General features: G+C 39.3%; 11 protein-coding genes, 3 long non-coding RNA genes, 5 other non-coding genes and 2 pseudogenes across 23 annotated transcripts; 12 read left to right on the forward strand and 9 right to left on the reverse strand.

The window, feature by feature from the left end:
- Nucleotides 1-720: 720 nt before the first annotated feature.
- Nucleotides 721-3,279, forward strand: LOC114827640 (probable protein ABIL5). Its single transcript, XM_029109758.2, has 8 exons — nt 721-1,070; nt 1,821-1,903; nt 2,017-2,164; nt 2,268-2,367; nt 2,454-2,490; nt 2,607-2,743; nt 2,839-2,900; nt 3,006-3,279. The coding sequence occupies exons 1-8, from the start codon at nt 969-971 to the stop codon at nt 3,093-3,095; spliced, it is 759 nt and encodes a 252-aa protein (XP_028965591.1). The 5' UTR covers nt 721-968; the 3' UTR covers nt 3,096-3,279.
- A 485-nt stretch (nt 3,280-3,764) lies between these two features.
- LOC114827641 (rho guanine nucleotide exchange factor 8-like) lies at nt 3,765-6,584 on the reverse strand. 4 transcript variants are annotated; one of them, XM_070805957.1, is made up of 8 exons: nt 6,407-6,584; nt 5,999-6,250; nt 5,764-5,880; nt 5,497-5,642; nt 5,294-5,368; nt 4,930-5,205; nt 4,522-4,842; nt 3,765-4,413 (listed from the first exon to the last, which is right to left on the reverse strand). In XM_070805957.1, exons 2-8 carry the CDS (start codon nt 6,225-6,227, stop codon nt 4,030-4,032), a joined length of 1,548 nt encoding a protein of 515 aa, XP_070662058.1. In that variant the 5' UTR covers nt 6,228-6,250; nt 6,407-6,584; the 3' UTR covers nt 3,765-4,029. The 4 variants fall into 4 exon arrangements, with proteins under 4 accessions (XP_070662058.1, XP_028965598.1, XP_028965593.1 ...); XM_029109765.2 differs by having other exon boundaries at nt 5,999-6,300; nt 6,407-6,546; XM_029109760.2 differs by having other exon boundaries at nt 5,999-6,326; nt 6,407-6,546.
- A 9,778-nt stretch (nt 6,585-16,362) lies between these two features.
- Nucleotides 16,363-40,731, reverse strand: LOC103452522 (disease resistance protein RPV1-like). The gene is made up of 7 exons (XM_070805928.1): nt 40,022-40,731; nt 22,667-23,762; nt 22,202-22,486; nt 21,239-22,081; nt 20,007-20,297; nt 19,041-19,886; nt 16,363-17,082 (listed from the first exon to the last, which is right to left on the reverse strand). Exons 2-7 carry the CDS (start codon nt 23,603-23,605, stop codon nt 16,525-16,527), a joined length of 3,762 nt encoding a protein of 1,253 aa, XP_070662029.1. The 5' UTR covers nt 23,606-23,762; nt 40,022-40,731; the 3' UTR covers nt 16,363-16,524.
- Nucleotides 25,700-27,587, forward strand: LOC108174438 (uncharacterized). Of its 2 annotated transcripts, XR_011571915.1 has the most exons (4): nt 25,700-26,085; nt 26,487-26,588; nt 26,920-27,007; nt 27,211-27,587. It is a non-coding gene; the product is annotated as an uncharacterized lncRNA (long non-coding RNA). The 2 variants fall into 2 exon arrangements; XR_011571914.1 differs by lacking the exons at nt 25,700-26,085; nt 26,487-26,588 and having other exon boundaries at nt 26,866-27,007; nt 27,211-27,381.
- LOC139188471 (uncharacterized) lies at nt 27,978-28,387 on the forward strand. The gene is made up of 2 exons (XR_011571922.1): nt 27,978-28,111; nt 28,237-28,387. It is a non-coding gene; the product is annotated as an uncharacterized lncRNA (long non-coding RNA).
- Nucleotides 34,488-34,560, forward strand: TRNAE-CUC (transfer RNA glutamic acid (anticodon CUC)). The gene has a single exon. It is a non-coding gene; the product is annotated as a tRNA-Glu (tRNA).
- LOC139189760 (disease resistance protein RPV1-like) lies at nt 40,018-40,554 on the reverse strand. The gene has a single exon (XM_070808951.1). The coding sequence runs from the start codon at nt 40,552-40,554 to the stop codon at nt 40,018-40,020; it is 537 nt and encodes a 178-aa protein (XP_070665052.1).
- Nucleotides 40,732-56,199: 15,468 nt separating the features above from the next.
- On the reverse strand, nt 56,200-60,293 carry LOC103448891 (disease resistance protein RPV1-like). Its single transcript, XM_029097331.2, has 5 exons — nt 59,584-60,293; nt 58,197-59,295; nt 57,858-58,124; nt 56,968-57,738; nt 56,200-56,859 (listed from the first exon to the last, which is right to left on the reverse strand). The coding sequence occupies exons 1-5, from the start codon at nt 60,276-60,278 to the stop codon at nt 56,395-56,397; spliced, it is 3,297 nt and encodes a 1,098-aa protein (XP_028953164.1). The 5' UTR covers nt 60,279-60,293; the 3' UTR covers nt 56,200-56,394.
- Nucleotides 60,294-62,594: 2,301 nt separating this feature from the next.
- On the forward strand, nt 62,595-65,804 carry LOC103448883 (protein LIKE COV 1-like). Its single transcript, XM_008388139.4, has 7 exons — nt 62,595-62,976; nt 63,579-63,631; nt 64,160-64,269; nt 64,567-64,734; nt 64,824-64,921; nt 65,066-65,192; nt 65,384-65,804. The coding sequence occupies exons 1-7, from the start codon at nt 62,818-62,820 to the stop codon at nt 65,473-65,475; spliced, it is 807 nt and encodes a 268-aa protein (XP_008386361.2). The 5' UTR covers nt 62,595-62,817; the 3' UTR covers nt 65,476-65,804.
- A 1,092-nt stretch (nt 65,805-66,896) lies between these two features.
- LOC114823816 (small nucleolar RNA Z43) lies at nt 66,897-66,994 on the forward strand. The gene has a single exon (XR_003771763.1). It is a non-coding gene; the product is annotated as a small nucleolar RNA Z43 (small nucleolar RNA).
- Nucleotides 66,995-67,358: 364 nt separating this feature from the next.
- On the forward strand, nt 67,359-67,440 carry LOC114823820 (small nucleolar RNA U83). Its single transcript, XR_003771767.1, has one exon. It is a non-coding gene; the product is annotated as a small nucleolar RNA U83 (small nucleolar RNA).
- Nucleotides 67,441-67,519: 79 nt separating this feature from the next.
- On the forward strand, nt 67,520-67,608 carry LOC114823815 (small nucleolar RNA snR60/Z15/Z230/Z193/J17). Its single transcript, XR_003771762.1, has one exon. It is a non-coding gene; the product is annotated as a small nucleolar RNA snR60/Z15/Z230/Z193/J17 (small nucleolar RNA).
- A 282-nt stretch (nt 67,609-67,890) lies between these two features.
- LOC114823817 (small nucleolar RNA Z43) lies at nt 67,891-67,980 on the forward strand. Its single transcript, XR_003771764.1, has one exon. It is a non-coding gene; the product is annotated as a small nucleolar RNA Z43 (small nucleolar RNA).
- A 1,491-nt stretch (nt 67,981-69,471) lies between these two features.
- LOC103418021 (uncharacterized) lies at nt 69,472-72,290 on the forward strand. Its single transcript, XM_008356178.4, has 3 exons — nt 69,472-70,889; nt 71,431-71,616; nt 71,702-72,290. The coding sequence occupies exons 1-3, from the start codon at nt 70,437-70,439 to the stop codon at nt 71,978-71,980; spliced, it is 918 nt and encodes a 305-aa protein (XP_008354400.2). The 5' UTR covers nt 69,472-70,436; the 3' UTR covers nt 71,981-72,290.
- LOC103418020 (chloroplast processing peptidase-like) lies at nt 72,260-74,748 on the reverse strand. Its single transcript, XM_008356177.4, has 5 exons — nt 74,174-74,748; nt 73,377-73,514; nt 72,976-73,062; nt 72,764-72,831; nt 72,260-72,638 (listed from the first exon to the last, which is right to left on the reverse strand). Exons 1-5 carry the CDS (start codon nt 74,660-74,662, stop codon nt 72,446-72,448), a joined length of 975 nt encoding a protein of 324 aa, XP_008354399.1. The 5' UTR covers nt 74,663-74,748; the 3' UTR covers nt 72,260-72,445.
- An 862-nt stretch (nt 74,749-75,610) lies between these two features.
- On the reverse strand, nt 75,611-77,575 carry LOC108169345 (pentatricopeptide repeat-containing protein At5g21222-like; annotated as a pseudogene).
- A 647-nt stretch (nt 77,576-78,222) lies between these two features.
- On the reverse strand, nt 78,223-82,281 carry LOC103418156 (disease resistance protein RPV1-like; annotated as a pseudogene).
- Nucleotides 82,282-84,323: 2,042 nt separating this feature from the next.
- LOC103448899 (uncharacterized) lies at nt 84,324-86,679 on the forward strand. The gene is made up of 3 exons (XM_017323006.3): nt 84,324-84,611; nt 85,869-85,960; nt 86,038-86,679. Exons 1-3 carry the CDS (start codon nt 84,459-84,461, stop codon nt 86,447-86,449), a joined length of 657 nt encoding a protein of 218 aa, XP_017178495.2. The 5' UTR covers nt 84,324-84,458; the 3' UTR covers nt 86,450-86,679.
- A 786-nt stretch (nt 86,680-87,465) lies between these two features.
- LOC103448905 (uncharacterized) lies at nt 87,466-87,827 on the reverse strand. Its single transcript, XR_003776773.2, has 2 exons — nt 87,710-87,827; nt 87,466-87,516 (listed from the first exon to the last, which is right to left on the reverse strand). It is a non-coding gene; the product is annotated as an uncharacterized lncRNA (long non-coding RNA).
- A 1,389-nt stretch (nt 87,828-89,216) lies between these two features.
- LOC103406901 (subtilisin-like protease SBT6.1) lies at nt 89,217-93,989 on the forward strand. Its single transcript, XM_029109819.2, has 8 exons — nt 89,217-89,925; nt 90,360-90,488; nt 90,642-90,794; nt 91,209-91,325; nt 91,490-91,674; nt 91,851-92,114; nt 92,220-93,291; nt 93,396-93,989. Exons 1-8 carry the CDS (start codon nt 89,353-89,355, stop codon nt 93,858-93,860), a joined length of 2,958 nt encoding a protein of 985 aa, XP_028965652.1. The 5' UTR covers nt 89,217-89,352; the 3' UTR covers nt 93,861-93,989.
- Nucleotides 93,990-103,709: 9,720 nt separating this feature from the next.
- Nucleotides 103,710-108,245, reverse strand: LOC103418023 (proline-rich receptor-like protein kinase PERK1). The gene is made up of 8 exons (XM_008356180.4): nt 107,201-108,245; nt 105,938-106,501; nt 105,618-105,704; nt 105,430-105,500; nt 105,112-105,188; nt 104,702-104,849; nt 104,448-104,609; nt 103,710-104,295 (listed from the first exon to the last, which is right to left on the reverse strand). The coding sequence occupies exons 1-8, from the start codon at nt 107,748-107,750 to the stop codon at nt 103,972-103,974; spliced, it is 1,983 nt and encodes a 660-aa protein (XP_008354402.3). The 5' UTR covers nt 107,751-108,245; the 3' UTR covers nt 103,710-103,971.
- Between the last annotated feature and the right edge of the window lie 698 nt (nt 108,246-108,943).

Genomic DNA, 108,943 nt, shown 5'->3' on the forward strand with positions numbered 1-108,943 from the left:
CATTCAAATCAAATATACTTTAATGGATGGGCAGTACCACCTGGCACCTTTGATTCGCTTGTCAGTCACTGACCAACACTAATTCCTTTTTAACTTTTCTTTTAAAGAGAAGCTAAGCAGAAGAAAAAGGCAAAGAACACAAAATCACGGGCTGAAAACTCTGTTTTTGTCATCTTTCTCTTTCTTGATACACATGCTGCTGTGATCATGGAGAGATTTTTCACTATGTCAAGAACATGGTCCCGGTCCACCAAGAGGTATATGCAAATTGAGACCAAGTTAGTCCTATGATCATTCGGAATTCGATAAATATATATGTGAAGGTCTAACCATCCGAATGTTTTGTACCTGTCCCTTTTGTACCTACCAAGTTACCTGCTAGGCATATTTTAACGTATTGCATTGACAACACTTAACAAATTCTCTTGATATCACTCGTTAGATAGCTTCGGCATATGTCGGTATCTGTTGACATATGCGCATCATAGTATGACTCACGACAACAAGTCCTTCCAGTATTCGACGAAATGCCTCAATGAATAAACAGAAAAAGATTTCATGCTTTGCAATCCGTTTCTATCTAACAGATTGAACATTGGGACACCCCAAGATCCGAATCCTAAATCCGCCACTGGGTACATCAAATGTCATAATATAAGTAATTGGATACTTAAAAAAAATTCAATCACTTATTTTATAACATTCGATGTAAAGAAACGTGTTCTCGACATAACAAAAAATTTCTTGTGATCATGCCATGGAGAAGAATCTCTCTCCTCTATTAATGTGTTTTGTTTTGTATAGTTTTCTCTGTGCTTCCATGCTCATCATCTCTAATTCTCTATATATCACGTGTCTATCTGTATAGTCACAATCTCTGTGTCTCCTCTCGCTCAAAACAAAAACAAGCCACCCACCCCACTGTAATTGTACCATTATCCCTTTCTCAAAGTTTTCAAGTTTCAAACATGGAGGAGGAGATGCAGAGCAACTCCAAATCCCCCTCAGGGAGAGGGCAAGAATCAGAGGCAGAGTCTAAGGACATTGTGAGCTTTGATAAGTCTCTTCAGGTACGTTTTCTCAACTCAACATTCAAACTTCGTCGTCGGTCTGATAACCATTTCATTTTTTTGTTTTAGTTTTTAGGGGTGGAGGAAGAGTGATGTGAGATATGTAGAAGACTTGTATATGAAATAGTACACAAGATGAAAACTACAAACCCGAAACAGTTTTAAGTTGTATTCGCTCTCAAGTTTTTCTGTAATGCATTCTCTTTTGTTTTCTCCGTCGTCCCACCCTCCACCCCTCTCCATCTCCCATCTCTCTTTCGGTGTTTCCTCCCATATACTTTCCCTTAATTTCTAGCAAAAAAATAAAAGCACAAAACGAAAAACAAAATGGTTACTAAAAATAGCGTATATTATTGTCCATATTTTTGTTTTTTGCTTTTTATCTAGTTTTATTTCTTATGAAAGTGCCAAATTCATTCGGGTTGTTCACGGGTAAGCTTTTGATAACATAAACAAGTCAAACCCAATACTTTAGAAAGTAAAAAACCAACTTTGTAACGATTGGAAATGGTTTTAGAAAAAATGGCTGAAAGTGCTTTCACAAAATGTGCTTTTTAAGTTCTAAAAGCACTTTCAGCAAAAAGTAGTTCAAGTGGTTTTGCAAATTTACTTGCATTTTTACTAAAAATTGATTTCATAAATATTTTCACCCAAAACATTTTCAGCTATTTTAAAAAGCACTTTTAAACGAGAAGGGGTGTTTTTTTCTAGTTTACTGAAATCCATTTTGTTTGTGGGTTAAACTTGAAGGAACTAAGAGACCTGCGCTCACAACTTCACTATGCTGCTGACTACTGTGAATCAACCTTCCTAAAGTCCAAAGAAAAGAAAGTGTGAGTCCCTCTAAACAAACCTAATTAAATTCCAAAACCTCCAAATAATGACATCCTTCGCCCTCACACCATGAGCTAGTGTTCAACATTTTTTCTTACTTCAAATTTTGCAGTGTGATGGAAAACACCAAAGAGTACATATGCAGAGCTGTGGTGACTGTTGTCGATCATCTTGGATGCGTTTCTGCCAACCTCAACGGCCTCATTTCTGAAACTAACACATTTTCGGAGGCTGAGATTCGAATTGACTGCCTCAAACAAGTTGCTACTGCCACCTTATGTCAATCTAGCTCGCTTATGTTAGTTGATACATAGGTTTATGTAATTGCAGCAATCACTAATCAGTATGCTTTGTGTTTGTCAGAGGATGTTCCTATGTGAACAATACACCCACAAATTTTCCCTGCCTAGAGTCCGATGGAAGGACATTATCCCGCAGCATAAAGCAAGGTTTTTATCTGCAGGTAAAATCCGAAACTGCTGTGCTACTTGCAAAGATGTTCATAGTCTTCATTTTTTTACATCTTCTAATTCATTGTTTTGTGATCAGCTACCAAAGAAGCTGAGAAACCCAATGACGATTTGAGGTAAAGTTTTCGTCTCCATAATTTCATAGCAAAAATTGTTTTAATTTTATTTGGCTGCAGGATATTGTACATTGATAAACAATCTTTAAATTTGATGAATTTGATCATCTATGCAGGGCTATTCCAGGAAATCCAGCCTCTCGTAAAACCATTGACAAGCAAGAACTTGGCAAAGATGTAGCAATGCCACTTTCCTTGTACACCTCGTCTCACAAACCGTCATCGTCCAAGGGCGAAAACAATTCAGTTTTAGGTAACATGATCTTTAGTTTTATGAATTGTTTTCAACATACTCTAGCACATATGATTCGGGACTCTCAATCTTTAACGTCGATTATTTTACTCTAGTGCCAGTCCGTGATGGCCTCTCAATCCTGTCTAGAGGTCCAAACCCTACATTTCATTTCCAGGTTAGTTGAGACACACATAATATATGTATTACACGATGTTTTCTACAATTAATTTGTCTCCTATTCCTTCCATTATAGCATGTCTCTTCTTGTGTTGTCTTGCAGGAATCTCGGAAGATTACTGGCCGCCTCAAGAAATCTGGGCACAGTAATGACATCTTGGCACTCGTTAGACGAGCAAAAAGAATGGTATGAAAAAAGAGAAGAAGGCGTATTTGTATCACATTGTAGATCTCATCTCTTCCTAGTAGATTATTCCAAGCTTATCTTTCTTTCTTTCTTTCTCAATGGCTAAGGATGATTGTTATGGTTGTGTAAATGAAATTAATCAAAGTTGATCCCAATTTTATCCATAACAATGTTTCCGGTTTTAAAGCAACTGCGATACACAAATCAGCAATATCCAATATTCCAATGTTTTACTACCAGCATTTTACATAGTGAGTCGCATCCGCAAAGTTTATGTCCTTTCGTTGCATAAAATTTAAATTTAGTGCACATCAAGCACAATATCCCGAAGGATGTTTTCACTCCGATTAACTCCAACATTGCCAATTTCATATAGAAGAGTGCATTGGTTAGTAACTTGGTAAGAATTCGGAATTTCAATCTCACGAGGTTTTTCTCTACTGGGAGAGACTGTCTGACTCTTGCCACCAACTGGAAAAGGGTTGGCAGCGAAACAGGGTAGGTTCTTGTGGTGATGGTTTTACTTTTATGGTCAAGTTGAGGCAATTTTAGATTTTATTCGAGTGATAGTCTAATCTATACTACGGGAATTGGGATTGAAACTTTGGGTGCAGAGGGGAAGACATATTGTCTTAGCCAACTAAACTACAGTTTAGTTGAGACCTGAGAACAAAATTTGTCGAGCGAAAAAAAGGAACGAAGACCATATAGCCTTTGAGAAAAACTAGAATACATGTATTGCTGTTTCTAACAACCAGCAAAGATCAGAATAAGCACATCCCAAATCTCAAATGCACCAAAACCCCACTAATTACAAACACCCAAGAGACTTCCCAATCCTTCAATAGGATGGAAGAACAAGCACACTACTTAGAAGTATATCTGTATCTCTCTCTATGTCTATCTGCCCCTCTCTCTCCCTTGTTCTTCAATTTTTCCATCAATGCCGAGCCGTTGGACTTCTTAGACCACTCAACTTCTCAAGCTTCTCCAAGTATGAAAATCTCTTGGTGTTTATGCTAGCGGGAGGTTTACTCATGATCTTGTCACTGTCTTCATTAAAGCAGCTCTCCTTGTTGCCCGCCGAACTATCATTGTCTATGTCATTCTCTTCCATTTCTGCATTCCAATCCATGAACTCAAACAGTGTCTTTGTTGGTGTCGCGTCCCCGTCGTCCCTAGAATCCATTGAAAGCCTCATGTTTGATGATGATTTTCGAGCTTGAGAATCAGCGTAAAGCACATCTTCGATCATGGACATGACTTTGAAGGCCAAGCTTTCGATCACCCTCGAATAGCTCTCTAGGATAGCGTACCCTACATCCTGCGTAGAAACAAAAGAAACGCGGTTATTAGATTTGAAAAACAAGTTAACAAGCGCAAGATGTAAAGGAGCAAAATATGTTTATATGTTCGGCAGTTTAGTTCTTACCATATTGAATTGAATTTTACTTATGTCAAGTGCAGATTGTGGGATTCCTGGGAACTTCTGTTTCAATAGAAGCAAGATAGTCTCTACTCTCTCTTCGAAGAGCTCTCTCTTCTCCAAGCTCACGACCGAACTCCACGAAGACTTTCCATTCTTTTGGTTCATCTTTTGCTTCCAAATTACAATAGAAGCCTCAATTCGGTCTTTGAGGTCAAGCACTTTGTGCTCTGTGGACATGTCCATGGAGCCAAAGAACTCCAGAGGATCAAAGTGGTCCACCGTTATGCTCTTATAGATTGAATCACCGAGGCTAGCCCTACCATTCTGTCAAAAGAAACCAAAGTCAACCGTTCTTTCCATTACGAAAACAATATCTTGGAGACTAATTAGTCAGAGTGTTACGTGTTATACCTTGGGAAGGGATTCAATGTAGTTTTCGGGTATGCCCATTTCAGCTAGCACTTGCGCGTTGATGGCCATTGCTGCTTTTAGTACTTGGTTCACAGATTCCTTCTGAAATTGCATCCACCTTCGGCATTCATCTGAAAGCCCTTCGGGGGGAACTTTAACCATGGGTTTCCACCATTTCTCGTCATTTCTCTGGGAATTATCATCATTTTCAGAATCTTGGGCGCCTTTTTTCACATACCAGAACTCACTTGGGGTTCCAAAGCTATCCAAGTGACCCTGTTTCGTATAACCAATTAGCAATAGGTGTATAATTCTGATATTTTCTAGCTAAACCAGGAATTAGGTGAGGAATGAAGGTACTTACAACAAGCATTGCATCGAGCTTGCGCAATGCAGGAATGTTCATGTGCAGATCATTTCTTTGCCGGGTCACCATTATCTATCATGTCAAAAAGAAAACAAAAAGAATTTAGAACCCTACAAGTTTGGAATTTTGAGCTATGTGAAAATATATGGCATTGGACAATCTGACAAGGGGAGAGAGAGAGAGAGAGAGAGAGATAAAACCTCCATGTTTGTTCCATTCTGTTGCGAAGGGACGAATTCAACAATGTGATCTGTCACGGACAAAAGCCAACCTATTTCTTTCACCCACCGTGCTTTCGCTTCTGAAGACATAGGCTCCAGTTTCCTTTGCTCTCCGAAAACGGATGCTGTGTTGTCATAGGAACAAAGGAGAAAGCAAAGAAACCCCATCAGAATTACCCTCGTTTGGATTTGGTATTTTAACTTGCAAATATATTAATGCAGTTGCTGTAAGGCATAAATTTGTACCTGCTAGGTTGGTTATGGCATTTGATAAAGCCAACGCCGAAGAGACGCCCTTTCCACCACCCGACATATCTTCCCCCAAAAGCAGCTTAGAGAACCTTTCCTTCATCATTTCCATATCTAAACACAAAATATTCAAACAATTTATCAAAATTGATCTTTCATCTAGCTACCATTGTGACAACTGATAAGAAATATGTATAGCGTGTAAAAATTATATTTGCAACAAAATATTTACCTGAAGGCCTCTTGGATTTAGGACTTTTCATCTTTTCACCTTCATCTGTGCCTTCATCTGCACCATTATTGCGATTAGCTCCCCACGTTCCTTGTGTCTCCACCGGGCCGCCCTCTGGTGTAGTCTTGGGATTCAGTAATTGAGCGGTATCGCTATCTCCCTCCCCGTCCTGCCCATTCTCAAAGATCAAATTCTGAAGGTGTCTCGGGATCTCAAACATTCGTTTCATCTGGAAGGATTTTGTCTTCTGCACTGTTTGTTGTTGGGATGTAAGAGCTCGGACCATTGTGGAACTCGAAGACCTTATTTTCGTTCGAGATTGCACAATCTAAAGTTATAACAACAATCTTAAAAATCCTATGAGAATACTGGAAAGAAAAAAGAAAAAAGTAGGAAATATTTCTTCACCTTCGTCTTTCTTGGGAAACAAACAACAACAATGGATGTTGTTGCGTGGGAGAAAGAAGGAGAGATTTTGAGGGGAGATAGTTTTCTTTTCTTCGTTCTCTCCCAACAGAGAGGGATTGAGAGATGTTAGAAGAAAATATGAAAAGGGTATTTTGGAATTTTCGACTTCGAAAAGTTTGAAGAAATTGGGAAAAAGAAGCAGAGGTGATTAGTGCAGTTTTCTGTTTCTGCAGCTAAACAACGTGGAGTGCATATGTGTTGAGAAACAAAAACAGAATGTGGGGTTGACGTAATTAAGATTAATTCAGAAAAAGATTAATTAGTGAATTTTTTTTTTTCTGGGGCTGATTGTGTTTCTTGGATGAATGGTGGTTAATAAGTTTTCTGTTCTTTAAGTTTGTTTTTATAGAGGGATTGGTGATAATTTTGATTTACACTTTCTGTACTTTTAATCTACGCGTTTTGGACGGTAAAAATGGGCAACCGGTGGTTGTATATTACTATTTTTGCATGAAATGGTCGTCGCCAATTCTAAGCTAATTTGACTGGTTTTCGCTAATAATGTTTCGTTTACTCCTAAGGATCAAGTCTTAGGGCAAATCTCTTATATGCTCTTTGGTATTTTCCAATCAACCCGTGGCGGAATGAAATGGTGTACCGTTAATGTTCTGTGGTGTTACTATTATTAATTTTCGGATTATTAATGTGTTGGCTACAAGTTTATATTTTAGAACACAGTATAGCCAAATAAATTAAACACGTGTTATAATATGAGTGATCACTGATAATACAATGCAAAAATGTGAAGGGTGCACATTGAAAAGAATCTCGTTTGTGTCATCCCATGTGGTTTTAGAATCAAATTTCTAAGTTCACCAGAACTTACATATGACTATTTGGTCTAGCGATATTCGATCTTTACTTTGTTGAAGTAAGTTTTAAGTTTAAATATCACGAAAAACAAAAAGCTAAACATCACTTCGTTAAAGCATGTGACCAAGTTAATCTAGTGGCATCAATTTGCATTTTATTGAAAGAATTACAAGTTTAAATCTCACGAACGATTAATATTTATAAAAAAGAACCTTGGAGTCATACTATCTTGGTTCATGTGTACACACATGATTATTGCGTCATTTGCTTCTTGTAATCATTTGGGTCTGCAGTGCTTTGCACACAAAGATTACATGTGTGAAATTATGAAATTGTTCTGACTGTTGCTTTTTTTGGATTTAGAAATTGAAAGACGTGATGGTCACAACACAAACAACTAATTTAATTTCCAAGTCTATAACTCTAAAGCGGCTTCACCGGGAGGACAACTGGTTGACAGGCTTCTAATGGAGTAAAAGTCTATATCTTAAACAAGTCAACCATGAGGAGTCGAGATCCTTTTCCGGTCTCCGTGTCTAAGGATTCAGAGATTTGGGTCGTTGAAGAGAAAGAAAGAGAGAACCAAATCTTTGATTTGTTTGGGGTGAGTCAACGAAATGGACTAACCAAAACTACATGATTTAAAATAAGTGGTCTGAATACCCACACAGAGATTAGAAGAGGATCTCAATTCAACCATTAGGACTCTTCTAGGTTGCCAAAGTCAACACGAAGGAATTAAATTTTGTTTTAATAATGGTGAAACTATGTTCGAGTTGGTCTCCACCAAATGATCAAGCATTCTATGTTTCATACCACCAGTGACTCCACCGTAGCAACAATAGCTGCTTTGCACAAGGCGGGTAAAGGGCCGAGTCTGATTGCCAAGCTCATGGGAATCGTAGAGTACCACTCGAGATCTTTGCAGGCCGCTGTGAAGAAACAGTTCGAGGAAGGTGAGAATACTGTTTCAAGTCAGCAGAGACGATGGGCCAAGAGTTAAAAACCCCTCAAACTTTGGCTCAAACGCTGATCATGAAAAGAGGACCTTGAGGGAAGTTCTTGAAACGATGCGATTTAAAGGACTTTTGAAAGGCCGTTCTGTCGAAGAGCATAGGCCTGATTTTCATCATTCCAATCACTCCGGTTCCACGGAAAGATTCACTAGTGATAGCCCTCCCATTGTGCTTATAAGGCTCTTCCTGTTCCATCTATGGAATTGGAGGAGCCTCGTGCACCATATTAGTCCGAGGAGAGGAGGCTTTCTACACCAAAATGATGCTAAGAAGTTTGGGAGCACAAGAAGGAGGTTTGTAGTCTGCAAAAATGCACCGAAAAATGGTAAGCAGAAGAAACTCCAAGCAAAAGGCTTGACCATGAAGAACAAGCTAAAACCGGAAAGTGGCTGCAAAGAAACCTGAAGAAAGAGAGGCCAAGACGAAATAAAAGGCTTCAAGAAAGTTGAAAGCTTCTCACCCTGCAGATCTCTAACTACATAGAAAGGTGGCAATTGACAAGAAGGATGATAAAATCCACAAGGTGACTTCGGTTGTAGGAACTCACCAGAGAAACATCACAAAGAATTTAATGTCTCGGCAACCAAGTACTGCGACAATGGCAATCTCGAAACCCTCATCTCAGAATGTAGCATGTAACTCAACTGAGCGGAAAAGAAATCACTTAAAGCAAGAAATTCCAGCCTAAGAGCCTATGAAACTAAATCAATTGTATGTCTTCCTTGTCTCAAAATCCTTTTTAGAAAATTTCTGCTTTCTTTTTTCGCCATACAAAATGTAACTATTAGAAGCTAATGTTTGTTTTATGCAGAACAGAAATGTTGTGAGTGAAGAAATTGAGAAGAGTGATGCTTCCCCAATCAAAGCTGGTCTTGCAGACCAAAACCCTAAGGAAGAAGAAACAGATGCCTATGTATCTCAGAGTGGAGGTATGACCTTCTTGAATTACCAAGTAACTTGATAATGTAATGGCCACTGTTGACTATAAGTATGGTTACACTGGTAAAATGAGAACGTGCATTGACAAGGAAGCGTTGCGTGTTACCACATCTGTTTTCTTGCTCATTAGCGCTTTTAATAAGGACGTGCATTGACAAGAAAACTAGAGGGTAACATCTCTTATTCATAAGCACAACTAGCTAAAGAAATGTTTAAATTACAAAATCATGAAGTGACGTTTTTCTGACAATTCCAAATGTCTAGATGAACACATTAGCTAGGTAATCCTGAAACCTCAATGCGGTCAGGAAGAAGACAGTTTAGTCATCAGTTCCGGAATATAATCCAGTTTATAAATTGTTGCCCTAGTATCTGTTAAAAGTTAATGCTTTACTTAAACTGATTGTGCTTTACTGAAACTGATTCTGTGTAAAAGGGCTGACTGTTGCCTTTATCAGTCGACCCATTCTCTTTATCAGTCGACCCATTACTTTAGTCGGCTTATGTATTGAGCCATATATATATCAGAAATATCTGAATGAAAATATCATATCTCTGTTTTTAGAAAAAGCATCAGCCCTCTGTTTTCCAAAGCTCTCTGCACTCTGTTTCTTTGATTTTCAATCTTTATCATTTTATTCAAGCCTTATTAATGATGAAAGATTGTCTAAATACCAACATGGTATCAGAGCCAATCTGATCAAAGAGTGGGGCGTTTTTTTTATTCTCAAAAAGGGGAAAATTCTAAGTGAAACCCTAGAATCAAAATTTTTCAAATTCATGGCTGGTTCAAGTAGCAGTGGTGAGATTCGAACTCCTATCTTCAGTGGAGTAAACTACGACTTCTGGAGGACAAAGTTGAGAACAATTTTTGTATCTCATGATTTGTGGAGCTTGATTGAAGATGGCTATGTTCTACCTCCAAGCACTGTGGTTTTGACAGAGACTCAAACAAGGGAGTTGAAGGTAAACATCAAGAGAGATGCAAAAGCTCTTGGGGTCATCCAAAATGCTATCTCAGATGAAATTTTTCCGAGAATCTCAAATGAGACAAGTGCCAAATCAGCTTGGGATGTGCTGGAGAAAGTCTACAGAGGTTCTACTAAGGTAAGGGCTGTCAAACTCCAATCTTTGAGAAGAGATTTTGAGTATATAAGAATGAAAGATGATGAATTGCTAGATGATTACCTGAGTAGATTGTCTGAGATTATTAATCAAATGAAAAGCTATGGTGAAATCTTGTCTGATGAGAGAATAGTTCAGAAGTATCTAATTAGCTTGCCAAGAAAGTATGACAACATAGTTTCAATCATAGAGGAGACTAAGGATTTGTCAACTTTGAGTGTTGAAGAATTGATTGGTTCTCTCAAAGGTTTTGCTCAGAGATTATCTAGGCATGACAACAATGATGTAGAAAATGCTTTCCAAACACTTACAGTGAATCCAAAAACTCAAGCTAGTTCAAGTCAAAGCAAAGCCAACTCCAACAAGAATTGGAAAGGCAAAAACAAAGCGTGGGAAGGAAAGGGTAATTTTGAAGAGAAGAAAAAGGTTGAGAAGAGTTTGTATGTTTCGAAGTGCAAAATTTGTGACAAAGCTCATTCCGGTGAATGTTGGTTCAAAGGAAAAGTGAAATGCCACAAGTGTAGCAAATTCGGGCATATGCAAAAGGATTGTAGCTACAAAGATAATCAGCTAGCTCACTACACCAAAGCAGAAGATGAAGAGACCAATATGTTTTATGTTGGTCATGATACAACCGTCCAAGAAGAAGCTAAAGTTTGGTTTGTGGACAGCGGCTGTAGCAATCATATGACGGCGAATAAGAACATTCTCCATAATGTTGACACTACAAACCTAACCCGAGTGAAGATGGGAAATGGGTAGCTAGTCGATACATTGGGAAGAGGTACTATTGCCGTGCATACGAAGAATGGAAAGATGTTCATCAAGGATGTCATGTTAGTTCCTGATTTGAAGCAAAATTTGCTAAGTCTTGGACAACTCATTGAGCATGGCTACTACTTATATTTTGGAGACAATACTTGCAAGATATATGATAAGAGGAATCGTCAACAACTCGTGGCTAAGATTGAGATGAGGAAGAGTAGAAGTTTTCCACTCACAATTGAGTATGCAACTCAATCTGCATTCAAGATGGAAGTGCAAGAAGATTCAAAGCTATGGCATAAAAGGCTTGGCCACTTGAATTTTCAAAGTCTCAAGAAGCTACAAGAAAAAGAAATGGTGCATGGGTTGCCGAGTATCCAAGAAAATGAAGAAATCTGTGAAGGGTGTGCACTTGGGAAGCATCATAGAGATTCATTTCCACATGGTAAAGCTTGAAGAGCAAAAGTTCCATTGGAATTGATTCATACAGATGTTTGCGGACCCATGAAGACCTCTACTCAAGTGGGAAACAAGTATTTCCTAATCTTCGTGGATGATTATTCCAGAATGACTTGGGTATACTTTCTAAGACAGAAATCAGAAGTGTTCTCAATCTTCAAGAAGTTTCAAGCTATGGTTGAGCGACAATCTGGGTATCTAATCAAAGTTCTTAGAAGTGACAGAGGAGGAGAGTATACATCCACAGAATTTGATAAGTTTTGTCAAGATATTGGCTTGGAAAGACAACTTACTGTCAGCTACACTCCACAACAAAATGGAGTAGCTGAGAGAAAAAACAGAACCATAGTCGAAATGGCTAAGGCAATGTTACATGACAAGGGAATACCTCAATATTTGTGGGGTGAGGCAGTTAATACAGCGGTCTACTTGATGAATAGGCATCCAACAGTGGCAGTTGAAGATAAGACACCATTTGAGGCATGGAGTGGCAGAAAGCCTTCCGTGAATCATTTGAGAGTGTTTGGGTCAATCTGCTTTGCTTATGTTCCGAAAGAACTAAGACAAAAACTTGATGAGTCAAGTGAAAGATGCATTTTCGTACGCTATGCTTCATACACAAAAGGGTACAGACTCTACAATTTAAAAAGGAAGAAAGTTGTGGTTTGTAGAGATGTTCTTTTTAGTGAGAAATCTTCGTGGGATTGGAATCAAGTAACCATCCGAGAGGAATCTGCACTAATCAGAATTGAAGAAGAAAATCAACCAAATGAAAAGGAAATTGAGCCAGAAATTCCACAATTATCACCTGAAAACAGTCCTTAAGCTCACTCTCCTACATTTTCAAGTCCAAGTTCAACGCCGATTCGGTTAAGGAGCTTAAATGAAGTCTATGAAAGCTGCAATTTTTGTGTTGAAGAACCAGAAAACTTTGATGATGCAGTGAAAGAAGAGACTTGGAAGGCTGCAATGCAAGAGGAGATCAATGTCATTGTGAAAAACAAGACATGGGAACTAGTGGACAGACCTTGAGACAACTCCGTCATTGGAGTGAAGTGAATTTATAAGACTAAGCTCAATCAAGATGGTTCCGTTCAAAGGAACAAAGCTAGATTGGTAGCAAAGGGTTATTCTCAGAAACCCGGAATTGATTTCCAAGAAACATTTGCACCGGTAGCTAGGCATGAAACAATCAGAGGCCTTATTTCCGTAGCTGCTCAGAAGGGGTGGTTTCTACACCAACTTGATGTCAAGTCGGCTTTCCTAAATGGAGTCCTAAAAGAAGAGGTGTTCGTTGACCAACCTCAAGGATTTGTTCTTAAAGGACAAGAGCACAAGGTGTATAAGCTTAAGAAGGCACTTTATGGCCTGAAACAAGCTCCAAGAGCATGGTATGGAGAGATCGACTCATATTTCAATGAAAGAGGTTTTCAAAGAAGTGAGAATGAACATGCCCTCTATGTCAAAACAGAAGGTATTTCAGATATCCTTATTGTTTCCTTATATGTTGATGATTTGGTTTATACTGGAAGTAGTCATAATATGATCTTGAATTTCAAGAATGACATGATGAGGAAATATGAGATGAGTGATCTAGGCATGTTGCATTATTTTTTGGGAATTAGTATCATTCAATCAAATGATGGTATCTTTATTACTCAAAAGAAATATGCAAAAACACTTCTAGAAAAGTTCAAAATGGTTGGTTGCAAGCCTGTTGCAACACCTCTAGTTGTGAATGAAAAGTTTCAAAGAGAAGATGGTAGTGGTGATGCTGATGAATCTGTGTATAGAAGTCTGGTTGGGAGTTTGTTGTATTTGACAGCGACTAGACCCGATATTATGTATGTTGCAAGCTTGTTGTCCAGATTTATGCACAAGCCTACTTGCATTCACTATGGAGCTGCAAAGAGGATCCTAAGATACATACAAGGTACACTTGACTTTGGTATTATGTATGAAAGGAATGTTAAGCCCAAATTGTATGGGTTCTGTGATAGTGACTGGGGAGGTAGTGTGGATGACTTGAAGAGCACATATGGCTATACCTTTACATTAGGGACTGGTGTATTCTCTTGGGCATCTAAGAAACAGAAATCAGTTGCACTATCAACGGCAGAGGCTGAGTATGTGTCGGCTTCAATTGCAACTTCTCAAGCAGTGTGGCTGAGAAGAATTATGCAAGATTTTGGTGAGAAACAAGAATCAGCAACTCATATCCTTTGTGACAATAAGTCAGCTATTGCCATGAGCAAGAATCCTGTCTGTCATGGTAAATCAAAACATATTGCTCTGAAGCATCACTACATCAGAGGTGCTGTGGAAGACAAGGAAGTGGATGTGGTCTACTGCAAGACAGAAGATCAAGTTGCTGATATCTTCACCAAGGCATTACCAAAGGACAGATTCATCTACTTAAGAGAACTTTTGGGAGTGAAGCAGCAAAGCATTAAGAGGGAGTGTTAAAAGTTAATGCTTTACTTAAACTGATTCTGCTTTACTGAAACTGATTCTGTGTAAAAGGGCTGACTGTTGCCTTTATCAGTCGACCCATTCTCTTTATCAGTCAACCCATTACTTTAGTCGGCTTATGTATTGAGCCATATATATTAAAAATATCTGAATGAAAATATCAGATCTCTGTTTTTAGAAAAAGCATCAGCCCTCTTTTCCAAAGCTCTCTGCACTCTGTTTCTTTGATTTTCAATCTTTATCATTTTATTCAAGCCTTATTAATGATGAAAGATTGTCTAAATACCAACAGTATCCGCATGTGATTTCGACCGTTTGGGGACCCTGCATTATCCAGTTTAGTTTTATGTTGATAAATGTTGATTTTAGGTTAGCTCTATGTTCATAAATGTTGATATTAGTTAACCTGTTTCCTTTTTTAACCACAGGACATTGCAGTAATTTCAGAAGTTCTGTATGTGATGCCACACCACTGTGCCCTAAACAAGAAATAGAAACCAAAATTGCAGAAGAAGCTTCAGAACACCACTCGGAGAGCAGAGGATGGCAAAATGTCTGAAAGTGGAGAAAATTTCAGAGATTTGCTATTGCGAAATTCATCATTTCTTAGTCTTGCGCAGGAGATTTTTTATCCTAACATGAACAGCCCTACAATCTTAAAGACTTCTTCCATCTACAATTTTGGATAATCCGACAGAAGACTATTTATAGATTGCGCAAATGAGCTCATTGAGTATTTCTGTACATAAAAGTAGTGCTCAGATTAACGAAAAGGGTGTAGAGAATATTGACTGGCATCTTGAGGCTATCATTATTTTCCTAACCTAATAAGTAAATTCTTGGACTATGTGGTGGAAGCAGCGCAAGTATTTCTGCCAATTCGAGTGGTGGCATTTGTCGAATCATCTAATGCTTGTCTTATTTCAGTTTCTGTAATGTTAAAATGTTTCTGAATGCAATATATCTTCAAAATTCAAAGCAATTACTAGAAAAATCATAAGAGTTTGAAAGTACTATGAAATATTGACTCGTTGACAATGAAGCTGGCGGTGATCTATAGTCCAGGAACTCAGATATGTGATGATGAGTATGAGCCTGATGATAAAGATGTATACCCACCTTGATCGTGCCTCACCATAGAACCGATCTAGATGCGACTTAATCTAGACAGATGATGCTTTCGGTTCAAATTTTTTGCCTTTTTCCATTTTTGACAATTATTATGTGGAACGCCATTATGCGCTAGATACAACTACTTTTTCATGAAACTCAATATAAATTTCACAAGAAGTTTTATGCGTCTCTCGCGTGCCCCTTTCTTAAGTGATTTGGGCAAAACTGGTGCATAGATAAAGGTCACTTTTTGAGTTAACTAAACATCTTTTGTTTGTCCTACTTTTTGTTTGGCAGCTCCATTTGGAAGGTAAAGCTACCATACGTAATGGAGCAGTATGTGAGTCCTAAAGTCTTGACTGTATTAGGAGGTGGTGTTCAATCACTCATGGGCAAGATGCAATCATTGGAGGTGACTGTTAGGAGGTGATTGCACAGCATGCATAACTCACGGGCGAGATGCAATCATTGGCAGATTACTATGATGTTAGCTCCAAGACTAATGGGCCTTTTGCCAGAAATACTGAGGTTGGACCAGTTGGAAGGCAGCAAAACCTTCAATTGATAACAAATGACGAGGATAAATCTTATCAAAAAAGTGAGACAGACAACACTCGTAAGGCAGATTCCGCTGATGAAAGAACTCAAGACAAACCTAGTAGCTCTGCAACGAACACGAGGCCAAAAGAAGGTGGATTTTCATTCCTGTCCAGCTTGCAGCTTATTATTAAATTTTACCATTATCCTACTGCATCCGGGTTTTCTGTAATATCAAGTTTAATTTTATGTCAAGTAGTTGTGGGGAAGGGGTCGAGAGGAGACCAATGTTTTTACACTTGGATTTGTTCACTGATTATTTCTAGTGGTGCATATATGTCGTAGATGGGGCAGGTGTAAGGTTGCAGAATTAAACTTGAATCAAATGAGTTCATCGACTGCAAAGGTAGTAAAGAAAAGGTAATAAATCTTCTACGAAAATGTAGAGTCAATCTTCTGGTAACATGTCAGGGCAAGTCAAGCTTAATGAAAATGTAGTAGAAACTATATATTGACTGGCATGTTGAGGTTATCATTGATTTTCTAACCTTGAAAGTAAATTCCTGGAATATGTGGTGGAAGCAGGGCATGTATTTGTGCGAATTCGAGTAGCATTTGTCAAATATTTGGATGAATGTCTTATATGGCTTGTTGTAATGTTGAAATGTTTCTATATGCAATATATCTTCAAAATTCTAAACAACTAATTGAAAAAATCATATGAATCTGAAATAAGTATGAAATATGTACTTGCCTTCATTATCGAACCGAGAAAGCGAAAAACAAAAGAGGCATTTGATGAACTGACTCTGATCTGGCTTAGATATGTGATGATGAGCGTCGTGATGACGAGCGTGATGATGACGATGCATCACCACCTTGATTGTGCCTCACCACAGAACCGAGCTGGATTTGGGTAAAAGCATAACAAGCTTTGTCCAAATCATGCATGTTTTCCTTCATAGGTTTGTCCCATACTAGTTTAACCCCTATTCTATTCACTGTTGAAGAAGAAAAATCTATACCAACTTCAACGCTATCCCCGCCTTGCAAATTGAGCTTATCGTTCGATAATTGTCCCTGCCAAATATGATGGGATTTAGGTTTGTAGAATATTCTATTCCGATCTTCTTTGACTGTGTAGGCTTGCAACTTAATACACTTGGTATTCTTTATAACAGTAATGGCAAGAGGCAGAGGACGATCAGTTCTTTTGCATGAGCTATATAAGCAGAACAGAGTCAACCCTTCAAAATTACGACCATCACTTGGGGGAATATCAAAACTGATTTTAGTGCCCTTTCTGACAAACTCAAACCAATCAGGAACATAATTCCCATGGAAGAAAATGCCACCAAATCCACAAGAAGTCCATCCCTACATATACAATCCAATTATAAAAGTGTCATATATATACACATGTACATGTGCGTTTGTGTGCACGCACGAAGCCAGAAATTTAACTAAGAGGGGACACCTTAAAAAATTTGAGCTCCTTTTTTGGACAAATAAAACTAGTTTTTTTACAAATGCTGAAAAAATTAATTACAAAATGCCTAATTTTATTATGGGAGACTTTGGATGCGGTCCCTAGTTATGAACAATCTTTGACTGAAACTTTGTTGGTTTTCAATTTTTGATCCAAGTCCCTAAAATTAATTGATAATTTATTTCTATGTACGTTACTATATTTTTTAAATTAAAAATTAAAATTTATAGTTGTTTATAGTAATGAGATTTTAAATAAAAAACATAATTTGTGGGATTAAAAATATTAAAATATAAATATACTATTGTGTGTGTGTGTGTGTGTGTGTAAACATGGGTACATTCATAAAAAATAACCAAAAAATGATTGTATCAAAACATGGGTACATTCTTCAAAAATGGGTACATTTAGCAAAAATAAAAATGGGTACAAATAAATAAAAAAATATGAGTACAATACAAATAAAATTGTAAAAAATATGGGCACAAAAAGAAATTAATATATGGGTACAAATTAAAATTGAAAGGAAAATTGGTACAAATTAAAAAAGGGTTGCAAATTAAAAATGGGTACAAACTAAAAATAAAAATATATGATAAAAAATTTAGCCATAAATATAAATATACTAATTGTAACATTTTTAATATTAAATGAATATATTTAGAAATAAAAAATATTTTATTATTGAAATAATTAATGATATTATTAATACAAAGGACCTTGATCAAAAATTGAAAAGTAATAAGGTTTTAATCAATAGAGTAGTAAAAATAAGGATGAAAACCTAATTACTCATGGGAGACTTTGGATGCGGTCCCTAGTTATGAACAATCTTTGACTGAAACTTTGTTGGTTTTCAATTTTTGATCCAAGTCCCTAAAATTAATTGATAATTTATTTCTATGTACGTTACTATATTTTTTAAATTAAAAATTAAAATTTATAGTTGTTTATAGTAATGAGATTTTAAATAAAAAACATAATTTGTGGGATTAAAAATATTAAAATATAAATATACTATTGTGTGTGTGTGTGTGTAAACATGGGTACATTCATAAAAAATAACCAAAAAATGATTGTATCAAAACATGGGTACATTCTTCAAAAATAGGTACATTTAGCAAAAATAAAAATGGGTACAAATAAATAAAAAAATATGGGTACAATACAAATAAAATTGTAAAAAATATGGGCACAAAAAGAAATTAATATATGGGTACAAATTAAAATTGAAAGGAAAATTGGTACAAATTAAAAAAGGGTTGCAAATTAAAAATGGGTACAAACTAAAAATAAAAATATATGATAAAAAATTTAGCCATAAATATAAATATACTAATTGTAACATTTTTAATATTAAATGAATATATTTAGAAATAAAAAATATTTTATTATTGAAATAATTAATGATATTATTAATACAAAGGACCTTGATCAAAAATTGAAAAGTAATAAGGTTTTAATCAATAGAGTAGTAAAAATAAGGATGAAAACCTAATTACTCATTTTATTATTATATTGTCTAATTTTGTCTTTAATTGTTGACAATCTAATGCTCATTTGTACTAATTAACCAAATACATGCAATTCAACAAGGTTTAGATATTAGTGCATGAGAAAAATATCCAAGATGAAGGGGCATTTAAAAACTAAAAGAGGATTTTTATTATTTTAGTATGATTAATTGAATAATCTGCAAAGCAAAAAAAATGGGAATGATTAATTGAATAATTTGTAATGAAAAAAAAAGGATGAGAGGGGGCATGTGCCCCCACTGGGCCTTACCTCCCTCCGTCCATGTTTGTGTGTGCATGTGCACAATAGGAAGGCAATGAGAGAGAGATACCTGTAGGATGTTCGTCGTAAAATCAACTGTGAGATTGGTGCACCTTCCCATATCAATCCGTATCATGGAGTTTAATGACTTATCCAAGCCTGTAACCTCAGTGAGTTTGAGTGAATCACTTACATCCAGTTCTCTCATATTTGACATTTCCGAAAAGTCCGGCATTTTTTCCAATGCTTGGCACCCACGCACATGCAAAAATTTCAAATTTGTTGGTAAATTAGGGATTGTATGAAGGTTAAAGCAACAATTTAAGCTCAATGTTTCAAGCTTTGAAAGACCACTAAGGCTGCGTAGGGTACCAAAACCATTCGATGAAACATCCAAACCTTGTAAAGAAATTAGAGTCCCAAGATCCTTAGGGATTGCATCATCAGCTAAATCGCACCATGAGATATTTAATTCCCTTAAAGAGTTTAAACCATGTAACGAATGGGGCAAACGAATACGTTTCACACCCTGTAGGGATAAACGAGTGAGATTCTTCAATCCTACTATGGAAAGAGGTACTTTTCTTATGGCTGTATAATCTGTTTCAAGTATTCTCAATGATATCATCTCCCCTAAATCCTCATGCACTTTTCTGAATTGTGAACATCCATTAAGAAGAAGAGTCTCAACAGATTTTGACTTATAGAAATCCCTTGGAAGAGAACTAAGCATTTTGCATCCTGTAAGGTTCACCAAAGCAAGTCTTTTAAGATGACCAATGGAGGGGTGAATCTCGGACAATTTGTCACAGCCTTCCAATATCAACTTTTCAAGATTTGGGACTTGTGAAAAGTCCAGTGATTTTTGTAAGAACGTGGAATGACCAAGATTAATGATTTTCAACTTTTGAAGCGACTGTTGCACAAAATCAATGGAAAATTGAAATTAATATCCAAAAGACAGATCACATAAAAAAAGAGAAGAAAATCCAAAAACAAATTGAAACAGAATATCGTCATGTGTAAGTGAATGTACCTTGTAACCCTCCCAAACTTGTACCAATCTGCTCCGCTGCATGTCTAAAATAACTAGGTTCTCTTGATTTAAAAAGTCATCCGGTATGGACTTTAATTGGCATCCACGCCAACTCAACCGCATTAACTTTTTGGGAATATGTTTGTATACTCCATTGAGCTGCACATTGCTGAGCTGAAGCAATCTCAGTTTCTCCATATTTACAAATGCTTCTGTACTGAACCTGAACGCATAGCCTACGAAATCTTGTATTGACAAATGTAGACCAAGTCCTTCAACTTCTTCAATTCCCTGTTAACAAAACGTTATATTGGGTAAGAAAAGGATTATCTGCATATATTTTACGTGATTAAAGAGTTTATTGCCATTGTTGACAAACTTAAACCAATCAGGAACATAATTCCCATGGAGGAAAATGCCATCAAATCTGCAAGAAGTCCATCCCTATATACACAATGCAAGTGTCATATGTACATTGGCGGATCCATATAGGGACCCTTCGGAAGCAAGAAGAAACACTTGTGATCGACTTTCGGGACCCTCCAACAATTTGGGCAGGTGCAGTGGAGAGGCTTGTTGGCTTCATGGATGTGCAGGCAGCAGTGCTTATAACAAAGAAGAGGTTTTTATTTTTTGTTTTAAAAGACGTACCTAGTCAAAATGACAGCATTTTTGAGCTAGGTCATTATAAAAAATTTGAAAATTAAAATATCTCTGTTTTTTCTACAGAGCCCGATAACCCCGGTCTTTTCCATTATTCCCAAACTATATTTAAGAACTCCCATCCCCAATCATAGCAACCTTCCAACTTTAAACCCAAGTAACCTTATTCCCCACCACCATTTGCCGTTCCATCGTCTTTAGCTACCTAATTTTATTTCTTCCAAATTCATATAAGTTTTTTAATCCTAGATTGTAGTCGCAACTCCCCATTAATAATATATATGTTACATTTACAAATTTTATCTTTGTAGAGTCACTAATTGCGTTATATTGCTAAGGATAATTTGTTGGTTTTATTACCTTTGAGATTAATCTTGATTTATTCAATGAATGAAATTCAATAGAAAATAGTGATATGGAACCAAATTAATATTTTTTTGAACTTTTATGTTGGGACCTCCTGATCTTGAAATCCTGGATCCGCCACTGCATATGTATATACATGTACATGTGCGTTTGTGTGTGCATGTGCACAATAGGAAGGCAATGAGAAAGAGAGAGATATATACCTGTAGGATGTTCTTCGTAAAACCAGCCGTGAGTTTGGTGCACTTTTTCATATCAATCAGTGTCATGGAGTTTAATGACTTATCCAAGCCTCGAACCTCACGGAGTTTGAGTGAATCATTTACATCCAGTTCTCTCATATTCGACATTTTCGAAAAGTCCGGCATTTTTACCAATAAAGGGCACCCACGCGCATGCAAAAATTTCAAATTTGTTGGTAAATCAGGGATTGTACGAAGGTCAAAGCAACAATTTAAGCTCAATGTTTCAAGCTTTGAAAGACCACTGAGGCTGGGTAGGATATGCAAATGATTCTCTTCAAGATGCAAATCTTGTAAAGAAATTAGACTCCCAATATCCTTAGGGATTTCATCATCAGCTAATTTGCACTGTGAGAGATTTAATTCCCTTAAAGAGTTTAATCCCCGTAACGAATAGGGCAGAATACTTTTCACACCTTGTAGGGATAAACGAGTGAGATTCTTCAATCCTACTATGGAAGGTGGTACTTTTCTTATGGCTGTATAATCTGCTTCAAGTATTCTCAATGATATCATCTCCCCTAAATCCTCATGCACTTCTCTGAATTTTTTACATCCATTAAGAAGAAGAGTCTCAACAGATTTTGACTTATAGAAATCCTCTGGAAGAGAACTAAGCATTTTGCATCCTGTAAGGTTCACCAAAGAAAGTCTTTTAAGATGACCAATGGAGGGGTGAATCTCGGACAATTTGTGACAGCCTTCCAATATCAACTCTCCAAGGTTTGGGAGTTGTGAAAAGTCGGGTGACTTAATTAGGAAAAAGGAAAAACTGAGATCAATGATTTTCAACTTCTGAAGATACTGTTGCAGAAAACCAAAAGAAAATTGAAATTAATTTCCAAAAGAAAGAACTCATAGAAAAAGAGAAGGAAATTGAAAAACAAATAGAAACAGAACATCATTATGTGTAAAAGATTGTACCTTGGAACCCTCCCAAACTTGTACCAATTGGCTACGCTGCATGTCTAGAAAAACTAGTTTCTCTAGATTAAAAAAGTCACCTGGCATGGACTGCAAAGGGAATCCACGCCAACACAACCATATTAACTTTAAGGGAACATGTTTGTATTCTCCAATGAGCTGCACGTTGATGAGTCGAAGCAATCTCAATTTCTTCATATTTTCAAATGCTTCTGTACTGAACGCATACCTTTCGAAATCTTGTATTGACAAATGTCGAGCAAGTCCTTCAACTTCTTTAGTTCCCTGTTAACAACACGTCATAGAGGGTAAGAAAAGGATTGTCTGCATGTACTTTCGTCTTTTTACAACCACATATGTTTACGCAGGAATGTTGTTTAATATATAATAAACATACGTGGTATAATGTATAATGCTTTTCTTGTAGGGTGCATTAATACAAAATTTTATTGGAAGTGTACTTACAGATTTATCTGTCAATACTTCGGTTACCACTTGAGGGTTCCACAGTCTACTCCATTTTTCAGGGTGGTTAGCGGATTTTTCAGAAATGATTACTCTGGCCATTTCTCGAAGCAAATCATGCATATTCAACTTGTTGCGTTCAAAAGTTACAAGACATCGTTCACGAAGGACACTGATTCCTATTGTTACAGAAAATTCACATCCATCTAATACTTTTGCAACATAGTCCTTATCCCATCCAATAAAGAAACAAGATATGTCAAGAAATATAGCCTTCTGTGTATCATCTAGCCCTTCAAAGCTTATTCTTAGTGGATTTATTATTTTTCCTTCAGGAGTTCTTTCCAATTTTTCTAATTGACTTTCCCACTCTGCTACGATTCTTTTAATAAAAAAAAAGCCTAAAACTTCAAGTGCTAGTGGCAAACCTCCACAGTAAGAAACGATCTTTCTTGAGAGTTCAAGATATCCTTCATTAGGCCGACCATTTCTAAAGGCATGCCAACTAAAGAGCTCCAGAGCTGCTTCTTCATTCATTTCATGAAGCCGATATATCTTGTCCACTCCAACATGGTGTAGTAAATGTTCATCTCGTGTCGTTATGATAATTCTACTTTCTGGACCAAACCAATCATGATTTCCAGCTATTGCATTCAGTTGTTCCACTTCATCTATGTTGTCCATGATGACAAGTACCCTTCTATGTTGAAATTTTTGCTTTATCAAACAGATACCTCTAGCAACATTGCTTATTTGAGACTTCTCTTTCAAGATGTCAGAAACTAGTGTTTTTTGCAAATAAACTAGACCATGTTTACTTGTAGTGTTGCTAACATCGGCAAGGAAGCTTTTCAATTTGAACTTATGATGAATTTGGTTGTAAATGGCTTTGGCAGTTGTTGTTTTACCCATTCCACCCATACCCCAAATTCCAACCATGAGAACATTTGATCCACCACTTGAAAGATGACTGATAATACCTTGAACGCAAGAATCGATTCCAACCGGGTACTTGGCCACATCTAGTTCGTTTGTGCTCGGAAGCCATTCCGTAATAATCTTGTCAACAATTTCTCTAACAAACTATGCTTCGCACCTGAAAATTGAATTCGTCAACATTAGTGGGACTCAATGAGATATCACTACATAATCAATTTTCTTTCCTTCATATATATATATATATATATATATATAGACACACTAACTAGCTACTAGCTAGTATGTTATTTTGACTAACTTGAACTAAAGAAAGAACGCCATTCATAGGTATATAAAAAGTGGGTGTATTAATTAAACTCCAATTACAGCTTACGTTTTGAGGAATGCTAACCGCATTCTCCATTTTCCTTTTCCCACATGCCTTTTTCACTATTTTTATGTCATGTGGAATTAACTTACACATATATTTATGTATTTAATATGTAGAGAATTTTATTTTTCTCTTTCTTTATATGCCTTTTTCACCATTTTTCTCTTTCTTTAAAAGGAATTAACCAAACAATTATTGCTTCTTTTTTTATTAAAACATTGCCTTTTAAACATTCCTAATTTGTTATGGATTTTTTTGTTTAAATAAATTATGTTCTGAAGCTTTCGGTGGAGTTGTCTTCAAATTTAATTTTCTTTTAAATTTTCCTTGCGGTGTTTTTTCAAATGCACTATTCTGTTCTTAGAAAAAAATTTCCAATAAAAACAATATAGGAGACCAAAGTTAACCGAGAATGGGTACAACAACAACAACAACAAAGCCTTTTCCCACTAAGTGGGGTCGGCTATATGAATCCTAGAACGTCATTGCGCTCGGTTAGATCCAAAATCAAGTCTTTTCTTAGGGTCTCTTCCAAAGTTTTCCTAGGTCTTCCTCTACCCCTTCGGCCCTGAACCTCTGTCCCGTAGTCACATTTTCGAACCGGAGCGTCAGTAGGCCTTCTTTGCACATGTCCAAACCTCGGATATCCTCATTCCCAATCTTATCCTTTCTCGTGTGCCCATACATCCCACGAAGCATCCTCATCTCCGCTACACCCATTTTGTGTACTTGTTGATGCTTCACCGCCCAACATTCTGTGCCATACAACATCGCTGGCCTTATTGCCGTCCTATAAAATTTTCCCTTGAGCTTCAGTGGCCTACGACGGTCACACAACACGCCGGATGCACTCTTACACTTCATCCATCCAGCTTGTATTCTATGGTTGAGATCTCCATCTAATTCTCCATTCTCTTGCAAGATAGATCCTAGGTAGCGAAAACGGTCACTTTTTGTGATCTTCGCTAGATTGCTCCGGTCATTAGTGTGGATAAGTATATAAATGGATAGAGATAGGAAAGCAAACACAAGATGTACGTGGTTCACCCAGATTGGCTACGTCCACGGAATAGAGGAGTTCTCATTAATTGTGAAGGGTTTACACAAGTACATAGGTTCAAGCTCTCCTTTAGTGAGTACAAGTGAATGATTTAGTACAAATGACATTAGGAAATATTGTGGGAGAATGATCTCGTAACCACGAAACTTCTAAGTACTGGAGTGTGGTATCGTCTTGACTTTCCTTATCTGTCTCATAGGTAGATGTGGCATCTTCTCTGGAAGTACTCTTCCTCCATCCAGGGGTGGTATCTGTAACTGGTGGAGATGCACAAGGTAATGTATCAATGTCACTTGAAGTAGGGGTGGGTTCAAAAAACCGAAAACCGAAAAAAACCGAAAACCAAACCGAACCGAGGCCGAAAAAAACCGAACCGAAAAAACACCGAACCGAATCTGACCGGTTCGGTTTCGGTTTTTGAGGTTCGGAAACTGAACCAAACCGAACCGAACTGATATATATATATTTAATTATTTTTTTAACTATTATAAATAGGTTAGTCATACAATCATAACAAAACATACCTTGTTGCTAAGTTGGTTGCGGTGAACCTTTTCAAGCCCCAAGGCACGGGTTCGAACCTCCAGGATGTCTGAGATGTTTTTTAAATTTTTTGGAGAACTTAACAAAACCCTTTAACCCTTTAACCCTAGCAGCCATACCCATACCTTTTATTTTTTTTCATTCCCTTCCTCTCTCTCTCGTTCCCTGCCTCCTCTCCTCCAGTGTAACCCTAACCCAGCGCAGCCGAGCCTCTTCTCTCTCTCGCTGGGTCTTCAACTTCAATCGCTCTGTCTCTCTCAATCTCTCAGGCGACCCACAACGGCCCGACCCTTTTCCCTTATCCCTCTCCTCTGTACTCTGGACCCTCTCTCCTTCCTTCCCAACTCCGCCGCTCTTCCGCTTCGTCTTCTTCCTTCACAGCGACCTGCAAGTGTCGCCATCTCACTCGTCGTCACTGATTTGCTCTCAGTTTCTCACCGCCATGACCTGTGACCCACGACCTCTTGCTGTTTCGAGTCTCGACCCACTACTTCGTTCCTTTGCAAGGTTAGTCTTATAATAATTTCTCTCATGTTTGTTCTACATATTTTGTTTTCAATTTGATGCGTTTTGCAGAATTTATTTTCAATTTCATGGGTTCTGTAGCTTTTCAATTTCATGGGTTTTGGTTTTGCAATTTGTTTTGGGTAACTTCAGTTATGAAAACTATTAGTTGAGGTTTCATTAATTTTATATTTTCTTTTGGTTTTGCAAGGTTATTTTCTTTCTGTAGCTGTCATTCCTTGTCGTATCTAGCAAACTTGTGGAATTGTTTGTTAATGTTGTCATCCTTGGAGTTATGTTGCATTTGATGTCGCGGTGGTACTGTTGCTAAATTGCTAATTGATTTGCATACATGCAGTGCTCTGGTGTTTTCTCAGGATGTCTCTTTTGCTATTTGAATGCAGGGAACTCAAATTATTAATGAATCTGAGGATCAGGACACGACCGATTTGCATAAGTGTATAGCATACATATGTGACTCGGCACCAAACCTAGATAAGTCTAATGTATGTTGTGTATTATTATCGTTCCAACATTCGTTTTGTTTTTCTACTGGAATTGAGTCTGATTTTGTAGGTGCTTTCGTATAACTTTCGGTAACTAAAACTGTGTCCTTACTCCTTGCAACTTATTGTGAGTTGGGTAGTTAAATTTGTTGATTACAGATTTTGACACTTTGCTAAATAGACTGCTAGTTTGTTTTTCACCTCTATACATGAACTGAGTTATGTCGATTGGAAACATCAATGTGTTATGTCGATTCTCAAACATTCAAATAATTCTCATATCTGATGATTGCTTCATCCATCTTCACACCGCCATGAGATCCATATTCAGTCTTCTGTTGAAGGCCCTCATTGTGGACTCATACCCATTGGGATGCCATCTGGAAGTACTACAACCACTGGACTTCAATGGGATCTCGGTGAGTATCTCTTAAGAGCGTAAGGCTAGTTAATGCATACTTTTATTGTATTAGGGGTTCACTTAGCATATACTTTTCTGGTCACCTCTTCCTGTTCTGACCTGCTTAAATGTGACCAAAAAGGGAAAAGGCGTGTCTAATATTGATTTCATTGTTCATGTTTCGAGTTATCTAACAGCCCGTGCTTTACTTTTCTTTTCCAGCTGAAACGGAGATGAGGTTTGGTGGTCTGATAAGTACATCGAATATCGTCAAGGGAGAGAAAATAACAGTGCAGTCAGATTCAGATCTTCTATGGACTATAAGCATTAAAAAGATGTAGTGCATTTGGAGATGAGATGGGCAAAACGATTTGAGTTTTTTAGAGAGAGAGAGAGAGAGAGCGGCTTTTGATGATTTCAGCGAGTAAATGCTGTAAGGAAGAAATATAGAATGATAAAGTGTTGATGCTAGCACAGGAGAAAAAAAATGGCACTCTGTGATATCTGTGGTTCATTTCTTGTGGCCAATGATGCTGTAGAGAGAACTCAGTCTCATGTTACAGGGAAACAGAATGATAAAGTGTTGTGGTTGTTTTGCATTTTTTGGATGAAAAAAAAAAAAAACCGAAAAAAAACCGAAACCGAACCGAAAAAACCGAACCGAAAAAAAAACCGAACCGAAAAAAACCGAAAAAAATTTGAGCCGAACCGAACCGAACCGAAATTTCGGTTTGGTTTCGGTTTTGGCAAAAAACCGAACCGATCAGAACCGAACCCAGCCCTAACTTGAAGCTTACTTGTAGTTTCAGGCTTGGTCAAGCGCGATACAAACCATGTAGTAGGAGTCCCCCAAGTCGCCGAGCTAGGGGATCTGCTAAAAGAGGTGACAGGCAAGGTAAGCAATCAGAGCTCCGGCTGATTGTTCACATTCTCCCTATCTTGCAGGCAGCATGAAGGATAAAGAGAAGAAAAATGAGAAGAAATAATATGGGATACTTTTGCTTTTGAAGAAGTAACTTTCCACAGGCTTATTCTTGAACTGGGCTGGAGGGTTTTCTGGTTTCCTCCAGAGATAAGGCCGACTGAAGAATTTGAGGGTCAAAACAAGTCCATCAAATCTAGAGTACGTTCGACCCTGCTGATATGGGATACTTTTGCTTTTGACAGAGTAATGGATGTATCGGTGCTGTTACGCTTGTCTCCACATGCTTCCTTGTATCCTTCTCACTTGCCCTATCTGTTCCTCAGGCAGATGCGGGATCTTCCCTGGAAGCATAAGGTGTTGAAGATGAGTACTCGAGAGCAATGCCAGGTAAGTAATCAGGTAAGGGGTTCCAGGCAGTCAGTTCCTGGCTGGAAGCTTGATTCCAAGTGCTGACAGATTGCTCTCTTTCTCTTTGTCTTGCAGGTAAGAACAAGGCCAAAGGAAAAGACAGGGAAAAAGCATGATATGGGATACTCTTGCTTTTAACCCTGATGATATGAGATATTTTTGCTCTAGTATAGCTTGTTTACAGAGGTATTATCGGGGGGAAAGAAAGCTGAATTTTTCGAAAGGCTTCGTTGGGAGTGCCCACTCAGATAAGAGGAAGGGTTGAGCATTTTTGCAGGTCTGCCTGTCCGTTGGGGATGGAGGTCGACATATATAGGAGTCTCCCTAGCATCAAGTAATAATGCTATTCCTTTACCCTGCTTGGTCATAGCACGGTAGTGGGAGCTGCCAGCTTCACAAGTTTTAACTCTGTCAGAGCACTTTGAAAAAGTGGTCTGTGGTATCTGGAAAGCTGATGTTGCGTGTGAAGATTACAGACAAGCTTTATCCAAGGAGATCCAGCTCTTGAAGTTGGGAAAGTGGTGCCTCTTCGGTTTTCGAACAAGCAATCCGGTCGGGGATCTGGCTCTCGAGATTCGGAGAACGATGCCTCTTCGATTTTTGAGAAAGCAATCCTACTGGGGGTCTGGCTCTCGAGATTCGGAGAGCGGTGTCTTCGATTTTTGAGAAAGTAATCATGTTGGGAGTCTGGCTCTCAAGATTCGGAGGGCGGTGATGCCTCTTCGATTTTTGAGAAAGCAATCCTACTGGGGGTCTGGCTCTCGAGATTCGGAGAACGATGCCTTTTCGATTTTTGAGAAAGCAATCCCACTTGGGGTCTGCCTCTCGAGATTCGGAGAGCGGTGTCTTCGATTTTTGAGAAAGTAATCATGTTGGGAGTCTGGCTCTCGAGATTCGGAGGGTGGTGCCTCTTCGATTTTGGAGCAAACAATCTTGTTGGGAGTGTTTTCTCGAATGTGAGTAAAGGTTGGGCATGTTTGCTAGTCTACCTTGCCACGAAGCACAGAGGTTGACACACAGGGACTTTCCAATTATCCAGCAGTGGTACTGTTCCTTTACCCTCTCTTCGATTTTTGAGAAAGTAATCATGTTAGGAGTCTGGCTCTCGAGATTCGGAGGGCGGTGCCTCTTCGATTTTGGAGCAAGCAATCTTGTTGGGAGTGTTTTCTCGAATGTAAGTAAAGGTTGGGCATGTTTGCTAGTCTACCTTGCCACGAAGCACAGAGGTTGACACACAGGGACTTTCCAATTATCCAGCCGTGGTACTGTTCCTTTACCCTCTCTTCGATTTTTGAGAAAGTAATCATGTTGGGAGTCTGACTCTCGAGATTCGGAGGGCGGTGCCTCTTCGATTTTGGAGCAAGCAATCTTGTTGGGAGTGTTTTCTCGAATGTGAGTAAAGGTTGGGCATGTTTGCTAGTCTACCTTGCCACGAAGCACAGAGGTTGACACACCGGGACTTTCCAATTATCCAGCAGTGGTACTGTTCCTTTACCCTTGTGGGTAATAATATGGTAGCTAGACCTTCAAAATTTATGTGTCTAAACTTTCTTAGTGTTGTTTCTTTGCTAATCTTTTACCCTTCTTGGTCAGAGCGATGTAGTGGGAGCTGCAAGCTTCACGTGTCTCAACTTTGTCAGAGAACTTTGGCAAAGTTATATGTGGTACCCATGAGCTACTGTTGCGTGTGGGAAGTGGGTGATTGAACAGTACGATTCATGTGCTTTCTACTTCGCCAGAGATCTTCGACAGAATGCCCACAATTTCCGCAAAGCTGAGTGTGTGTGTGACAGGTGCTGACAGGGCGGGAAAAGTAGGTGCCTCTTCGATTTTTGAGATCGGCCCTCGTGGTCTCTGAGCAGCCCAGCTTTTGAGAAAGCAAGCCTCTTCGATTTCTGAGATCGGCCTTCGTGGTCTTTGAGCAGCCCAGCTTTTGAGAAAGCAAACGCCTCTTCGATTTCTGAGATCGACCCTCGTGGTCTCTGAGCAGCCCAGCTTTTGAGAAAGCAAACGCCTCTTCGATTTCTGAGCAGGCACCTCTTCGATTTCTGAAGCTTCATCGAGTGCAGATTTTTATAGGGGCAGACATTAAGTTCCCAAGCACACTTGAATATCCACCAGTAGAAGCTCCATTCTTGCACTTCTAAGATCTTGATTTGTCCGACCTCTTCTCTCTTCAACACTTTTGAAAATGTCTGGCCCCTCCGACCGTCGTTTTGACTTGAACCTTGTTGAATAGGCAGCCCCGCCTTCTCCAGACAACATATGGCGCCCATCCTTCGTCTCCCCTACTGGTCCTCTTACCGTTGGGGATTCCGTGATGAAGAATGATATGTCCGCTGCGGTAGTGGCCAGGAACCTTCTCACTCCCAAAGATAACAGACTACTTTCCAAACGGTCTGATGAGTTGGCTGTTAAGGATTCTCTGGCTCTTAGTGTTCAGTGTGCAGGTTCTGTGTCTAATATGGCCCAACGCCTATTTGCTCGAACCCGCCAAGTTGAATCATTGGCGGCTGAAGTGATGAGTCTCAAACAGGAGATTAGAGGGCTCAAGCATGAGAATAAACAGTTGCACCGGCTCGCACATGACTATGCTACAAACATGAAGAGGAAGCTTGACCAGATGAAGGAATCTGATGGTCAGGTTTTACTTGATCATCAGAGATTTATGGGTTTGTTCCAAAGGCATTTATTGCCTTCGTCTTCTGGGGCTGTACCGCGTAATGAAGCTCCAAATGATCAACCTCTGATGCCTCCTCCTTCTAGGGTTCTGTCCAGTACTGAGGCTCCGAATGATCCCCCTCCGGTGCCTTCTCTTTCTGGGTCTCTACCAACTGCTGAGACTTCTCCTAAGCAACCTTTGTGAAGGCTCCCTCTTGTTTGTTTATTTTGACTTAAGTATATGTACATATTTGTAACTTATCGGGGATATCAATAAATAAGCTTTCCTTCATTTCAACGTATTGTGTTAAATACACCAAAGCCTTCTTCGCTAAGTTCTTTGAATTTTCTTTTGTTGAAGCTTGTATGTTGAAGCTTTGTGAGTGGAGCATGTAGGTTGAGGTAGTGTTCCCTTAATTTCCCGAGTGAGGAAAACTTCTCGGTTGGAGACTTGGAAAATCCAAGTCACTGAGTGGGATCGGCTATATGAATCTTAGAATGCCATTGTGTTCTGTCATGTGTCATGTCTTCCGTTAGATCCAAGTACTCTAAGTCTTTTCTTAGGGTCTCTTCCAAAGTTTTCCTAGGTCTTCCTCTACCCCTTCGGCCCTGAACCTCTGTCCCATAGTCGCATCTTCTAATCGGAGCGTCAGTAGGCCTTCTTTGCACATGTCTAAACCACCGTAACCGATTTTCTCTCATCTTTCCTTCAATTTCGGCTACTCCTACTTTACCCCGGATATCCTCATTCCTAATCTTATCCTTTCTCGTGTGCCCACACATCCAACGAAGCATCCTCATCTCCGCTACACCCATTTTGTGTACGTGTTGATGCTTCACCACCCAACATTCTGTGCCATACAGCATCGCCGGCCTTATTGCCGTCCTATAAAATTTTCCCTTGAGCTTCAGTGGCATACGGCGGTCACAGAACACGCCGGATGCACTCTTCCACTTCATCCATCCAGCTTGTATTCTATGGTTGAGATCTCCATCTAATTCTCCGTTTTTTTGCAAGATAGATCCTAGGTAACGAAAACGGTCGCTCTTTGGTATTTCTTGATCTTCGATCCTCACCCCTAACTCGTTTTGGCCTCCATTTGCACTGAACTTGCACTTCATATATTCTGTCTTTGATCGGCTTAGGCGAAGACCTTTAGATTCCAACACTTCTCTCCAAAGGTTAAGCTTTGCATTTACCCCTTCCTGAGTTTCATCTATCAACACTATATCGTCTGCGAAAAGCATACACCAAGGAATATCATCTTGAATATGTCCTGTTAACTCATCCATTACCAACGCAAAAAGGTAAGGACTTAAGGATGAGCCTTGATGTAATCCTACAGTTATGGGGAAGCTTTCGGTTTGTCCTTCATGAGTTCTTACGGCAGTCTTTGCTCCTTCATACATATCCTGTATAGCTTGGATATATGTTACTCGTACTCCTTTCTTCTCTAAAATCCTCCAAAGAATGTCTATTGGGACCCTATCATACGCTTTTTCCAAATCTATAAAGACCATGTGTAAATCCTTTTTCCCATCTCTATATCTTTCCATCAATCTTCGTAAGAGATAGATTGCCTCCATGGTTGAGCGCCCTGGCATGAACCCGAATTGGTTGTCCGAAACCCGTGTCTCTTGCCTCAATCTATGCTCAATGACTCTCTCCCAGAGCTTCATTGTATGACTCATTAGCTTAATACCCCTATAGTTCATGCAATTTTGTACATCGCCCTTATTCTTGTAGATAGGCACCAAAGTGCTCGTTCGCCACTCATTTGGCATCTTCTTCGTTTTCAAAATCCTATTGAAAAGGTCAGTGAGCCATGTTATACCTGTCTCTCCCAAAACTTTCCACACTTCGATTGGTATATCGTCTGGGCCTACTGCTTTTCTATGCTTCATCTTCTTCAAAGCTACAACCACTTCTTCCTTCCGGATTCTACGATAAAAAGAGTAGTTTCTACACTCTTCTGAGTTACTCAACTCCCCTAAAGAAGCACTCCTTTCATGTCCTTCATTGAAAAGATTATGAAAATAACCTTTCTATCTGTCTTTAACCGCGGTTAAAAGCATTGGAGCCTTGAAGGCTCTGGGCTTGATGGTATTCATGCTTCGTTGTATCATAACTGCTGGGAGATAATTGGCCCCTCAGTGGTTAATTTGGTTAAAGAGTTTTTCTTAAATGGATCAAGCCTTCATCTGATAAATCATACCAATATTGCGCTTATCCCAAAGGTGGAAAACCCTGAAGTGGTCTCTAATTTTAGACCAATTAGCCTGTGTAATGTTACCTATAAGATAATTACCAAAATTTTGGTGAGTAGAATTAAGTCGTTGTTAGACAGTTGCATTTCCAAGAACCAAGGGGCTTTTGCCCCTGGAAGATCCATACAGGATAACATACTCATAGCTCATGAAATCTTTGCCTCTTTTAAGAGTAAAAAAGGTAGAAAGGGTGCTATGGCCATTAAGCTTGATCTGGAAAAGGCTTATGATTTTCTCAGGTGGGATTATATTAAAGAAGTGTTGGCTAAGTTTGGCTTTAATGATCACTGGATCAAGTTGATCATGGAGTGCATTACTTCGGCTTCCTTTTCAATTCTTATCAATGGTAAGTCTCATGGTTATTTTTGTTCGTCCAGAGGTATTAGACAAGGTGATCCTCTGTCCCCTATATTTTTATCCTTTGTATGAAGCCCTTAATTAGACACTTAGACAAGTAAGGAAACTCACCTAAAAGTAATGTTGGTATTTTGACTACGACTAAAGGCTACAAAATTTCTAATTTGATGTTTGCGGATGATTGTTTGATTTTTGCTCATGCTAATGGCATTGAGGCTAGGAATATAGCCTGAGTTCTTGAAAAGTTTGCCCAAGCCTTTGGTCAAAAGATAAACTATCATAAGTCGTCTCCTTATTTTCCAAACAATACTTCTAACAATATTAAGAACGACATTGTTGATATTCTTGCTATCCAACATAAAACCACGATTGGCAGGTATTTGGGCATCCACAATATTATCTTCTGGAGGGATCAAGTTAATTCCAAAGGGCTTATTATCAAAATAAAGAATAAGTTAGCTGGCTGGAAGGCAAGTACCCTCTCTAAAGCTGGAAGACTAACTCTTATCAAGACTAACCCTATATGTTTTGTTTACTAATTGTAATCAGATTGAGAAAAATTGAATTTATGAGGAAATGAGTAGGGAAGACAAATTTTCAGTTTTAAAAAAAAAAATTAACTAAAGTTCATTGAAAAGATACGTAGCAGATAATTAAGTATATGGTAAATATACATCATAATCTGTGACGGTGAGCAGAAATGTTCTCAAGACAATTAAAGAAGGTAGCTAGAATTCCTATTAGGTTTTATATGAGAGATTAAGGTGTATCAATTAAGCAAGTTAATAAGAGTAATACAACTTAAAAGACGTCTAAATTTCAAATCTATTACTTGATTTTATAAATTTGTATTTTTTTCTCTCTTTGTGTGTGATACTTATCCGTTGTAGTCTAGTTGGTCAGGATATTCGGCTCTCACCCGAAAGACCCGGGTTCAATTCCCGGCAACGGAAACATTAATAGGCCAAAACGAGTTAGGGGTGAGGATCGGAGATCAAGAAATACCACAGAGCGACCGTTTTCGTTACCTATGATCTATCTTGCAAAAGAACGGAGAATTAGATGGAGATCTCAACCATAGAATACAAGCTGGATGGATGAAGTGGAAGAGTGCATCCGGCGTGTTCTGTGACCGTCGTATGCCACTGAAGCTCAAGGGAAAATTTTATAGGACGGCAATAAGGCCGGCGATGCTGTATGGCACAGAATGTTGGGCGGGAAACATCAACACGTACACAAAATGGGTGTAGCGGAGATTAGGATGCTTCGTTGGATGTGTGGGCACACGAGAACGGATAAGATTAGGAATGAGGATATCCGGGGTAAAGTAGGAGTAGCCGAAATTGAAGGAAAGATGAGAGAAAATCGGTTAAGGTGGTTTGGACATGTGCAAAGAAGGCCTACTGACGCTCCGATTAAAAGATGCGACTATGGGACAGAGGTTCAGGGCCGAATGGGTAGAGGAAGACCTAGGAAAACTTTGAGAGAGACCCTAAGAAAAGACTTAGAGTACTTGGCTCTAACGGAGGACATGACACAGGACAGAACACAATGGCGTTCTAAGATTCATATAGCCGATCCCACTCAGTGACTTGGATTTTCCAAGTCTCCAACCGAGAAGTTGTCCTCGCTCGGGAAATTAAGGGAACACTACCTCAACCTATATGCTCCACTCACAAAGCTTCAACATACAAGCTTCAACAAAAGAAAATTCAAAGAACTTAGCGAAGAAGGCTTTGGTGATTTAACACAATACGTTGAAATGAAGGAAAGTTTATTTATTGATATCCCCGATAAGTTACAAATATGTACATATACTTGAGTCAAAATAAACAAACAAGAGGGAGCCTTCACAAAGGTTGCTTAGGAGAAGTCTCAGCAGTCGGTAGAGCCCCAGAAAGAGAAGGCACCGGAGGGGGATCATTCGGAGCCTCAGTACTGGACAGAACCCTAGAAGGAGGAGGCATCAGAGGTTGATCATTTAGAGCTTCATTACGCGGTACAACCCCAGAAGACGAAGGCAATAAATGCCTTTAGAACAAACCCACAAATCTCTGATGATCACGTAAAACCTGACCATCAGATTCCTTCATCTGGTCAAGCTTCCTCTTCATGTTTGTAGCATAGTTATGTGCGAGCCGGTGCAACTGTTTATTCTCATGCTTGAGCCCTCTAATCTCCTGTTTGAGACTCATCACTTCAGCCGCCAATGATTCAACTTGGCGGGTTCGAGCAAATAGGCGTTGGGCCATATTAGACACAGAACCTGCACACTGAACACTAAGAGCCAGAGAATCATTAACAGCCAACTCATCAGACCGTTTGGAAAGCAGTCTGTTATCTTTGGGAGGGAGAAGGTTCCTGGCCACTACCGCAGCGGTCATATCATTCTTCATCACGGAAGCCCCAACGGTAAGAGGACCAGTAGGGGAGACGAATGATGGGCGCCATATGTTGTCTGGAGAAGGCGGGGCTGCCTCTTCAACAAGGTTCAAGTCAAAACGACGGTCGGAGGGGCCAGACATTTTCAAAGGTGTTGAAGAGAGAAGAGGTCGGACAAATCAAGATCTTAGAAGTGCAAGAATGGAGCTTCTACTGGTGGATATTCAAGTGTGCTTTGGAACTTAATGTCAGCCCCTATAAAAATCTGCACTCGACGAAGCTTCAGAAATCGAAGAGGCGCCTGCTCAGAAATCGAAGAGGCGTTTGCTTTCTCAAAAGCTGGGCTGCTCAGAGACCACGAGGGTCGATCTCAGAAATCGAAGAGGCGTTTGCTTTCTCAAAAGATGGGCTGCTCAAAGACCACGAAGGCCGATCTCAGAAATCGAAGAGGTTTGCTTTCTCAAAAGCTGGGCTGCTCAGAGACCATGAGGGCCGATCTCAGAAATCGAAGAGGTTTGCTTTCTCAAAAGCTGGGCTGCTCAGAGACCACGAGGGCCGATCTCAGAAATCGAAGAGGCACCTACTTTTCCAGCCTTGTCAGCACCTGTCACACGCACACTCAGCTTTGCGGAAATTATGGGCATTCTGTCGAAGATTTCTGGCGAAGTAGAAAGCACATGAATCGTACTGTTCAATCACCCACTTCCCACACGCAACAGTAGCTCATGGGTACCACATATAACTTTGCCAATGTTCTCTGACTAAGTTGAGACTACTTTTCCAGCCTTGTCAGCACCTGTCACACGTACACTCAGCTTTGCGGAAATTATGGGCATTCTGTCGAAGATTTCTGGCGAAGTAGAAAGCACATGAATCGTACTGTTCAATCACCCACTTCCTACACGCAACAGTAGCTCATGGGTACCACATATAACTTTGTCAAAGTTCTCTGACAAAGTTGAGACACGTGAAGCTTGCAGCTCTCACTACATCGCTCTGACCAAGAAGGGTAAAAGAATAGCAAAGAAACAACACTAACAAAGTTTAGACACATAAATTTTGAAGGTCTAGCTACCATATTATTACCCACAAGGGTAAAGGAACAGTACCACTGCTGCATAATTGGAAAGTCCTGGTGTGTCAACCTCTGTGCTTCGTGGCAAGGTAGACTAGCAAACATGCCCAACCTTTACTCACATTCGAGAAAACACTCCCAACAAGATTGCTTGCACCAAAATCGAAGAGGCATCGCCCTCCGAATCTCGAGAACCAGACTCCCAACATGATTACTTTCTCAAAAATCGAAGAGAGGGTAAATGAACAGTACCACTGCTGGATAATTGGAAAGTCCCTGTGTGTCAACCTCTGTGCTTCGTGGCAAGGTAGACTAGCAAACATGCCCAACCTTTACTCACATTCGAGAAAACACCCCCAACAAGATTGCTTGCTCCAAAATCGAAGAGGCACCGCCCTCCGAATCTCGAGAGCCAGACTCCTAACATGATTACTTTCTCAAAAATCGAAGAGAGGGTAAAGGAACAGTACCACTGCTGGATAATTGGAAAGTCCCTGTGTGTCAACCTCTGTGCTTCGTGGCAAGGTAGACTACCAAACATGCCCAACCTTTACTCACATTCGAGAAAACACTCCCAACAAGATTGCTTGCTCCAAAATCGAAGAGGCACCGCCCTCCGAATCTCGAGAGCCAGACTCCCAACATGATTACTTTCTCAAAAATCGAAGACACCGCTATCCGAATCTCGAGAGTCAAACCCCCAGCAGGATTGCTTTCTCAAAAATCGAAGAGGCATTGTTTTCCGAATCTCGAGAGCCAGATCCCCGACAGGATTGCTTGTTCGAAAACCGAAGAGGCACCACTTTCCCAACTTCAAGAGCCGGATCTCCTTGGATAAAGCTTATATGTAATCTTCACACGCAACATCAGCTTTCCAGATACCACAGACCACTTTTTCAAAGTGCTCTGACAGAGTTAAAACTTGTGAAGCTGGCAGCTCCCACTACCGTGCTATGACCAAGCAGGGTAAAGGAATAGCATTATTACTTGATGTTAGGGAGACTCCTATATATGTCGACCTCCATCCCCAACGGACAGGCAGACCTGCAAAAATGCTCAACCCTTCCTCTTATCTGAGAGGGCACTCCCAACGAAGCCTTTCGAAATATTCAGCTTTCTTTCCCCCCGATAATACCTCTGTAAACAAGTTATACTAGAGCAAGAATATCTCATATCATCAGGGTTAAAAGCAAGAGTATCCCATATCATGCTTTTTCCCTGTCTTTTCCTTTGGCCTTGTTCTTACCTGCAAGACAAGGAGAAAGAGAGCAATCAGTCAGCATTTGGAATAAAGCTTCCAGCCAGGAACTGACTGCCTGGAACCCCTTACCTGATTACTTACCTGGCATTGCTCTCGAGTACTCATCTTCAACATCTTATGCTTCCAGGGAAGATACCGCATCTGCCTGAGGAACAGATAGGGCAAGTGAGAAGGATACAAGGAAGCATGTGGAGACAAGCGTAACAGCACACGTGCCGATACATCCACTACTCTGTCAAAAGCAAAAGTATCCCATATCAGCAGGGTCGAACGTACTCTAGATTTGATGGACTTGTTTTGACCCTCAAATTCTTCAGTCGGCCTTATACTCTGGAGGAAACCAGAAAACCCTCCAGCCCAGTTCAAGAATAAGCATGTGGAAAGTTACTTCTTCAAAAGCAAAAGTATCACATATCATCTATTCTCATTTTTCTTCTCTTTATCCTTCATGCTGCCTACAAGATAGGGAGAATGTGAACAATCAGTTGGAGCTCTGATTGCTTACCTTGTCTGTTACCTCTTTCAGCAGATCCCCTTGCTCGGCGACTTGGGGGACTCCTACTACATGGTTTGTATCGCGCTTGACCAAGCCTGAAACTACAAGTAAGCTTCAAGTGACATTGATACATTACCTTGTGCATCTCCACCAGTTACAGATACCACCCCTGGATGGAGGAAGAGTACTTCCAGAGAAGATGCCACATCTACCTATGAGACAGATAAGGAAAGTCAAGACGATACCACACTCCGGTACTTAGAAGTTTCGTGGTTACGAGATCATTCTCCCACAATATTTCCTAATGTTATTTGTACTAAATCATTCACTTGTACTCCCTAAAGGAGAGCTTGAACCTATGTACTTGTGTAAACCCTTCACAATTAATGAGAACTCCTCTATTCCGTGGACGTAGCCAATCTGGGTGAACCACGTACATCTTGTGTTTGCTTTCCTATCTCTATCCATTTATATACTTATCCACACTAATGACCGGAGCAATCTAGCGAAGATCACAAAAAGTGACCGTTTTCGCTACCTAGGATCTATCTTGCAAGAGAACGGAGAATTAGATGGAGATCTCAACCATAGAATGCTGGATGGATGAAGTGTAAGAGTGTATCCGGCGTGTTGGGTGACCGTCGTAGGCCACTGAAGCTCAAGGGAAAATTTTATAGAACGGCAATAAGGCCAGCGATGTTGTATGGCACAGAATGTTGGGCGGTGAAGCATCAACACGTACACAAAATGGGTGTAGCGGAGATGAGGATGCTTCGTGGGATGTATGGGCACACGAGAAAGGATAAGATTGGGAATGAGGATATCCGAGGTAAAGGAGGAGTAGCCAAAATTGAAGGAAATATGAGAGAAAATCGGTTCCGGTGGTTTGGACACGTGCAAAGAAGGCCTACTGACGCTCCGGTTCGAAAATGTGACTACGGGACAGAGGTTCAGGGCCGAAGGGGTAGAGGAAGACCTAGGAAAACTTTGGAAGAGACCCTAAGAAAAGACTTGAGTACTTGGATCTAACGGAGGACATGACACAAAACCGAGCGCAATGGCGTTCTAGGATTCATATAGCCGACCCCACTTAGTGGGAAAAGGCTTTGTTGTTGTTGTTGTTGTTTGTGTGTGATACTTAGTCGTCTAACAATTGTCCACTAAAATGTTCGAAATCTTGAAAAGCAGGTAAATGATTACCTATTGTCAGTGATTTGAAGATGGTGGCCAGCCAAATTTGCAGCCTCTGTAAGAGCTTCTCTCCACTGATTTACCTTTGCTTGTTTAGCTTCACGTTTCTTGTCATCTTTTTCTTCACAGATGTTCTCTTCGTAATTCTGAAATGCTTTAGCTAAGTCTCCGTTCTGCTTCCTGACATGTGAAGGATCAACATGATAGAATATTGGCAAAACATGTCGCCCCAATTTGGATCTGCACTCCATGATCTTCACCAGCTCGTCAAGGCACCAACTCGAATCTGCGTACTTCTTTGAGAAGACAATGATAGAGATCTTCGACTCTTCGATTCCTCGGTAGAGTTCCTCTTTTATTTCTTCCCCTATCTTTAGATCGTCCTGATCCATATAAGCCATGTATCCCCTGTCTTCGATTGCGTCGTGGAGGTAGCCCGTGAAGCCCTTGCGCGTGTCTTCGTCGCTAAAGCTCAAGAACACGTCGTAATTCCAAAGTTTTGACTTGAATGAGCATGAAGAGAAGGCTTCATGGGCTGTCATGGCGGTATCCACCGTTATTGCAGTTCGGTGGTTCAGATCACAGACTGAAAAAATGGCAGTAGTTCTGTTTGTGCTCCCGAACAGATCACATTGAAATACCTAAACTCAAGTCAAGATCCTTCCGTCAACAAAAACAAGTCAATAATAATAATAATAATAATGTTTGGGTATGGACTTGACAAACGAAGGTGCAGGGAATGGGAGAGGAAAAGAGGAAAGGAAGGGAACACAAAAAGAAAAAAGACTCTTGAAAAGGAGTTGAAATTTTCTGCACTTATTTTTGCTTGTGGTCCCTATATGCCTTGTTTAATTGAATGACACCTGTCTTTCTACCATCTACAAGTAACATTGTTAAATTGACAATATCTAAAATAATAAAAAATAGCGAAGTGTTATTAATACTTCAAAAATCTCATTCTACACTCCTTACAATTGTATTTTTCTTTCTAAATATAGAAAGCTTGGAGTGTAGATTGAAAATTTTAAATGCCAATAACAATTCCCTAAAAAATAAACCAAATAGTCAAGAAAAACTTAAACAAAACCTAGAGCCACTTTAATCCCCAACCCAGACGACAGCCACCACTCAACCACATCAGTCAGCCACCATACCCGCCGCCGTATTTCTTCTCATCCACATCGCCGCCGAACAGGCGGTTTCCCACTCTCTCAAAATTGCCGCACCATATTTAGGATTCAGATCGATATCGATATCGAATCATCGGTCGAACCCCTCACCATCATACAGGCCCAGGCCAAGCCCAGTGCGGGCAGGACGATCGTCCGGGCCCTATTAGGGCGGTATATTTATATATATTTTTATAAGAGTATAAATTTATAAAATTTTGTTTAGTGACAAAGAAATTTAACTAGAACTAGTGGTTTTATCGTTTAAAATTAATGAGGTTTTAGGTTCAAAACACCATATTTACATTCCATTTTTTACAAATTTCTTTTCATAATAGTATAAATTTATAAAATTTGGCTAAATGATCAAGAAGTTTAATTAGAAGCAATGATTTTTGTTGTTTAAAATTAACGAGAAGTCCTAAGTTCAAAATGCTATGTCCAAGTTTTTTTTTTCATTTTTCACAAATTTTTGTTTGGTTGTTATTTTATTTACTAGCTAGTAGCTATGTGGGTTGCTATTTTTAAATATATGTTCCAATTCAAGTCTAATCTTCAACAAAGGGTAACATGTAGACTAAATTTGCAAATAATATTACGTGTTATTAAAATGTTTAATTTAGTGTTCATTCATTATTTATACATATCTTTAAAAACTCGAAAATATTATTATTTTTTTAGTCTTATATTGACGAGGTTAATAAATAAGAAAAAATATATCACGATTTAGACAAAAACACTTTAAAAGTTCAAATAAAAAAATAAAACTCATAATCTATCTACTTGTAAACCCAAAGTTTTTTTGTTTCCTTCTCTCAATGCAAAATAAATTGATTATCCCGTTTTTCTAAATTATTAAGTTTGAAATATTTTTCTAAATATAATTTTATATAAATAAGAGCGCATTTTTTAACATCATCCCAGACCTCAAAAATCCCTAAACCGGCCCTGCCGCCATATCAAACAAAATTGTTGATGTTTACTCATTTTCCTTCCTTCAGTTCCAAAACCGTACATTTCGTAGTACGAGTCGGCCGCCGAGGTTGATCTCGCAGCAGTCCGAAGCTATGGCCTGCGATTTTGAAATCCAATGCGTACAGATTACAGAGCGAGCTGCTGGGTAGGGCTTTAATTTTGCGGTGTCTTTCAGATTAAAGGGTTCTCTTGTTATGAACTGAAATAGGGTTGAGATTTGGGTTCCAACATCTCTGTTCATAAACTCACCGATAAAAACTTCATTGTGGAAGCTACGGATAATCTCGCCGGAGTGACCAGAGAAAAGGATCGACTTAAAACCAACCTAACGGTCATGAATCGCAGGATAAAAACCCGCAGTGATTTAAAAATTGAAAACACAAACGCAGCAAGCAATTGCAGAACATGGAAGTAGAAATGAGAAATGGGTAAGGACCAGAGAAAATCGGCCATGGCGTCGAAAATAATTTATGAACAGAGGCTGCTAGGGTAATTTTATTAATTTTTCTTTAATATTTGGTTTATTTTTTATTATTTTAAATATTGTCAAGTCAGTGTTAGTTGCAGTTAGTAAAAGGACAAGTGTCATTCAATAAGCAAAGGCACAGAGGGACTACAGCCAAAAATGGATGAAGAAATTTCAACTCGTCAAAAAGATTATTGGCCGTGATTAAGCTTATTCAACTTTAGATTTTCTTAGTGAAATGATTGCATTCTTGTTCAAAACAACTTTTGCAGACTCCATAATAAAGTCGTTTCACATATGTATGTCTGTCGAAGGTTTTAGATTGAACCACCCCTCTAAATGAGAAGTTATTTAATCCATCTCCAACCGATCCGATTAAATGATCATAAGATTAAAAATAATTTGAAATAACACGAAAATCGCCTTCAATCGAAAGCTAGGCTAAAAGGTTTATGGGCCCCACCGGGTTAAAACAGAACTTAGATCAAAACAAAACAAGTTGATTCTTTTTCGCCTACCGGTCATATTTGTGAAAAAAGAGAAAGGACAAGTTTATAATATTACCCCCTCTTAGGAACAGCTTCTATGACGATAGGCGTAAAGATATAATTAGTTCCACAAATCTCAGTGCACTGACCATAGTAAACTCCCTCTCGCTGTGCCGAAATAGAGATCTGATTTAAACCCAAATCAGGTAAGTGGGCTGCCCATTTCCAGCCAACCAGCCCTCCAGTGCCAAAATGTCAAGCTTGACATTTTGCCAATTATCCAGCTCAGCCCATTTGAATGCCAACAACTACCTAGCGTCAGCATGACGCCAATCAGTAATGGCTAGCTGACGTCAGCATATGCCGTCAGGTTACCGTTGTAATTTGATTTTTTTTTTGGACGATTTTTTTTTAAATTCTAATTTTTTTCCTATAAATACCTAAGTCATTCATACACTATTTCTCACGTACTTTTCATTTTAGCGTTACTCACTTTAGCGACACGTGTCACTCGAAATCCTATCCAAAAAATTGTTGAGATTACATAAAGATAAGAAATCTGGATAGTTACTCATGTTAGCAACACGTGTCACTCGAAATCGTATCAAAAAAATTATTGAGATTATATAAAGATAAGAAATCTGAAGACTTATTCATTTGCCACTCCTCAATGTAATTGCTTTGGCGGTTTCGAATCCCCCTTTTGGATTTGCAACGGTTGAACTATGGAGTCTTCCTTGGTCTCGAAACTGTCCTACAAACTCCGCAATCTGCCCAATTTGCTTTTCCGAGTGATCCACCCTTTTATCTTGACTTTGCAATGCTTTGGTTTGATTCTCTTGCCCCTGAGACAAAGTGTTTAGTAATTTAAGAATTGTATCATTATCCAAGGACGTACCTGAATTTGTTGGGGCAGATTGTATTTGAGTTTGATTGGTTGCGAATGGCTTTTGATAGAAACCCGGGGGTTGTTGCCGAAATGTGCTTTGTTGTTGGCCTTGTTGGGGTTCCCGCCATTTGAAATTTGGATGATCACGCCAACCGGGATTGTAGGTGTTAGAAAAGGGATCATTCCTTTGTTGGTATTGCTGTCCAAAGCCCACGGCATTGAGGGTCTCCCACCCTCCGTTCTCAATCAATTGTGGGCACTTGTCCGTAGGATGTCCTTGCATGGAACATACGCCACACGCACTTACATTTTGAACTTTTGGCCCTTCCACAACCTGAGAAAGCAACGTAGTAAGGTTAGCCATTTGATTTTGAAGTTCGGTTATGGCACTTACCTCATTCACTTGGTGTTGCCGTGGAGTGCCTCTTTGTCCAACACCTTCGTATTGTTGAGCGTTCAACGCTCGATTAGCAATCAAAGTCTTTGCTGCCGTAGGAGTCTTGTCCACCAAAGCTCCTTCCGCCGAAGCATCTAGCATTTGTCGTTCGATTGGTAGAAGTCCCTCGTAGAAGTATTGTAGAAGAAGCTCCTCCTTCATTTGATGCTGTGGACAAGAAGCGACAAGAGATTTAAAACGTTCATAACATGTAGGAAAAGACTCACCTTCTTCTTGTTGAATTCCACTTATCCTTTTTCGTAGGAGGATGACTCGAGAAGTTGGGAAAAACTTCTCCAAGAAGGCCCGTTTCATGCTCTCCCAAGATGTGACTGTTCCGGGAGCCAATTCATATAACCAATCTTTCGCCTTTTCTAAGAGAGAAAAGGGAAAGGCCTTCATCTTTAATATGCTCCCATCAACGTTGATTGGAGTCATGCTTGAACAAACCACTTCGAACTCTTTCAAGTGCTTGTTAGGATCCTCCATGGACAACCCATGGTACTTCGGAATGTGGTGTAGCAAACTTGACTTCAACTCGAATTCCTCGGTCTTTCCTTGGGCAGCTGCGGGATATTGAATACATAGAGGTGCGGCATTATCCAATCCTGAAGCCGAAAGCTCCTTTATTGTACGATTGTCTTGTGCCATGACTGTCTCAACTTCACCCACTTGTGCCGTGGGTTCCTCTTCCTCAAACTCAACTTCGGCTTCTGAGTTTGAACTTGATTCACTGGGTTCTGGATTCTTCCTTTTTCGTCTCAACTCTCGCTCAAAATCGTCGTCAAAGTCCAAGATGTGTTCACGAATCGGATGAGTACTCCGAGTCATAAACTAGTGCCTAAAACAAGAAACAAAAACAAAATCAGAATCTGGAATTAATTAAACAAACTAAAATAAAACAATCCAAGGGATTAGCAACTTTGCTAATCCCCGGCAACGGCGCCAAAATTTGATGTGAAAATTATGTTGACACACAAATTAAACCCTATTGATGACAATTGTAGTAATGATGCAAGTAGGGATCGTTCTAAACCGGGGATTAACTAGGGATGCTAATCAACACAAATAAGACTCAAAAACACTAAACTAGACTCTATAGACTCAAAACTAACTTAAAACACTAAAAACAGCAAGAAACAATCAAAAAGACTCAATTCTAGACCTAGCAAGTGATTTGGACGAAAATAGAACTTCAAAGACTCAAAAGACTTAAAAAAAACACGTTTTGACTCTAAAAACAAGATTTAAAAGCAAGGGGGTTGATTTGGACGAATTTAACTTTTAAAACAAAAACTTTGAAAACAAACTTGACAAAAACGATTTTGATGTAGATTAAGATGGTGAAAGGCTAGTTAGAAGGTTCCTTCTCCACACATGAAACATATGCATACGACTCGATTTCCAATTACTCTTTCAACAAACCATGAATGACAATGCCCCAAATTAACTAGATTGCACCAATTAATTCTCAGATTTCCCTAGATTCATTGAATTGAATGGAATACGCATTACAACCAAATTATTCTTATCAAGGACCCTAACTATGGAATACGCATGATAGAGACACATATCAAAGATCATGAAGTTCAATGGAAATCATAAGCATTGACGAGGCATTCATAACTATGGGATACGCATGTTACTCTTGCCAAGGATTTACTTAACACAATCGTGACTAGCGACTTTTACTACTTATGAATATAAGTTAATAACGATTAGGTGAAATTCCCTTATACTCTAGCATCAAATTCATGCATGCGAACTAAGTATGCATCCTTAATTAACACACAAGAACAAGTTATCAATCAAATAGATAAGTAAACCACATTCACGATTCATGAAATCATAACTGGAGGAAATCAAGTCATATAAAACATATGATCATGGCTTTGAATTCCCCTCTAACTATAAAGAAATTAGTTCCTCATGTTCGCAAATAAACAAAGATGAATAAATTTAAACATTAACATAAAGATAGAAAACACCTAGAATCGCTCCAACAATCCAAGCTCCTTGAATGGCATGCACGGCTCCAGATTCCTTCCTTCTTCTCCTTGCAAACTCACGGCACAATGAGGGGTTTTGGGTGAATGATGTAGTGAAAATATGGTAGAGGATGGTGAGTGAAAAGGTGCGGCAAGGGCTTGTATTTATAGGCTGAAAATCCCCACTCCTAGATAGCAAAGGACAAGGTTTTAAAGGCCTAATCTGCATAGGATAATAACATACAATCATATAAGGAAAACAAGTCAAAAACCCAAAAGGAATGGGAAATAATGTGCGGCACAAAGATAGGAGATGATAAGGCTTCTAGAAATCTGAAATTCCAAGGGAAATAAGGCATATGGTGCGGCACATAGCTAGGGTTCTAGAAAGACAATGCAAGGCATATTTTTAGGCTTCTAGAAAGGTTCCTAGGCGCCATCTTTGTAGGATAAGATTAGGTCTTCTAGAAATCCCATTTTAAACATCCTAATCTAGTTAGAAACCCTCCTAAGTGGCTGAAATGTGGATAGTTTAGGATTAGGATAAGATAGGATAGGATAAGGTTTGTTTGGATAAGATAAGCTAAGATAAGGTTATGGATGAGGTTTTGGATAAGATCCTTCTCTTGAGCTGATTCTTTGACTTTAACTCTTCTTCTTCATGTAGGAATACTTGCTTGAGTAGGAAACTTCATTCGTCTAGGAATCCATCTTCAATTAGGACTCCTACATTGATTAGGAATCCTTCTTCATTTAGGAATCCTTCACTTTAAGCCCTTTCCTACTTCAACTAGGAAACTTTGTATCTTCAATTCTTCAACTTTGAAACACATTCCTAGCTTCTTCAATCCTTCAAATTCGTCCATTCTTTGTGCTCCACATGCATGAGCTCCATTCTAGCTCAATTTTACTCCAAAATGCTCCAAATTGCATCATTTTGCTCACTTTGTCCTTAAAACCTGAAAACACATGAAAATAGCTTTAAAAGACTAACTTAACTAAGAAAACACAACATAAATGCATAAGAACTAACTAACTAAGGCGCATAAATATGCTCCTATCAACGTGTCACTCGAAATCGTATCAAAAAAATTATTGAGATTATATAAAGATAAGAAATCTGAAGACTTATTCATTTGGCTACAAGTGGCACTCAAAATATGTCTGAGAATCTTATTTTAATATGGTAGTTTAATTGAATTAACCATAATAATTCAATTTAAATAATAAATTATGTTTGGCCTATGACTTTTTAGCCCCCTCTGTTGGAGATGATTTTTGTCAAAGGGCTATGTTTGGCTTATGACCCTTTAGCCCCCTCGATTGAAGATGATATAAAATATGGTCTGACACTATTCATTAAAATATAATCTATTGCAGGGCTAAGGAGCCCTTTGGCCCTTATTCGGTTGGAGATGACCTTAAATTATCCAAAAAAGATTTTATTTTTCTTGAAATTTACAAACACTGCCATTTTCAAAAAAAAAAAATCAAACATTCGGATTTATTTATTTTTTTAGCAGAATTTAGTATTTCAAATTCCATTAAAAATCATCTTTATCCTACAAATCTAGAAATATTAGCTTTATGGCTTTTGAATTCAAATTGTTAATAGTTGCTTACTCGATAAATGATAACAATTATGCCTATATTTTCATATTATAGTGAACCCACTAGCCACACTAGAAATATATAATATTGTTAAAGTACTATTTCAAAAAACTAAAAATAAAAACATCTCCAAAGATATGTCAAAATTTTGACTATAAAAAAAACAAATGATATGTTAAAACTGTCACGTAGACATACAACAGTAGAAAATAGTAATAAACTTTCTTCAATCAAGCCTTCAATTTCTTACGTGACGCTAAGTCAAGTGAAGGCAAAGCCTTTGGCTATCAAATTTGACATCAAATGTCAAATTTACTAAATGATTTTTATAATAGATTAATATAATTGTGGGAGCCAAAAATGACTCATCCACTAAATAAGCCACTAGCACACCAAACGTGAGGAGTGGAGCTCCACTTTAACTTTAATTTTGTCCATACGGTTTGCCACTTTAACTTTCATAGGGTTCCGATTAACAAAAACCAACTTACTTAAGTTCATTTATTTTTGCTTCCCTTTGTTCATGTACTAATGCAATCTCCAATAAGATGATATGTAAAAGTTATTTATGTACGTACGCTGAGCTCCACTTTAACTTTAATTGTAGAAATAGGTGGGCATTGTGTTTTAAAAAGTAATAAAATAAAACGACGTCAAAATTGACAACACAAAGTGAAGCCGCTATTTCACATCATTAAAACATTTAAGTTAAAGCCAAATTCAATTGGAAACAAAATCCTTTTCGGATCTCACAATCCGGAGCTGGCGGATTGCGTAATTTGAATCAATCATTTCAAATCTTACAGCCCACATTAGTCAATCTTACTAGCTCACCTCACAAAAATCAAGGGTTAGAATATATCTCTCTCTCTCTCTCTCTCTCTCTCTCTCTCTCTCTCTCTCTCTCTCTCTCTCTCTCTCTCTCTCTCTCTCTCTCTCTCTCTCTCTCTCTCTCTCTCTCTCAGTCTAGATTATGCAATTCATCAGCCCATGACTACTAACTCTGTAGAGGATATGAATTCATTCAATTGTATTCTATTAGCGTTAATGATGTCACTTATAGATTTGACATCTCCTTTAAGAACGCTCTTATCATTTTTTTAGTTTAAGCCCAGCTTTACTCATCCCAATCTAGCTTTTAGAATCCAATACTTGAGTTGAATAATTTAAATGATCATCCAAATTACACTCCTAATTAAGAAGTGGGTATGTATAAGAGAGATTATATTTACACACTCTAAATTACATTTCTCACATCTTTTTATTTTTTTAATATTTTCTACACACCACTAATACTTGATAAAAAAATATTAAAAAGTTAAAAAAATGTGGGAAAGTAATTTGAGGTGCGTGAATATAATCTCTGTATTTATAAATAGTAGAGATTCAACAAATCTCTTATCTAAATATTGCATTGCCACATAAGAACACCAAATTGCAGGCCAAAATTGCTGGTATCCTATAATTGGAAGAGACATCTCATCAAACATCAAAACACAGTATAAATTCAGAAACAAAGAGAGATTAAACATTAATTTATCCTCCCATTTTTTTAATTAGCGGTAAACAAAACACAATATTTTCTTGAAGTCTTCACATACGCGTAATATAATAATCTTCACATATTATAATTATATTCCTAAATAATAGAAAAAATGACATTTTCTTCAATTACTTTAAAACTTCAATTTAAATGAGTCACATGTAGCGCATAAGAGACTGAATCAAAGAGCAAATATGAAAGTACCAAATGTAATAATTGTAGCACTACGATATCCACCGTTATTGCACTGCGGTGGTTCAAATCAGAGACTGAAAAAAATGGCGGTGGTTCTGTTTGTGCTGCCGAACAGAGTAATACCGAAGCCAAGTCAACCTTTCTTCAATCCACAAAGTCGTCCACAATAATTAATATAATAGTCTTTACGTCTGAACTTGATAAACGAATGAGTCCCGACGGGCCGGTATGGGGAAAGAGGAAAGAAACTAGCACGAAACCGCAGACGCTATCGATCCATAATAAATTATAATATATACAATAAATAATAATCCTCACGTATAAAATATGATCTGATTACAGATGATCCCAAATTTTATTGGAGCTAATTAATTAATGTAATATTAATAATCTTACTAGACAGCTGGGTTCCTAGCAATTGGTTATCTATTTTTAATGTAATAAAATAATCTTATTAGACAGCTGGATTCCTAGCAATTGGTTGTCTATTTTTATTTTTAGTTTAGAAGTCAAGTAGCAGTTGTTAGAAAGATCATACAGCAAATCTTATTTAGAAACCGATCTCAATTAGTGAAATAAAGCTTGTTATTGTTATTATTAGAGACATGCAAGTAGTAACTAATTAGTTGTGATTAATATCTTAAGATGTTTTTCATCAGTTTACTAATTTTAGGCTCTAATCGCTACCTTGATCATAGACTATTGAATTTTGATGTATATTTGATTGATGAAACAATTACAAGATGAAACATATATATAGGGAAGAAAAAGATCATAAGCCTAATTTTGCCTAACTTACCTATCTTGCTTGACTAACCTAACTTGCCTAACTTTGAACAAGAAAGTTGACTAGCCTAATTTCACCATTATTCCAACATGTTTATTTCATGCATTTTAACACTCCCCCTCAAGTTGGAGTGTGAATGTCGATGACACCCAACTTGCTAATTAAGACCTCAAATTGTGCCGAGCTTAGTGGTTTGGTGAACAAGTCTGCAGGTTGATTCGAGGTCCGTATGTAAGCTGTTTGCACCATTCCCATTTGAATCTTCTCACGTACTAGGTGACAGTCTATCTCTATATGCTTCGTTCGTTCATGAAACACTGGGTTCGAAGCAATGTGCATGGCAGCTTGATTATCACAAAACATTGTGACTGGTTGTGCATGTTTTACTTGCAAGTCCTTCAAAATGTTTCTTAGCCATATAACTTCACAACAAGTAGTAGCCATAGAACGGTATTCTGCCTCTGCACTAGAACGAGATATTGTGCTTTGTTTCTTCGTTTTCCAAGATATCGGTGCTTGTCCAAGGAAGATACAATAACCGGTTATTGACCTTCTAGTGTCTTTAAACCGAGCCCAATCAGCATCACAAAAGGCTTGTAATTGTAGTGAACCTGTAGAAGGCAAAAGAATTCCCTGTCCAGGAGATTGTTTGATGTACCTGAGAACCTTATGCACCGCTTCAAGGTGTGGTTGTCGTGGCTTGTCCATGAATTGGCTCAACATATTAACCACATAAGTCAGGTCAGGCCGCGTGATGGTTAAGTAAATCAGCCTCCCTACGAGTCGCCTGTATGAAGAAGGATCATGTAGGAGCGTCCCATCAGTTTGTGTAAGGGACAGGTTTGGTTCCATTGGTAATATTGAGGGCTTCGCACCAAGGAACCCAGCATCTTCTAGTATCTCCAACGCATATTTGCGTTGGCACAAGGCAATCCCTTGTTTAGATCTTGCAACTTCTATCCCCAAAAAGTATTTGAGTTTTCCCAAATCCTTTAGTTTAAAATGTTGGGAAAGGAAGAGTTTAGTCTCTTCAATTTCTCTCAAATTGTTACCTGCAAGTATCACGTCATCAACATACACAAGTAATGCCATAAAACTGCCTTGACGGTTTCGGACGAACAATGAGTAATCTGACCATGATTGATGAAAACCAGCAGTCTTGAGAGCACTAGACAGCTTGATAAACCATTGTCTCGAGGCCTGTTTTAAACCATAAATGGATTTGTGTAATTTGCATACTCGTGTCTCCCCCTTTCGTCCGAACCCAGGAGGCAAGGACATATAAACCTCCTCGTATAAGTCACCATGCAAAAATGCGTTGTTCACATCAAGTTGATGAAGATGCCAGCCTCGTATGGAAGGAGGACGCGGACGGTGGTGAGCTTGGCAACTGGAGCAAAAGTTTCCCGATAATCAAGCCCCTCAATTTGACTGTAGCCTTTAGCAACGAGACGAGCTTTGTAGCGTTCAACACTGCCGTCAGGTTTAAGCTTCACCTTATAGATCCATTTGCAACCGATGGGATGTTTGTGAGGTGGTAAGGGCACAAGAGTCCAAGTGCGATTGTCATGAAGGGCAACAATCTCTTTTTGCATGGCGTCACGCCATTTTGGATCCTGAACAGCTTGCGAAAAACTAGTGGGTTCTTTGATAATGGTGAGGGTGGTGAGAAATGTTTTGTGAGTGGGGGATACATGGTCATAAGATAAATAACGAGATATGGGGTGAGATGTACCTGATGACTGGACCATGCTTGTGGAAGATGTGGGAGCAACACGGGAAGGGAGGGCCACCTCAACATGAAAGTCCTGCAAAAATGTGGAAGTTTTGGTCGGTCGAGTGCTACGACGGAGTGGAGGTGGTTGGTCTGGTGATGGAGTTGTTGGAGGTGGTGAAGAGTGTAGGGTATGTGAAGGTGTTGATAAGGTATCTGGTGGTGGAGTTGTAGTAGGTAAAGGAGATGAGAGTGGTGTGATGTCGGCAAGTGTGGGAGAGGTGATGGTTATTTCTTCGGGTGCAAGGCTTGAGTGCGACTCAATGGGAGAGGTCAAGTCAAACGTGATGGGTGAGGGTGTAATGTTTGATGGAGACGGGGCAGCGAAAGTGGTATGATTTTGGAATGGAAAATGATCTTCAAAAAAAACAACATCCCTAGAAACAAAAGTCTTATTGTGTTTTATATCAAACAATTTATAACCCTTTTGACCATAAGGATACCCAAGAAAAATGCATTGGATTGCACGGGGGTCGAATTTAGAGGGCCTTTGGGCGTGTGTAGAAGCAAAACATAAACTACCGAAAACCTTTAAATGGGAATAGTTAGGTGCTTTGTGAAACAGTTTTTCGTAAGGTGTTTTACCTTGGAGAAGTGGAGTGGGTGTTCTGTTGATGAGGTAGGCTGAGGTTAAGATTGCATCCCCCCAAAAACGTTTTGGCAAACAAGCTTGAAAGAGCAAAGCCCGAGCAACGTTGAGCAAATGCTGGTGTTTACGTTCGGCAACACCATTTTGTTGTGGTGTGTTGACACAACTAGATTGATGTATGATGCCTTTGAGAGCATAAAATTGCTCAAGCTTAAACTCAGGGCCATTGTCACTTCGTATGATTTGAACTCTGGTATTGAATTGAGTCTCAATCATTTGAATGAATCCGACTAAAATGTCTTTTGTGTCAGATTTATGTTTCATCAAATAAACCCAAGTGCTTCTAGTGTAGTCATCTACGATGGTAAGGAAATACTTGGCACCTGAAATAGAAGCAACTTGATAACCACCCCAAATATCAATATGCAATAATTCAAAACATGATTTGGTAGAAATAGAGCTCAAAGGAAAGGGTGATCTTGTTTGTTTGGCCAATGGGCAAATTAAACATTTTTCCAAATCACAAGCCTTATTGTTAAATAAAGGTAATAACGAAGTGACTTTATGAGATGAGTGTCCTAGGCGTTGGTGCCAAAGCTTTGGTGAGACGGTTTGAATATTGTTGCATGTTCCTTTCTTTGATGGGTCGAGGTAGTAAAGTCCATCCCTTTCAGTTCCCGTCCCAATCATCTTCCCCGAGCGAAGGTCCTGAATGACACAAAATTGGGTGAAGAAAATGGTGACATATAAGGAATCATAGGCCAGTTTACTGATAGATATTAAATTTAACCTAAAGAACGGCACACATAGGACATTTTCAAGGATAAGATTATGAGAGAAAACAACTTGTCCAATGTGAGTGACTTTGGCAATGGAACCATTTGGCAGTTCAACTGTATGATTTTCAACAGCTCGTGAGTGTGTAAGGAGACTAGGACTGCAAACTATGTGATCCGTGGCACCACTATCCAGGATCCAAATACTTTTGGTTCCTTTACATGAAAAAGAGAAGGCTTTACCTGAAAGTTCTTCATGACTAGGAAGATTACTGACTTGATTGGCAAATGATGATTTGTTCTTGTTCAACATCTGAAGGATTTGCTTGCAGTCCTCCTGAGAGAACGGGAAATTAGGCACTGTCTCTTGCTTGTTACTTTGTGAAACTTGATTCCCCTTTGAAGAAAAGAGACGATTGGATTCGGTCTCTGTGGCTGCTTTCCGTTTTCGACAGAAATCGAAGGTGTGGCCTTTCCATCCGCAAAAAGTGCACTTGAGATGTGCACGACAATTTTTGGTGATGTGGTTGGTTTTATTGCACTTTCCACATCGCATCTCCTTGTCTTCAGGTGTAGGTTCTCGCGACAGATTCTTCACTGCAAAGACAGCAGTTTCTAGTTGTGTGCTTTTCCCATTGGAAACCTCTGCCTGGCGTTCATGTCGAAGGACCAACGCATATGCCTTGTTCACCGTAGGCAGTGGTTCGAGAAGAAGAGTATTGCTTCGAACCGTAGCATACGATTCGTTCAATCCCATAAGGAATTTCATGGTTTTCTGAGTTTCAACATATGAGTTCATCTCATTCTTTGTTCCACAACTGCATGCTGGAATGGAACACAAAGTATCACGTTCATCCCATAAACTTTTAAGTTTAGTGAAGTAAGAACTTACACTCATATTGCTTTGGACGCAATCATGGATCTCGTTCTCAACATGGAACAACTGAACTATATTCACATGTGAGAACCTCTCCTGCAGATCGGCCCACATTTGTCGAGCATCCTTGTAGTTGATGACACTCCCTGAAATCTCCTTTGACATGGAGCCTAGTAGCCATGTCTTGACCAAGTTGTTGCCGCGATTCCATTGCTGCAGCTCATCAAAATTATCCTCACTTGGTTTGTTGATCGTTCCATCAACAAAACCAAGTTTGTTCTTGACCGTTAAGGCCATACTCATGGATTGAACCCATGTGTTGTAGTTGTCTTCCACCAATGGTTGTGGTACGAGGATTGCACCAGGTTGATCCGAGTGGTGGAGATAGAGCGGGTGGGATTTTCCCATTTTGAATGAGAGGCCATGCCTAGAATGGTTGACCTCGTGGATGCTTTAGAGCTGTGTTTTGTGGTTTTTCCCAGATCACAGCTCTAATACCATATTGAATTTTGATGTATATTTGATTGATGAAACAATTACAAGATGAAACATATATATAGGGAAGAAAAAGATCATAAGCCTAATTTTGCCTAACTTACCTATCTTGCTTGACTAACCTAACTTGCCTAACCTTGAACAAGAAAGTTGACTAGCCTAATTTCACCATTATTCCAACATGTTTATTTCATGCATTTTAACATAGACTCTTCGGGTACTTAACGGATTTCACGAAGAGCGACAGTACCAGGAGAATAGCGACGAGGAGAGTAGCGACGGCGAGAGAAGGCGACGGGAAGAACGACGACGGCTATAGGAGACGATCGGGAGAACGACGACGACGAGAGGGATGACGGCGAAAACGACGACGGCGAGAGGCGTTGTCGTGGAGAACGAAGTGCTAGAGAGAGGAAAGGTTTATACCCGACTAATAATCCACTCCCTTTGGAAGGGTTTATTAAGAAGGTGTATACCCGACTATTCTATCGGACTGCTTAAGTCAATCCGGCGACTATTTAATACGAGAAGACACCAAACGGCCGGGTTCGTACTATTAGTCCTATCCGATCCCTTATACGACATGCTACAAGTCTTAAACCATCCATGGCTTTTTATCCAAATGAAAACTACAAGTTCCTGCCCTGTAACAGAAGTTTCACATCAAAAACAAAAACAATGACAAAGTCAAACTAAAGAAACAAATGAAGATGTCAGTGTTTTTTGATCCAGACTCTCTAGATTTCAAATAATGTCGTGTGTAATTAAGTGTAAAGGGATTTGGTTCGGTATTCGAACTCCAAAACCGAAACTGAACCAATAAAATTCGGTTCGGTTCTTCCCTTCTTGGTTCCATTTTTTTGGGTTTTTGATTTTTCAGTTCAGGGTTCAGTCCGATTTTTTTCGGTTTTTGGTTTTTTTAAGCCACCCCTAGTTAATTCTATAAGCCGCTCCATTCTAGAATTATCGCCCAAAATCAATTTGTCATATGGTTTAAACATGGTAGTGTCTGATCGCCTTCTGATGTTGCCAATTATTAGTTCTCCTCAGAGGGGAGGTATGGCCTTATTGAATTGCAAATAACTTTGATTATGTAATGTCCAGTGTTGACTATTAAGTAGTATTACGCTAGTAAAATGAGAATGTCCATTATAAGAAAACGTTGGGTGTTACAATATCTGTTTTCTTGCTTGTTAGCGCTTTTAAAAAGGACGTGCATTGACAAGAAGCCATAGGGTAACATCTCTTGTTCATAAGCTCAACAGACAAAGAAGGACGTAAATGTGCAAGGCCGAGAGGATCATGATCATAGAACCGAGCTGGATTAACCCATAGGTTTGTCCCATACTGGATTAACCCCTGTTCTCTTCACTGTCTGAGGAAAATCAGATTCCGCAAAAATTATATCAACTTCAACTATATCCTTGCCTTGCAAATTGAGCTTATGGTTCGATAATTGTCCCTGCCAAATATAATGGGCTGGTTTGTTATCTATTAGCCCCTCCCAATCTTCTCTGACTATGCAATCCCCCAACTCTGTACATTTGGTATTATTTATTACAGTGATACTGGCAAGAGGAAGAGGACGATTGAATCTATTGCCTGAGCAATAAAAGCAAAACAGAGTCAACCTTTCAAAATTGCAGAATAGAGTCAGCCCTTCAAGATTACGCTCATCACTTGGGGGAATAACAAAACTGACTTTATTGCCCTCGTTGACAAACTCAAACCAATCAGGAACATAATTTCCACGGAGGAAAATGCCACCAAATCCACAAGAAGTCCATCCCTACATATACAATGCAAGTGTCATATATATGTACATGTACATGTGCGTTTGTGTGTGCATGCGCAGGATAGGAAGGCAATAGAGAGAGAGAGAGAGAGAGAGAGATACCTGTAGGATGTTCTTCCTAAACTCAGCTGTGAGATTGGTGCACCTTTTCATATCAATCCATGTCATGGTGTTTAATGACTTACCGGAACCTACAACTTTAGTGAGTTTGGTTGAATCACTTACATTCAGCTGTCTCCCATTTGCCCTTTCTGATAACTTTGGCACAATTCTCAATGCAGGGCAATCAAATGCATACAGAAATTTCAAATTTGTTGGTAAATCAGGGATCGTTTGAAGCTTTCTGCATCCACTTAGCCGTAGAGTTTCGAGCTTTGAAAGACCAGTGAGGCTGGGTAGGCTACGAAAATCATTCCTTCGAAGATTCAAATCTTGTAAGGAAATTAGACTCCCAAGATCCTCAGGAATAGGCAACCCCAACAATTGCACACATTCTAGGGATAAACGAGTGAAATTTTTCAGTCTCACCATGGAAGGTGGTACGTGCCTTATGGCTGTACTCTCTGCTTCAAGTACTCTCAACGATACCATCTCCCCTAAATCCTCATGTAGTTCTATGAAACATCCATTAAGAAGAAGAGTCTCAACAGATTTCGACTTATAGAAATCCCTTGGAAGAGAACGAAGCTTGTAACATCTCGTAAGGTTCACCAAAGACAGTCTTTCAAGATGACTAATGGAGGGGTGAATCTCGGACAAACTAAAACAGCATTCCAATATCAGCTCTTCAAGATTTGGGAGTTGTGAAAACTCCGGTGATTTAATTAGCAAACGGGAATAACTGAGATTAATGATTTTCAACTTCAGCAACGACTGTTGCACAAAAGCAAAGGAAAATTGAAATTAATATTCAAAAGGAATATCTCATAAAAAAGAGGAGGGAATCCAAAAACAAATAGAAACAGAATATCATCATGTGTAATTGATTGTACCTTGGAACCCTCCCAAACTTGTAGCAGTTGGCTAAACTGCATGTCTAAAACAACTAGTCTTGGTTGATTAATAAAGTCATCTGGTATGGACTTTAAAGGGAATCCATGCCAGCACAACCATATTAACTCGTTGGGAAGATGTTTGTATTCTCCATTGAGCTCTACGAAGTTGAGCTGAAGCAATCTCAGTTTCTTCATATTGGTAAATGCTATTGTAGTGAAACAACTGGTCCTTGGTAGAGCAAGTCCTTCGACTCCTTCAGTTCCCTGTTGACAAAAGGTTATACTGGTAAGAAACATATGATGCATTAATCTAAAATTTATTGGGAATGTACTTACAGTTTTATTTGTTAATACATTGGTGACGACTTGAGGGTTCCACAACCTACTCCATTTTCCAGGGTGATCAGGGGATTTTTCAGAAATGATTACTCTGGCCATTTCTCGAAGCAAATCATGCATATTCAACTCGTTGCGTTCAACAGTTACAAGGCATCGTTCACGAAGAACACTGATTCCTATTGTTGCAGAAAATTCACATCCATCTAATACTTTTATGACATAGTCCTTATTCCATCCAATAAAGAAACAAGATATGTCAAGGAATATAGCCTTTTGTGTATCATCTAGCCCTTCGAAACTTATTCTTAGTGGTTTTATTATTTTTCCATCAGGAATTTTTTCCAATTTCTCCAATTGACTTCCCCACTCTGATATGGTTCTTTTAATCAAAAAAGAGCCTAAAACTTCAAGTGCTAGTGGCAAGCCTCCGCAGTAAGAAACAACCTTTTTTGCGAGTTCAAGATATCCTTCGTTAGGCCAACTATTTCTAAATGCATGCCAACTAAAGAGCTCCAGAGCTTCTTCTTCATTCATTTTCTGAAGCGGATATATCTTGTCCACTTCCACTTGCTTTAGTAAATGTTCATCTCTTGTTGTTATGATAATTCTACTTCCTGGACCATACCAATCACGATTTCCAGCTATTGCATTGAGTTGTTCCACTTCATCTATATTGTCCACGATGACAAGTACCCTTCTACGTTGAAAGTGTTGTTCTATCAGACTGATACCTTCATCAACACTGCTTATTTTATACTTCTTTTTCAAGATGTTAGAAACTAGTGTTTCTTGCAAATAAACTAGACCATGTTTACTTGTAGTGTCGCTAACGTCGGCAAGGAAACTTTTGAATTCAAACTTACAATGAATTTGGTTATAAATGGCTTTGGCAACTGTTGTTTTACCCAATTCACCCATCCCCCAAATTCCAACCATGATAACATTATTTGGTCCACCACTTGAAAGAAAAGCGATAATATTTTGAATGCGAGAATTGATTCCAACTTGGTGCTTGGCCACATATAATTTGTTTGTGCTTGGAAGCCATTTAGTAATAATCTTGTCAACAATTCCTCTAATAAGCTTTGCTTCGCGCCTGAAAATTGAATTCGTAAACATTAGTGGGACTCAATGAAGGCTCAGTAGGAGCTATCACTACATTAACAATTTTCTTTCCTTCTTTCCGTCATATATACCTGCTAGCTAGTATGTGATTTTTTGACCAACTTGAATAAAAGAAAGAAAGTCATTCATTTATATAGTTAGGTGTATTAATTAAACTCGATTCACGGTTTAGGTTTTATATGAGGGATTAAGGTGTATTAATTAAGCATGTTAATTAGAGTAATACAACTTAAATCTTGAAAAGTAGGTGAATGATTACCTATTGTCAGTGATTTGAAGATGGTGGCCAGACAAATTTGCAGCTTCTGTAAGAGCCTCTCTCCACTGTTTTACTCTTTCTTGTTTAGCTTCACGTTTCTTGTCATCCTTTTCTTCACTGATGCCCTCTTCGTGCTTCAGAAATGCTTCGGCTAAATCTCCGTCCTGCTTCCTGACATGTGAAGGATCAACATGATAGAATATTGGCAAAACATGTCGCTCCAGTTTGGATCTGCACTCCATGATCTTCACCAGCTCCTCAAGACACCAACTCGAATCCGCATACCTCTTTGAGAAGACAACGATACAGATCCTCGACTCTTCGATCGCCCGGAACAGTTGGTCTTTGATTTCTTCCCCTCTTTCTATATCGTCCTCATCGAAATAAGCCTGATATCCCCTGTCTTTTAAAGCCGCGTGGAGGTGGCCCGTGAAGCCATTGCGTGTGTCTGCACCGCTGAAGCTCAAAAACACTTCGTAATTCCAAAGTTTTGGCTTGGAGGAGGATGAAGAGGAGGCTTCGTGGGTTGTCATGGCGGTATCCACCGTTACAACCCTGCAGTAATTCAGATCGCAACTGGAAAAAGGCAGCGTTTGTGGTTGTGTTTGTGTTTGTGTTGCCCAACGGATAAGTGAAATATCTAAAGTCTCTAAACCCCAGTCAACCTCCTTCAGTCCACAAAAATGATAAGTCATCCACGTCCGCTTAAAATGAGATTAAATGGACCAGAATGCCCTCCTGTCCCTCTCTCCGGACCTGACCGGATCATGTAATCTAAAACGTCAATCCCAGATCGTGTAGCAGCAAATTGTTGTTTTTCTTACTTGTTTCGCGCGAAACGAACGGGAAGGATCTTCATCCTCCATTTTATTTCACGCGGTGATTCGTCTATTGACTTGATATTGTTTTGATTGGTGACATACATTTATCTTCTATGGATTTCAGTACTGGTGACTATTCAACTCCATCTCATCATATCACCATCTTCAAACATGTAAAAGGATTTTAGAAAATAGACATAGCGATAGCGATTTTTCGTTAATAAACCATGACGATTATAAGGGTTTCAATCCGTTCTGAGGAATTCAAAATTGAGGTTGAAAAATTTGTAGTGTTCTTTAGAGTCAGGTCTTGCAATTTTTTTAACAAACGATATTATCTACACAAAAGGAAAAATGATGAGTTAAGTCTAACAATGTGTTAACTATAATATGGTTCAAATTTGCATTTGGCGAGAATCGAACTTAAAACATCTCATCTACAAGTAAACAGAAATATCACTAGACCGTAATACTGAATGATATGTTTTGCTGCAATTTTTATTTCCTTGAGAAAAACTCATCTTTAAACATCCAACTAAAATTCAAATCCATTAACAATACAAAGAAATAAACAAACTAATTGCAATCTATGCCACCACACATTGGTAGGATTCTCTCATCTCTTTTTTTTTTTCCGTTCCCTCCTCTCCCCTCCTATTTGAATGGTCACGGTTAAGCCACGTCAACATCTTATATTAATTTTTTATAGAAAAAGAAAAACAAAATAAAGAATGTAAGAGGAGGAGATGGAAGGGGATGAAAAGAGGAGGGAAGAGAATCTTTGTCCAATTATGCCAATAAACTTTATAAATACTTACAATAATGATGAAATTCAAACAATAATGATGAAATCATAAGTTTGATCTAGTTTCTTATGTTTATTTTTTTCAAGCATTTAAAATTAAAATCAACTTGAGGTGGATTATCCTTTGTGTATCTACAATGAACTCCACTTTAAATTTGATTGTAAGAATATGTGGGCATGGTGTTTAAAAAAGCGATAAAATACAAAAAGAACTTGGAAACTGCCAGTAACTAGTGGAGCTGCCATTTGACCTGACTAAAACATTTAAGTTAACACGAAACTCAGTTGTGTTTTATAAACATTAATAATTTCAATATAAATTTGACATCTCTTTTAAAGACGCTATTATCATTTTTTCAATTTAAGCTTAGCTCTAGTCATCCCAATTCACCCTTGGAAATCCAAATATTTTTTGTTTTGTTTGAACAAACGATATTATCTACACTAAAACGGTTGAGGGATGGCAAAGCCTCATAAATGACTAGTAATAATATGGTTTAAATTCTCCTTTGACGAAAATTAAATATAAGACCTCTCACTTACCAGTGAAGAAGAATATCATAGGACCGCAGTACTAAGTGGCAAAAATCTAAAATTGAGGTTGAATCATTTAAAAGACAATCGAAATTAAATTACACTCCTAATTAAGAAGTGTGTATGTATAAATAGTAGAGATTCAACAGCTCTCTTATCTCAGTATTGCGTTGCCAAAAAATAACACCAAATTGCAGGCCAAAATTGCTGGCATCCTATAGTGGAAGAGACATCTCATCAAACATCAATATACAGTATAAACTGAGAAACAAAAAGAGATTAAGCATTAATTAAATCCTCCCCTTGTTTAATTAGCGGTAAACAAGACACAACATTTCCTTAAAGTCAGCACATGCGCGTAATATAATAATCTCCACAATATTATTATATTTCTAGATAATTGAAAAATAGATTAACTATTTTACTTCTTGAAGAAAATTGTAATAATTGTCTTTTAGCTTTAATTTAATTGGATTAATTGTCATCAACTAAAAATTATTGTTCCCTTAACTCATTAGAATGTGCATTTATGTTCATTTTCGTCAATTTCGTTTGAACTTTTGTCAAAATGAATCATATATCACGCACGTGAGGCTGAATCAAAGAGAAAATATAGAAAATTAAATGAAAAATTGTAGAAATTGTCCCACAACTTTAACATTCTTCAATTTTAATTTAATTGGAGCAATAATCCCTACATTTTAAAGCAATTGTAGTATTAGTTCTTCCAACGTGATTTATTTTAATAAAAATTTTGACGAAGTTTGATAAACATGACGTTAATTACATGTTTTGATAAGTTAAAAGACCAATAATGACGAATTTTTTATTTTTTATTGAGAGCGTGTCCGAATTTTCTCTAGTCCTTGGTTATCGTCACCCAATTACAATAATAATTAATTAAATAAAAACCAAATATCTGAAATGCCAAAAATACAAAGGAAGCAAAACGAGGTTCGGGAGAGCTTCTCTCTAATCACAGTCCTTCGCTCTTCTGGAATTTCACTGGCACAAAAAGCCCCCGCGTTGCGGCGTTGAGACGGCGTCGTATATCAATTTGGGGGTCTACTGGTGATGGGCGATGAGAAGTCGTCGTCTTCGATCGTAATGGCGAGCAGAGACAGGGAACCGCGGGATCGTGAGCTTCTCATTCCGGTGGAGGACTCCGGCGACGAAGATGCATCGTCCAAACCCTCCTCGTCTTCCTCGTCATCCCAGCACACCGGCCGCGAGGTGAGTCTCGATTTCTGTTTCAAATTTCATTGCTTTGTGTGTTGCGTTGTGTTTGGTTGCTGAGAAAATGGAGGAAAATTCGAGGGAAAGGCTGTAATTTTTTGCATAGGTTGCGAATGAAGTTAGTGTGTTTGTGTTAATTACGATTTATGCGTTGATTTTGCGATTAAGTTTCTAATTTTGTGTTTGACTTAGTCTGATTTACTGTTTCCTGAGCTAATGGAGGAGCAAACTCAGATTTGGCTCTTGTTTTATTTGTCAAATTTTCATCAGTTCATTTGGACTTGTAATGTGCTAATATGGATTTTCGGTATTAATTTCTGCTTATTGGTTCGAAATTTGGATGTGAGTGTGGCTCTATTTCTCTGCTCGAGCTTCCAAGTAATGTGATAAGAAGATCAAACAATTTATTCGTGTATATACCACTGAATGCACGTAAAATTTTGTTTCGTAAGTCAGCAGTAATTTATCAAGAACCAGTTACAGTGTGTCAAAGTTTGTTACTTTTTGGTGGCCTAAGTTGGCGCATAAGTTTTCCCATACTTTGAGTGTTTGTGCTCCCTTCATAACAATCATTCTGATCTCTTTTTGTCTATGTGCAGACATTTTCCAAAGTTGTTAGAAGTTGGGCATCAAAAAAGTTCATGACAGGATGGTGGGCATTTCTTTCTTCTGGCTCCCATTTCGTTCAAATCATGTTCATATGCAATACTATTTTCTGTTTATACTCTGTGTAAACAATCACTTCTATGTTGTGGGGAGGGTCAAATATTTTTAAAGTTGTTGGATTTCTGATTATTCTTAAGATTCAGAGTTGAAAGATGGAATGCTTTAGTAGTGATAGGAACTTAAACTTAGATTGTTGGCATGTATTTATAATTTATTTTGCTCTCTTTCTGAAAGTAGAAGTATATTAGAAGTTAGTTAAGATAGAGAACTGGCCTCTTGCCAGATGAATTCAAGAAATGTACAACATAGCTTATTACAAGTTTTAGACTGAGCCCATTTCATGTAATTTTACGCTAATCATGTCATACGTGTGTGGATTTTTCTTGATGCATCCATTTGAAGTAGTAGCTATTGAGATCAAAGCTTCGTTCTCCTTCTTTGAGACTGCTTTTTGCTTATATATATATATATATATATGAATCATATTAGCCGCTCACTCTTTGCTCTTTTGCAGTGTGATCTTATTTCCAATAGCGATCACTTTCTATATCACATGGTGGTTTATTCACTTTGTGGATGGTTTCTTCTCTCCGATCTATGCTCAACTTGGAATCGACATTTTTGGTATGTAGTGTTCAGAAATGCATCCTTGAACCCATTATTTGATTGGTACATTCTAACTTGCATTAGTTATGGTCTTGGGGTTTGAGGTTGCTGAGCCTGAGCTAAGTATCTAGTCCATTTTCTCTCTTCATCTAATCCTAGAGACAGTAATTTTGATGCGATAATTCAACTTCAGTAAAAATGCCGCCCATTATTATATAATGCCTAGTTTACAGTCAAAACATACGTTTTCAGTGATTCTTTTTTGTTTTGGTCTTACAATCTATAACTGACCTTTCAACTTCATATACATGTTAGGTCTTGGATTTGTAACTTCTATTACGTTCATATTTATCGTTGGGGTGTTCATGTCATCATGGTTGGGTGCATCTGTCCTGGGCCTTGGAGAGTGGTTTATCAAAAGAATGCCATTTGTTCGTCATATCTACAATGCCTCCAAGCAGATTAGTTCTGCTATATCCCCAGGTGAGCTCTATAGAAATTTCAGTTCCCTTGGTTGGAATGAATGAATTAGATGGGTCAATCTTTAATCCTTAGCTCTTTATAATTTTTAGATCAAAATACACAAGCTTTCAAGGAAGTGGCCATAATAAGGCATCCACGTATTGGTGAATATGCATTCGGGTTCATCACTTCATCCGTTGTCCTTCAGGTATGCTAATAACTTTTCATTGTGAAAAACGAGGATACAACAGATGAAATGATGCTGTGCAGCTTGTGCTTTTAAACGTAATTGGTTTTTCAGACTGTTTGTAATGGCGACTTTATTTCTCCTTGTCCCCAAAATTACTTGCAGAGCTATTCTGGGGATGAAGAGTTGTGCTGTGTTTATGTTCCCACGAACCATCTTTACATTGGTGATGTATTCCTGGTCAACACCAAAGATGTTATCAGACCAAATTTATCTGTACGGGAGGGAATTGGTGAGTAAGCTTATGTATTCTACTTCAACTAGAAATAGAACGGCAGGGATGAATAGACTTGAGCCCTTAGCTTGAATTTACCTACCACGTCCCAAACCTGAAAATGAAAGATTAAACTAGAGTACTTTTATCTCCATGAAGTTGTACCTATCACCAATGCAGTATCTTATCAGTTTATCCTTGGAATGCAGAAATTGTTGTGTCTGGAGGCATGTCAATGCCCCAGATCCTGTCAACGCTTGATCCACGGATCATGCCAGTGGAAGCTGAGGGAAGGCGTTAGATGTAGCTAAGTTGCTCTTTAATATGATTACCTTATTTGGTTCTGCAATGTCATCAGACTGGCCATGCAATCAACGTGCTGCTTATGCAGGATTTAGGATCAGATTATCGAGTGTCAGATTCTGGTGACGTTTGTAACATCGGTTTTTTGCGGTCAAATTCGTAACATCGTTGTGATGTTAGAATGTAGAATTTTTAGTGTTTGCTTGAAATATAGGTTGATGGATGAAGTGATAATACAGGCGTATTATAGCCTTGTTTTGATGTTTTTTCATATTTTGTTGTAGAAACGCTTTCTGTATTATAGCTTGTTTTGATGTTGAGTTTTCATATTTTGTCGTAGAAACGCTTTCTGGAAAAGGAAGGACTAAAGTGCTTATCTAGAAAGCATATTTTGTTCCTTTTCCACAAACACACTTCTAACAAAAGCAGCTAAAGTGCTTCCTACATAAGCGGTCACAATCTCGGTCTATAAGACCAACTCCAACCCTTGGAGTAAGTCTCAAATTTTCCCTTCTATTCCCCCATTTCATTCCAACCCTTATTCTAAGTGTTAGAACTAAAAAAAAAAGCCAAATTTCGACCAAGATTTAGGCCAAGTTAGTGGGATGGCCCACTTGTGTGAGTGGGAAACCAGCAATTGGACATCACTTACCCAACTGACGCGTCATACTCTTACAACTCTCTAGTGCCTGCAAGGTGGCAACCCCATCCATGTGGGTTGTGTTGGCTACTTGTCGGCAATAAAGTTGAGCCCAACGGCTCCTTTTGTGATCAATGACTCACATTCAAATGACCGTTGGTTATCCAACGAACCACATTTAATTTAGTTAATGCTTTTGTTTTATATTCATTCTTTAATAATCTGGGGTTAAAAATTTAGGTTTTAAGGGTTGAAGCAAAAAAATTATTTCTGGGATAAAACCTAAATTTTTCGGGCTAAAAATTTTAAGTTTTAACCCAAAAATTAGAGATGGTCTAAGGTAAGCATATCATCTCCTCCAATAAAATAGACACGAGGTTTGTTTTCCAAAATTATTCTTTTAAAACACTCGAGCCAAAATGGGCTCATTTAAAAGGAATATCCTTCACTATAATGGGCCGGCCTTATGTGGATCAGTTGATGTTGTAGCTCAACTTCAACGCCATTGGAAGAGGCGCACGCTATAACTATACACTCAACTGTACTGTATAATTAACCCCAATCCGAAAGCCCTAAAACCCGAAACACAAAACCCTAGCCCCGAAAGCCTCCGTCACACCTCTTTATAAATCCGCGAACTCTTCCGCTCCAAAACACCAAGAATCTCCAACCGGCCGCTTAGGGTTTCGAGCTCCTCAGGAATTAGGGTTTTTAAACTTCTTGCATCGCCATTTTTCTCTCTCTGTTTTCGCTTTTTCAAGTTTCGATTTCAAATTTTGGGGCTATGATGATTCATTGATATAAGGTCTCGTTCGTCGTAACGGCCGTTAAGGCCTTGCCGACCATCCTGTTATATCACCACCCATATTCTGAGTCTCTTTTAATCTAATTTCCCAAAATTCAAAAGCTTTTGTTCTTGATTTGTTTCAAATTAGGGTTTTATCTTACTTAATCGCTTTTTGCTAAGCAAAAGTTCTGTATTTTTTGGGTTTTTTATTTGTCAGCCGATGATTAAATTAAATATTTAGACAAGCATATGTCTGAATTACACTATGTGGAACAAACTAATCTTCTCTATGAGGCTGATAATAATTTTTTCTAAATTTTAGGAACCTGAAAATTTTAATCTTTTTATTTGTTTGAATTTTTCTGGGTATTTTTGTTGTGGGTTTTGGATTTCTGAAAATACCAAACAAATTATTTCACCAAAAAATTAACGTACTTTAGGATTTGAGATCAGCTGCCAATGATGATAGTACGGTTTTCGTGTAATTTATGACGTTCTGTGATTACCTATATACCTACTGCCTTCCTTCTGAGGCTGATCTCTTTTTCTTAAAATAATAACATACTTTTTATGAATTTAGCGTAGATTATCTTATCGTTTATTGATTATAAGTAATAGGGTCGTGTGATGATTTGACGCATAGTTCAACTGAATCTCTGTGATTAAGCAATTTTCATGTCTTTCGCTCCTATCTGACGACCCTTCTGTTTGTTTCTCTAATTTTGTGTTGTAAACTTGGTATTTTGTGTCTAAATTGTGTTTTTTTACTGCCAATCAAAATTTTCACTTTTGTTTTTGCATTGTTTGCCGAATGTGATAGATAATGCAGATGTTCTGTGATGAATTGCGTTCGGAAATTCCCTTATCGTGGGATGAAAGCAGCGGGATTGCTGGGCGGTGCATGATCTTGTTGAATTATTGATTTTGCACCGCCCAACAATATCATTGTACCTGCGGCAACACGGATTCGTCATATGAATCTGACTGGACTGTGAGGATTTGTATTTTGGTCTCTCGTCGTAATGGCCTCATTGGCCTTGCCGACCACTCTGATATTGCATCAGTTGTCTGAGTCCATAAATTCTCTAAGCATATGCCGCTTCAACAGCAATGTTCTCTGTATGTAGTGTTCGTTTATAATTTTATGCAAGTGTTATTTGTGGTCTTGGCTTCTGGGATTATTTTTCTCGCAGGTAATGGTATGGATAATCGGCGAACCGTTGTTGAATTAGTCTCATGATGATCGAGGCTCTCCGGCCATGTGAAATCACTTGTTGGGCTCCCCCATATGAATCACTCGTCAGTTTTTAGATAGTTATGCAATTGTTCTAAGGCTTGTAGCGTAGATGGTGTTGGTTCAAAGTGCTCAAGAAAGTATGCTTATTGTGTATTACCCAATAAACATTATAATTCAGATTGCAGGCATGTTAATTGGTGTCCTTCATTGCTCATTGTAATTTATTGTTAATAAAGTTGGTTTTTTCTTTAAAGTGGCATGTCTTGCATATGTGGATTTAATGCAAGAACGGAGTGTCAACTGTCGATGCTGTCCTCTCCCCATCTGGGTTTGGGAACCTCCTTACGCATGAATGGTTAAACGATTTTTGATCAAACCAAAAAAAAAATATCGCAGGAGTATGGATCACCTTTTTAAGAAAGGAAAATGGCTTGAAAACTTAACGATAAGGGCAAAATAAAGAGCAAAGTGAATAGTATCAGAAAAATAAAGAGCAAAGTGAATAGTATCAGAATTGATTTTTTAGTGTAAAAATGTAGTTTTTTGTGAAAGGCAACAATACATGAAGTTTTTCATTAAAGTTCTCTTTAAGAAATTATACTATAGATGCACTGCTTGTCACACCCTGATCCGGGGTCCACCACATCCCGGGCTTGATCTTCGTCGTAACACGATATTGTCTGTTTTGGGTCCAGATCATGCCCTCATGGTTTTGTTTCTGTGAACTCATATAAAAACTTCTCAGTGGGTCACCCATCCTGAGATTCGGAGTTCCGATGGAACCCGAAGCTAGTAAGTTCCCAAAAGAGATGTGAATATATATATAAGACTTAGAAGGAATGTTACACTGCTTATGTGACAACTTATCATCTCAAGAATACGGAGATAAACTATATATTATTATTGATGGAATCTAATATCGTATTACATTCGAAGTTAAAAGTCAAATGTAACGAGCTTCAAACTAAACTCATCTATGGTATATTTTGGAGTGGTGAATACGTTTACAAGTGTTAATCTAATCCAAAAATCTTAACCAAAATCAGGCGTCAATCAGGGGGAGAGATCTGGTCCCACCAAAGTTCTAGGATCAAGTGATTCGGATCGTTGAAATTTAATCAAATCATTACAAACAAGAGATATCTCTAAAAGTTATAATAATTCTAATCGTTAAATCAAATTGTAACGATCCGGATTATTTGATCCGGACTTTGATGGGAGAAATCCGAACCGATCTCTTCCCGTCAATCAGTACCCGTCACCCTGACAGCGTCGCTATCGTGGGCGCCAAACGTAACGCTGCCGCACTACTAACCCGTCAAAATTCACATGGGTAACGCGGGTAACAGGACGACTGAAAAACTGCCGACACCCAACCTAAATCCAAACCCTTACTATAGTCTATATCTAAGCTAACATTCCTCTGACTCCTTCCACTCCAGCTCCGTCTGTGTCTCTCACTCTCTCTGACTGGCCAACAAAAAAAAAATGATGATTCTGCAGTATTGTATCAGTGCTCTGCTTTTCCCTGTGTGCCCACTCCAATTCACGAAAACGGCACTCTAGAGAGAGAGAGAGAGAGAGGATAACACACCGACTGTCCTCAGTTTCCGAACCGCCAAAGGCACATACTTTTCTGTTCAATTTATGCTCTTTTGTCTTCCTTCTAGTTCTGCCATTTTCTTTGTTTTGCCACCAACGCAGTTGATTTCCGAGCAATCTCGCCAAAACCCAGATCAAATTTCCTAAAAAAGTTCGAAATTTCCATCTGGGTCTAATCGAATTCAGTTTCTGAGCTGAAAGATCCAATTTTTGTTTTTAATTTGATCAGTTTGATATTTGTCTTCTTTCCAATTCTGGTAATTTCTCTCTGTTTTATTCAAAACCCAAATCCAATTTCCGAAAGACCTTCAAACTGTCCATCTGGGTCTAATCAAATTCAGCAATTTTTTTATACCAAAATCTCTGTTTCCGAGCTCACAGACCGAAATTTTCTGTTCCATTTGCGCAGCTGCTTTTCATCTTCTTTCCAATTTTGGCATTTTTTTTTCTCTGTTCTCATTTAATCAATTCACAAAACCCAATTCAAATTTCCAAAAAAGCTTCAAAATCCCCATCTGGGTCTGATCAAATTCATCATCTTTCACCAATACTGGGATTTTCCTCTGTTTAATCAAAATCGGAGCAATCCCCACAAAACCCAAATCAAATTACCAAAAAAGCTTCAAAATTTCCAACTGCGTTCTAAGCAAAATTAGTATCTTCGCACATTAAATACTGCCCCCTACAGTAATTATGATGCACGCGAAATCCGACTCAGACATGACAAGCCTATCCCCATCATCACCCAGATCACCCAAGCGCCCGCTGTACTACGTTCAAAGCCCCTCCAGGGACTCCAACGATGGTGATAAATCCTCCACAATGCAAGCCAACAGCCCCATGGAATCCCCCTCGCACCCCTCCTACAGCCGCCACTCCCGGGCCTCCTCCGCCAGCCGGGTCTCGGGCACTTTCCGGTCCTCCAATTCCGGCCAGAAGGGGGGCCGGAAGCGCAACGAGAAGGGGTGGCCGGAGTGCAATGTGATCGAGGAGGAAGGCGACTACGGAGGGCTTTATGGGCACAAAGGAGTTTCCAGAAGATGCCAGATTTGTGTTGCTCTGTTCGGATTTGTTTTTATTTTCTCTGTTTTTTGCTTGATTCTTTGGGGGGCTAGCAGGCCGTACAGAGCAAGGGTTGATGTTAAGGTACGTTGGTTAATTAAAGTTAAGCAAATTTGAATTTTGGCTTTTCTAATTCTTTATTGTTTGGGGGGTTTGGTGATGTATTTTGGATTATTTTATTGATTTTTGAGTAAAGTAATCTATTGCGAATGTGTGATTAGTTTTCTAACTCTAGTTTAGTAAACTCTCTTTGTTGGGTAATTTTTCCCGTGATATATTCTCTCGTATTTATCTCTCTCATACGCAACGAGAGATTAGAGGGAGATATGAAAGATGAGAAATATACAGATTCAATGGAAAATACGATTGATTTAGAGAGCCAAAGATTTTAGTGGAAATGATTTCCGAACAACCTTTTTTGTACTTGTGTACACCGCTGTTTATTTATGTTTCTTGATTTATTTAATTCAATGACCAAAATCAAAAACGGATGGGCATGAGAAGAAAAATGACGTGTGAAAATCACTTTCTTTTTTATTCATTTGCTGATTTTACTTTCTATTGGTAACTATTTATGTTTCAAATGACCTTTAACTGAAGTGTTTTCAAAACCCTTTTCCTGCAGAGCTTGGCTGTGCATAACTTTTATTTCGGGGAAGGATCGGACATGACTGGCGTGCCTACAAAGATGCTGACAATGAACTGTTCAGTGAGGATGACTGTGTACAACCCCGCTACCTTCTTCGGTATCCATGTCAGCGCCACGCCGGTTAAACTAATGTATTCAGAGATTGCAGTTGCAACTGGTCAGGTAAGAATTCATACATTCAGGGTGTGATTTGAGAAGCTGCTCTAGTTTCTTCACCTTGTGCTTACTGGTTGCAAATTCGATGCAGTTGAAGAAATACTATCAACCGAGAAAGAGCCACCGGACTGTGACTGTGAACCTCCAAGGGATCAAGGTTCCTTTATACGGGGCTGGGGCAAGCTTAGCTGTAGCTGATAACAACGGAGGAGTTCCCATGATGCTGGTGTTTGAAGTCCGGTCACGAGGGAATGTGGTGGGGAAGCTGGTGAGATCTAGGCACCGAAGGCATATTTCTTGCAACTTGGAAGTCGGCTCTCATAATACCAAACCCATCAAGTTAAAAACGAGTTCATGTACTTATAAATGAGCACCGAAGGCGAATCTCTCCATCTTGCTCGCGGAGTTTTTTCATGGAACGAGCACATTTTTATTTCAGTTATCGTGGTTATCGGTGTGTGATGGTGTGAAGTGTTACTGTATGCCTTCTTCCTTGTTAATAAGCTTCATCTTGTCATGCAACATTTCGCAAATTTCTGCAGAGAGTGATTATACTAGTTGGATCGACGATATCCATCTTATATGACAGTAGTTTTTGTGTCCAAGTTATTCGTTTATGTATGTCGAAAGTAAAGCTAGAGTGAGCAGATGTTGAAATGAGAATAAGTTACTTGAATCGAGCGTCGATTTGCAATGTACAATAACTATGATGAACTAGGGCCTTCCAAAAATTTGCCCGTATGCGTGTTTCCTTAGAACCGAGATGTTACATAAGATCGAAAGCTAAAAATGAAACAATTTCAAGTAGCGAGCCAGAAGAAACGTGGTACGGTTGCTAATTCAATGATACACCTTCCTTTAGCTGAGACGTTGGAATGCTCTCCTGACCTTCCTTTTGCTGAGACGCTGGAATACTCTCCGGCTTATCAGCAGCACAGCCAGTCTCAAGAACTGTGGGACCGATCCTCTTTGGTGGCCAATACCGAAACAGGGATCTTCCTAAAATATTCTTGGTTGGCAATGGACCCCTAAACATTTTCACAACTTGAACGATCAATCAACAGGAGGAGGAACTAAAAGATAAAAGGTAAATCGAAGTTCTTGAAACTAAACATATCTCGCAATTCTGCACTTGGGTTTTTATAAACATTACCATACGTGTGAGTCGTAGCTGTTGTTTCGATTGTCACCCATCACGAAAACTGAGTTCTCGGGCACACGCTGTGCAACATAAATACGAAGAAAAAGATGCAAAGTTAACTCTCTAGGTAACATTCTTCTAGAAAAGATCTAACACATGGAAACCACCACATCCCCTCAAATAATAAAAAAAAAGAACGTAAAATGTCATAACATAATTCTTACAATAGGAGTCATATCATATGCAGGTGGTTCAAGGATGAATTTTTCATCTCTCTCCACTCCATTAACTATGAGCTTCCCGTTGTGTACCTGCAATCAGTCATCGTTTTTTGTAGTTAGGTTCCTAAAATTCAGATATTGATAGATACAAGACAACTTTCTTGACAGACATAAACCATCTCTGTATTAGTATAAATCTATGAACTTTCAAAGCAAACCAGAATTAAATTTTAATATCTAGATTGTCATATTACTCGTTCTGAACAAAGCTTATTGAGATTTCACGTCTCACAGTAAACATGACAAGGTATATTGGTCCGATAAACCTCTTGGTTGACATCGGGATATAATTAACTGTAGCAAGACGTCACGAAATTTATGACGTGCAAAAGTGCTAGTCTCACCTCTACAGTATCACCTTCCTTGGCAACAATTCGTTTAATGAAGACATCATAGTCAGTATATCCTACTTGTTGAAGAACTGGTGGACTTTTAAAGATAACTACATCATTGGCACATGGCTTTCTGAAATAATATGAAACCTGACAATGTTAAAAGGAAGAGTCTATCAGGTTAATATTCGACAACTTATCATTAATCGTCAAACAAAATAACATCACAAACTACAGACAAAGCAACTCTCATAAGACTTTACCCAGATCAGTGGTCATAAAAGCGCACACAAATCTGATCAATCGAGTTTGAAATTATGAGAAATCTCTCACTATGTATAAAATGCCTTTCCACTATCTCCTCGATTGTCTACCACTCATTCTAATTATGTGCTACCACTCATTCTAAATTTGTGCCCCGAAAGATTTTTTTTCTTGCTAAAGCCTCGTCCCCCGAAAGTTCAATCTTCATCTGTCATCCCCTTCACCATCCTTCTATGTAACCTCACCCTCTCAACCATTGCATTTCAAGAAAATGGTAACTCCATTTCCCCCGGGTAATACGAGATCGGTGCGTAAACTGGTCATCCGAATTCAATGGCTCCATCCAAATTCTAATTTCCGAAATCCGAATTGTAATCACTAATTAACTTCAAACATAAGCTTCGTCTAAAAATATAGCTAAGCAGCAATGTTGCCATTACAATTTCGACTTCTAAAGCGAAACCAATACGTTTCAAACCTCAGCAAACAGAAACCATGCAGCATAAGCAATATAATTACCAAAAAAAAACAAATAAAAATCCGACCTTTTCTGCTACAATTCGATCTCCCACATCCAAAGTCGGATACATTGACAACGAAGGAATGAACCTTGGCTCAGCTACGAAACTCCGAAACGCAAGCGACACTGCAATCGCCGCAAACACCGTCTTCGCATCGTCGGTGGTGATACTGAACCATTCTGGAAAAGGCCCGCTCTTCTTCTCCACCTGCTCATCATCCCCTCCGTCATCACCACCGCCCCCTCCGCCACCATCGCCACCCCCACTGCCCAAAACCGGCTTCGTTTTATCGCCGGTGTCCTTCAGAGCATTGCAAGCAAGTTTTCTGAGGTGGGTTTTACAATTAGGGAGCTTAAATCGTAGAAAGTTATGGGCTTTGAAGTGGGTTTTCGGAACTGAGTGGAGACTGAGGACAGTGAAATTAGGGATTTGGAATGAGGTGGAGAAGTGGGTAGGGTTGAAGTTAGGGTTTTGGAGGGAACGCGATGGAGGGAGGACATGTAGAGAGAGCATCTCTCTTTGGTTCAGTCTCCGCAAATTTTGTAGCTTTTGGGTAATCTCCCTCTTTTGTTTGGAATTTTATCTGTTTTGGGTGGAAAATTTTGATCCTGCTACCTGCGCATGATTGGCTCTTGTCTTGTTTGTGGGTCCTACTGGGGTGTAAAACAGTAAAACAAGTGTTGATCCTAATTACTTTAAGGTGTGATATCCAGACATCCATTTTTACTTCTAATACCTTTTTAATTTTTGACCGTTGGATCGGATGAATTGAAGAAGATCAATTGACAGAAATTAGCAAATGATGTGTGAATAGCACATCCCTTAGTTTAAGTTGTCATTTTTTACTTTCTCCACACTTTTATATACAATCACAAATTGAATGAATAAATCAAAGACAAATCAAGAACCTAACTTAAGAGCAAATGAAAAAACATACTGCTTAGCGCCAACTTGACTAAGTTTGGACATGTTGTCTTTTCTTTTGTTACATGGGTCGATTGGTTTTGTAGGTATCTTTTGTGCAGTAAGTCATTACATTGCATTTGGACATCCAGATATAGATTTTTCAGCCTTGAATTATGAACACATATAGTATATGTTACACATTTCATGTAGCACACAATTTCAGAACACTTTAAATTGCAGAATTGATCAGCAACACCAAAAGGATCCAAAGAATCATCACCAATCTTGAATTCAAGAGTCAGAACCAAGGAGTCCTTCTGCTCGCCGATCACCGTGACCATCCTTGTTTCCTCGTTTACATATTTACACCACCGGACGTGTATTTACAAAATGCCTGGACATCCCAACTCGACACTGAAACTGCCTCCTACATATAAACAGTGGCTGCTGCACTCTAAACGCAGACGATGTAGTATGCGTAAGACACACGGTTTTAGCAGCATTGTGCTGCATACTATCAGCTGAAAACCCAAATCCTCTTGAAATCATATGACCTCGTATACTGGCAGCAGATCTGCCGGTATCAGAAACTACTACTCCAGGTAACTGTAAAACATTAGGATAAGAGTACTTAAGTTTTGCTTCCTACTAATCATCTCCAAACTCTGCTCAGGTACCTTGTCCCTCCTACTTTCTTCTCCGAATCATTTGAGACTCTCATGGCTTCGGTCACTAAACCTATTGAGCGCCACGCTTAAGCCACAAGCTGGATAGTTCTCTTCTGAGGAAGAACACCCTTCTCTTCTATTATATGGAGTAAGTCTTCGGCTTTCCACGGTTGCTTAGCTTCTCCATATCCCCACATAAGAGTCTCAAAAGTTTTCAAATTCGGGGGATTCCCATTTCGCACATTTTCTCATAGACACTCCGGGTATGCTCCATTTTTTCCAGCGTTGCACCACCCGTTTATGGTGGTTGTGACGATTACAACATCCGGGTGCATGCCATACGTTCCCATGGATGTCATAAGTGATTCGACCTTCCCAGGCTCACCGGCACGCACATAAGCTTTTGCAAGAATGCTGAATGCATGGATGTTGGGTTCTCTTGTCAGATTTTATCATGTCATTGAAGACCTCCTGGCATTTTTCCATGAGTCCTGCTGAGCTCCATCCATCCATTATGGTGCTAAATGTTATTACATCCGGTTTCATCCCAAATTCTTCCATCAACGTTAGTACCTGTGAAGTTAAGCTCTTTGTGTAAGTAAATTTTTTGTGAGAAATTTGAGGAACTAAGTGCTAAAGCATCGAAGGTAAAAACTCACCTCGTCAACTCCATCAGTGTCAGTAATCTCCAGAAATCCTTTGATAAGAGAGTTAAAAACAACAAGATTCGGCTGCATCCCAAGATCCTTCATTCTGTATACAAACCTCAAGGCATCTGTCATGCTACCTTCTTTACATTAGCCATTTACGATGATGCCACAAGTTTGCTTGTTGGGGTGCACTTTGTTGTTCTGCATCTCGAACATCAGCCTTTCAGCCATATATGTCTCTCCATTCTTGGCGTAAGCCCTTGTCAACGTGTTGTAAGTGACTACATCGGCTTGAATACCAGATGCAACCATCTTATACATCACATTCCAGGCTTGATTCATTTTCCCCTCGCTACACCAGGATCTAACAATAATATTATACGTCCTGTCATTTGGTTTTGTTATCTCATCCTGCAACATAAGCTATATCAGTTTTAAAGATTCTTCAGGTTTACCAGCAATTCCATATCCTTTGATAAGAGTATTAAAAATGCTGGTTGTGGGCTTACATCCACTCTTCTCCATTTTCTGAAAGATTTTTATGGCATCGTTGATATTTCCAGATTCAGAGGAAGCATTGATCATGGCATTAAAAAGTGATGAATCGGGCTTCATACCATTCTCTCCACCAGAGAGGAGCAAGGGAATAGACTTGAAACGCCTCTGGCCTGTCAAAGCAGCTACTAGAGTTGTGTAGGTTATAAGAGTTGGCCTGTGTCCTTCTTCCGCTAAACCCTTGAAAACGGAATGGGCCTCATGAGGCTTCCTTTTCGCAATAAAACATTCATCAGTTTCGTTCTTGAACGAAGTACTTGACAACTGCTCTTGCCCAAACACCCTAGGCAGCGGGATTGGATTCCTGAATCTACCAGAGTTGATCCCTTCTTGCGCAGATGTGGCTCCTAAGTAGTCACAACGATCAGAATTAGGCCACTTACCATGCTTAACCACACACACGTATAAACAACGCCTATGTACAAAGGTTAACGAAAGAACAACGCATTGTCAGCCTAATTGTACAAGTAATGCAGATTAAGGAAGATACAGAATGCACATTGATCATTGAACCATAAAATTATGTACGCTGCATACCGCGAGTACAGATGATTTGTTGCCTAAATGGAATCGTTACCTATTGGCATCTACCCATGATCTGAGCCCCTAACAGCACCAAACTCTCCCAATTCTTTTCTCCACTCCATCCTCAATTTCACAAGTAATTTTGTTGATTAAATTCAGATTTTTGACTTCCAGTGCATACCTGCAATGGACAAATTTGAGGCATGTACATTCAGTATATCAGAAATTTATCAAGTCTTAAATTCGAAATCTCAATTTATCCGTAACAGATTTAGCTCGGTTGGTTAACAGCATTCGCCTCTGAACAACCCAAGGTCCCCTCTTCAATTCCCTGCTTTCCAAATATCGCTCATATCAAAAGAAAAGATAAAAATGGGGGAAAAGAATCTAGCCCAAATTAGAAAACATCCCAACCCACATCTTTCAAGAATCAAATCTTCATGCAATCAAATGGGTTTGTGGAAACCATCACAGTTATCATAACCAATGCTTACAAACACACTTAAAGAGTACAACTTGGGCTCTTTACACAGCAGTTAAGTTCAGTACACTTCAAAGATACAAACCTTAGACCAAAATTACATGTTTTAAAAATCCAATTAACTTAATGAATTAAGCTGCCTGGGTGGTAAGGATATTTACCTATTGAGCGGACAGTGGCAGAGGTTGGAGAGAGAGGTGGAGCCGACGGTGGCAGATGTTGAAATGTTTCTAGGTGCAATATAACTTCAAAATTCAAAACAAAAGAGGCTGATGATGAAGCTTACAGTGATCTGTAGTTCAGGAACTCAGATATGTGATGATGAAGATGAGCCTGATGATGACGATGCATACCACCTTGTTCGTGCCTCACCATAGAGCCGATCCGGGTGTGGATCAATCTCTAGACAGATGACAGATGCTCTTTTGTCTTCAAAATTTTTGCCTTTTTCTGTTTCTGTCATCTGTAGTAATTCTCATCCGATTACTGGGATGATTATCAGATGGTCCTTCATAGAACTGAGCTGGATGTGGGTCAAAAACATAACCAGCACGATCCAAATCATGCATATTTTCCTTCAGAGGTTTGTCCCATACTAGATTAACCCCTGTTATCTTTATTGTACCAGAAAAATCGGAATCCGCCACAAAAATAATGTCAACTTTATCTCCACCTTGCAAATTGAGCTTAAAGTTTGATAATTGTCCCTGCCAAAGGTAATGGGCTTCAGGTTCGCCACATGTTATCCGAGAATCCTCCCAATCTCCCCTACCTATGCAGGCTCGCAACTCAGTATGCATGGTAGTATTTATAACAGTAATGGCAAGAGGAAGATGACAATCAAAACTACTGCCTGAGCGATAAAAGCAGAACAGAGTCAGCCCTTCAAACTTACGACCATCACTCGGGGGAATATCGAAACCAACTTTATTGCCCTCGTTGACAAACTCAAACCAATCGGGAACAGGATTTCCATGAAGGAAAATGCCACCAAGTCCGCAAGAAGCCCATCCCTATATATACAATGCAAGTGTCATACACAGATACATGTACATGTGCTTTTGAGTGTGTGAGCGTGCGACAGAAAGATGATTTAGAAAGAGAGAGAGACCTGTAGGATCTTCTTTCTAAAGTCAGCTGTGAGATTGGTGCACCATTGCATATCAATCATTGTCATGGAGTTTAAGGACTTATCCAAACCTGAAACCTCAATGAGTTTGAGTGAATCACTTACTTTCAGTTCTCTCATATTTGACATTTCCGAAAAATCTGGCATTGTTTCCAATGCTTTTCTGGCATTGTTTCCAATGCTGGACAACCAAACGCATACAGAAATTTCAAATTTGTTGGTAAATCAGTTACTGTATGAAGATTTGTGCAATCATTTAACCTCAATGTTTCAAGCTTTGAAAGACCGCTGATGCTCGGTAGGGTACAAAAATCATTCTCTTGAAGATCCAAATATTGTAAAGAAATTAGACTCCCAAAATCCTTAGGGAGTGCATCATCAGTTAAATTGCAGCATGACAGTTCTAATTCTCTTAAAGAGTTTAAGCCATATAACGAATGGGGCACATGAACATCCCGTAGAGATAAAGAAGTGAGGTTCTTCAATCTTACTATGGAAGGTGGTACTTGTCTTATGGCTGTATCCTCTGCTTCAAGTATTCTCAATGATACCATCTCCCCTAAGCCGTCAGCCAGCTCTCTGAATCTCCAACAGCCAGTAAGCCGAAGAGTCTCAACAGATTTTGACTTATAGAATTACCCTGGAAGAGAACTAAGCATTTCACATTCATTCAGGTTTACCAAAGAAAGTCTTTCAAGATGACCAATGGAGGGGTGAATCTCATACAAACTCACACAACCTTCCAATATCAATTCTTCAAGATTTGGGAGTTGTGAAAAGTCTGGTGATTTTTTTAGGTGATCAGAAAAACTGAGATCAATGCTTTTCAACTTCTGAAGCGACTGTTGCATAAAAACAAAGACAAATTGAAATTAATATCCAAAAGAAAGATCTCATAAAAAAAATAAAAATTGATTGTACCTTGGAACCCTCCCAAACTAGTACCAGTTGGCTAAACTGCATGTCTAATACAACTAGTCTTGGTTGATTAAGAAAGTCATCTGGTATGGACTTTAAAGGGAATCCATGCCAACACAACCATATTAACTCTTTGGGAAGATGTTTGTACTTTCCATTGAGCTGCACGTTGTTGAGCTGAAGCAATCTCAGTTTCTTCATATTGGCGAATGCTTCTGTACTGAAACTGGACTTGTTAGAGCTTTGTACCGAAAGATGAGGGAAATCTAGAGCAAGTCCTTCAACATCTTCAGTTCCCTGTCAACAACACGTTATACTGGGTAAGAAAAGGATTATTTGCATATATTTTACGTAATTTTGCTAATTGAGCTTCTTAATGCAGATACATATATTTACACATAAATGTTGTTTAATGTATATAGACATTCGTGGTATAATGTATAATGCTTTTCTTGTACGGTGCATAAATCCAAAGTTTTATTGGAAGTGTACTTACAGATTTATGTGTCAATACTTCAGTTACCACTTGAGGATTCCACAATCTACTACATTTTTCGGGGTGACCAGGGAATTCTTCATAAATGATTACCCTGCCCATTTCTTGAAGCAAATCGTGCATCATCAAATTGTTTTCTTCAAGAGTTACAAGTGACCGTTCACGGAGGATGCTTATACCTATTGTTGCAGAAAAACCACATCCATCTAATATTTTTGCGACATAGTCCTTGTCCATTCCAACAAAGTAACAAGATATATCAAGAAATATAGCCTTTTGTTGAACATCTAGCCCACGAAAGCTTATTCTGAGTTTTTCTAGAATTTCTTCCTCAGGTATCGTCTTCAATTTCTCCAATTGGTTTTTCCACTCAGCTTGGCCTCTGTCAATTAGTAAAGAGCCTAAGACTTGTAGTGCTAGTGGCAAACCTCCACAATAAGAAATTACCTTCTTTGACAGTTCATAATATCCTTCATCTGGACCACTATTCCCAAAAGCATGCCAACTAAAGAGCTCAAGAGCTTCTTTTTCATTCATTTTTTGAGCTGGATATATCTTATCCACTTTCAGTAGCTTTACTAAGTGTTCATCCCTTGTTGTGATGATGACTCTACTTCCCGGACCAAACCAATCACGACTCCCAGCAATTGCATTTAGTTGGCCAAAATTATCTACATTATCAATAATGACAAGTACCTTTCTACGTTGGAGATGATGTTTTATAACAGTGATCCCTGCATCAACGCTACTAATAATCTGAGGCTTGGCAAGTTGTAAGATGTCAGAAACAAATTTTCCTTGCAAATAGACCAGACCATGCTGGCTTGTAATGTCACGAACGTCGGCAAGGAAACATTTGAATTGGAACTTATGATGAATTTGGTTATAAATGGCTTTGGCAGCTGTTGTTTTGCCCAATCCACCCATCCCCCAAATTCCAACCATGATAACTTCATTTGATCCACCACTTGAAAGATGACTGGTAATTTCTTGAACACGAGAATCGATTCCAACAGGGTGCCTGGCCACATGTAATTCGTTTGTGCTGGGGAGCCATTCCCAGATATTCTCATCAATAATTCTCCTAATAAGCTTTGCTTCATGCCTGGAAACACAATTCGTAAGGAGATACAAATGGCAGTGCAGCCTTGCAGTGACTTACTATTTGCAAGACTTAACCAACCAGAAGAAAATATATATTGTTGATAAAAAAAAATTGTAGATGAAATGCATGGTTACCCGTTGTCAGTGTTTTTAAGATCCAGACCAGACAAGTTTGCAGCTTGAGTAAGAGCCTCTCTCCATTGCTTTACCCTTTCTTTCTTGGCTTCCCGTTTTCTGTCATTTTTTTCTTCACGGATGTCATCTTCGTGCTTCCGAAATATTGGGGCTAAACTACCTTCCTGCTTCCTGATGTCTGAAGGATCAACATGATAAAATATTGGCAAAACATGTCGCCCCAGTTTGGATTTGCACTCCATGATCTTCACCAGTTCGTTGAGACACCAACTTGAATCCGCATACCTCTTTGAGAACACAATGATACAGATCCGTGACTCTTCGATTGCCCGGAACAGTTGCTCTTTTATTTCTTCCCCTCTGTGTAGATCGTCCTCATCGATATAAGCCTGGTATCCCCTTTCTTTCAAGCCAGCGTGGAGGTGGCCCGTGAAGCCATTGCGCGTGTCTACGCCGCTGAAGCTCAAGAACACGTCGTAATTCCAAAGTTTGGACTTGGAGGATGATGAAGAGGAGGCTCCGTGGGCTCTCATTGCGGTGTCCACCGTTATGGCACTGCAAGTGGTTCAGATCACGACTGAAAAATTGGCAGCATTTGTGTTTGTAACGACTGAATTCCGGCCGGTATGGGGGAAGAAGAAAGAAACTGAGTGAGTGTTCTTTTTGGTCAAAGGAATGAAACTGAGTCAGGAAAGTACTGCCGACTTAGATCCATTACATTATAATATAAAATAACAGGGACGCACATCCAAGGCCCTCATTAACGGAAGGATCCTTTTCGTAGGGATCTTAAAGATCTCGCAATAATGTTCGTTCATCATACATCGTCAGATCAGAAATCATTAAAATTTAAAATTTAAAATTCGAATATAAATAATATCTAATAAAAACTGACCGTACGATATACGATCACGATTGCAAAATTCTTAGGATCCATAGGAAAAGAACAAGGATTGTCTGCCCTCCTAGTTGTGGTGCCCTTCCATGCCCTCCTATTTTGTGCGGTCACGGTTAAGCCACGTTAATATTTTATATTTTTATTATTTTTTATCTTATTATCTCATTAAAAAATTAATATAAAATGTTGACGTAACTTAACCGTGACCGCATAAAATAGGAGGGCATAGAAGGGCACCACAACTAGGAGGGCAGACAATCCTTGTCTATAGGAAAAGTATCCGGCGACGGTCCTTTTCCCTCATTAACAGCCTCCAATCGAATCGTTACCACTTGGCGTCTACCCATTAGCTGAGCCCCCTGACAGCAACAAATTCTCCCAATTCTTCTCCACTGCTTCCTCAATTTCGTAAGTACCACAATATTATAGTTTATTTTATTTGAATCTAATCGATATTATCTAAAATTACATTAATAAAATTTTCTTTATCAATCAAAAGAAAGTAAAAAAACATTTTTATCTTTTACTATAAAATAAAATCATGAGCAGTAAAGTAAATTTATACAAACTAAATTTTACACCCAAGGCTGATCCTAAGTCCTAACATCCTCTAATTTTGAAAAATAAAATATAAAAAAAAAAAACTTCTCTCTCTAATCCACATTCATTTGTTCTCCCTTTCTCCTTCCCATTTTAAAATAAAAATAAAAAATATTTTCACACATGAAAGTGTGGGGCATATGCTAGTCTATACTAAAAAACCAAGTAGGTTTAACCTCACACTAAACTAGCAATAACATAACTCAAACTCGCCTTTGATCAAAACTTATGTTTGTTTTAAAATGGGAATGAGAGAGGGGGAGAGGGAGGGAGAGAACGTGAGAGTGAGAGTAGGAAGAGAAGTTTTTGTTTTTTATTTTTTAATATAAAAAAATCACCTGTAGTTCATACATAATAAAATACAACAAAATTTAATTTTATGAAATTATATTATCGCCTATCAAATTTTAATGTGATAAATTACTAAATAGTATTCTTACCTTATTTTGATTGGCAAAAAAATTCTATTAATAACTAGTTTAAATTATAGTTTATTTTATTTAGTGGTCGAAAATTACAAGGACCACAACATTATCCTCCTTTTGTGTTTTTTCCTTTTTCTTTTTGGACCAATTTTTTTCTTTATTTTGTACCACTTTGAATCCAACCTATGTGGTCATTTCTCCTTGTCTATTATCCAAGATTTCCTTATGCAATATTTTTCCACAATAAAATCAACAAAAAAGAAAAAAAGGGCTTAACAAAATATCAAATCAAAATCAACACTATAACCAAAGAGAAAGGGCGGAAAATATCAAACTTTACGGTTCTGTTTGGTACTGGGACGGGACAGAACAGAGTGGAACGAGACGTTCTGTGCCACATTTGGTGCACCTAAAAAGGGTGAAACGCACTGTTCTATAGGACAAAATTTGGATGAATTTTCATTCCGTCTTACTCCCCTGGAACGACTCATTCAACATCCGTGTAACACAAAATTATAACATCTCCGTCTCCTTCTTCCTACTTCCTCCTTGTTCCATCTGAATGCATCTTTGCTCCCTCTCCGTTCCTTCCCGTGTTATCCCGTCTCATTCTGTTCCGTTCCGTCCCATCCCATCAGCATGCCAAACGATACGTACATGTCCGAGCTCGATTCTACTCTTTCCAGTGTCCCTTTTCACAAATAAAGGGACTTCCGTTGTCAAGGCTTCTACCTTCAAAGAAAAGCCTCCAACCTCCTCCGCCGTTTGCCGTCTCTCCTCCCACAGACGCCGAGCACCGAGTTGCAGTAGCCACCACAAATGATGATGAAGCTCTGGAAATGGTACCAGAACTGCCTCTCTTTCCACCCACTCAAAACCCAGGTCATCAGCTCCGGCGTCCTCTGGGGCGTCGGCGACATTGCCGCCCAGTACGTTACTCACTCCAACGCAAGAAGGCGCCTTCATCTTTCTGTGAGTTGGGTTTTTCTAATTTCGTATCCGGAACCTGTCATTTCATTTCTTCGATTCAGTTTCTTGTTTTCGGGAACTGGGTAGCTGCAAATTTCTCCTTTTGAGTTGGGTTTTTCGAAAAAGTTGGGTAATTTACATTGCTTTGTGTAATTGTTATTTACTTGTTTTAGAGTGAAGTTTCCTGTTTTTTGAGAAGTAGATACCTTGTTTGTTTGAACTCATGAATCTGTTCTTCAGAATTGGAGAAAATTGATTGTGGGTCTGTTTCGATGTCTTGGAGAACACGATACTTTCGACAGTTTTCGGTGTATCATTTATCATCCAGAATAAGGATACTATGGACTATAGAGTGCAGATAATGGAATGATTTAATGGCTATGAACCGGCGATGGCTTCATTTTCTGTAATGGCCAAATTGTTTATCAATTAAATCGATGAATTCCGTTACAGAAATTGGATGCCATCGCAACCGGAGATGATAATTTCATGACATGATACTAGATGATTATCTACTAGCGTTTGCAGATGAGCTTATTAGTTTTAGCTATGCAACCCATGCTATTTGCTCATACCTGCAGTCGGTCATTCTTTGATTTATAACTACATAGAGGAACCTTGTTTCGTTCAATTCTCTTCTTTTATATTTTACTTATCAGCAAAACATTTTTTTATTCTGAAATAAGACATCGGGTTAGTATTTGATATAATTGTCTTGCTCAGATGGTGCATGATATCAGGACTACCTTGTTGACACTTTGCTTCAAATATGTTTTTCCTGTCATTATTATTTTTATTTAAGTACTAGGATAGGCTTGTCAAGGAACTACTTTTATTATGTGCAGGAAAAGATACTTTTCAGTTCGGTTATGTCTTTCAAATTGAAAAATGAACTATGGAGTTCAGGTACCACTGAAATATACCATTGTGTGCGTGAGTTTGTGCAACAGTGCAAGTATGGGTTCCAGTGTAGCTCTTTCTATCTTGTTCTTTAATTTAGAGTGTATCTAAACTAAGCCTTGATCCCTTTTTCTCTCCACTTATTTGTTTCCTCAAACTTTGTGAACTGTTGGATTTAACATCAAATGATGCAGCTGACTTTGTGGAGCGGAACCTGATTGATTTTTAGTTCTAGTCGTTGTTGGTTTTTGTTTGTTCACTTCACTTCAAGTCATTGTGTGTAGTGAAGCAGCTTAGTATTTTGTCCATCGACTACTTTCTCTGCACATATGGTGAAAATTTATATATTTCATGCAACAGGATACAGACGCAAACTTCAAGGTTAACTGGAAACGCGTAGCTATCACAAGCACATTTGGGTTTGCCTTTGTTGGACCAGTTGGCCATTTCTGGTTTGTTTTACCAATCGTTCTTTTCCCTCCGGCTATAAGAAAATAAAAAGAAAAGGTATAACATTGCTTGTTTGTAGGTACGAAGGCTTGGACAAGTTTATAAAGCTGAAGCTTCACCTACAACCCAAGTCAGCGCAGTTTGTTGCTGCTAAAGTGGCAATGGATGGCCTTATCTTTGGCCCCTTGGATTTGTTGGTGTTTTTCACTTACATGGGATTTTCCACGGGCAAGAATTCTGTTCAGGTGAAGGAGGATTTGAAGAGAGATTTCCTACCAGCCCTTGCGTTGGAGGGTGGTGTGTGGCCAATTGTTCAGACTGCGAATTTCCGATATGTTCCTGTGAGGTACCAACTCCTCTATGTAAACATCTTTTGCCTGTTGGACAGTGCCTTTTTGTCATGGGTCGAGCAGCAAAAGGATGCTGCTTGGAAGCAGTGGTTCACATCTTTTACTTCAGTTAAGGAACGAGGAGGTCAGGGCAGATTATGATTATCTTCTGCTTCCCCCAATTTTCCGTTCTTTCCTTCGTTTGTTCGGTTTAGAGTGGTGCAAAATGGGGAAAAAGTATGTTCTTTAGGCAGAAAGCATCATGAGCCCTCCTGAGACTACCAACCACCGGTTTTCGATGTTGGGGTATGGGAGTGTGATGTAATTGTTTTCAAGTTGTATGTGTTCAAATACTTTTACAATGAAATGAAAAACACAGTTTAATTTTTTCAGTTTTCCGCCTTTTTCATCGTGTTCTTCGTAAGTAGATTCGCGCATCATATATTGACTCAAGATGAAGAAATACATTTTTAGCGTACAAATTGTTTCCCCAATGGAAATTTGGGGTTTGAAGCTTGCTGGGGTAAAATACATGTTGCAACATAATCCAAGTGCGGTACAAAATTGGGGCTTGAAGCAAGCTGGGGTCATATATCGACTCCAATGTCCCGCTGAACTGTAAAGTACAGCGACTAGATGAACGAAGTATGACCTCCGCCAAATGGTACTTTTGGCTTGAATGTTGCAGATGTCGCTAAGTGTGGGCAGTGTTCGAAGGCAATGCTCTGTAAAGAAAAATAAATATTGTTACTTGTTAGGAAACAGGTTACACAGCTACAAAATACCATATAAATGTATTTGCCCAGGTTGAAGTGGTTCACTCCGTGATGTACTAGCAGATTTGACTCCATGCTGTGACTTGTAGTCAGCTGCGACTTTACTAGACTTGAAATTGTTAATTTCTTCCTTCTGCAATAAAAGGGTACTTGTAAAGGTGACTCGCTAATCATACCGAGTTTCCTGGCTCCAGTTAGAATTGATTCAGGAGCTCCTTCCAAGAAATGCACATCTGATGCATTTGGAACCAAAGAATCTGCAGACGATTTGCTATCTGCTATAATTTGCTCTATCTCATCTAGAGTACTGTGTTCCTACTCTGCCTGAAAGTGTAAGCGGGATAATCCCATCTTTAAAGGTAGAGGACTATCGACAGAAACACAAACTAGAGCTTTCATTCCTTTAGAACCAGGAGCCGGTGTAATGTAGCAGCCAGCTGCAGTCAGGGAGGTCTGCAGAATAGGTAAAACAGAACGACATTTCAATGAAACTAATAGCAGATACCGCTGTTGAGACATATCATGGAAGCTAACTCTCATTTAAGTGCTAAATAATACACACTCGTTTGTGAACTGAACGAACCAGTTTTACATCCGTGAATTGAGATGCACATCAAGTTGGTAAGTATCATTGAGAAAGAAGTACCTTGCACGGTAAAGAACGCATGTATCCAAAAGTAATTTTGAAGTGCTACCTCTAATTGGCCTGTTCCTCTGCGAGATGAACTGAAAAACGGCATGAACATAAATTTGTCAAAATGATATATGTTTCTAAGAACAATAACTATAACACCGAACAACTTGTATGGTAAAATCCGATGTACCTTCAAAACCAAGGCAGTAAACTTTGACATGCATATATCCTCGATTTCTGATTGACTAAGAATCTCTGTATCAATAACAGCATATCCGAGCTGCGGGCAGCAATATCAAAGAAATTTCTTAAACATATTCAGAAATCTTTAGACTATAGTCAAACGAAAAGTTGGCTGCAGTAGTTATCAGTTATCAGAAGGTACAACAATTAAGTTTATGAACACGCTTACATCCGTAAAAGTCACTGTTTTACTTCTCAAATTACTTCAAGCTTTGATTGGATTTTGCTCTTTTCACAGATAGCGTTGGAGATGGAGGCAGCGGTTGTACTGTACAGAGCCGTCGTTATCGAAACGCAGCGTTTAAACAAACAATTAAAAACAAAAATAAGGCCAAATTTACTTTCGTCCTTGTCATTTTCCCGTTTTCCAATTTAGTCTACGTGGTTTACAATTCTAGTGATTTTATCCTAGTTTGGTACCCTTACAATTCTAGACCACATCAAAATTTTCATCCAATTGAGACGCTATGTCTTTTTGAGATATTTACATTAGGCTCGATAGGGACTACAATTTGTATGTTATAAATAGATAAAAGTTAGAGCGATAATCTTTGTTAGGGGCAGAAACGAAGCGGGTACAAAATATCACACTGTTTAGTTTCGTAACTACAACACAAAATGATTACAGGTAAAAAGAGGAAGTGAGGGATACTGATATTATTGCTTTTAGTTCTTTTCTTTTGCAGTGTCTATTGTGATCACACACGGGAGTGCTCTTTATATATAGCAACATCCGTGACAAACCAAACAAATGAAATGATTGCCACTTTTGAAAACATTACACAACAACAAATACATCACTATTTTCAAATCTTCCTCACTGTGGGCATTCATTCTCACAATTTTACAACATTGTATATATTTTTTTATCAAATTTCATTTAATGTTTATTCAAACTGAATTTTAGATAAATCACAGTCCTTCAATCAAGCCTAATGTGAAAATGAGAGGAGAAATAGATAAATAAATCTCGAAGATTCTCTAATACCCTTGAACGTGTTTAGACAAGAATTTGGATGTGTCCTTGAATTACATGTGAGATACCATAATACAAAGAATAAAATCGTTATAACTGAAATCACATGATGAACTAACGGAGCTACGGGGCAAAAATAAGAGCCAAAAGTTAAGGGCCATTCTATCAAAAATAAAAATTTGATGGGCCGTTCTACCAAAAGAAAGAATTGATGACCAGATATGAATAAAAAATGATTGCTGCAAAAATCTGTATTATTTTATTATTTACGTACGCGGTGAAAAGACAAAGAAAACAAGAGACAAGTTAAAACTGAAGATTCACAGAGATTCTCTGGAGCGACCCGAATTTTCTTTCTCCGATGCGAGACCTTTCCCGCCAAATCAATGAGTCCTGAGTCCTCAGCTCCGCCAATCTCTATAGCGCCGCCGTCATCATGACCGCTCCTCCTCCTCGCGCCGCCACGTCATCACTCTCTATCCTCTTCGTCGTGATCTCCATTTCAGTTTCCATCTCCATCTCTCTCCTCCATTTCAGACCCCATAATTCCCCAACCCTAAGCCGAAACCTTCCCCCAAATTCGTGGCGTCCCCAGGCCAACCGCCAAAGGTACGTCGTTCGATTTGTGGAGTACAGGAGGGCGGAGGAGCTCCGAGAGTATTTGAAATCGGGTGTGCGATCCGATGGGTGGGATTGGATCGAGAGGAACAACCCGGCGAAGAAGTATCCGACGGATTTCGGGTTGGTTTGGATTGAAGACTCGGCGAAAGAAAGGGTATTTTCGGAAATTAGGAGCTTGGGAATGGTGAAGGATGTGAATGCGGATGTGAGGTATGGAAGGGGTTTGCTTGCTGAGGGGAAAAGGGACAGAGTTGGGGCTTTTGTCGATGGGAAGAAGCGGCCGGGGAAGATTTTGACGGGGATGTCGTTCAGTGAAGCCGGCGGCGATGCGTTTTACTCCGCCACAAGCAATTCTTCGATTCGCTGGAGAAGGCAGCTCATGTCTCAGGTGGGTTTTTGGTGCTTTTGTGTGAAGTTTTGGGAAAAGTAAGAAACTTGAAGTTGGTACTTTTATGTTTTTAATGGTCGTTTATCATATTAGGTTGAGCAAGTTACAAGTTTTTCGTAATTCAGTTTTCAGGGGTGTTAATGATTCCGAAAACAAAATGGCGTTGTGCTCTGTTTTTGTTTTGTATGGTGTTGCAGTGGAAGCTTATAATGCAGAGCGCCAATTTCTTAAACTACCAAAATCACATTACGATTTCTAACGCGATAATCGAAGGAATATTGAATACAGCATTTTGTTTTTCTCACTGATACTTATGTATATTGACCTGGAGAAGCCATTTTTTATGTGTCTCAAAAATCGGCTGTTTTGATTCCTGAATATTTCCCTTGTGTTTATTCTTAATTCACCCTCTTTGGTCACTTTTATTCATGCAGAGATCTCAAGTTACTTCATTGTTTGGGGCTGAGTCCCTTTGGGAAAAAGGTTATACTGGTGCAAATGTCAAAATGGCCATCTTTGACACTGGAATTCGAGCTAATCACCCGCATTTTCGTAATATCAAGGTAATTTATTGTGGGAAAAAAGGTTGGAGTCTTTTTCCATTGTGTGTTTTTGCAGTTGGTTAATCGGCATTATTTACCTTAATACATGTTTGTTTGATTCCAAAAAAAAATTCTCTGTGCTATACTGGTTTTAAATTTTGAGCAATTATGCAGGAGCGCACAAACTGGACAAATGAAGATACTTTAAATGACAATCTTGGGCATGGGACATTTGTTGCTGGTGTTATTGCTGGAGTAGATGCAGAGTGTCTTGGTTATGCTCCTGACACAGAGATTTATGCTTTTCGTGTGTTTACAGATGCACAGGTAATGACATCAGACATTTGAAGAATTATTGACATGACATTGTGACTAGAATAGAATCGCATACCAAGGGAAAAACACAAATTTACATTCATATTTCACGTTCTATCCCATTGGTGGGTGAAGTGTGTTTTTTGCGTTGCACATATATGCATTGTTGATTCATAAATATTACTATATTTGTTCTCATTTTTGGAAGAAAGGATTGGAGGCTAGATTTCGGAAACTTTGTATTGGCCTATCACCTATGATATATAAGTTAACCTGCTATTTGAAGTACTCCGCCTATGTCTTACATGGCCGGTCCCAAGCCCGGATAAAGGAGGAGGGGGAGGGCGTCAGGTAGTCGACAGCCGGCACTCCATGATCACGTCGAATCCTTATGAAAATGAGAAGCTTGTATTCAGCTTATTGCAGGTATCATACACATCATGGTTCCTTGACGCTTTCAACTATGCAATTGCAACCAATATGGATGTGCTAAATCTGAGTATAGGTGGACCTGATTACTTGGACCTCCCATTTGTAGAGAAGGTAAGGCTTCTTTGTTAGTTTTCCATGTTGTGTATAGAACCTTAGTGTGGTGGCTTTGGATCTCCATCAGCGATTGCACTCAGATGATTGTGGGCATATATTATACTTATGCTTTTGAATCATGAAACATATTTTGCTTAGCTTTGTTCTGCTCATTTCACCAGGTCTGGGAAATAACTGCAAACAACATAATTATGGTTTCGGCAATTGGAAATGACGGACCACTTTATGGAACTCTAAACAATCCAGCAGACCAAAGTGATATCATTGGTGTTGGTGGCATTGACTACAGTGACCACATTGCTTCTTTCTCGTCACGTGGCATGAGTACATGGGAGATGCCTCATGGGTAATCTAATATCTTTTTTTTCGTACTGCTTATTGCAATTGCTTTATTTTTTCCTTTCCTGAGGTTTTTAACTGTTCTTGAGACTTATCCAATCATTTGTTATTCTTTTAGCAGTATAATCTTTGTTATAACATTGAATGTGCAAATCATGAACTATTTCAGTATTCTCCGTACAGTTATGGTCGGGTGAAGCCAGATGTTGTTGCATATGGACGGGACATCATGGGATCCAAGATCAGTACAGGCTGTAAAAGCTTATCAGGCACAAGTGTGGCAAGTCCTGTGGTTGCTGGTATGGTATGTCTTCTTGTCAGTGTTATCCCTGTGAGCAATAGGAAGGATATTTTAAATCCAGCAAGCATGAAACAAGCACTAGTTCAGGGTGCTGCGAAGCTTTCTGGTCCGAATATGTTTGAGCAGGGTGCAGGCAGGGTTGATCTGTAAGTCCTCCTGATTTATAGGCCTCTTGCTTTTTGCCTTAATGTCCAGCTGCTCCAGCATTGGCATTTATGGTTTTTAGTTTTAATTTTAGACTTTTTGGTCAGGTTAGAATCATATGAAATCCTCAAGAGTTACCAACCTCGTGCCAGCATCTTCCCTAGCACTCTTGATTATACGGATTGTCCTTACTCTTGGCCCTTCTGTCGTCAGCCCCTTTATGCAGGTGCCATGCCTGTTATCTTTAATGCCACCATTCTAAATGGGATGGGTGTAATAGGCTACGTTGAAAGTCCACCGACATGGCATCCTTCAGATGATGTAGGGAATCTTCTAAGCATTCACTTTACTTATTCTGAAGTTATTTGGCCTTGGACTGGTTATTTAGCACTTCACATGCAAATTAAGGAAGAAGGGGCACAATTTTCTGGAGAGATAGGAGGCAATGTTACTCTTAGGGTATACAGTCCTCCAGCTCTAGGAGAGACGGATCGTCAGATGAGTACTTGTGTGCTTCAGTTGAAATTGAAAATTGTCCCAACTCCACCAAGATCGAAACGAGTTTTGTGGGATCAGTTTCACAATATTAAATACCCTCCAGGTTATATCCCTAGAGATTCTTTGGATGTCCGTAATGACATTCTTGATTGGCATGGGGATCACCTGCATACGAATTTTCACATTATGTTCAACATGTTACGAGACGCTGGGTATTATGTCGAAACACTCGGTTCGCCATTTACTTGCTTTGATGCTCTCCGGTATGGGACCCTTCTTCTTGTAGATCTTGAAGAAGAGTACTTTCAGGATGAGATTGAAAAGCTTCGAGACGATGTTCTTAATTCTGGACTGGGATTAGTGGTGTTTTCTGAATGGTATAATGTGGACACAATGGTGAAGATGAGATTCTTTGATGATAACACACGGAGCTGGTGGACTCCAGTCACTGGTGGCGCAAATGTTCCTGCGTTGAATGACCTTTTAGCTCCATTTGGGATTGCATTTGGAGATAAGATTCTGAATGGTGATTTTTCTATTAATGGTGAGCATAGTCGATATGCATCTGGAACGGATATTGTGAGGTTTCCACGAGGTGGTTATGTGCACAAGTTCCCTTTCGTTGATAGCTCTGAGAGTGGGGCTACTCAAAATGTACTTCGGACTCCTGAGATGACCACGGTGAGCTCAAAGGCTACTTATTCACTTTTTCTCCCTTTTTTTTCATAATCGAACTCAATCATGATTCATGCGATATTGATTAGGATGGCTGTTGATAAATGTAGGCAGATTCTCCCATTCTTGGTCTTGTGGAGGCGGGTGAAGGTCGTGTTGTAGTCTATGGAGATTCTAACTGTTTGGACAGCAGTCACATGGTGACGAATTGTTATTGGCTCTTGAGGAAAATATTAGATTTCACCGGTGGAAACATCAAAGATCCCGTGCTTTTCTCAAACTCGGTTAAACAAAGTTCACCTTTACATATAGAAGACAACCAATTACCATCTCGTAGGACTGACGTGAATTTTTCTACATATTCTGCTGTTATGGGAAGGGAATTGATGTGTGGAAGTGACTCCGTATTTGAAATCTGGGGGACTAAAGGTTACAGTTCACAGGTCAGGGGAACAAACAGAAGATTACCGGGCTATTCTGTGGTTGACTTGGATAGAGGTTTAAATTCTACAGCCACAACAACAACAACAACAAAGCCTTTTCCCACTAAGTGGGGTCGGCTATATGAATCCTAGAACGCCATTGCGCTCATTTGTGTCATGTCCTCCGTTAGATCCAAGTACTCAAGTCTTTTCTTGGGGTCTCTTCCAAAGTTTTCCTAGGTCTTCCTCTACTCCTTCGGCCCCGAACCTCTGTCCCGTAGTCACATTTTCGAACCAGAGCGTCAGTAGGCCTTCTTTGCACATGTCCAAACCACCGGAACCGATTTTCTCTCATATTTCCTTCAATTTTGGCTACTCCTACTTTACCTCGGATATCATAATTCCCAATCTTATCCTTTCTCGTGTGCCCATACATCCCACGAAGCATCCTCATCTCCGCTACACCCATTTTGTGTACGTTGATGCTTCACCGCTCAACATTCTGTGCCATACAACATCGCTGGCCTTATTGCTGTCCTATAAAATTTTCCCTTGAGCTTCAGTGGCCTACGACGGTCACACAACACGCCGGATGCACTCTTACACTTCATCCATCCAGCTTGTATTCTATGGTTGAGATCTCCATCTAATTCTCTGTTCTCTTGCAAGATAGATCCTAGGTAGCGAAAACGGTCACTTTTTGTGATCTTCGTTAGATTGCTCCGGTCATTAGTGTGGATAAGTATATAAATGGATAGATATAGGAAAGCAAACACAAGATGTACGTGGTTCACCCAGATTGGCTACGTCCACGGAATAGAGGAGTTCTCATTAATTGTGAAGGGTTTACACAAGTACATAGGTTCAAGCTCTCATTTGAGTACAAGTGAATGATTTAGTACAAATGACATTAGGAAATATTGTGGGAGAATGATCTCGTAGCCACGAAACTTCTAAGTACCGGAGTGTGGTATCGTCTTGACTTGCCTTATCTGTCTCATAGGTAGATGTGGCATCTTCTCTGGAAGTACTCTTCCTCCATCCAGGGGTGGTATCTGTAACTGGTGGAGATGCACAAGGTAATGTATCAATTTCACTTGAAGCTTACTTGTAGTTTCATGCTTGGTCAAGCGAGATACAAACCATGTAGTAGGAGTCCCCCAAGTCGCCGAGCTGGGGGATCTGCTAAAAGAGGTGACAGACAAGGTAAGCAATCAGAGCTCCGGCTGATTGTTCACATTCTCCCTATCTTGCAGGCAGCATGAAGGATAAAGAGAAGAAAAATGAGGAGAGATGATATGGGATACTTTTGCTTTTGAAGAAGTAACTTTCCACAGGCTTATTCTTGAACTGGGCTGGAGGGTTTTCTGGTTTCCTCCAGAGTATAAGGCTGACTGAAGAATTTGAGGGTCAAAACAAGTCCATCAAATCTAGAGTACGTTCGACCCTGCTGATATGGGATACTTTTGCTTTTGATAGAGTAGTGGATGTATCGGCACGTGTGCTGTTACGCTTGTCTCCACATGCTTCCTTGTATCCTTCTCACTTGCCCTATCTGTTCCTCAGGCAGATGCGGTATCTTCCCTGGAAGCATAAGATGTTGAAGATGAGGACTCGAGAGCAATGCCAGGTAAGTAATCAGGTAAGGGGTTCCAGGCAGTCAGTTCCTGGCTGGAAGCTTGATTCTAAGTGCTGACTGATTGCTCTCTTTCTCCTTGTCTTGCAGGTAAGAACAAGGCCAAAGGAAAAGACAGGGAAAAAGCATGATATGGGATACTCTTGCTTTTAACCCTGATGATATGAGATATTCTTGCTCTAGTATAGCTTGTTTACAGATGTATTATCGGGGGGAAAGAAAGCTGAATATTTCGAAAGGCTTTGTTGGGAGTGCCCTCTCAGATAAGAGAAATGGTTAAGCATTTTTGCAGGTCTGCCTGTCCGTTAGGGATGGAAGTCGACATATATAGGAGTCTCCCTAACATCAAGTAATAATGTTATTCCTTTACCCTGCTTGGTTATAGCACGGTAGTGGGAGCTGTCAGCTTCACATGTTTTAATTCTGTCAGAGCACTTTGAAAAAGTGGTTTGTGGTATCTGGAAAGCTGATGTTGCGTGTGAAGATTACAGACCTGTCGGGGGTCTGGCTCTCGAGATTCGGAGAACGATGCCTCTTCGATTTTTGAGAAAGCAATCCTGCTGGGGGTCTGGCTCTCGAGATTCGGAGAGCGGTGTCTCTTCGATTTTTGAGAAAGTAATCATGTTGGGAGTCTGGCTCTCGAGATTCGGAGGGTCATGCCTCTTCGATTTTGGAGCAAGCAATCTTGTTGGGAGTGTTTTCTCGAATGTGAGTAAAGGTCGGGCATGTTTGCTAGTCTACCTTGCCATGAAGCACAGAGGTTGACACACAGGGACTTTCCAATTATCCAGCAGTGGTACTGTTCCTTTACCCTCTCTTCGATTTTGAGAAAGTAATCATGTTGGGAGTCTGGCTCTCGAGATTCGGAGGGCGGTGCCTCTTCGATTTTGGAGCAAGCAATCTTGTTGGGAGTGTTTTCTCGAATGTGAGTAAAGGTTGGGCATGTTTGCTAGTCTACCTTGCCACGAAGCACAAAGGTTGACACACAGGGACTTTCCAATTATCCAGCAGTGGTACTGTTCCTTTACCTTCTCTTCGATTTTTGAGAAAGTAATCATGTTGGGAGTCTGGCTCTCGAGATTCGGAGGGCGGTGCCTCTTCGATTTTGGAGCAAGCAATCTTGTTAGGAGTGTTTTCTCGAATGTGAGTAAAGGTTGGGCATGTTTGCTAGTCTACCTTGCCACGAAGCACAGAGGTTGACACACCGAGACTTTCCAATTATCCAGCAGTGGTACTGTTCCTTTACCCTTGTGGGTAATAATATGGTAGCTAGACCTTCAAAATTTATGTGTCTAAACTTTGTTAGTGTTGTTTCTTTGCAATTCTTTTACCCTTCTTGGTCAGAGCGATGTAGTGGGAGCTGCAAGCTTCACGTGTCTCAACTTTGTCAGAGAACTTTGGCAAAGTTATCTGTGGTACCCATGAGCTACTGTTGCGTGTGGGAAGTGGGTGATTGAACAGTACGATTCATGTGCTTTCTACTTCGCCAGAAATCTTCGACAGAATGCCCATAATTTCCGCAAAGCTGAGTGTGCGTGTGACAGGTGCTGACAAGGCTGGAAAAGTAGGTGCCTCTTCGATTTCTGAAATCGGCCATCGTGGTCTCTGAGCAGCCCAGCTTTTGAGAAAGCAAGCCTCTTCGATTTCTGAGATCGGCCTTTGTGGTCTTTGAGCAGCCCAGCTTTTGAGAAAGCAAACACCTCTTCGATTTCTGAGATCGACCCTCGTGGTCTCTGAGCAGCCCAGCTTTTGAGAAAGCAAACGCCTCTTCGATTTCTGAAGCTTCGTCGAGTGCAGATTTTTATAGGGGCTGACATTACGTTCCAAAGCACACTTGAATATCCACCAGTAGAAGCTCCATTCTTGCACTTCTAAGATCTTGATTTGTCCGACCTCTTCTCTCTTCAACACCTTTGAAAATGTATGGCCCCTCCGACCGTCGTTTTGACTTGAACCTTGTTGAAGAGGCAGCCCCGCCTTCTCCAGACAACATATGGCGCCCATCCTTCGTCTCCCCTACTGGTCCTCTTACCGTTGGGGATTCCGTGATGAAGAATGATATGACCGCTGCGGTAGTGGCCAGGAACCTTCTCACTCCCAAAGATAACAGAATACTTTCCAAACGGTCTGATGAGTTGTCTGTTAAGGATTCTCTGGCGCTCAGTGTTCAATGTGCAGGTTCTGTGTCTAATATGGCCCAACGCCTATTTGCTCGAACCCGCCAAGTTGAATCATTGGCGGCTGAAGTGATGAGTCTCAAACAGGAGATTAGAGGGCTCAAGCATGAGAATAAACAGTTGCACCGGCTCGCACATGACTATGCTAGAAACATGAAGAGGAAGCTTGACCAGATGAAGGAATCTGATGGTCAGGTTTTACTTGATCATCAGAGATTTGTGGGTTTGTTCCAAAGGCATTTATTGCCTTCGTCTTCTGGGGCTGTACCGCGTAATGAAGCTCCAAATGATCAATCTCTGATGCCTCCCCCTTCTAGGGTTTTGTCCAATACTGAGGCTCCGAATGATCCCCCTCCGGTGCCTTCTCTTTTTGGGGCTCTACCGACTGCTGAGACTTCTCCTAAGCAACCTTTGTGAAGGCTCCCTCTTGTTTGTTTATTTTGACTCAAGTATATGTACATATTTGTAACTTATCGGGGATATCAATAAATAAGCTTTCATTCATTTCAACGTATTGTGTTAAATACACCAAAGTCTTCTTCGCTAAGTTCTTTGAATTTTCTTTTGTTGAAGCTTGTATGTTGAAGCTTTGTGAGTGGAGCATATAGGTTGAGGTAGTGTTCCCTTAATTTCCCGAGTGAGGAAAACTTCTCGGTTGGAGACTTGGAAAATCCAAGTCACTGAGTGGGATCGGCTATATGAATCTTAGAACGCCATTGTGTTCTGTCCTGTGTCATGTCCTCCGTTAGATCCAAGTACTCTAAGTCTTTTCTTAGGGTCTCTTCCAAAGTTTTCCTAGGTCTTCATCTGCCCCTTCGGCCCTGAACCTCTGTCCCATAGTCGCATCTTCTAATCGGAGCGTCAGTAGGCCTTCTTTGCACATGTCCAAACCACCGTAACCGATTTTCTCTCATCTTTCCTTCAATTTCGGCTACTCCTACTTTACCCCGGATATCCTCATTCCTAATCTTATCCTTTCTCGTGTGCCCACACATCCAACGAAGCATCCTCATCTCCGCTACACCCATTTTGTGTACGTGTTGATGCTTCACCGCCCAACATTCTGTGCCATACAGCATCGCCGGCCTTATTGCCGTCCTATAAAATTTTCCCTTGAGCTTCAGTGGCATACGGCGGTCACACAACACGCCGGATGCACTCTTCCACTTCATCCATCCAGCTTGTATTCTATGGTTGAGATCTCCATCTAATTCTCCGTTCTTTTGCAAGATAGATCATAGGTAACAAAAACGGTCGCTCTTTGGTATTTCTTGATCTCCGATCCTCACCCCTAACTCGTTTTGGCCTCCATTTGCACTAAACTTGCACTCCATATATTCTGTCTTTGATCGGCTTAGGCGAAGACCTTTAGATTCCAACACTTCTCTCCAAAGGTTAAGCTTTGCATTTACCCCTTCCTGAGTTTCATCTATCAACACTATATCGTCTGCGAAAAGTATACACCAAGGAATATCACCTTGAATATGTCCTGTTAACTCATCCATTACCAACGCAAAAAGGTAAGGACTTAAGGATGAGCCTTGATGTAATCCTACAGTTATGGGAAAGCTTTCGGTTTGTCCTTCATGAGTTCTTACGGCAGTCTTTGCTCCTTCATACATATCCTGTATAGCTTGGATATATGCTACTCGTACTCCTTTCTTCTCTAAAATCCTCCAAAGAATGTTTCTTGGGACCCTATCATACGCTTTTTCCAAATCTATAAAGACCATGTGTAAATCCTTTTTCCCATCTCTATATCTTTCCATCAATCTTCGTAAGAGATAGATTACCTCCATGGTTGAGCGCCCTGGCATGAACCCGAATTGGTTGTCCGAAACCCGTGTCTCTTGCCTCAATCTATGCTCAATGACTCTCTCCCAGAGCTTCATTGTATGACTCATTAGCTTAATTCCCCTATAGTTCATGCAATTTTGTACATCGCCTTTATTCTTGTAGATAGGCACCAAAGTGCTCATTCGCCACTCATTCGGCATCTTCTTCGTTTTCAAAATCCTATTGAAAAGGTCAGTGAGCCATGTTATACCTGTCTCTCCCAAAACTTTCCACACTTCGATTGGTATATCGTCTGGGCCTACTGCTTTTCTATGCTTCATCTTCTTCAAAGCTACACCCACTTCTTCCTTCCGGATTCTACGATAAAAAGAGTAGTTTCTACACTCTTCTGAGTTGCTCAACTCCCCTAAAGAAGCACTCCTTTCATGTCCTTCATTGAAAAGATTATGAAAATAATCTTTCCATCTGTCTTTAACCGCGTTCTCTGTAGCAAGAACCTTTCCATCCTCATCCTTGATGCACCTCACTTGGTTTAGGTCTTTTGTCTTCTTTTCCCTTGCTCTAGCTAGTTTATAGATATCCAACTCTCCTTCTTTGGTATCTAGTCGCTTATACATATCGTCATAAGCCGCTAACTTAGCTTCTCTCACAGCTTTCTTCGCCTCTTGCTTCGCTTTTCTATACCTTTCACCATTTTCAAATTCGAAGCACACCCAGTTGGCCGTGGAAAATAGAAGTGATCCTTTGGGATACTTGGGCCTGTTCTATGGGGACGAGGTAAGCCAGAATGGTTAGAAAACGATATTTTCCGCTATTCCTTTTACTGTCACTATCATACTATAACATGGTTACATGACGCTGAGAGATTCCTGTAATCCTTCCTGCAGCTTGACATGCCTGTGTTAGTTCCTACTCATTGGTATGTTCCTGTAACCGTTCTTGCAATTGGTAAGTGATCATTTAGTTCTACTCATTGGTTTGTTCCTGCAACCATACTGGTTTTTCGGATCGTCATTTACTCGTGAATTGCTTGGCTACTATTTGTAGGTCTTTTGGCATTTTTGAGCTTTTGGCGAATCCGACAGAAACGCCGGTGGCGAAGGAAATGATCTGGTTCCGGTCGGTATTCTAATTTGTAGTTCCAGATGATTTTTTTTTTTTTTTTTTTTTTTTTGTAACGTGAATTCACAAATACAAGAGTCTTGGAGGTAACAGAAGAGTTGGCGCAAAACTAAGCGCAATAGCATTCTAGGATTTATACAGCTTATCCCACTTGGTGGGGGATAAAGTTTGGTTGTTGTAAGGAATTTGATACAAACAAATTTTGATTTTCTTTAATCTATTTGTATTTATGCTAATCATGAGTATTAGGCAAGAATTTTGATAACCTTTCTTGTTGATATTATGAACCGTAAACGAACTACAAGCAACTATTTTCCGATATTTTAACGTTTGAGGGGAATGCACCTTCCCAATGCCAAACCGTACTCGGTTTCGTGTATATTATGTTGTTCGAGAAAATCTTCAACAAGATTGTTTGACCACGTCCTATGAAGGTTATTTCGCGCAAACAAGGGGGATATCTTGCATTTGAGTCACACCAACCCCAAACTTGTGAAGGCTCCTCTTCAAATAGAGAACATAACGTGTGACCTTCGGACCACCTGTCTGTGCAGCCACATATATGACTCCCTTCCTAGTTTGGTATGACCAGGACTCGTATAAAAAAGGCGGCATACGGCTGTGCATACACCGGAACCTCTTCTATACGAGATAAACTCATAACCGAAGACATCATGTGACACAAATATTTATTGAACAAGTGGTACACTTAATAAAAATGTGGCGAATATTTATTATACAAATAATATTACTAAAAACTACGTGTTAGTTGCGAGATAATCTCCTCTTACAAATAACATGACAAGGTGAAGTTGTCCTACTGGAGAGTTAATCCGGTTTGTGGTTCAAAATTAGGAAAATTAATAAAAATGACTTGAAAGCTTTGATTTTTAATCAAAATGACAAAAAGATGTTGTTAGTGAATAGTATCAGGAATGACATTTTAGAGTAAAAATGTCGTTAATGTTAAAAATGAACAGTAACACGAGTGTTTTGCTAAGACCAAGGTCTTAAATGCCGATAATATCGGTTTTTTGCGTTACCGATATTTTAATGGTTATCCAATGAGTTTTCGTCAAAATATCGCGATATTATTGATAATATCGATAATATCGCGATATTTTGGATATGTGCAAATCGGAAAAGAACGTCGGAGCTTCTACAGCTCCGGCCGATTACAAATGCAAACCTTAGACTCCGATCTAATTACCAACGTGAAGAGGAAAGAGAGAGGAGTAAGTTTATACCCTTGGTTCGCCGTGAAATGGCCGAAGGTGTTCGGAAAGCTCCTCAACAGTTAAGGGTTCGTCGGAGTTGGGTGAGCTTTCCCTCGACCTAATCTCGTTCCAAAACCTTGGAAAATTACGAGTATAACACTTAATAACACACACCCAAGCTTCAACTAGAAGGAATAGAGTTAAACCCGAAGCTTACCTAACCGGAGAAAATGAAGAAAACTTGCCGGAGGTTTCTGGGTTTCGTCGATCTTGCAAAGACAAGAGGAAAAGAGAGAAAGACGAGGTTTTGATGGTGATGCCATCTACGGAACGATGGTGTGGGTGCCGTGTACTAGGGTAATCACGGGAGAGAGAGTGAGAGTGATGAGAGGTTTCGAGAGAGAAGAAAGTGTGCAGAGAAAGAAAGAAAGAGAAGAAGAAAGAAATGGGGTCTCAGGTAGGGGACAGAAAACAAAAAAGTTCTTCCCCAAAAAAAATTGTCTCCTTTCTTCGGAAAGGTTCTTCCCCAATAAAAAATAAATAAATAAAAATAAATAAATAAATAAAATAAAACAAAACCAAGGGATTCGAACCCCTTCCTTTGTCAACCACACACCTGGGCTTTATCCAACTCGTTATAGATGTGTTTATGATTACATATCCAACCTGTAATATTTATATGGTCGTTAAGATGTCTGTAAGGCTTGCAAGCTAATATTTATTATTTAGGATAAATTTCTATATTTAAAAAAACACCAACGAGATTCGAACCCTTCCCATTTTATTCCTTCAACACCTTGACCACCATATCACTTATGTTTTTGTTAAAATATACTAAAATACACTTACTCTACACATAGAGATGACGAAGATAGTGAAAATTTTGAACCTCATAGGAACTCTATGTGGTACTAAGTCACTCATGTATCTTACCATGCAATGTATAAAGTGTAAAATATTGTACTAATTCATTATATATAAATGATTATGGTGTGTTTAAACTTCTTTCATTAATTACTACATATTTTCTACACTGACAATGTTTGCCAGCTCGCTAAATAATCAACTTAAATCAGTTAAATCCATCATGCAATGCATTTTCTTCCATTTTTTTGTGATAAACTAATAGATAATTGACTAAATAATCATCCTGCAAAGTTTCAATAAAAGTTTCCAAATTTTTCTTACAATTTTTGTGGTTTCCATATTATTTTTATCGATATCGATAATATCCCGATATTTCCATCGATATTTCCGTGTTTTTGAACTACCGATATTTCTAATATCATCGATACTTTATACCTTGGCTAAGACTTCCTTTAAAATTTCCATGTACCTTAGGGAGGTCCCTTCCCTACAACCTAGCCAGTAGCCAGTCCCCACCAGAGTGGTAGGGCGGATGGGGGGTATAAAATAAGTAAGTAGGCATGTGCAAATACAGCACACGCACAGCGAACAAGCATGGGTTGGTGGTGGAGGCCATTTTTCTTCTCCAAAACAACTTTATTTGACTTTCTCAGAGATTAATTATACATGTGAATGGTGATCAGTTTTTCCCTTTCTTGTATTCGACATGTGAGCTGCGATGCGAGATTCCACTAGGGTTAGGGTTTCAGGGGGAAATTGACTTGGCTTTTAATGGCGTTCAGCAAACCAAACCCATCATTCAAAAGCTTGCACGAATTCCCAAGGTTTTCATGGTCCCCATTTTTCTTGAGCAACTTCACCCACTCCACGTATCGACACGCGTTTCACTGTTAAATTTGATCCTGCAAAACTGTCCGTCTTGAGTAACCACACTCACTCAACGTATGAATACATATTTGATTACCGGAATTTGATTCAGCAAAACCAATACATATTTGATTACTGGAATTTGATGCAGCAAAACTGAGTGACTGAGGACCGTTGAATATAACTCAACGGTCAAACATGTTTCGACGTTGAGTTCCTGTCGACACTGAAGAAAAATTGGCAACCAGCACAACTTGAGACCATTTGTGCATGGCAGAATTGTAATGCTAAGAAATCGTTAGATATTTGGAAACATGTGTAAGAAGAAAGATGAAGCATAGATAAAAAGAATTGGATAAGAATCTTTGTTACTGTTGTATAAACACTGCTAAATACACTATAAAAGCCGAGAATTCGAATACGTCGAATGGAGGGGAAAAATAGATCGAACTGGTGCACAAACAAGCCGTTCTTGAAATCGATGTGATATAGAGAAAGTGTTAAGAATTAAAGAGAGAGGGGGGGGGGGGGGGGGAGGGGGTGAATTTTTACAGGAAAAAAACTGGTGCATTGGCGGTGTTTTAAGAGGCTCCGCTGCTAAAACCGCGATTGTTTTTCTTTATCCTTCCCAACTCCATTTCTCGGGTGGTTTGGCGGCTTTGGCCTTCCCCGCTGCTTGAGCCGGATGGGTACAAACCGTATTCACTGGTAGGCGCGCTATACTCGCTGCTAGCACCGTACTCCTGGCTTCCCAATGCCATCTTTCTGAACTTTTTCATGTCCTCTTTGTATTGGCTTGAGTCATAGTCTGAGCTCCCGTAAGAACTGTAGACATTGCTCTGTCCAGGCTGGATTCCTTCGTTGAGGTCGGACAGAGAAACATCTCCCTCTAAAGCACGGACAACCTGTGTGTATTGAGTAAAGTCAGAAGTCGCGTTACAGAACCCTGGTAGATCTTGAAAATCTTCCAATGGAGACAGATCAACTAAAACCTATGACATCTAAAAGATTCACTCGTGGAACATGAAAGATTAAGCTCTTACTGAAGAAAATTTACCTGACTCATTCGTGGTCGACGCCGTGCAGAATGACGTATGCAAGCTGCAGCACAAGCAACCATACGAGCCATCTCGTTGGGGTCATAACTATTCTGAAGCTTAGGATCTACTAGTCCATCAAAGTTTCTTTCTTCCAAAGCTCGAGTTAGCACAGGCCTTGCCTACAATGCCAGAACATGCTCATTAGTCATCATTCTCTAAAAACACCAACCGCAATGCACATTGTTCACAGACAAAGTGACTTATTACTCACCCATTCAACCAAACTATCCTCCACATAAGTTCGAGATGCGTCAACAGGTCGACGTCCAGTAATCAACTCCAAAAGCATAACCCCAAAGGAGAAAACATCTGACTTGTCTGTGAGTTTTCCACTTGAAGCATATTCTGGAGCCAGATACCTGAAGGTAGCGAGCATGTAAGAACATGAATGATAGGTAAATATACATCTAGCAAGCAACTTGAATATGCGGTGATAGATCTAGACAAGCTAAACTAAGATGAAATCCGGTCATGACACCAAACAACGTTTACTACAATCTCGAGAACTCAATTTTGATAAAATGGTGGTCAAACTTTGGGTCAATCTTAAACTGAAATCGTTAAGATAACTAAGTCCATTGGAAATTATAATATGATTGGAGTGGGTTTCACAACTCTTACCCAAAAGTTCCCATCACTCGGGTGGAAACGTGAGTATTAAGATCAGACGAAAGCTTGGCAAGTCCAAAATCCGCAACCTGAGCCAAAGACGGTGAATCTCAGATATAGAAAACTAAAAACTCCTTGACATGATCACACCCAATATATTTTGACTGAGATAACTTAACCGCCAAATTGACAGGGCGCAGAAATAGCTGGTCCCTTATATCAACCATAACAAAACTCAGGCAGGCAACGACTTGCCATTCAGTAAGTTTAACTTTTATTTTAAGAATTGTAAATATTGAAAAAGCCATAAGAAATTTATGCAGTCCATACCTTTGCCTCAAACTTGAAATCCAAAAGTATATTAGCGGCTTTAATATCACGATGAATAATTTTTGGATGACCTGCATAACACGTACAGATTATTAAAATGTAAAATCTAAAGTTCCGATGTCAAGGACCAATTCAAATTAATTCTTTGTCAAGTGCCTTGTGTGTCTGCACAGACTCGGATAACTTACAATCCTCGTGAAGATAGGCTAGTCCTTTTGCAGACCCTAAAGCAATTTTTAGTCTGGTTGACCATTCCATGGTAGGTCGTCCCTTTCCTGCAATACGAATATTCTATCAGATCCTTGTAACCAGTACGGACCAACATCACAATGATAAATATCATCTACTCGTAACTTGAATCCTATTGACACATTAATGAGAGGTTCAGCATAAAACAATCAAGCAACGGTCTATCAACCACAAAGACATAAATTCACTGTCTTCCTTTTGATTATAAAGGTGTTTCTAATCATCAATTCAATATTATGTGATGCAAAATCAAACTTACCATGTAAGTGAAACTCCATAGTATTATTGGGAACAAACTCATAAACCAGTAGTCTCTCGGATCCAGTCATGCAATATCCAACCAGTGAAACAAGATGCCTGTGATGCACACGGCTAATAATTTCAACTTCTGCCTGGAATTCACGCTCCCCTTGCCCACTTCCAGCTTTCAGCTGCTTGATTGCTACTTCCTTCCCATTCGGAAGGACTCCTTTGTGTACGTATCCAAATCCACCTTGACCAAGAAGATTGGAATCCGAGAAGCCTTCAGTTGCCAATGCTAGTTCCTCATATGTGAATGTGCTTTTAGAGAACCCCAAGGAATAGCCTGGTGGAGGTGGTGGTGAAGGTAGATCACCCGCTGAATAATTGGAACCAGAACCTCCACTGCTGCTTGTGAAAGGTGGTGGTGGTGCCACCGGATTTGGCCTATATTGTGGTGAGTGTGGTGGCCGTGATGCTACTGGTGGTGGCGGAGATGGCTTCGGCATCATTTTGACTGCATGATTTCCAGGCGGTGGAGCATTTTGTTGCCACTGATGTGGCGGACCACCATATGGGTCAACTGGAAAATACCAACAAACACGCGGAAATCAGTATTCAATTCCGATTGGATAATTCACAGCAATAGATGGAGAAGTCACCGGCAACCAAAGGTAAACCTTCCTCAGAAACACATTCTTTCAAACTCGAATAAATTAATGAGTGACAGAAACAAAAACAACAAGACAAACCACAAAAGAAAAAAAGAACACAATATATTAAAAAATTTGAGACTAAAATTCATACCTCAAGTCAGTATTACAGGCTGGAAATGTTTCTACTTGATGCTTAACACGATACGGTAACGTAATATGCACAACCATAACCCCTGAACATATCATGCTTTACCAGATTCACAAGTACTTCATACTAGTTCATAAAATCAGACATGGAGATGTCACGAATTCGGACATTGAACGATAAACATAGACAACAATGCAAGTCAATGACAACATTGGAGGGAGAACGGCGGAAGAGTTTTTTCTAATACTATGATCAGATCCAAAATCACAAAGAATCTTAGTCAAAGACCGCTGCCGTTTGATAACCATTTCGTTTTTAGTTTTCACTCAATCGAACTTTAAAAACCCGAAAAGTATTATCATGGTCATTAAATTCCACATGCAGAGCAATCAAAATGTTTCAAATGAAATCAAGTTAAATTCAATTAAAAACAACAAACCCAGATCGAAAATGTAAAGAAACAAGGGAAAGTTGATACCTTTGGGGCCAGGGGGCGGCGGCGGAGGCATATAATACTCTTCATCTCTTCTTCTCCTTTTCTTCTTCTTAGTGCAAAAAATGCAGCAAAGACTCAGCACCACTAAGATCACCACAGCTCCAATGGCAATCCCAATTATCACCCCCGACTCCAAGCCTGAAGATGGCGGTGACGGCGACGAAGACGATTTTGGCGGAGGCGGAGGACTCTTTGAGGGGGTAGAAGGCGTAGAACCCGAAGAAGTCGGCGGCGGAGGAGATGGGGTGGTTGATTTCGGCGGAGGAGGTGATGGGGTGGTTGATTTCGGCGGCGGCGGGGATGCAGAAGAGGCCGGAGATGGAGTCGTCGATGGTGGTGTGGGTGTGGTCGACGACGGTGGTGGTGGTGACGACGAAGTGGCTGGTGGTGGCGCGCTCGGGGTCGCTGGTGGCGGTGCGCTCGGAGTCGAAGGAGGCGGGGCGGTGGAGGATGGCGGCGTAGGCGCAGAAGGCGCCGGAGCTGTGGGCGGTGGCGGCGAGGTTGTGTTGGTCGACGGCGCCGGAGCCGACATTGTGTAAATCAAACGAATCTAATAAAATGGGAACTTATCAAAAGCAAAATTTAAGAAAATGGGTAGCTGAGTAATAGTCCTTTCTGGCTCCGGCGAGTGAAAAGCTTCGATCTTTTTCCACTTTCTCTCTCCAAAAAAGTAGAGAGAGAGAATGTTGAATGGTTTTAATGGAGAAAGCAGAGAGAGAGAGAGAGAGGGAGGGAGACAAACACAGACAGATAGCGTCTGCTTTTTTGGTTGCGGGAATTAAAAGAAGGTATTTTTGTTGCTTTTTTTTACTCCTGCTTTTAAAAAATTTAATATTTCATAAATTCAGAGCAAAAGAAATCCTCAGAACATGGTTAGGAGGAGAGAGAGAGAGAGATCATCGTCTTCGTCTGTGCTTTGCTGTTACTAAGCTGGAGGAGATAGAGAGAGAGAGAGAGAGAGAGAGACACCGAGTGGGGAGCTTGGTCTTGTCTTGTGGGGTCAGTGGGGCCTACACGATTGGCCCGCGCGTTTCTCCGTCTATTACTCGGCTGGGATTATACTCTTCTGTTTTCGGTTATTGGTCAAATGGGATGGGACGGCTTTTGTTTTTAATTTCTTAATTTTATTATTATTTTTCGTTTTTCTTAGTCGTTCTCGCACGATATTCGTATTTTATGGGTCCAAATTAATTTCCACAATATTTATTTTGTGTGTGTAAAAGTCCATTTTTGAAGGAAAAAAATTGGTTGTCTGAGTATACTTTTCAATTAAATATTTGTATAATTGTTTGTTAGACATTTTCGATTACATTTGTACCAAGTATGAACACCTTGAAATTATGCATGATATTGTTCACATATGGAAAAAATGAAAAGAAAAAAATTAGAAAAAAAGGTATTATATAATTGGGAAGGGTGATGATGTTCTTATCCAATTTGGAGAGTTTTCATCTCTAACCTTGTATGTCATAATCCAAAATAAAACATGTGTCTAAATACTAGATTTTGGGGTTGTAGGGTATTTAGCAATTTGTTCCCATTTTGCAATTCAATTCATGAATTTGGTAATTTGTATAGAACTTAAACAAAATATATATATATATATATATATATATATATATATATATATATATATATATATATATCAGCTAGTTGCTTCACCAAGAATCCAATTCAAGACTTATATAGAACTTTGAGGTACTATAAATTTCTTTGGAAATTGTT

Source organism: Malus domestica, chromosome 02 (assembly GCF_042453785.1).
Source record: "Malus domestica chromosome 02, GDT2T_hap1".
Classification (NCBI taxonomy): domain Eukaryota; kingdom Viridiplantae; phylum Streptophyta; class Magnoliopsida; order Rosales; family Rosaceae; genus Malus; species Malus domestica.

Bases quoted from the DNA above. Each gene is read 5' to 3' on its own strand.
- LOC114827640 (XM_029109758.2), top strand. From the start codon at position 969: ATGGAGGAGGAGATGCAGAGCAACTCCAAATCCCCCTCAGGGAGAGGG. The intron at 2,368-2,453 runs GTAAAATCCGAA...TTTTGTGATCAG, and splicing joins AGCAAGGTTTTTATCTGCAG to CTACCAAAGAAGCTGAGAAA. The intron at 2,901-3,005 runs GTTAGTTGAGAC...GTTGTCTTGCAG, and splicing joins ACCCTACATTTCATTTCCAG to GAATCTCGGAAGATTACTGG.
- LOC114827641 (XM_029109765.2), bottom strand. From the start codon at position 6,284: ATGGTCCGAGCTCTTACATCCCAACAACAAACAGTGCAGAAGACAAAA. The intron at 5,643-5,763 runs GTACAAATTTAT...ATGACAACACAG, and splicing joins TGCCATAACCAACCTAGCAG to CATCCGTTTTCGGAGAGCAA. The intron at 4,843-4,929 runs GTATAACACGTA...TTCTTTTGACAG, and splicing joins ACATTGAATCCCTTCCCAAG to AATGGTAGGGCTAGCCTCGG.
- LOC103452522 (XM_070805928.1), bottom strand. From the start codon at position 23,605: ATGGTTGGAATTTGGGGTATGGGTGGAATGGGTAAAACAACAACTGCC. The intron at 22,487-22,666 runs GTAAGTACACTT...TGTTGTTAACAG, and splicing joins AAGTATTGACAGATAAATCT to GGAACTAAAGAAGTTGAAGG. The intron at 19,887-20,006 runs GTACATTCACTT...TTTGTGCAACAG, and splicing joins AAGTTTGGGAGGGTTACAAG to TCGCTTCAAAAGTTGAAAAT.
- LOC139189760 (XM_070808951.1), bottom strand. From the start codon at position 40,554: ATGACAGCCCATGAAGCCTTCTCTTCATGCTCATTCAAGTCAAAACTT.
- LOC103448891 (XM_029097331.2), bottom strand. From the start codon at position 60,278: ATGACTTATCATTTTTGTGGACTGAAGGAGGTTGACTGGGGTTTAGAG. The intron at 57,739-57,857 runs GTACAATCAATT...TTTGTGCAACAG, and splicing joins AAGTTTGGGAGGGTTCCAAG to TCGTTGCTGAAGTTGAAAAT. The intron at 56,860-56,967 runs GTATCTCTCTCT...TTGTATATGTAG, and splicing joins TTAGGAAGAACATCCTACAG to GGATGGACTTCTTGTGGATT.
- LOC103448883 (XM_008388139.4), top strand. From the start codon at position 62,818: ATGGGCGATGAGAAGTCGTCGTCTTCGATCGTAATGGCGAGCAGAGAC. The intron at 64,270-64,566 runs GTATGTAGTGTT...TATACATGTTAG, and splicing joins ACTTGGAATCGACATTTTTG to GTCTTGGATTTGTAACTTCT. The intron at 64,922-65,065 runs GTATGCTAATAA...AATTACTTGCAG, and splicing joins CTTCATCCGTTGTCCTTCAG to AGCTATTCTGGGGATGAAGA.
- LOC103418021 (XM_008356178.4), top strand. From the start codon at position 70,437: ATGATGCACGCGAAATCCGACTCAGACATGACAAGCCTATCCCCATCA. The intron at 70,890-71,430 runs GTACGTTGGTTA...CTTTTCCTGCAG, and splicing joins GAGCAAGGGTTGATGTTAAG to AGCTTGGCTGTGCATAACTT. The intron at 71,617-71,701 runs GTAAGAATTCAT...AATTCGATGCAG, and splicing joins TTGCAGTTGCAACTGGTCAG to TTGAAGAAATACTATCAACC.
- LOC103418020 (XM_008356177.4), bottom strand. From the start codon at position 74,662: ATGCTCTCTCTACATGTCCTCCCTCCATCGCGTTCCCTCCAAAACCCT. The intron at 73,515-74,173 runs GTCGGATTTTTA...TAACATTGTCAG, and splicing joins ATCGAATTGTAGCAGAAAAG to GTTTCATATTATTTCAGAAA. The intron at 72,832-72,975 runs GTAAGAATTATG...TATGTTGCACAG, and splicing joins CATATGATATGACTCCTATT to CGTGTGCCCGAGAACTCAGT.
- LOC103448899 (XM_017323006.3), top strand. From the start codon at position 84,459: ATGATGATGAAGCTCTGGAAATGGTACCAGAACTGCCTCTCTTTCCAC. The intron at 84,612-85,868 runs GTGAGTTGGGTT...TTCATGCAACAG, and splicing joins GAAGGCGCCTTCATCTTTCT to GATACAGACGCAAACTTCAA. The intron at 85,961-86,037 runs GTTTGTTTTACC...GCTTGTTTGTAG, and splicing joins GGACCAGTTGGCCATTTCTG to GTACGAAGGCTTGGACAAGT.
- LOC103406901 (XM_029109819.2), top strand. From the start codon at position 89,353: ATGACCGCTCCTCCTCCTCGCGCCGCCACGTCATCACTCTCTATCCTC. The intron at 91,675-91,850 runs GTAATCTAATAT...TTCTCCGTACAG, and splicing joins ACATGGGAGATGCCTCATGG to TTATGGTCGGGTGAAGCCAG. The intron at 93,292-93,395 runs GTGAGCTCAAAG...TGATAAATGTAG, and splicing joins GGACTCCTGAGATGACCACG to GCAGATTCTCCCATTCTTGG.
- LOC103418023 (XM_008356180.4), bottom strand. From the start codon at position 107,750: ATGTCGGCTCCGGCGCCGTCGACCAACACAACCTCGCCGCCACCGCCC. The intron at 105,501-105,617 runs GTAAGTTATCCG...CGTGTTATGCAG, and splicing joins AGCCTATCTTCACGAGGATT to GTCATCCAAAAATTATTCAT. The intron at 104,850-105,111 runs GTAAGAGTTGTG...CGCTACCTTCAG, and splicing joins CGAGTGATGGGAACTTTTGG to GTATCTGGCTCCAGAATATG.